This window comes from Coloeus monedula (genome assembly GCF_965178545.1).
Source record: "Coloeus monedula genome assembly, chromosome: Z".
Classification (NCBI taxonomy): Eukaryota; Metazoa; Chordata; class Aves; order Passeriformes; family Corvidae; genus Coloeus; species Coloeus monedula.
In genome coordinates this window covers 6158302-6281749 of record NC_138822.1, presented here as the reverse complement: position 1 = coordinate 6281749, position 123448 = coordinate 6158302, and the positions used below count along the sequence as shown (strand labels likewise).

At 42.7% G+C, this 123448-nt stretch overlaps 3 protein-coding genes across 3 annotated transcripts in view; 1 reads left to right on the top strand and 2 right to left on the bottom strand.

The window, feature by feature from the left end:
- Nucleotides 1–4268: 4268 nt before the first annotated feature.
- Nucleotides 4269–60030, top strand: MARCHF3 (membrane associated ring-CH-type finger 3; the record flags this gene model as incomplete). The annotated part of the gene is made up of 6 exons (XM_082302267.1): nt 4269–4392; nt 5618–5765; nt 41764–41977; nt 43013–43220; nt 56066–56275; nt 59872–60030. The coding sequence occupies exons 3-6, from the start codon at nt 41787–41789 to the stop codon at nt 60028–60030; spliced, it is 768 nt and encodes a 255-aa protein (XP_082158393.1). The 5' UTR covers nt 4269–4392; nt 5618–5765; nt 41764–41786.
- Nucleotides 60031–67088: 7058 nt separating this feature from the next.
- LMNB1 (lamin B1) lies at nt 67089–88455 on the bottom strand. The gene is made up of 11 exons (XM_082301556.1): nt 88079–88455; nt 79251–79407; nt 78304–78429; nt 77136–77306; nt 75666–75791; nt 72955–73175; nt 71501–71726; nt 69498–69602; nt 68985–69104; nt 68154–68267; nt 67089–67313 (listed from the first exon to the last, which is right to left on the bottom strand). The coding sequence occupies exons 1-11, from the start codon at nt 88426–88428 to the stop codon at nt 67272–67274; spliced, it is 1758 nt and encodes a 585-aa protein (XP_082157682.1). The 5' UTR covers nt 88429–88455; the 3' UTR covers nt 67089–67271.
- Nucleotides 88456–119985: 31530 nt separating this feature from the next.
- PHAX (phosphorylated adaptor for RNA export) overlaps nt 119986–123448 on the bottom strand; it is a 9783-nt gene continuing 6320 nt past the window's right edge. Inside the window, exons 4-5 of the mRNA XM_082301487.1 lie at nt 122992–123075; nt 119986–121944 (exon numbers count right to left, since the gene is read on the bottom strand). Coding sequence (XP_082157613.1) covers nt 121675–121944; nt 122992–123075 — 354 coding nt within the window. The 3' untranslated portion in view covers nt 119986–121674. The remainder of the gene's footprint in view (nt 121945–122991; nt 123076–123448) is intronic.

The window sequence follows — 123448 nt, the reverse complement described above, 5'->3', positions numbered from 1 at the left end:
GTGTTTAAAAGATGATTAGCACGTGTAGACTGTAGGTTAGAAGGAGACTTCCTTGAAGAAGTCTAGGAGTCTATCCTAAATGATAATTTGTAATGGAAAATTGGGCATTTACTTTAAGGGCACTTGATTAAAGACCACACATTCTCACTGGAGTTGTATCTATAGAATGATCATCACAGTTTGATCCAGCTATTGCTAACACCTAACAATGAAAAGTTCATTTTTCACATTTCAGTTCTGTCTGCAGCACAGCTGCAAATCCATTTGTCATGTGGCAAGAATGCCATTTTATCAAGGATTACTGCAGTTGCATTAGAGCAATGTAGGCATGTGAAGGAGACAAAATGGCCAAGTTAGACATATTTTCAGGAAGAAGAGAATGACAGATTTAGGAAAAGTCAACTATTTTAACTTAAATAATCTGTAATAGACTGGAGAAAGTTGCTGGTGTTTTTGATCTACTTAACAGATTCTTTAACAAAGAAACAAATCCCTACCTGCTGCATTTCTGTTCTTATCGTGGTGATATTCAGTCTTTTCTAATCACTAGGGCTTTAAGCAGGTTCACTTCACAGATGTGGCTCCACAGAGGGAAGAATCCAGACACAATGCCCGGCTGGAACAGCAAACTGAAATACACTAGGATTCATTACAGACTCTAAGTTTTGGAGTATAATTTTAATAAGAAGTCAGCTGATCTGCATGAAAATGGGCTGTTCCTTCATAGCCTCATCTGCACTGTCCTTAGCATTTGACAAATCATTTGCAATACAGTTTTGTTGTATTCCCCAAGATGAAAAATTTCTGGGGAGCGGGGAGTAAGAAATTAAAACTTTTTTCCAGCTTGGTAGCTTAAATCAACTTGGCTTGGGGTCTGAAACTATCCAAGATTTCCCAGGAGGGAAACCTGTGCCATTTTTATTGCAGAGAACTTGAGGCAAGTTCAGCCAGATCATCGATCCACAGTGTTTTTCATCACCATTAGCAGAAGAACAGGGCTCTAGAGACAAAAACTTCTGTACTTTCTGTAGTTCATGCTGCTACAGCCAAACTTCTAACTGTGCCACAGGTTACTGTTAAATAAAAGGTCTCAATTACCTCTGTATCAGCAAGTGCCACTTGCTTTTCTTCTGTGATTTGAGATGGTTTCAGAGGGCCCAGGTTTTTCCCTCACTGAGGTTTTGCAATAAGAGAGCTGCATAGTGCACTTGTCAACCATAGCTCAAGTGCTCTTCTAAAATGTAACAGCATTATCTCAAAGATAGGGAGAGCAGAGGTCATGTGGACTCACCCCATTTCCCAAAATACAGAACTGACAGAGACTGGCAGAGCTGTCAGAGAGCATTTTGCCTTTGCTTTATTTTAGTAAGGCCTGTTTTGGGAAGAAAAAAAAAAAAAAAGGAAGCTAAAACCAAACTTCTTAATCATTTTAGAGCTGATGAATCCCTTGTTCCTTTTTCTGTCAGACCGTGGAGGTTTTCTTCTGTAACCAGTGCCAGATAAGTTTTTTCCCCATTTATTTTGTAAAGTGAATGATAACACGATTTCCATAATAGCTTTTGTCTATTGCATAGCTTTTGTGATTGAGATGGAGCTTTGCCATCAGGGCTGTGCTGCCAAAACCTTCCAGTGGCTTTGCTGTTTTATGCTTTCAAGGGAGTGGAAGCTCTCTCTACATCAGCTTGGACACAGGGATAGGAGGTGGGAATGTGTCAATATGGAGTGTTGGTGGCACAGGCTCTCCATCTTCCAAAAGCAAGAAAGGATGCATCATATATAAATTAGAGGAGGGTTTTTCTTCTTTTTGAATATAAGAAATGCAGCAGTCTCCCAGCACATGCATCTCTCTAATCAAATGTGCTAAAGTACAGCACAGATATTAAAATGAGAAGGCATATGTCCCTGCTGAATATATATTTATGGAGCAATATGCAACTTCGTGAAAACTGGCAGTTTACTCTTTTGACAGTGGATATTGGCAGGAGTGCAAAACCTCATAATGCACTATCCCCGTCATGTAAAAAAAGCTTGAATACAAGATGGGTTTATTTCCTATTTCTGGCCAATTAAAAAGCACATACACAACATCCCACCTTCTTCCAGTAACTATAAAAAACAAGTACCAGCCAGGCTTACTTGCTTATATGTTCTGCTTCTCTGACTCTTTCTTTGTGTTGTCAAACTACACAAGACACACAAGAAAATGTCTCATTTCTTTAAGAACAGCACTCCAGGCACAGCAGTGTCTTCCTGTCCAAACTGGCCTGCAATACACAATCTCAGATTCAGCTGTAATCACATGGCCATCTGGATTAACCAGACATGGAAGTAAACAAAGCCCCATGTGCAAGTGTTTACAAGATCATATTTGGTTTGGTTTTGTTTTTTTGTTTTTTTTTTTTTTGTTTTTTTTTTTTTTTAATTTCAGTGGCAGTGTCACTTTCTAGGCAGTTTTGCTTTATACTCTACCAATATCTCTTATATCTACCAATACCAATCTCTCTTCCATCATGCCCTGCTGGCAAGAAGGCTCCATCCCATTCTTGTGAAGCTGCTTTGCCTTGTATATCCAAACCTGAGTTTTTGAAAGTCAGGGCTGGAGCTGTGAGAACAGAACAGCTTCCAGGTAGGGAACCTCACCTGAATGATGATTTGAGCTGCTTTGGCAAAAATTAAAAAAATCACAGTAAGGACAACAAAACTATTCTCTGCCCTCTATCCTCAACTCTTGTAGCATTTCAGATCAAGTCAGAGCTTGGTTTGGATCTTCCAGAGATAAACTCCACATGATCAGGCTATCCAAAGGCTAAAATAAGTTCCTACAGGGACAAATACCCTCAGCTGTCTGTCTTGTCCATGGAATGAACTGCAGGGACTGAGGGCATTCCAGACCTTCCTCATTTTCCCTCAGTGCTGCCTTCTGGGACACATATGGTTGATTACAACAACAAAAACTAAATCCCTCCCAGTCATACACAAACCTCACTGAAATCAGACACAACTGCACACACTCACTTCCTTTCTCCCATTCCTGAGTCCTTCCCAGGGATATTTAACCCAGGGACCAGTTCAACAGGTGATCCGGCTGTGTTTTTTTCTTGTTGGTTTTGCTTTTGGTGTTTTTTTTTTTTGTTTGTTTGTTTGTTTTGGGGTTTTTTTTGTTGTTGTTGTTTTGTTTTGATTTGGGTTTTTTCCTTAGCTATGACATTCCCTGAATGTTCCCTGAAGATCTGCTCCCAGAAAGGTGGCACCTATCTCTCCATCCAGTGGAGAAAAGCATGGTGAATCAAACCACATTGATACACATAGGTTTGATTTATACACTAGGCAGTGGTTTAAGCTTCTTCTCCAGGAGGTGAGACACCTATTGCAACAAGATCTCCAAGGTGCCAGGAGCTGTGGCTGCAGATCTGTTTGCAAGGCTGGGACCCAAGTGACTTCACTGATGTTCCCACTGCAGTGGACACTCCATTTCTGCTTAATTTACCTCACCTGCCTCCTGCTAAGGTGTGCTGGGTGACTTGGACAACCCGTGCCGGGCTGTTCCTTTTAATTTTAATTGCAGGTAGCTCCTGTGTGCTGTTTCCATTTCCACCTGGAAATGCAGCTGTGTCACCAGGGGTGAACCTCCAGGTGCACATACAGGTGAGCTTTTTTTGCTTCACTGGCAGGAAAGCAAACCAAGGACAACCCCTCCCTGTTCCTGTGGGCTGCAAGTAAAATTTTAGTACATCCCAGTGATTTAAATGCAGTTGTATTCAGGGAACGCAGCAATTCCACGAAATTCCATCCCAGCCCTGCAACATTCCTTTATTTCCAAACAAAGCAAGCACGACAGAGGCAGTGAAACGGAGAACTGTGGTTAGGCAAGGAAAAATACTAGCCTTCAGGTTTATCCATCGCTATCTTTGGAACTCGGAGCTGTCATTTTCGATGCAGCTCCAGCTGAGTCTCAGCAACTCGGACGTTTTCATTGACATCAGCACGGGAGCTGCGGAGGTGCAGCTTTTCCCCCCCGTCTCGGACTATGGAGAAAGGGCTGCTTAGAGGTTTTTAACTCCCGTGTGACAAGAAAATGATTAATTCCTTGGTTTCTCGCAGTGCTCCGGCCGCCGCCGGGGCTCGCAGGGAGCTGTCGCTACCCGGCCGCTCCTTTGTGTCGCTGCTGCTCCGCGGGTACCGCCAGGGGAGGAGGAGGAGGAGGAGGAGGAGGAGGAGGAGGTGGAGAAGAAGGAGGGGTTGATGGCAGCGAGGTCCTGTGGCGACAGCCGAACCGAAGGCACGGTTCCTGTGTCGCTCGGGGTCTGGCGGCTGCTGCTCGTGGGCTCTTGCCTGTTTGAGGCTGCTTCGTCCGCGTTTTTGGAAGGACAGCTGAGGGTCCAGGTGGAGGAAGTAAGTGTAACTGGACACATGCAAATGAAAATGCGTGACTGTGTGGGGGGGAGGGGGCTTGCGTTTTCTGTACGGGAATAAATTCCCGCTTCTTTCTTCTTGTTATTCTTCTTCTTCTTGGTATTGTTGTCATCGTCGTTTTCCAGTAGCGCAACTGAGGATTGGATTTAACTCTTTCCTTAGAGAAAATGACGTGAAACCATTTAAAGAGTAATAATGTCCAGCGAGAAGCGATCTAGCTGAAGGCTCTTTCAGGCAGAATTACCTTCGGGACTTTGGAATCGGGGAGGAAAGAAATACAGCCTCTTTCTGTTCCAGAGGCTGTGACAAACTAGCCATTTCTGGGATTCAGCCTAGGAGTTCTGTATCCTTTAGCCTTTTCTTAAAAAAAATCTTTTTCCTTTTATGGGTCATATGGCTCTTTGCAGATATAAAGGTTTATGAAACTTGCAGTAATGTACTTGCACATGTCAGAGGAGTTTAACTTTCAATGCAAAGCAATTGTTTAAACTTAAATTTAACCCTGTGTTGCACCCTCTTCGGCTGCTGATGGTGCATGCAGGATGTTTAGCAAGTAGTGTCTCAACCCTAGACCGTACAGGGCAATCCAGCCACTCCCAAGTCATCAAACCAGTGAAAGCAGGGTATATTCATCCATTAGAGATGACTTGTTTTGGCAAGGATGCTTACAGCCCATCCAAGGTCCGTTGAAGTAAACAGGAAAACTCTCACTCACGATGACTCATGTCCGTGGGCTTTGGACCAGTGCACGGTGTTGGAAACGTGCTTTGCCAAGTGGGACTCTGTAGGTAGCCCTCCTGCTGCCCCCTCGGCTTGTAAAGGGAGTGGGATGAGGTGGAGAGTGGTGTCAGACAACAACTTGTGGGTCTGTGGTTTGCTTTACCTAAATACATTTGCTAATTGTGCATGTGTTCCTTAGGGTTTTACATGTCATTGATCTTTAATTAATTGCTAATAGCTTAGTCTGCTGCTGTTTACGAGGCTGATGAGGCAAATTGCAGCCTGTCTCTCTGCAATAATTATTATTGTGATGGCATCTCGGGGTGTGCAGTGTCTGCTCTGAAACTTCCAGGGGGTAGGGTGCTTGTGTGTGAGGGTTACAGGCATCAGACTCACCTGGGAACACACAGATCAGCTGGCTGCCGGGTCTCCCGGTCAGAAGGGACCTTGTCTAATACTTGTTCTGATCTCTTGCTCATCACAGGCCACAGGATTTCACAAATAAATTCTGCATCAAGCCCACGACTTCTGTGAGGTCTCCACTTGCCCTTATGGACAGGCTCCATCCATGGCAGGGGTTCAAGCATATTTGAGCCACTGCCTAGTGGCTCACAGGCCTGAGCTCTAAGAGGGTGAGTAATATCTTCCATTTAAAATGCCTGTAATTAGGCTGAGAGCTGTTTGGATCTATCAAAATATGGTTTTGCAAATAATGCCTATTAAAACAAATCAAGATAATTGTAGCTGTTGTGGCATTTGTGTTAGCAGAGCCACTTTCTCTTTGCATGAATTAGTAGAGACTCTTCTCTGCAGTAGATACAAAGTCTTTCAGGGATGTCTGATGTCTGTAGTAGCAGAAACTTAACCTACATTTGCAAACACATCTGCCTAGTGTGTTCTTTGCAATTCTCCAGGGTCTCTTGATGCAAATTTTAGGGGGGCTGTTTCTGAAAGTTGTTCTGAGTGGATTCATCCTCAGATCACCATTGATCAAATATTACCCTAAAGATGACTCTAGCTAGCTGGAGCAGGCCCAGAAGAGCCATTGTGGGCCTCCTTCCCTTAAAATAAACCAGGTTATAGACCAAGGAAAAGTACCTGAGAGCATCACAAAAGTGGGCACAGCAGATTTCTGCTGCCAGGAGGGTGTCCTGCTTTCCACATGGAAGCTGGCAGGAAGAAATGCTGCTGCTGCTTAGACCCTCAGTCTGAAAGGGAGGGAAATTATTTGTGACACAGTGCAGGAGGGCTTGTCACACAATCAAAGTGCTGAAAATCACCAAAGTGATAATAAGAATGCTTATCAAGGAGTTCTTGCTTTGCTCCCATGTCATCCTTGCTGTGTCAGTCCCCTTGGCACTGTGCTGTAGATATTTTTTGGTATCCTTACTATGATAGATCCCTCCACACAGCACAGAATCTCGTATCTTTCTTTCTTGTGATTGCTGAGCCTATTTGCACAGCAATACAAAGCAACAGGAAGGGGAAAAGAGTGTCTGGTATCTCTCTCACTCTGCTCTCAGTTAAGCTTTGTGCAAGGCAATGTAGACCAGAATTAATTACTAAATCTAATTATACTTTGTGTCTTGGAGATATTGATGATATTTTCAATTTCAAATTTATGCATCTGCAGCTTCTTTTTTTTTCTTTTCCTTCACTGCAGCAACAAAGCCAGCAAAGCTCTTAAACACGTGCCTATTTTAAGCCTGCCAGCAGTCCCTTTGACTTAATTCAGCTGAGTGGCCCAGGGCAATTGTTTAATATAAAATTCTCTCTGTCCTGATGGCAAAGTCATTGTGATTTTGTCAGGGTTTTGAGGGAAGAGGAGGGAGGGAAAAGAGAAGAAGTTGTTTATTTGTGAAGCCTGGCATGACTTGGCCAAGCTCTTCTAGGTAAACTCTCAAAATGGGGATTCTTGTATGTTAAAAGTACTGGTGTCTCGGTACTTGCTTTCACCCTGAAAAAACTCCCTTTTTTACGTGATACTCATTCATTCCAAATAGTGTTAGAAGGTCTTGTTCATTCCCACAACACTTAATTACAATGAAACCACCATTAGATCTGCCTCAGACATGCCTGTTTCTAATCTGGAGTACGTCCACACCCTGGCACTTTAGCATCCTTCCAGACTTCTTTATCTTAACCTTTTTTCCTTCCTTAAGCTCTTGCACTTTGCTGGTTTTTTACCCATTTTGCCAGTATTTACCTCACAATTTTTCCTTCCTTGATAGCCTTCCCCTGCTAAAATATAGCTGGCAGAACCAATATATTTGCCAACTTCATCACTCTGCTTTTGTGTTTTCCTCTTCTCTGTTCAGTGTCAGCCTGAACACTCTGAGCAGCTTGGGACAAGGATTTCGGCCACCCTTCTTTGTTTGTCCCCATGCTTGGACATCAGCATGCACTGCTGCAGTGATCACAGTGATACTTCTTTGATTGTGTCTCAAAGAGGTGTGCCAGTGGAAAACTCCTTGTTTGGCCTCCACTAGGACTAATTTGGGGGATAATTCAGCACCCAAAGCTGGACCACTGTGAGTGACCAGTGGAAAGGAGGGAACAAGGATCAGCACCACGGTTAAAGGGAATGTAGCCCTGACACTGATGAAATTTGACTAATATGGGGCAACCATGGCCCATTTGGCTTGCTGAATATCACCTCATAAATTCCTGATCCTGGGACCCTCCTTGGCTCTTGAACTGAAATCTGCACCTTCCCATCCTTATTTTTTTTAATATATGGATGTTGTAATGAATTCCCATCTAGCAACAGTGCATTTGTTATGCTCTGTTCTGAAAAATGATGATTACTAGCATGCTTCTTTCCTAACAACCAGCTTCCTCTTGTAGCTGTCACTCAGTTTGATTTGCTTATACCACAGATTAGCAATGTCAGACTTATTCCTGCTGGTGAAACCCAGTGCTTGACATCCTGGTATCTCAAAATACACAGAAAGGATGAGGGGGCTATTTATAAAACAGATTGTAGCCAAAAAAGCTCGTACCCAGTGTGAACTGACAAAGAAAACAAGGCATACTTGAAAGAAGTGATGGCAAAAGAGTCCACCTGTCTTTAAATTCAGTATTAAATTGAAATTATGAACGAATCTGTCCCTGATATGACCATGTGGTAATATGCATGAATATCTGTTAGTCCTTTGTCTCATTTGAAATGCTCTTCTGGTTTTTCATAAATTAATATTTGGTCCCCAGCACTGAAGCTGCTGGCATAAGGAATCTGCATTAAATTTTAAGATTACCTCCATCAATTTTAGCAATCTCCGCTTATTGAATGTATTATGTAAACAGTTTTAAAATGCCATTGCCTAAGAATTTCTGAAATACCTTTGAGCAGGTGCATTGCAAGCTGATTTCACCTCATTTCGGAGGTTTGGGAGAGTGGGATTTTGGGCAGTGGGGCAGGGGAGGTGCAGAGTTGTTACTCATTTTCAGAGAAATAGTCCTTTCTCAGCTCACTCACAGGTCAAAGCTTGCAAAAAACACCAGAGAATTTCAGTGGGCTTTGCCAGATAAATTATCAGTATAACTCCAGCCAGTCTTCAGAAAGCAGATTTTCATTCAACCAGGTATTTAAAAGAAGGAGAGAGAGATTTCTAAATTTGAATACCTGTGATTTAAAAGTATTCACATTTAACACAGTATTTTAGTCCTAGTGATTATTCAAAATGAAGTTTTATATTTTCCTTTTGCTTTCCAGAGTTGTGAGTTTTCCTTGTATTTCTGCCCCTTTTTGGATTGAATTCTGCTGTCTGCACCTCAGTGACTGTGTAAGGAAATTTTCTCTCATGCAGACACGACCAATGTAAACTCTAAGAGCAATTTCTAGACAGTTTTGAACATTATGCCCATAATACTTTTTATCAGAAACACATAAGAATTGCAATTCTGCTATCTCTGTGAGGATAATATTAGCAGAGTTCTCATCATCTTTGCACTGTCCTTACTGGAGCTTTAGCTTTGTGTTAAGAGCTCTTCTGGAGGCATTCCATAAAATTAAATGGAGATTAAAACTAATTGGTTTCTATGTAAGCCTCTGTAAAAAACTTGAATAATAAGTTGAGGAAATTGTCTTTTTGAAAGGATTTTTTTTTCTCCCATTGAAACATTTTATCACAAAGGAGTTATTTTCCTCTCCCACCCTATATAACTTTTACTAGTGGCAAAGAATCTTTCACTGTAAGTTTCAAAAGAAAACTGTAAACAACGGAAATAAGAATCAAAGTAGTTATTGAGCATCATTTATATCCCCAAAGTTTCAGTGATGCGAAAGCCAATTACAGGAGCACTTCCAGTATCTCATTTATTATATTTTGGTGGTATTAGTCATGGTGAGTTTCTGGCTAGAAGGATGAAAAATGCGGTTTTCATATTTAATATCTGATATTTAAGCTTTGAAAATCCCACAAAAAAAATTGAGTGAGGAGGTGATTCAGTGGTGTAACATGGGACAGGAAATCTCACAGCTTTTAGAAGCCAAATCAGTGCATTTTGTGACCTTGGCTATTGTCTATTGGTGCTTATCTCAAAGCCTGTATGGGCTGGATTCCTCTGCTTAGGAACAACTTTAGGAAGAACTTTTTCTTTAGTCATTCCCCTTTGTCTGCAGAGAGATTATTTCCATAGTGAGGAAAATTAGGAGTGCTGTAGGTTTTTCTGCTGCTGACCAAGTCTTTGCAGCAAGGTCTTCACTGGGCCTTCACTGGTTTTCGAGTCTTCTCATCTCTGCCTCTGTTTCCTTGTGGAGTATCTGAGTCTTAGTATTCTTATCTGAAAATGCATTTAAAAGGGATTAGCTGAGGCGTGGGAGTCAAGACACTTTTGAAATGCATAGCATTATAATCTGAAATAATTCAGTGCCCCTGTTAGGAATAGTTTTTAATTTAATCTACTCATAATGAAAAGTGAGAAATATGATGCCAACGGGAAAAATACTTACATGTCATCAGGTAAAACTTAGGTAGCTACTTAAATTCCTAGGCTTCCTGGCATTCTATTTTACTTAGTTGATCTTAGCTGTTAGGTTTACCCAGTTTGCCCTGTTGCCCAGTCCAAATATTTGTCTCGTGTTTAAATTGAACCTGATTACTTTTAAGTAATTTGCCAGTGCTTTGTTTCCTCACTGTTTAATCAGTGAATCTGATGACTATTCAGATTTTTTTTCTCTAAGATATATGAATATTTTAAATGGAAATCCTTGCTGGAAGGTATTTATATATTTAATATCAATAAAGGATTACAAACTGCCCTGTGAGCCAGAAGGGGAGAGGCAGAGATGCTTTCTCAGGTCCGTGAGATCCTCAACATTCTGTAGGAGAACCTTCAACTTTTTTTAGGAAGAGGAAAAAGAAACAGACTCAATTCATCTTTGAAAATTGCAGTTATTAAAGAAGAAAAAAGAGGAAAAAATAAACCCGGTATTAATTAAAGCAGAACTTGGGAGGAAAACAGTAATTTTTTCTGCATCCCAGCTGCTTACAGGAGTACATTTGCTAGTGCCAGACTGGTTACAGATAGGAACCATCCTCTCATGCTAATTTAGGTGGTTGAATAGCTGCCCAAAAGCCTGGGGTTATTTAGGTAAAAGTAGGTAGAGTTATGCAGCGATGACTGAATTTGAATCTGTTGTGAGACTCATCCTTCACTCACTGAATGTCCTGAGCAGAAATAACCCAAGCTTGCAAATACAGGGTACACCATGCAGGTGACTGCTGCAGCAACCTGTAGGAACTACTGGGCTCATGTTTTCGCATAGAATTCTCTGGATTAAACACTGTTAACTTCGGGCAATACACTTTAAACCAGTCTCTCATGCCTTTTGGAAAAGAGCATTCAGGGGGGCATTTTTCTTCTCAGAGATCTTCCAGTGCCATGCAGGGTTTTAGTAAAGTTTCAGATCCATAATCTTCACTGTGTTATAGATCTGATAATGAGGTCTGTAGGCATGACCTGGAATCCCCTCCCTTTCCAAGCTACAATTTGTGTTCTGACTGTTGGAGGGAGTTTGAGGTCTGACTCTCCAGTGTTCAAAGTCATCCTGACAGAGGCTGCTGTAAACACATCTGTGGCTGGCCAGCCAGCCTTCCCTGTTTGCACTGGGTCTGGCTGGGGTGGAGGTAATTTCCTTTAGTGTAGAAGCCCATGAGTTGCTGAGGTTTTGTTTTGTGGCTGGACCAGTGTTGTTGAGGTTTTTGCTCTCTGTGCCTCCCCTGCCTCCTGCCCCCACAGAGAGTAGGTTGTAGGTTTTTGGGGGATGACCTGTGCTGGCCAAAGGGTTTTCCACAGCACATGGTGTCATGCCCAGCAATAAAACCTTGGGTAGGGGAAGGGGGAGAGTGGGTGTTGTCCTACAACTGGCATGAAGCTTTCATTGACTGTGATATTTATAAGGAACGGTAAACACAAATAAATATATTCTGTTGTGAAGCCGTTACAGCCCAGGCAGTCTGAAGCTTTTTAGAATTGGTAATTTATAAAAAGCTAGTACAGGAAAAGAGGTGTATCATATTTCACTCCTGCACTGGGATTTTATCCTGCATTTTAACTTTTACCCAGTGGTCAGGTTATGGCACCATGTGGTGGCTGCCAGTCTCCACTGGGACCATCTCCATCACTCCTTTTACTTCTCTCTGAAGCTCCTGTTCCAGATTAGCTTCACATTTCACCTGTTAAACTGGTGAGTCCTGTCCACACGGCTGAGGATCACCCTGGAACATGGGGGCAAAACAAATCCTTGTTTTTCTTTGCTGTGACTGCCACCACTAAACACAAACTGAAACCTGTATTTGTTCTCTTAAGCAAGGTAATGGATAGTAAGCAGTGAATTTGAATGCTGCCCTACAGGCAATTAACTGTAGAGTGCTCTAACCTTGTTTTTCCCACTGGCCACTGCAGTCCTTGACACTGATTTTCCACCTTCTCTTTGGATGCTTCCGTGGAACCGAATTTAAATCCTCTTCAAAGTCCCACATAACTTTGCCTGCTTGATGCCTCTCTTCTGCAGTGTGTTGTATCCACTTGTATCATCTCTCTGACCATTCAGGCCTGTCTCATTCCATCCTTTGACTGAGTTTCTCATAATCATCTCTGTTTTCATTTGTGTTGCCAAATGTGGGAAGCTGTTCATGACGTTGTCCTCAGAAAGTTCTTGCTGGTGTAGTGGAGAGGGACAGGATGACCTTTGGAGGTCCCTTCCAACCTCAGCCTTTCTGTGATTCCACTTGGAAGAGTTATCCTCGACCCCTTGTTCAGTAGTTTTCAGCATTAGCTGTGCATAATTAGAGCTGACTGTCCATTTTAGTTAAGCACCAGTCCCACCTCATCAATAATTACTCTAGCACTATAGAAGGGGAATTATCTCGTTGTGAGCACCATTTGCCTAAATGAGTTGTCATATTTCCCTCTAATTTACACCCTGTTGCTTTATTGTATTGGATCATAAATGCCCCTAGGCTGAGGAGTTAACTTATTATTCCTATTTGGAAAATATTTCATATATTAGCACAACCATTAAGAAACAAGCAGCAGATCATCTCTGGCTGTCTTGCCACTATCACCACATAGCTGTGGCCTTCCAGAGGAGTATTGCTGCAAGTTTGCAGGTGGTGTCCATGTGTTCACGTGCTGACAGATTCTGGAAAGCCAAAATGAAAGCTCAGCCCTAATCGAGGCTGAAGGGCTGCACCTGCACTGTCCCCCACCCTGTTGTCACCCAACAAGCTGCCTCAGACCACGGGGGCATTTTGAGACTCTGACTTCATGTGTTGCCAAGAGGATTTCCAGAGCTATCAAAGGCTGATATGCTCTTTTGCAGGTGGTGGTTCCCTCTTGCTCTCTGGATATTGGAAAAATTTTTGAGGTAACAGAGGACGTGGTTTGGGAAGTGTGACTTCATATGAATGTGTGTGTCCTACTTTAAAGTTTTGGATAGTAAAAATGGCGGGGTCTCATTTAACCTGAAAAGAAAGAGGAATTATTTATTTATCTCTGAACTGCTGATTAGTCCTTGTAATACTCAAGATGTTTAAGCAGCAACACAGAAAAATAGAAGCATAACAGTGCTTAGAAATACAGAATTCAAAGCTGTGCTCTTGACTCCCCAGAGCCTGTGTTCAATAACTGTACTTCAGAAGGATGAGGATACTTTAAGTTTGTTCACTGAGGGGTTTTATAGACTTGTGGTGTCTACAGGTGATCAGTTGTAATGTGAATATTCTCTATTCTGTGTGTATTCTGTAGAATATATATAGTAACCTGTAAATGTGAACACAGCTTTTCTTTTAAAATCTATTTTCCTTCCTTTCCTTGAATGTAACAAGTAATATTAAAACCAATTCTGCCCTGGTGCTGCTTGTGACTAAGTTATTTTTTTAAGGGAATCCTTATGAATAAAATCTTAGTACTGGTGTTAGGATTGAACACATTTCTTAGTCGCAGGCATAATGCTAAAGAAAACTTGAATTATCCTTGGCTCCACTTTGAGCAATGAATCCCAGACAACTTCTAGAGCTTCATCTTTACCAGAGTGCAATCAGTGTTGCCAAGGAGAGTTCAAGGGTTCTCTGGGCATTTGTAAATAGGACAGAGGAGAGAACTCTTTCATCTTACCTGGGCAGTTTGCAGTGGAGACATATGTGAGAAATCTGTAAGAATTCCAGCAAAAAAACCCCTTCCAGCAGCATCCTTGCATCTGTGTAAGGAACAGTTTAAGCCCAGAGTTAACAAATACATTGGATTTACAGACACAGCAGCCACAAGCTGCAATGCAAACAGACCTGTGTGTCCTACCTCATTAGAAAAAAGCAGTTTTGTGTGTTGTGTGAGCCAGCTGGTCTATTAAGCAAAAGCTGGAACCCCTCCCTTTTCACATCTTTTAGTTTCTCTGCTTCATGCTGGAGCAGCCAGCAGAGAGTCTACCACCAGAGAAAACGTGGGGGTTCAAAGCAGGAGACAAAAATCTTGAACAGAAATAGTCTTCCAGAAAATGGTAAATTAGTGCAGAAAGAGATCCTGTGAACAAACTGCCCTCTTCTTTAAGGAAAAGTTAAATTCTGCCTCACTCTGATCTTCCCCACGATGTGTTGTGGCTGTATAAATATTTCGTGGGAATCAACAGAAGGTTGGTGTTTCTCCTCTGGATCGTGTTAAATATTTACATTCTCAGCCTCTCTCCTTTCCTTGCTCAGCAAGGACAAGCAAATTTAGCAGGACTGAATGTAAGTCTTTGCAAATCGCTTTCTAGTACACAGAGGTATTTTTCCTTTTCTATCCTCTCTCAGTTCTGAAACTGCAGCTTCCTTGTAGAAAAGAGCTTTGGGTAGTTTCTGATGTCTTCTGGTGTTTTTAATGTCTGAATGAATCTGGGTGTCCATGGGGTCACATCGCCCTTCTCAGAATGAAAATCTGTCAATTTTCAGGTAAAACCAATAGTTTCATCCCAAAAGGAATTTTAGGGAGCATGGATGGACAGACTGGGATGGGAAGTGTAGTTTAAGCTTAGCAGCAGTGAACATGAACTGTGCTCAGTGCAAGCTCAGCTTGAAAACAAGGCTCTGTCCAGAGATGCTTTGGGTTGTGAGACATTTGTTTCACAGCTGACCTTAATGTGCTCACTTTTGGTTAAGCTGCTCAGGGCACAGCTCAGGGTGTGTGATGCTCTGAAAAAGTGACGAAAAATTGTCCTACAGAGCCCTGCTATTCCATAAACTAACTAACTTTTACACTTAATTTGTACTGAATATTGCTGCTGTGGCAGTGTGGCCTCTGGAGAGAGCAAATTCAGCCTAGCAGTTAAAAAGGGAAATTTGCCAGCCTATTCCAGCCACTGAAAGCGGGAGAAAGCCAGGCAGTACTTCCTTCCACCTCTGTTTTATTGTCTGTAGAATGAATATGACTACCTGAAAGTGATAGTTTGATATTTTAATACTGGTACACCTTGCTAGAAAGGTGTAGAAAGCTTTGCATGCTGCCCATAACTTCAGTAAACTGACAGAAGCAGAATTGTTTATCTGTGATGGTCAAAGGACCAGATTCCTTCAGGGTATCTTCTAAAGCAGTACCAGGTATGCTGTTTTACTTCAGGTAGCCTGCCTGACATCTGTTTGTAGATTATTACCCCTTTCAGCAGTGGTCATCAATCACTGGGTTTTCCTTAATGGTAGGGAATGAATGATAGCCAGAGGCAACAGTGATTTGTCTTTCCTTTGCTTTGCATTTCACTTCCCTGTGCTGAAGAAGTTGCACAGCTCATTCTGCTTCAAGGTTGGCTCAGTCTTCTAGACAAAATGATCGTGATCAAAGCTTCACTTCAGAAAGGAGTTTGAAGAGGTCATTAAAAAGGACAGAATACCATTCCTTGATTTTTAAACTTTGCCAGTCCTCAGTTAATTTTTGTGGTTTTACAAATGTATTCCCCCTTCCAGAAAAAGCTTTGAATTTTGTTTTTTGGTTGGGGTTTCTTTTTGCCTGAATTTTGTTTCGTATTTTGCAATTGATGAGTTACTGCTGGTTGATTACAATTTCCCTCTGCCTTGATTTGTTACCTTTCTCTATTTCATCCCCTTTCGTCCTCCTTCTGTCTTATCCTTGGGGGTCTCTCCACCAGCACTTCTCAGGGCTTTTTGGCAATAGCAGCTACCAGCAGCTCTCAGTTCTAACTCCCGTAATTTATGTTGGTTACCCAAGTTCTAGGATAGAACTTCATTGCACTTTTCATGCTGACAGTGACGTTTTTCAGGTGACCATGGCACTCACCCATAAAGTCAACAGAAAGTATGGAAAGTAACAGGAGCAGAAGCTGTGTAGCAGCACACAAGGGCTGTTAAATGATACAAGGAAGAGAAAATACATCTTGGAAGATCTTACCATTTATCTCAGTGGATTAGCTGAAGTGAGACGAGGTCTTGAAGGCTGAGGGAATTCTGGCAGTGAATCAGCACCTGGGGGTGGCTGAGGCTGAAGGTCTGTCCCTTTAGGAAGTCAAGGTGCCCACGAAAGGTGTTGATGTGTCTTGTGGGTTTGACATGTACTCTCTGTGAAGACAGACTGGCAAGATGGAAACCTCATCTGGGACACTCCAAGGCTTTTCTGACCAAACATTTTTTGCAGTATGTGCTAGTGCCTCATCCTATCAGAAACAGTGCTGTAAACAGAATCTATTTCATTACCCACTGGGGAAAATAATTGCCTTCTATAGCTGTCTGCTTCTGATAAAATCCAGTTATTGGACCTGTGAACCTTTCCAGATGGAGCAGTAGGAAGATGAAACACAACATCTGATGTGGTCCTGGAACTGGGCTACCAGTCCACTGAGAGTTCATCATTCCATGTGTAAAACTCCAGCCACCTGCAGCAGGTCTGTTCTGTTAAATCCACTACCCCACAGCACAGAGCAAATGGTTTATTATTTAGAATGTTTTCAAGGGCAGTATTTTCTCACTGTCTTTTGGACACAGATCAGTAAAAAGATGACTTTTTAGCAGTGAACCAAATCCTGGATTTCAGGCTTTATGTGCCCCTTTTTTCGTGTCACTGTCGTGATGCAAACTCCAGTACAGAGGGTACGAGGGCAGAGTCCTCTGCTCTCACAGTCTCCTGCCCAAGCAGGTGTGACCAGAAGAATTTTGGCTCCTGCTTTCCTCTGATGCAGCTTGGCTTATGATCACTCAGCACAAATTGTTGGAGTATTTTTCTGGCTCCCCAAAGGGAGCTAAGAATACTCTTGTAAGGTGTCTCAAATTGCTGAAAGTTGTTCGCAGGAACAAGACTAATATCCACAAATCCTATGCTTTAGGATAACCAGGAGCATGTATGGGGTGGTGGTTGCTTACACCTGATTGTGGACCTCTGCCTGGAAGTTTAATCCTGTTACTTTTGAATGACATTTTTATACCACATTAAAGATTCTCGGAGTGCTGTGAAACAATATAGGGGTGTTTAAAAGTGTGCACGAGGACGTTGTGCTGTTGCCAACAGCATTTCCCAGGCAAGAATAATTTTTTTCTTCCCCAGTGTGTTATGCTTTGTAGCTTGGTTCACTTTATAAGGGCTCCTGGCAGGTCTTTAAACTCTGGGATCCATCCAGAAGAAGCAGCCAAAGTAAAGCTGTGCCAAACCACAGCTACTGTGCTGTTGATTTGTTAATTTTTATTACAGGCACAAATTACAGTATTTAGCAAGCAGTCATTCCCTGACATTTGAAGCAGTGGCTGAGTTTCTCAATGTCTATTATTAAATAAAAATAATAATTGTAATAAATAGTCATAAAAAGTCATGAAAAGCATAAAGCAAGTCTTGGAACTTTGTACAACAAATAACTTAGATGTGATCTGAACCAGAATCTACTCTGAATTTGGGTTTTTTTCTGCTTTTGTAGCGAAAGAGAGAATTTAAATTTTTTTTTTTTTTTTCATGGTCTCCTTTTAAAACCTCATATGTCTTGTGTTTGGGAAGAATCAGTAGCCCAGTTTCCTCCCAGTATTCTAGGACCACACCAGAAACTGTGTATGTACACATATATATACACACACAAATATTTATATTTAAGCCAGACATTAAAATACTTTAAGCTGATTTACAGGATGTCTCCAGAGTATTGAAAAAGCATGGGAATATTCATGATTTCCCATGATGACATGATTCTTATTCAGCTTTCTCTGAGGATAGTAGGGAGGGGGTGGGGGAGACAGCTGGATGGGAGACAGCAGCAGCTTTTTAGTACATGCTACCGAAAAAAAATGTAGGATTCTCTTTGCATGGAGACACAATGTTTAAAGGAGAAAAAGAAATGCATTTTGTGTCTCCTCAGGTTCTCTGATTGTAAATATTTTGACTAAACCTTTGGGGTGTGGATGTGGTACTTCTTTTCAATCTCCTCTTGTGTTTTTTCTTCTCACTTGAGGGTTCATTGAAATATACAAAAATTGGAGTAAGAGATTGGTCATGCTCTGCTTGCAAGAACAGGGAAGAGTCTTTCCTAGAGCTCTCTGCGCCCTTTATTTCTTATTAGAAGCTAGTCAGATTTAACAAACCCACACCCAGTGTTTTAAATCTTTCATCTCTTACTTGTTTCATCTCTTACTTTCAAATCTTCCAGTCAAAATAGAGGGGGTTTTTAGTGTGATGAGATTTCCTGCTTCAGAATCAGAGAAGTCAAACCTCTTACATTTCTAAAAGCAGAGAGAAATCCTTTCAGGGTGATAAAGCTGGGTCATTATGTGAAAAGGGAGACTGAGTGCACCAACACATTTTCCTGTCATTTGTGCGTCTTTTTAATGGGCAAAAATCCGTATTGGCAGCCTTGTGCGTCAGCCCTAAGCCTGTGTAATTTCAATCTTGCCTAAACTCTGTTTTCCTTGGAAGAATTACCATTTGTCATCACTCTGAAAAGGGACAGAATCTTCCAGTCTTGTTAAAGCTCGTTTGACTTTCCCAGGTAGTTTTTGCAACAGGAAAGCAGAGGCTGTGTGTGTGTGTCTGTGCGGGGGTGTAACTCAACTTTCTGACCCACAAATATTTGTCAGAATGCTCTCTGTGTTTGCAGAGGCTGCTCTTCTTGTGTGTGAAGGTCAGGCAGCCTCTGAGCCCAGCTCGTCCCTCCCCAACACCTCTGTAAGACATTAACTCAGCAAGAATGAATGAAGAACTAATTCAGGAGAATAAATGACGATTTAGAGGAGCTGCAGGTTGGCTGGGAACACCAAATGGCACCATCAGCCTGACAAGAGGCCAGTCCTTCTCCTGCCTGTCTCTCCAGCTAATTGTGCCCTCCCAGGACAAGGGCAGTGTGGAGCTACCACCAAGATGAAACAAGATCAGCAGAAGATGCAGAAACTGCAAGTTTCTGGCTGGTTTTTAATCTTTCACATGGAAAATTGTTAAAAGCAGCCTGGAAAAGGGCAGCGTGGTGGGGACCTGTCCTCCCCTTTCTGCGGTAACCAGAGGGTTGAAATGATCTCTTTTGCAATTGTCACAACATCAGAGGTTTAGTTTTTCCTAGGGAGTGTTTCTTCCTAGCTGGAGGCTTATGTGAAAGAGATTTCTACAGAATAAAGCATGGATACAGTGAAAATCCAATGTCTTGCTCTTTTCCCAGAGGGTGGGAAAGAGACTTAGCTTTACAAACATTTGCAAATCTCTGTTTTCTCATTAGTTGAGTCAATTGAGCCACTGATTTCAGGCCTTCTGTGTATGTCTTGTACGGGAGGAGAGAGGAGCTGGCTGAAGAGGGGAAGAGAAGTTTCCCATAAAAAGAGAATTATAGCACAGGGAAACAAAGCTTGAGCCTGAGATGCAGGAGTTGAAGGGAAAAGAGAGTACAAAAGCTGTATATATCTGAAAGGAAAAGATTAAACACACTGAATTCCACCAAGGAAAAGGCACTGAAAACTCAAACAAAATTTGAAGGAAAAAAAAAAAAAAGCCAGAAGAAGGAGTAAGAAATTCTAAGGTCACAGTATAAATTGCTTATCTCTTTCTGATTTCAAGCAATAAGTGATTTGATCCACATGCTTCCAAAGAAGCCTCTAAACCTGAAATTCTTTCATAGATTTTTGCCTGTTAAATGAAGAGCAGGGAAGATGCTGACAGGAATGGCAGCAGGGAGTATTCCAGCTGCCTCTGAGCTAATTTTACAGGCACACTGGAACAGGAGTCATGGGTCCACAAGTCACTCATTAGCCCCAGTGCCTGCTAGTCCTGAGTATTTTATTGTTGACAACACTTGTGGTTAGTTTTAAGTCCTTTCCCCTTACCAGTTGCTGGTCTGTAAAAATCAGGGAAGAAAAAGCTGTGCCTGCTTGGCACACCTAAAAATAAAACCACAAATCTTTTTTTAACTTTACAGCTAGGACTTTTCTCTCCTTTTTAGAGAAGGGGAAAGAAAAGAGTGACACAGATGAGGATTATAGCTTGTATTATGGAGCAATTTTCTCATAAGCATGTATAACATCCAGTTCACTTGTCATCTGAGCTTTTTTTTTGATTAAATACCCATCTCAGAGAAAGTCATTGCTACTTGCTGATGAGTAGCTTTTGCAATGCTTGGCATCGGGTAGGAAATTGCTAAGTGTGCTGTACCTGCTATAGTCCTCAAGGCAGGCTATGGCAAGTAAAAATTTCTGTCTAAATTACAAATTAAAAATAATATGGAAATTAAAAACCTACTCCTAGGAAAAAGTTCTTGTCCAACAGCAGTAACCACTCACTGTTTTGTGGGGTTTGTTTGGCTTTGTTTCGTTAAGTGACCTGGCAAAGCATGTTTTTCTGGTTAAATTCCTTCACCATTCACCACATCCTGTGTGTTTAAAAACATGATTCTCTGCTGTTGGGTGATATGCTGAGATGCAACTACAGGAGAGCTCCATGCACCAGAAAGTCTCTCTGTGTGCTGGAATGCATCTTATGTGCCCTCAGTTAAAATAATAATAATAATAATAATAATAATAATAATAATAATAATAACTAAATAACTTTAAATGTCTTTTAGTTTTGTAGCTTGGAGCTGACATGCAGCCCATTGTGTGACATGCACAGTTCTTGGCATGAGAGATCCCTTGCTTGTAACAGGCTGTGGGGCTTTGGGGGTGAATTATGGACAAGGAACAAACAGAAAGCAGAGAGGACCAGCTATAATTTGCTCTTGGACTGTCTAGCATGGCTTGTTCTGTTGGGATGGTGTGACATGAGCAGCTCGGGTGTCATCATTTGGGTATGGTGTGACTGTCCAAAATACCCAGTGGTAGAAGGGCTTTTTTTTTTTCCCCTTCATTATTCTCTTTCTTATTAGGAAGGAAAATAACCCAGCTCTGCAGGCAGTGCTGTCAAAGATGCACTTATTCTCCAGGACAGAGAACGCTGCATTTGTCTTTGGCCTTTTTATAGCACTCTTTCTGGCCGTGCAGTTTTCTTAATGGAGTCGTGTGTCTGATCCTTTTAGCTGAGAGAAACATTTCAGCATTAGTGACTAAGGAGGAGATGGGGCTCTGTGTGTGCCAGTGAAGACCTTAGGAATGCTGTGGGAGGCAGCTGTAAATTCTCAGGTGGTTGTGGCTCTGCTGAAAGGATGAGAAGTCTGTAAGGATGGAAAAGGAAAACAAAATTTTAAAGCGTTTAATGAAATAGAACAAGATTGCAGCCAACCTGTGCTCCTTCTGCCGTATATGTGGGTTCTTATTTGAATTATTTATTTTTAAGTGCAAACACAAAATAAGCATCAAAAAAAGAGAATAGAAGAACTCAGTTCCATCAGTTCTGTCCTTCTGTGGTCACCTTTTAACCATTTTAGCTGTTAGCAAATTTGTGAGCTAGAAGTGGTAGAAAAAGATTATATAGCAGTCAGGTCTTTCAAAACCCTGAGTTATTTAGAAGAGTGATGCATTTCACAATGAGTTAGTTTCTCTCCAGTTGAATACCCAGGTGGGAATAAGTTTGGATGCTGCACAGTTTGTGTGTAAAATTAGGCATTCATTGCAGAGGTTTCATGGGTACATTTCCCTAAGTTTTTAAAGTGTTTGTTACACAAACAGCATGGAGAAATTAAAAATATTTTTTAAAAAAAGTTAACAGGGAAACATATTTGCTTTGGAACTGCTATCCAAAGGTGCAGAGGGAGCTAGGAGCACAGGAATTGTCTTTCTAGGTTTGCAGGAGAGGAAGGAAAATATATCCAGGGTGAGGCCTACTTCTTCATTTTGTACACAGGATTTGTATTTTTGCTCTTTTAAATCTTCCCTATACGAAAGAAAATTACTTTCACACAGTCTACCAAGATATGTGGGAGAGAACAGGAATATGTTTCTGGGAGTGGAAAATGCTCCTTTTTTTGGGCAAGCTAAGCTTTGAAATCTCCTTGTGAAGTTTTCATGCTAGATGTGACAAAATAATGTGAAAGTAAACATAGTAGCTTGAAAAGGCAGAAATCACAGTTACTGATAACTGCAACATTTGAAATGTGGTTTTGAAACTGAAAGTTGAAGACCAGAGACACAAATAATAGTGATGGATAAGATGAAGTGCATTTGGCTACATATATATAATCTAATTTTTGTGTTTTAAAGGTTCCTGAAGCTTCTATCCCAGAAGAAAATGGTTCCTCTAGTAGGAGAATCTGGGTTTGAATTTTGTACAGTGAACAGTTATATATGTGTTCATGACATAAGTAGAACTCTTTATTTGGCCCTATAATCTCAAGAAAACAGGACTGGGGGCATGTGGGGTGTCTTCAGAACAACAGAAAACTAAATGAAGGAGGGTTTTGTGCAGCGTGACTGTGAATGAATGGTTAAAGATACAAACTCAGTGCTTCTGAATATGTTTGGGATGGTCAGAAAAGTCTCCCAAATGCATTGTACTCGGTTTTGTTAAATAATTAAACACACGTTGTGGGACTGAACCACTAAAAGCTCTCAGTGAGTGCCTGGAATTCAGTAAGTGGGAGAAGAACCCCCTGGAAGGCAGCCCTGGTCCACAGAGATTTCTCAAGCAGCTTGACTGTGTTTAGCCAACAGGATCTCCCTCCTGTTTTGTTAGGAGGGTTGAACAAATGATCTAAACTCTGCCATGAGTTTAGAGAATCTGCTTGTCAGGAGTAGGAATCATCAAAAGGGTCGTGAGTACTTCGTGTTTTCTTTTTCGTCACACCACTGAATGCCCTTCTGCTTCTCAGAACTGATGTCTGGTAAAGCAAAGAATTCATAGAGAGAGGCACTGAAAAGTTTAAGCCATCTCTGCCTTTTACCTAAGCTGTGGTTCAAAAAAGCATGCTGCCCATAAATTCCATAAGTTCTGGAACTGCATTATAATTCCCAACAAAAAACCAGATATAATCAAACTGCATGCCAGCTTTTCTTGCATTAAAGCTTTACTAGAAAAAGGGCGGCCAGCTGAGCCAAAGATCTGCCCCCATGGCTTTGTGGGTAAGTCTTGAGCTTGCCAGGGTAATGCATCTCGTGGAAGCCTGTTTTCCATCTCCTGGTCTAATGACACATTAAAGCTATAACAAAAAGTTAATTCCCAGAACCTTGAAATCTTGTCCCTTGTGTCTGTTGGCATCGTGATTGACTGGATGAATTTTGGAGCAGTGAGCAGTTACATTTGTGGATGGTTTGTATCACTGAATGATGGCTAAATATTCTCTGCATCAAGTCTCTGTCCTGCTGTAGTTCTGTGGCAACAAATCTGCGATGCACGTACAGCATAACTTTAATTTTCACATCCTGTGGCCTCACCTGAACTATTAGAAACTGAACTATAGTCGGCCTCAGGACTGGTATGAGGCATTTCTGGCTGATTTGGGTTTTGTAATGTTCGAGATGCTGAAAGCAAAATTAGCCACTGAGTAGCTGAACATCAAGTGAAGAATCAGAGAGAAATAACTTAATAACAGTCAGCTGGCAACAAAGGAACTGAGCTTAACTGCTGAATATTCTGTTTCTTAGAATGATGAACATTTCTAATAGGCAGTTTTGTGAACTGGGTTTCCAAGCCTGTTCTGTAAACATGCAGAATAATTGATCTTGCCAAGAGCCTGCTGAGATGGACCTTTTTTAAAGCAGTAAGGTGATGATGGCCAACGCAACAGCAAGGAAATCTTGACCCCACTGAATTCAGTGGCAAACTTCTCCTAAAAGTCAATTAATTCAGAAGTCATCTTAGGTGCTGGATCAGAGCTCCTGAAAGTTGCTGGAAGTAGATGGAAGGCTCCTGGTGGAATCTATGCTGAGAAAGGCACCAGGACAGGATGGGTTTCTTTGCTTCTTTGCTCTGCTTATGCTGCATTATTGGATTTGCATCTGTCTAAATTCCCTCAGGCTGAGCTTGCCTCACTGTCTGCTGCTGTGCTTTGTTCCTGTCACAAACTTTACAAAAATCTGGTGTTTTTTTCACAGTCTGGAGCTTTAAAAAACATCTGTCTTTGTTTTTCAAAACAATGGGTCTGATGCTGCTCCTGGGTCAGTCCAAGAGAACGTGACAGGACCAAGCTGCTGGGTCCCATTAGGGGCCAAATAAATTTTGGAAGAAAGCAACTCTCTTGTTCTGTATCCCATTTTATTCTATGGTGCCTGGGGATGCAATTACTTAAAAATTTAAAGCCTAAAATTAAAAACAGCATTCTTTTTGTTAACTTCAGCCCTTGTGGAAAATTAGTAAATACTTACATATGCAATCGGGTCAAACAAGCTGTTCCTGAGCTTGCATAGATTTTTCATTGAAGAGAATAAAATACATTATAAATTTGTGCTTGGCAGAAGGACGGAGGCGTTGGATTACACCAGACACAGGTTTAAGAATAAAATACTGGTAGGTACTGCAAAAATATTGAATTTAGTATTACAGTATTAATATTAATACTTCGTGTACAGCACCCAGACTTTGCCCACAGGCAATTTACATTTTACTCTCAACACACCCTAAAAACACTAAACTTCTTGTACACATTGAAAACCTCCCAAAATAGGAGGAAGTAAACTCCCTGAAAATATATAATTCTTCTTAATAAGGTGAGCACTAAGTTGCAATTCTTACCACTGGTGGAATAAGGCCTATTGCTCCTCATCAGATATACAAGGAAAATATGTGATCAGTCGTAGCCCAAGTTAACTGCTTTGTCTGCTTTTTAAGCATGCAGACAGGCATGCAAACCCACAATTCTTTATGGTTTCATAAAACTTAGCATGAAGTGATTCCAGGAAAGTCTTCTAAAATGGAAATTAATTAGAAACTTGGTGCAACAGACACATCTCCAGCTCTCTGTATTATTCCAGATTTTCCAGAAAAGCCTGTCTTCTAAAAAAAATTTGCATTAATATAGGCATCACTTTAAAGTAACCAAAAGTCATCGTTTTTCATCATATTTTTCCTCACAAATTAACTGTGCTTTTAAATAAGTACTGAAAGAGAAGCATGAAACTCAATTTGGCTTGAGAAAACTGCCTTTCTGGCTCTGCTACTCCTTTAGTTGAAACACAACGTTAATTTCCACCAAGTGAGATGTAAGGCAGTGAAGGTGACTGTGTTGTAAGGAGAGGTTCAGGGGGTCAGTGAGAAAATGTCCATGGCTGTGGTGAAGTCCTACCTGCAGGTCACTGCACACAGCAGCCCTAAACAGTGGGATAATCAGCACAGACAGCTTGGACAATGCATGCTGATCCCCAGACTCACACGTGAAATGAGTAAAAGATTGTGTCAGTGGATGAGCAAATGTTAAATGTTGTGGGAGGCACCCAGCCTTTTTCCCCTGTAAATGTTTCTCTGTGGTTACATGGCCAGGGAGCTCCATGGTGAGTGGTTGAGATGCCCTCTCAGTCTTGCTCAGGACAGAGTTCTCTTCACAGCACTGTTATTTAAAAAAAGCCCCACAATATAGAGAATAAGTTTCATGGATCTGGGATTTGTCCTTTGGAGTAATTAACAGCTCACTGAACTGAGGATTCTATCGTCCATTCTTTGTGGAAAAATAATAAAATTTGTAACAGTTGCCATTCATTTTTATTTAATGGAGGGGTGAGGCTTTTGTTAGCAGAATCAGGGAATTAACAATCTTGTTAATGTGTTCTGCTCTAAGCTGTTGGTTGTCATTGCAATGCTGCTCTGCCAAGGACAAAGGAATAGAAAATAACTTCGGATAATGTAGTCTATAAATTACTTTCACCTGAAGAGTTAGTGTATTCCTGTGCTGAGCAGATCCTGGAAAAATGAATGTTAATTAACTGACTGGTAGACATTTGTTTCAAAGAAAAAAAATTAGGAGTAAAAAAAATGTTATTAAGAGAGAACAGAGATATCATCTACTTTTAATTATTCAACAGTATTTTGTAGGGATGAATCATTGCTGGCACTGCTAAAGCAGAGACAAAATATTTAGTCTAACACTTTGTTAAAAAAAAGCATTAAATGCTCAAGACAGATCTTGGATCCATTTTCTTTGATTCATGCAGATCTTTACTGAGTTTTATTTTGTGGAATCACACAGAACCACAGAATCAATTAGGCTGGAAAAGAGCTCTGAGTCCAACCTCTCACCCAGACCAGAGCACTTGGTGCCGTGTCCAGTTGCTCCTTGGACACCTCCAGGGATGGGGATTCCACCACCTCCCTGGGCACCTCCTTCCAGTGACCAATCACCCTTTCTGTGAAGAAATTCCCCCTCACATCCCACCTAAACCTCCCCTGGTGCAGTTTGGACTAAGCTGTGGAAGTGGATTGAGCAGGTTTTTTTTAAACTTGTTTTAATTTTTTTGTTTTGTTTTGATTTTGTTTTTTGTTTGTTTGTTTGTTTTTTTAATATTGAATGAGTCTGGTCCTACTTGTAACACAAACCTGCTGGGTTTTGAGGACCAAATTTCCTATTTTGCCTATCACACCTATGTGTGGAGAAGCACACTGGCTTGGATAGAGCGCTCTGACAGGCTCTTTTACTTCCATTCAGTTTTACTGATTTTTTAATGTTGGCTGCTCTGTGGGAGATGTGGAGACATATCATGCCCTGGGGACAATCTCTGCAAGACTGAGGATTGCTAGAACATGGGGAAATAGTCAAAGCCATGAAATAAATCTGTGGTTCCTGAAGCTTGCCAGAGGACCTTGATAAACTGCTTCTCAAATGTTGGGTGTCTTTTCAGAAGGAATAATTTTAAAAGGTAGAAGCCATGCTTTTTTTCCTGGTGTAAGGCAGCAGTAGAGATGGCCACTGGAATTGTAGAGCAGAACTCTGCTAGATAGAGCTGACCAAAGTTTTTTTTTTTATTATTGTTCTGTCACATTTATGTTAGGTTGTCTAAACTTTACAGCAAGTGTTGCAAGAGTGCTAAGCAAGTATTAAAAAATTAACACATAAAATATGCAAATGTGTCTCTGAAGAAAAAACAACCTAGCAAAAGAAATCTCTTTTTCTTTCTGGCTTGATGACAACAGTTGTGATGGAAAGGCAAATTTTGCAGAAGGTTAACCAAAGGATACAGGCAACTGGCATGAAGCTTTCATTGACTGTGATATTTATTAGGATGTGGCAGTAAACACAAACGAATAAATACTGTAGTGAAGCCGTTACAGCCCAGGCAGTCTGAAGCTTTTTAGAATTGTTATTTTATAAAAAGCTAGTGTAGAAAGATATTGACCATATTTCACTCCTGCACTGGGATTTTATCCTGCATTTTAACTTTTACCCAGTGGTCAGGTTATGGCACCATGTGGTGGCTGCCAGTCTCCACTGGGACCATCTCCATCACTCCTTTTACTTCTCTCTGAAGCTCCTGTTCCAGATTAGCTTCACATTTCACCTGTTAAACTGGTGAGTCCTGTCCACATGGCTGAGGATCTTACTGGTCACTTCTGGGGAGGTAGAACCTGGAGATAAGCTCAGGAGGTTGATGCTGCTGCAGAGCTGCAGTTGGTCAGCTCTTTCAGCATTTCATCATTTTAGTAGACCTGGGATTCCCACAGGCTGATGTGCAACGCAGAGAGGTGGGACCTAACACGAGTTTAAAGCTGCACCCTCAGGATGGTGACTGCTGCTTTGGGGTGCTCAGTGTGAGGTGCTGACCCATAGCATGGTGCTCCTTTACTGCTGCTTAACCCTTCCATTAAGCCACCATCAGTGACACGAAGGAAGAGGAAATAGTCCAAGATGTTTAGATTGCAGGTGAAGTGCAAGAGATCTTTTTTTTTTTTTTTTTGGTTGTTATTGTTGTTGCTGTTGTTGTTGTTGTCATCAAGTCTGGGCTCTGCTGTCCCAGTTCTGAATGTAGCTGATCCCTGCTTTACCTCAAGGAGCCTGAAATCAAGAGAGCATGAGAAGCATGAGGCAGGGTCAGAGCTACAATAGTCTGCAATCCTTTCTTATCCATGTGGTTCTTCCTACCTCTGTGTGAGCTGGGTGATTTACAAGCCTCACTGGGCTGAGTGCTGGGGAGATTAGTTTTCTCCAAACTAGCTTATGGTTTAGGTAATTGGTTTTCCAAGGGCTTAAAAAATAAAAATTGTAAATCTGACGTGAGGTCAGTGTTGGTTCTTTGCTTATCTGCTCTAGGCTGTTTATGAGAAGCATCAAATGCATTTATCTCTAAAATGCTTGGAAATAAAACCGTGTAGCATTTCACAGCTGTAGCTGGAATTACTAAATATAAAGGCCTTGTTTAAGCCCTCAGTTTCTTCACATGAGGACAGGTTTACACCCTCATCTTTCGGGCTGTTTGAACCCCCAATTTAGTCTTTAAAGTCTCCATGAAACAGAATGAAATACCTTCTGTGAATGCCACTGGAGACCTTGTGAACTTTATGTTACAGAGATCCTCAGGCTGCTCCTTCCTAAGGTGAACTGTGCCAAGCCGTGTCTGAGCGGACTGGTGCAGAGGGAGGAGTTATTATTTCAGTGTCAATGGGAGTATTAATAACACACAGAATAAGCTTTGTTTTCTAGGAGCAGCCCCCGAAGATGATTCGATCTCCAGAAGCTGGAAGTTGAATCCCACCTCTGTCTTTGCTCCTCCCAGCAAACTGCAGATCCACTTTTCCACAGCTGCTGAAGTTGTAGTTTCTCTGACTCACTGCATGCATCTGTGACAAGACAGGCAGGAAGATGACTGTGGTAGCAAGTCTCCCCATTCCTGCCCTCCTTCTACTGGTGCCTGTAACCTTCCAATCCACGCAGCTCAATTGCAGCAAGACAGGGCCGTTCCCCTTGCAGCAGCTTATTTTAAGTTTAGACATGTTCTGAAACCCAGGAGATCAAAGTGTTTTCAACAGCACAAGAGGAACTCATCCATAATAGAGCCTGTAAAGCCAGCTTCTTGCCTGTAAGCTGATTTCATTGTGCAGCAATGGTTGGCCGCTCACTCACTCTGACTATGGGGTTCTGTGACAGCCCTGCTTTTAGGGACACATATTGGGCTGGAAGTAACTGGAATCTGGTGTGGGCTTTCAGCTGTGACACTAAACAGAGAGTTACTTTCTAGCTGCTTTTTGAGTGCCTGCTATTCAATAGGGTGCTGCTTGGCTGCCAATATGAACAGCCAGGGGTTTATACAGACTTAAAAATAAACAATGGAGAAGAACAACTGGAAGTAGTTCACTGGGCATTACTGTTGTAATCAGCCTCTGCTGATACCACTAAGGTTTAGAAATTAGAGACAACTCTCTCAGTTCCTGGAAACGCTTTATACTTTGCAATTTTTTCTATGTGTACACATTGCTCATGTTTGCTGGCTCTCAACCCATTTGTTAATTTTCTTTCTCCTTTTAACAGATTCCAGATAAAGTTTTATTTAAAAGCTTCTATTAACTAAATCAAATTAAACAATGAAATATCAAATTGAATAATGGAAAATGAGAGTGACTAAGGCTCAATTTTCCCCACGTTTTGTATAAATCTGTGTTAAAGCCAGGGGACACAAGGGCACCTCCATCCCAGCTCACTTGGGTTGTGGCTGCCAGACCTTCACAGTGTGTGTGTTCACACTTTGTTAGGAGTACAACCTGTTCAGGAGCATGTGCAAGTCTGTCTTATTTTTTTCTTCTTCCTGAAGACTCAAATGGCAATGAGTCAGTTGCCACCTCCCATTTGCACACATAAAAATACACCCTCAAAATCTGGGTGAAATTTTTTACCACTTGGACTCCAGTGCTGACCTGTTGCAATTAATTGCCTTTGTTGATCATTAGGCTTCTGTTGTTTTGCTCCTGACAAAAGACAAGTGTGCTCTGGCCTGGGCCGAGGTTGTTCAGTATTTTGGGGCTGAGACAGTGAATTTCCTGTCTCTGTTTTGCTTATTTCAGAACTGCTTGGCAGTCAAGAGCCGATGGCTGTATGCAATGAGACAGATAGTCTGAGTTTCCGGGAACGCTTGGTCACAAATTCCTATCCCTAATTAATTCATCCTCTGTCTGTATCAGCAGCCAGGAATGTAATGTCCTTGAAGCAGGTGCTGACTGTCAGAAACAACAGATCTCACAAATATTGGAAGCAAATATGTGGTTTAATTATTGCAGTTATCATATGGGACTGTTCAGCTTTGGAGATAAGCTGCACTGGGGAGGGGTTTGAACAAGGCTTTGCCTTGCTTTAAACTAATTTTTGTCAGTCTTTTAACTCCCTATTCTTCATTAGGGCTACAAATACATTGTGTGCTTGGAGGAGGTTACATAGACAAGGATGCCAAGAGCATTAAGATATATTTTATAGAATGATGGGATATCAGGGATTCATCCTCCTTCCACAGTTGTGGTAAGAGATAAACCAGGAGCTAGAAAGGAAGGAGAGCTGCTGGAGGATGTCAGCTTCCTTAGGAAAATGGGATTCATTTAATGGAAAAATTGAACCAGTTTAAGGACAAGTGTGACAAGCTGAGAACAATGCCCAGGTGGTGTGGGAAATGTAATTAACCTTTGGCAATGCAACAGTGTCAAAGTGATGATACAAAAATTCACTAAATTCACTAGTTTATTAGGGTGTTTGTACATTAACTGATCAGTTTTTCAACTTTGGTATCAAAGTTATTATAAAATATTTATGGAAGTATTTTAATACTTTTTAATTGAAGACCCAGAAACACCCACTTAAAATCACACTAGTCTACGGCAAGGAAGGCAAAAGTGGTGGAGATGGCCTAACACAAAACAAAAAATGATTGAATTTTACTTATCCAATTTATGGGGTGAAAAATGATGTTTCCAGCAACAGGCAAAAGCTAGGAGAATTGGTACTTAATGAGGAAATTTGTTTCAGTGCTTTTCTCTAACAAGGTGTAATTTCTTTCTGACCTGACAGGCTGCTAAACCTTGGGATGCCATTAAACTGGTAATGAAGTGCCATGCTAAAAATAGCCTTTCTGCTTTCTTTCTGGTTGCCAGAACCAGCAGAATCATCTGTATACTCAATTTACCACTGAGTTTGAGGCATCTCTGCGTGGAAGCCTCTGGGGAGGAGAAGTGTCGTCTTTTCTCTGTCACGCAGAGCAGAGTTCCGTGCTCATCATGTGCTAAACAGGCAGATAGAATTGGGAGCTAGGCATTTGATCCTGAGTGTTTGCTCACCAGGTTTGGATCACCATGAAGTGTCCTTTGAAAGCTCAGTCCTGAGCATTAACTGAACCAAGGAGAGTGATCTTTGTGGAAAGTGTGGTGTGCTGGTTTATTCTATTAAATGGCGGAGGGCCTTTGAAGCCAGGATCCTCAAATTTTACATTTCTTGGGCTGCGTAAATATAAATTGCTCTTGATTAACTGATGGAGCTGGAGTACATTGCTAGGGCTGTTTTTCAGGACTGTAAAGATTTCCATTTTTTGGTTTCATTGGTAATTGTTCCTAACTAAACTCTCCTCAACTGCAGTTGCAGCCACTGCACCCTAAGTGTCAAAACAGAAGGTAAGTGAATAGATTTCAGAAATTTCCACAGTCCTACAGCGAGGTAAGGCTAGCTGACCCTTAACTCTGGTGTTTAGAGTAGCGGAGGGGACAGAGACCCACAAAAACCTGCGTTGTGGAAGATAGAAATCAATCAAGAGTTTGTGGAAAACTTACATCCTAAACTTCCATTGGGGTGCTCCTTTTTACCTACCTCAGCAGCACGCAATGGCAGGAGGACATGTCTTGGAGGAGAATCCTTTAATTGCTTGTTTACCAAGAAAGAATAATTTATTGGAGGATGAAGCAGGCTGGTAAAACACATTGCTGAAAGCAAATATGTATTTTATCTTACTTTTTACTTCCAGCTGTTCACAGCATCTCCAGAGACCCCAGAATTTTGCAGCCCCCGAGGCAGAACTTGGAGCTCTTTAGTTATTTTGCCCTTTGGCAACAGCTAACTTCACACAAATTCTTCTGCAACAGAGCCAACGTGCTCAGCCAAGTTTTAGCATTTCCATGCTTCTGGATGATTTTTGTGCCATCAGTGATGTGTTACGATGTGCAAAGTGGTACAAATATGTGCAAACGTTTTGATGAGACATAAGTGAATCTTTAATAAGATTCTGCTTTGAAATTGCAATTGGAGGAATATCACAATCATCATATTCTCAGACCTAGTGGGACTTGGCCCTGGTGTTTGGGGCAACCCCAGGCATCAGTCTGGAGAAGGGAAGGTTTCAGGGTGACCTAATTGTGACCTTTTGATGCAGAAGGGAGGCTACAGGAAAGATGGAGAGAGATTATTTACAAGGGCTGGAGGGACAGCACGAGGGGGAATGGCTTCACACTGACAGACAGTAGGTTTAGGTCAGATATTGGGAAAAAATTCTTCCCTGAGAGGATGGTGAGGACCTGGCACAGGGTGTCCAGGGAAGCTGTGGATGCCCTTGGATCCCTGGCAGTGTCCAAGGCCAGGTTGGATGGGGCTTGGAGCAGCCTGGGATAGTGGAAGGTGTCCCTGCCCATGGCAGGGGGTGGCACTGGATGAGATTTAAGGTCCTTTCCAGCCCAAACCATCCTCTGATTCTGATAAACAAAGCTCCACCAAGCAGCAATCATATTGTGGCCCATGCATGTGGTGTCCAGTTTCTGGATTACACACACTCAGCCTCTAAAACAGGATTAGCAATTCTCTGGTAGTGAAAGCAAATAGCAGAGCTTGCTCAGTGGCACTCTAAAAATCTATGAAATCTCTTGCCAGTCCAATTACATAATGCTATAATTTTTTACCATTAGTCTGGCTCACTGCTGTTCTGCAAAGCTCTAATAATCCTGGACCAAGATTGTCTTGGGTATGCAAGGAAATCTGCATGTCAGGGTTGATTTCAGTGCAGAAGTCACAATAACACACAGAGACAAATCCCAGCTGAGATCAGCAGCCACTCTAGATTTCTACCACCTTTATTTCTTATAGAACTAAGGCTAATACCTAGTTCACTTCTAACTCTTGCTACTTTTCTTGTTGGCGTTTCTCTTGGATTTGGATAAGGAGAATAATGTTATCCAGTCAAATTTTGCCTCTGCTATTTTGATTTAGTTCTGTCTTGTAGTTTTGATTTGCTACTGCAGCATTTCAGTAATTTGCTTGAACATTACTGAAAAGAAATTGAATTTTATAGGCTTTATTTTGCAGCAATAATTTTTCACTTCCAGGTCTGCATGTCAGATCTGATTTGTTTGATCAATGCCAACTTCATGTGGCAATGACTAAAAGCATTCTTGGTGTGCTTGTTACTGGAAAAGAAATGGGACTGTTCAGTCCCCACAGCATATAGTTTTACATAACACATCACATACCCATGTAAAACTAGTTAGTGTAGGGGATTATCAGTGATTTTAATTAACTCACAATATTCCCCGTGTATTTGTCTCATTCTGGACTAGAGTGAGAGTCTTGGAGTTTGATGAAAGACTCTTCCCCCCCCCCCAAAAAAAAAAAAAAAAAATTCAAGTTCAGAGGGAAGTCTTTATGTAAATATTATAGAAACCCATGGAGTCCACACTTTGATCCTGATGAGAGAAATAGACTGATATGGGAACAGGAAGGTTTTATCTTCCCATGTGAAGAAAAATGCAGCAAGAATATTTTTAGCTGCTTTTGGCTGAAGGGTAAAAAGAGGGAGAGGAATAGACCTGCATTTGGGGGCATTTTGCTTTTTAAAGTGCTTTCCTCTTTTTCAAACAAGATATTTGGAAGACTAATTCCCATATCATTAAACATCAAAACCTCAGCTGCTGCCAACTGAAACACAACAAGATAAAATAATGCAACGTAAATTCTCTTCAGGGAAGGAAAGTGGCTTGTTAGATGGCACCTTCAGAATGACCTGGGGTGATCCCAGAGTCTTAGAACAAGCGAAAGCACATATTCCACCTGTGAATATATTAGTTTGGGACATGCTTTGCAAAGCGTCACACACAAGCCAAGTTTTGTATAGTTGCAAACAATCATCAGCTGATTCATTGCTGAATAAAACATGAGAATTGAATCTGCCCCATGGGGTTTTCAGTCTTGTTGTAGAACTGACAAGCACCATACCCAGGGAAGAAGAGGTCTTCTGATTGTACTTGGTGCACGTAGGCTTCAACGCAGAGCACCAGACAACAATTTTAGTAATGCAGGTACCTTGCAGACAGCAAGACGTCTGGGGTGCACCATGTGGAAAGGAGAGAAGTCCTCTGTGCAGGAACTAAATGTTAATATTAAATTTTTATGCAGACGAAGATTAAGGAAGAAAAAAAGTTAATATGAAGATACCTGACTGATTTCAGGTTGAATTACAATGCATCAAAACAGAGGTAGGCAGGGTATGATAATAATCTTTGTTTCAAAACTGGAGTCCTAAAGAGAAGCTATGCTCATTGAGCTTCTAATGAAGCTTTTATCAAATGCAAGACTGATGTAGCCAATATTGCCAAACTCTAGAATTAAAACATAAATGTATTAAAAAGAGAAATGTTTTCAATTTTCTTCTTGCTTTAATTTGAAAGTGGGTTTAGTATGTTCTCTAAGTTTCATGCATTGAGCTGTTTTCCCATCAATAGTGAGAAGCAAAATGCAATAATTGTAATAGGATCATATTTGTGTGCAGTATCGACTGCAGGAGCTGGAAGAATCAAATGTACTAAAAGCGGGCAAATAATTGACTTAGCAATGATGAACAGAAGAATTAGCATTTTCGTTAGGCTGTCTGCAGAAAAGCCATGACCACATTGTACCAAGTAGCCCCTATTAGTAATTGGAAACATTTTGCTTTGTGCTGGCTCTTTTTTTGCCCTGCAGTTTTCAGGCTCTTTCTTCCATCACCTGCCAGCACTCCCTGTGTTCTCTGTTGCTCAAACTCTTGTGCAGACACATTGCTTGGTCACAGCCTCAGAAATCTGTGTGGATTTGGCCACCGTGAGCCAGGTAGAACCACAGGTTAAAAACTGGTCCTGTTTTCGAGGAATTAATTCACACAAGATTTACATGAACAAGAGTTCATTACTAAACCCCAGGCATGAAGTTAAGCCTCGGGTATTAAGTATTTACACCATTTGCAGTATAAGTAAGTAGTTTTCAGCTTGGCCTTACCTAGCCAGGAGGAATCAGTTGGATTCAGCTGATGTTTGTCTGTGTGAGTACAAAAAGAAGCCAAATTAGGGATTTATTGCATGAGGCAGGGCGGTGATTTGTGTGGTGTTGGCAGCCCTCCTTTCAGCCTTGTAGTGGAAATGAGGAGAGCTATTTTTGAATGTGAAAATGTGGCCTTGGGAGTACATAAATATTTAACTTTGAGCATTTTCCCCTGAGATCCATCTTACAACTGTGGCACAGTAACTTTGAGCCCAGCCTAAATGTGAGGGAGGTCAATAGTAACAGTTCCATCAAATGCAGCACTTTTGGATCAGATCTGACTGAACTCGTCCTCCTAAGACCTTGTATTTAAGAAAGGCTTCAGGAATTTGTGTTTGACTGAAACATTGGTCCTCATGCTGTCTCAATTCTCCCCATCTGCTGAAAAAATAGTTGAAAGCATCAAGGTGTAGTAGGTGTAACTCCTGTTCCATTTCTTTGGTGCACTTTGCTACGTGTGGGTGTGGTGTGAGTCTCACAGGGTGGAATGAGCATCCTGCACTCCCAGATTTTGCTTCTTCTGACAAAACAAGCACCAGGAATGAAGCACATAAATTGAGCAGAGGTCAGAGTCCAGTGGCACAGACTGATGTGGTTAAAGCTGCTGCTGCTGAAAATAGCAAAAGGCAGGTTTTCTGATGAAATCCGAGGTGCTTGCAGAGAATGGGACTGCTGAAAGTTTTACAGTTCCTGTGCTGAAGGAAGTGCCTAGTCAGTAAAACATATTGTGCAAAAAAATACTGTTGCTCTCCAGAACAGAGTGCTTGGTGATTTTTAGAGATGACTCCTGGCTTTAAGGACTGACATGGATTTCTTTGTCCTAGACTCTCACTGAGAGCAAATTAAATTCTCATCTTACAGGTTTTAAGCCAAAAAATGATTGTCTCATCTGTATAAAGTGACTTAATTTAGAAGATGAAAGAGAATCTAGAACTTTCTAGAGAAAAAAACCCAAACTTGTGAGCCTCTTAATTTGCAAGCTTTGAGTATATTAGCAGATACTAATTCTTTCACTGCGTTTTGATGTCCAAGTGTGAAAACAATTGTGGTTTAAGCCATGCCCTGGAGCCAGAATAAGCAGGAAATTTGTGGACAGGAGCAGGGAAATAAGGGAGTGGGGGTCTGAAGAGGACGTGGCAATGAAAAAAAGAAATTTAGGAACATGTTAGGGTAGGTGCCTTCCTAACCTGTGAGGAAAGTCATATCTGCTAGAAATAATACAACACAATACAAGAAAATATATATATTTCCTTATACTTTGAAAAAAGCCCAAACCCATTTCTGTTTCCAGATCAGTTGTAAACAGTATTTGTATCTTCTTGGGTTTTTTTCTTATTAATGCAAGGCTAAAATGCGACCTCCACCACAAGTGCTTATGGTATTTATTATCATGTGGAAACTTTCATTTCAACAGCCAACAAAAGGATACAAATCTAAGCAAATGACCCAAGTTAGTGGCTGTGCAGGCGTATAAAGCAATTTAGTAGAGTTACAGTGCCAAAAAGGGAGTCTATTGCTCTCATGGAAAATGGTTCAAGGTTCAGTACACAACAAAATAACAATGATTTATGGGTGGGCAGCGAAGTTTTAAATGCATGGCCAGACTCCTAAGGACTATTTATGCTGGACTGCTTTGTGCTGCTGCCTCAGACTAGCAGTCAGTTTTTTGATGTGCTTGTTTATAAAATTGCACTTTGCAAGCAGCCTCTTGCGTGGCAGTTTTTAAAAGCCCCTGGAGCTCTCTGCAGTCAGACCAGATGAATGGAAAATGCTGTTCACAGCATGAAAAATTAGTAATGTGTGGGCTGAAACCGAGTAGAATTGCCTAATGTCATCCGGGTTTGATATTGTGCTACTTTCTGTGTGTCGAAATGCTTTAATGTGAAGTCTGTCCTCCTCAGCTGGTGAACAGTTACCACATCTTCCTCTTGCACTTTCCAGTGGTCTCTCACAGCTCCTTGGGTGGTGGTTGTAGTGGTATATTGCAAACTGGATGCTGTTGACCAAAAAAAATTTTCTCCGGCCTTCTTCTCCTGTCATCGTGTCCCAGAACTGCTGTGTCCTCATGCTGCCTCTCTAACTGATGGCCATAATGAACAGGTCAGGCAGCATCTTTTATCTCTCCTTGTGCTGAGGCACGTGTCATTATCAAATATAGGAATTAGTCTTCTCAATTTAGAGAAACTGATTTTTTACTCTGGAGGACTTGAGGGTCTTGTGGTGCTGCAGCATCCAGGGCTTCCGCTGGAGCTGCCAATTACTCCACGAGTTTCTTTACTCAGTGTTTGTGTGTTTGAGACCAGGAGGGCATCCATGAAGCTCTTTGAGGTGGATCGTGGAGGGAAGAGTCAAGAAACATTTCAAACAATTCCAGATGTGAGTGTCTGAGAAAGGATGTGCATAAAACTCCACTAAAATAGGATTTTCAGGTGCCCCAGAGGTTCTTACTTTTTTTAAAGTGTTCTGTCCATTCCACCATCACAGTACCCAGCATGATTTCGTAATAGGTAAAAAGCTAAGAGGTTTCACAGTGCTTTAGAGCTGAGAATTTTAGTTCTTCTGCACTTTTTTGGTGGAAAGGGGAAACAAGGATCACACAGCAACTGTGTGATCCGGTGACTGCAGTGGCTGCTTTGGTCTCTGGAGCATCTTAAAGGGTGGCACAAAATTGTTGTCTAAACCTCAGAGATGGAAGGATGAGTTCCTGTTCTCCATTTCTAGAAACAAAGGTAATCTTGTAACACTTGAGCCAGTGGAGAGCACATTTTTCACACAGCCTCTGATGACTGCACTGTTGGCAGCTTTTGAAAACAATAATTTATTACTTAGAATGCAACAATTTGCATTCTGAGTAACCAGCCAGGGTTGGTAGTAGAAAAGAAGATGGGCGATGCTTCTCCATGATTTGCACCATACTTCCAGCTTGCACTAAGACAGAGAATTCTATCTGTGCTCCAAATCTGCTGACCTGTCTGAAGTGAAAGCTGCCGACAGGTCCCTGGGGTCCAAAATTCTGGAGTAAACTCATCAAAAATATGTCAAAATATAAAAATAGGAAATAAAAGTACATTTCTGAAACTTCTGAAAACTGGAGGGTGTTTGTCTTGGTGTTGGTTTGGATTTTTTTCTTTTTTTTTTTTGTGTGTGTATGTATTTGCAATTTTTTGTGGGTGTGGGGGCTTTTTTGTTTTTGGTTTGGTCTGTTATTGTCATTATTATTTGTAGAAGTAGTATTGGTATTATTATTTCGGCTGTCTTTTTAAAAAATAATGCAGTATTTCTTGGGAAAATGTCTCCTTGTGGGATGCTGGTGGTTTTTCATGCATATTTTTAAATCTCGAACCTGATTGATGCAAGCTCGCATTGCGTTTCTTGAAAGTAATTGGGTCACTAGTGGGAACGTGGAATAAGAAAGGTGAATGGGTTTCCAAGTTTGAAACCATGACTGAGAGGTTAAATAAGTGCTTTTCTTAGCAGAGATGCTGAAAGAGAAGGAAAAGGGAGCAACTCCACGAGTATCTGTTCAAGATTTGCAACCCACTGCTTGAAGTGTAAAGATCATTTTGTCTTGTGCAAATCTCAGCCACCCACAGCTTCAGCAGGAAAACACTGCTGCTCTAAACAAACTCTGCTGTGATAATTTAACTCATCACCCTGATGATGCTTTGTGGGTCTGAGAATTGGGGTGAATTCATGCACAGTCAGAAAGAGCGTGACAAGGATTCCAGTAGTATTCCAGTTCTGCAGATGGCTTTGTCTATAATTTTAATTTTAGGGCAGTAATGCTGGGTTTTAACATCTTATTTGAGTGCAATTTGATGGGAGTGGCAGTGTCTTGCTCACTGGCATTTGTTGAGCTTTGTGGGGTTTTCCTGACACAGAAGTCATAAATCTATTAAATTGGAATAAAGGAATGTAGGAGTATAGGAATATAGCATCCTATGAATTATTATGGAGCAAAGGATGTGTTTTGCACTTGAATCTTCTGCCTAGCTTCAACATGGCCTCAGATAATTTGCTTGAGTTTATTGGTTGGTTTGTCATTGTTCTTACATTTATTGCATGAAGAAAATACCTGGAATACCTTTACTTTTGTTCTGTTACCCATAAACCCATACATATATATATATGTAAATGAAAAATTAAGACTACTGAAAACACAGAAAAGAAAGAGAGAGGAGCTAAATACTAAGATACATTCATCATGCCAAATTCAGCCACTTTTCTCAGAATTTTCTGACGTCTGGAAAAAATATTGATATTTTGTCTTCCCCAAATTAATACTGCTAGATTTCATAAATACTATCTAAACACATCTTCCTGTTCTTGTTCTTCATTTTCTCTTTTATTGAGGCATTTTTAACAGACTTCCACCTGTTTCAGGTGAAAAGCTTTTTGACATAATACATACATATAGGTAAATACTGACTTTGGAGGTTTGTGGCTGGTAAGATTTACAATTCCTTAATGTCAGCTTTGACTTCAGGTTTGTTAAGGATCTCTGTGCTTCTCAGGACAACTAATCTTCGTTATTTACCATGGAGTTCATTATTAAAGCACATATAATTTAATTCTGTAATTGCATTACTTTTCAGGCACACGCACTGATCTTGCGTGAAAGTGGTTCTTCTGAATTCGGAAAAATGTGTTGTAACTTTCAACTTCCTTTTACAAAATGAATGAGGTAGAAAGGGATTACGTTTATCTGCTCTGCCAAAGTGGGATATCAATGCAGTGCTGTAGACAGAAATTTGAATTAATGTTGCTGAGATATAGCCAGATTATTTCCCGCGTGCTTTGAAGCTTTGCATTTAGTTGCATCTTCTGATGCTCCAGCAAGTGCTCCAAACTCATCAAGTTACTGATGGATGTGTTTGTAAAGGCCTGGATGGTCACTTTATATGAAATTATAAACCCACTGTTGTACTTAATGAGGTCAGTGAAGCAATCAGGAAAGAAATATATAATTCTGCTGCGTGGGTCTGTAAGCATGATACATCTTAGGCTTTTTAAGTTTAATGAAGCAGCTACTCAGCAGCTGAACATTCTTGTTAAAGAGTCTCAGCATGGATTTTAAAGCTAAAATGTTGCTGAACACCGTGGTCTCCTTGGAGAGTCTGTGGCTCTTATTCTCTTAAAATGTCTGCATCTTTTATATGTTAATGGTTTTGACAAGAGCCATTTGCTTCATTTTCATTGTAAATTAAGCCCAGAGTCCATTCTCCATTCTCTGAACACTCTAATCCCTGTAAGCTGTCTCATCAGTCTCCAGCTCGCTCCCTGGGGTATGTGTGGTCTGAGAATAGCTGAAGTAATCCTGCAAAACAAACGCTTTGCCAAAGCATTTTCCTATTTTAGAAGCCTTTCTAAGAATACAAGTCCCTGTGTGAAAACTTGCATGGTGCAAGTGGTCCAGCATCCTCCTTAGTCCTCACGTGCAGCAAAATCCTACTGCCAAATACATCCCTTCAGGGGGCTTCCCAAGGTTAATGCTGCTATTACTCAAATCCAACAGAGGCAAATCACAAGGTTTCTTCTAAACCCTTGGAGAAACACCCCTGTTTAAAGGGTTTTATTAACGTTTAGTATTTAAAGATTCTTCTCAGCTGCAGTGCTGACACCACACAGCCATGGCATGCAACACAGAACACTTTTTTTGAGGGTGAAACTCCTGATTTTAACATGGGAATATCATCATTGCAACCTGCAAGGTTTACATGTGACTGCAGCCAAGCGTCCCAAGGCATGCTAGGGAATCTTTCCCCCTTTTGCAGAGGGATTAATCCACCCTGCATGTGTGTTTTTGGTGCCTGACCTGAAGGGGAAGAGAGCAGGGACACATCCAGGTGGAGCCACGCAGCCTCCCCTCCACGACAAACCCACCCAGCCAGGAGCATCCCACCAAAATATCAGGAATTTACATGCCCAGGCTCCTTGTTCCCAGCATAACCCTTCCTTCCCGATTACTATTGAAAGCACCATGCAAAACACACTACCAGGGATGCAAGAAGGAGCAAAATAGAGAAGAGAGATGCGGGCAGGCTGTGATTTCTGCCTCACCTTGTAGCATAAATTACTGCTGTGCACAGGCTGCTATTAAGCAGGTTTGTGTGAATAAAGTCCTGTACAGGATTAATTGCCAGGTTTGTTCTCTGCTGCAGGCTGGTGATAGGAGAGACACCGAGCAGCAGTGAAGTGTTTTCAAAGGGGATTTGAAGCTGATCAGCCATTTTCTCCTCCAGTACATAACTTTCCCCACTGGTGGACAGTGGCAGAACCTTTAAATTTAAAAGTGCAAAGGGTGAAGATTGAATATTCCTCTGATATATTTGGAGGGGGAGCAGCAAAAGGTTCAGCCTCTCTGTTTATCACTTGTGACTTCAGGAGTCTGCAGAGAGGAAAAAGCAGGGTTGTTGGCTTGCTGCTTGTGGGATGCACCGACTGTTTTCCTGTGACACCTAATGTTGCGAACTCGCTCTCCCTGCCGAGTGGGCTTCGGAAATCCGGGGTGGGGAGTGAGGGATGCTCCTTCTCACGCCTGGTGTTGGTCAGACAGGGACAGATGTGTCCCACACCACCTCCTTGTCCTTCCTCCTGCCTAGATGGGGACCCGCGGCCCAGCGCCATGAGGACGAGCCGCTGCAGCCACCTGCCGGGAGTCCCTCCGGAGTGCCCGCGCCCACCAGCCCCTGATGGCAAGAGCCTGGCCAGCAGCAGCGGGGGCCTGGCCAGCAGCTGTCCCCAGTATGTCATGCAGGTGTCCTCCAAGGACGGGCAGCTGCTCTCGTCCGTCGTGCGGACCCTCGCCGTGCAGAGGTAGGTGGGGGACAGCGCGAGGGACAGGCCCCTTCCCGCCTGGTTGGACCCCCATCCCAGCTTCGTCATGGCCATGCTACAGAATGCACCACATTTCCTAAATGCTTCCCCAGCCAGCGTGCTGAGCAGCCAGACAAGCTGTTTCTAGCATCAGTCCTGCAGCTTCAGTTGTTGTCCAACTGAATGGCCAGCTCTTTCTGCTGCTGGTTTAGAGAAGCAGATTAGTGGTGAAATATGTTTAATTTATGCCTATGAAGCCTGCTTCAGACTGGCTTTGTTCTCATTAGAAGAAAGAAAGAGCATTCTGAAGGCTTTGGCCTTATCTAGACTTGATGCTTGGGTCAAAATTAAATTTGTCTTCGCTGGTGGAGTGCTGGAAAAACTTCATGGATCTTAAAGCAGTGCAGAAGAAATACCCACAGGCAGCCACACAGCAGGGATGTGTTTGGTACAGTCCTTTTCAGGTCTGTTTGTATGACTCCTTGACCTCCCTGTATGATGTCCCAAGGAGAGGGAAACTCTTTCCAGGGACAAGAGCTTTCTGCTTGCATGTGGTTTCCTGAAGTTGTGGCCCTGCCTTCACTGTACTCCAGGGCACGGTGCTGCTCTTTCAGGAGCTCTTTGCTGTTGGCCAGTGAAAACAATGTTTAGGTCAGAGGATCACCACTACAACAAGAAGTGTCCAGCTGAGGCAGATTGAAAACCTCCCTGATGCACTTTGGGATTTCTTGAGGTGGCTACACCACGGGTCTGTGAGGAGCTGGGGAATAAAAAAGTACAGAAGCACTTGCTCTTCTGCCTCTCATCTGCCACTCCAATGTCTTTCACTCTGCACTTTTCCCCCCTAACAGAAGAGATATTTTAAACAAGAAGGCCAAAATGCCTTAAACCATTAGCCCAGCAGCTTGGATTACTAATTACAGAGCAAAGTACTCTTAAACTCAAATATTTCGCACACCGTTAGTTCGTGACACAGAAAAAGGCTATGCCACAGCCTTGTGCAGTGACCAGCAGTTTTCTCTCCCTCTCCTGCAGCAGCCCCTTCAATGACCGTCCCATCTGTAGGATCTGCCACGAGGGCAGCAGCCACGAGGAGCTGCTGTCCCCCTGCGAGTGTACGGGGACCCTGGGGACCATTCACCGCAGCTGCCTGGAGCACTGGCTTTCATCCTCCAACACCAGCTACTGTGAGCTCTGCCACTTCAGGTTTGCAGTGGAGCGCAAGCCCAGGCCTCTGGTGGAGGTCAGTACGTGGGGCACAGCCCCAAAGTCTTAGTTTTACTGACAAAACCTCGTCTGCTTTTACACAGGCATCACAAAGCCTCTGCGGATCCACGGGAGCCAAAGTGAATTTTGGTGTTTGGAAACATGAGGACAGGGGCTCAGGGAAAGAGCAGGGAATAACAAAACTCCTCGTTTTGGGCCAAATCAAAACAAGTGATTAAGAATGGGATCAATGGATTTGCTTCACTCTGAACCTGAGTGAAGATTTAGGAAGCAGTGTGCAGGGTATTCCTAGAATGCCAGCCGGCCTGGTTGAGGGTGGAAGAGAGGTAAGGAGCAGTTTCTGTGGAATGTGAGACAACTGTCTGGACTCAGAATATTAAATATAGGTAAGGAATTTTATTTTCTCCTTGCTTTTGAGAGAGAGGTGACAAACTTAAGAGCTTTAGAAACCCAGTTTCCATGTCAAAGTCATCAAGAAGGAATTTATCTTGTTCAGTATCTGGCATGTTTAGACATTTGTGAGTGACCTTTTGGCCTCTTCTTGCCTATGTGCCAGACTCAACATTGGATTGGAAAATTGTTCTTCCCTTATCAATGAAAATTCAGTTTTTGCCAACTATAGATAGCAGCTTCATTAAGTTTTCTGAGTTTTAGGGTATGTTTGGCCCTCAGGAAAAGAAAAGAAACCGAAGCAAGTTCAGTCTCTTGACACTGTTAATGACCTTTTTTCTCCCTCATTATATTTTGGAAAAAGATGAAGCAAAGTTACAGTTTCTTTTGGAATTAAAAGTGAAATACAAATAACATTTGACAACATGAAGGAGAAGCATCATTTTGTACCAGCTGGTGACAGAGGCACCTACATGCAGAGCTTGGGTTCAGGACAAAATGTCTTTCCTGTGCATCTTAGTTGTTCCTGTAAACTGTGTCAAAACTGGTGGAAGGAGTTACAGTAGTAAAAATTATGATGGAAGGAGCTGAAAGCAAAGCTGACCCTACACAGGTTGGGGCACTGTGGTTGTTTGATTGTTCCCTGATGAAGTGAGGCTTCTTTTTTGGCAAAAGCAGTAATAAATAGTAGAAACAACAACAATGATATTTAGAGTAATAATGGTAAACCTGTCATTTATTTCTCAGTTGAGGACAAATGAAAACCATGAACAAGAACATTTCTGAAACATAGTAAAATGTTTTTTATCTTTACTGCTCAATATTTTCTGCCTTCTCAGCTACTTACACCCACAGTATTTTAGTGCAGAAATCAACAGCTTGATGCAGTTGCAGGAAAGATCATAAAACCCCCCAATCCTTTTAAAAAGGATATGTTTACTGTTTAGAAGGGAACTGAAGACATACTTCTAAAGTTGAGAGCAGCAGAGACAAAGAGTAGCTAAAGTGAGCTGTATGCCAGGGGGAAAATTAAGCAGGAAGATAATCAAACTTCTTGATTTCTGTCAGTGTAATTCAAGTTTGTCCTGGAAGTTTCTACTTATTTAATACACAGTGCTTTGAAATGCAAAGACCTCCCCACACAAATAATTGCAGCAAATCTGAGAGTTCCCAAAGCAGGACTAAAGCAGGTGCCAAGTTGCCAGATTCCCTCATCCTCTGTGTCCTAAAAGCACTTTCATGCCTGTCTCTCTGTGTTACCTTGAGTGTGAGGACAGGCAAGGAGGTTTATCAGGTGCAGTGTTTTTTTTGCATTTCTCACAAAAACTTTGCTGTAATGTTTGGGCAAGTGACAAGCCAAAGTGGCCATCTGCTTTTGATACCACAGTGTGTGTACGTTTGGAGTGGGGTGTCTAAGTTCTCTTCATTTAATGAGATAATTATTTCTCTAAAGTTTCCCCTGACCTAGACAATGGAAAGAGTAAATGGTCCTCCTTTCACTGGAGGTGAATGGTGAGTCTTACCACTGCATTTACTAGGTCAAGAGGGACTATTGTACTCATAAAGTGATTTATAGAGCACGGATTCTACAAAGCTATCCCGTAACTCCTCAACAGGCCCTATCTCACAGAGAGAATACATCCCATTCAGGGGTCAGTGACAGGTAGTGAAGAAATGCTCAAAGCAATCAGTCATCATATTGATCTTTTCTCTGAGATCTTCCACCAGGAAAGAAAAAAAAAAGGTGTTTTTGACTATTGCAAGACATATTATACTCTTTCTTAAAGGCCCGCCCCCCCAAAACAAAGAAAAGAAAACAGCATGCTATTATGTGTTCTCTTCATCCCTTCACTGGATTGATCACTGCTTCCTGGTGACTTAGACATGGGCCTGGAATAAATCTGTTTCAGTGGAAACAAATTGAGATACTTTACTTGTATTATCTATAAATGTCATATGTGAATTTATTCCTGCTGTTAGCAGGAGAGGCTGCAGCAACAGTGAGCTTGAAATGGAATCAGTGACATGGCTGATGGTTCAGCCATATTCCCTCCTCCCTGTCTCCATCATTATGGAAGCAGCAGAGGAGTTTCTGTGCTTCTCCTTTGTCTCTGCCACAGGTTGTATATTTTTGTCTAAAGGAGAATCTTCTCCCCAGAAATGTGCAATGTGCTGGCTGTTTGATGCCCAAAACCCAACCAGAGCATCAGGCAATGGTAGTGCAGTCTATCAGGCAGATCCATCCTCTCAACAATAAATGTGTGAAGCTTCTTGGTTTCTTTTTTTAAAATCGTATTGTTCTCCCCAGAAGAACTGTGTTTCCACACTGGGAACGTGAATCAGGCACTATGGTGGTGATTAAACCCCTCCTTCAGCATTCACAGTACTGCAAAATTCAGTTCAAGGAGCCAGGGTCTGAACCCACCCCTTCCACTCTGTGCCAAAGGAAAGAGAAACCTATAATATGGTGGTTGATATGCATGGATTTGATACTCCTTGTGACAAGCCAGCCAAGGACCTCAAAACCAGCTCAGTGAAATCTCAAACTGAAGTAAGTCCATTACTGACTTTTATGGACCTTCCAGTTTTATACAAGCTGCCTTTTTAATGCAGCCAATCCACAGGAAGAAATCTGCACCAGGAATGTGTGGTATTATCCACATAGCTCCTTTTCCTATGTTTCAGCATAAAGATTAGTCAACCTTTATGAAAGTGTTATATATCATCTCCATTTCAATATCCATATTGTGCCTGTGTTGCTTCCACTTGGCTCAGTACAGAAGCAGGCACAAAACATGGCAGTACAAATATATTTATTTGCAATAAAATGTTAGGGAACAACCAGCTAAGGCATAAAAATGGTATAAGAGTATTATGTGACCATGTAAGTCAGGCTTGTATTGCTTGTAAGTTACTTACCTGTCTTGAAACAACCAGGATTTGGTACCTGTTGGTTTTTTGTTTTTCTGGTTTTTTGGTTTGGTTTTTTTTGCAAACAAATAGAATTTTATTTTTTAATACTTAATTAACAATACAAAGCCCATAAGCAAAACAGCATGACTAGGAGAAAAAATAAAGTCAGGATAATCACAGCAATATTGCGCTGAAATTAACTTCAGTTTTTCCCACTGTGTTGCTGTCTATAAAGCTTCTATCAGTAAGGTAAAATAAATTTAAAACCCCTCTAAAATGTACACCTATGCATGAAGTAGTTAAGATGAGCTTACATTATAAATTAAAACTTCCCCAAGCCTTACATTGAAATATGAATTTATTCCCTTTGCAAGACTTCGAGTCACAGTGTTTTTATCTGCTGGGATTATTTTTATTTATTTTTCCTCTCCACTGTTCAGTGAAGCAAGTCATTAGCATTAAATTACTGTAATGAAGAGACACCAGATTTGCTGCAGGTAGCTTATAAAAGGATGATGCCTCAAGCCAGAAGGAAAATAAATGGTTCCTCAGCATAGTAACCAACCAGGAAAACTTTCATAAATCAAAGATTGGAGGAAATGCAGCTGTCCGTACAGCATATTAGGGCTGGGAGCAGATAATTAAGGTGTGTCCATCCTCCTTCCTTTCTTGTCCCTAAAAGGGCAAGGTGATGGAGACACATTTTGTACCTAGTTGTCTTCAGCTGTGAAAATAATCCTCCTGAGACCAAGACACAGGGAGAATTTGAAGTAGCCATGTATATTTTCAGCAGAAGTATGTCTGAGTTTAAAAAAGTACTAAAATAAAAAGTAATAAACTCCCCAGCACAGTTTTAAAACCATAAACTCTCCAAGATGCATTTTTTTTGATCTATTTATTCCTAATGGAGTGAAAACCAGAGACCAAACCAGAATCTTCTTTCTCCTTTAAAGAGAAATTAAGTAGTTGTTTTATGTTCCTTGCAACAAGGATTTGCTACAGTGCACAAATCTTTCTTCTAGTACTGACAGCAGGAGTGCAAACAAGAGCAAACCACTCCCCATTAAAAAAAAAAAAAAAAAAATTATTTATCAGAGAACAGACTAATTCAAACCATCACATCTGTAACTGCTCATTCCTAAATTTATAACAATCAAGGGCAAAAATACTCGAGGAAATTTTCCAGGACAAATAAATGAACAATCAGAGATACTTCAAGAATGAGCAAGATGGGGGAAGGTGATTGCAGTTTTCAAAGATAAAAAAATAGAAGTGCTACGATTTATTGCACTTGTCTTTTTGTAGACCTATCAAGCATTTATTATCTATCATGTCCTTCATTCCCATATATTTGAGCTTATAGATCAGGACATTTACAGTGTGTGGAAGTATGTGTTGCCAACAGTGAATCTCTGCTTTGCTTTTGTTTTAAAATGCAAAATGTGATTTTTGTTGATTTTCTTGAACGCATATATTTGTCTGCATAACTGGGAAGACAGTCACCCAAAACAGAATGAGAGCATTGGAAAAATGCACAGATAGAAAGAAACAGAGCTTTTCCCACAGTTCCACAAAATCTTTATTTCTTGACACATCCTGAAATTTTCTAACTGACACAAGCATCTCCAAAAATATAAAGTAAAAGTGGCTAGTAGGAAAACAGAACAGCAGTGAGCCAGACTAATGGTAAAAAATTATAGCATTATGTAATTGGACCGGCAAGAACTTTCATAGATTTTTAGAGTGCCACCGAGCAAGCTCTGCTATTTGCTTTCACTACCAGAGAATTGCTAATCCTGTTTTAGAGGCTGAGTGTGTGTAATCCAGAAACTGGACACCGCATCCATGGACCACTATATTATTGCTGCTTGGTGGAGCTTTGTGTATCATAAAATCAGAGGATGGTTTGGGCTGGAAGGGACCTTAAATCTCATCCAGTGCCACCCCTGTCATGGGCAGGGACACCTTCCCCTATCCCTGGTTACTCCAAGCCCCATCCGGCCTGGCCTGGAACACTTCCAACAGTCCATCCCTCAAATCCATCTCTCCCCAGTTCAGACAGAAGGTTGTTCTGTCAAAGGCTTTGCAGAAGCCCAGGTAAGTGATGCCCATAGTCCTTCCCTTGTCCACTGGTGTGCTCACCCCATCAGAGAAGGCCACTGGGTTGGTCAGGCAGGACTTGTCCCTGGTGAGGCTGTGCTGGCCGTCCCCAGCCACGTCCCTGTGCCCTGTGAGCCTCAGCAGAGCTTCCAGAGGGTCTGTCCCACGAGCTCCCCAGGCACAGAGGGGAGGCTGACAGGTGGGTGTTCCCAGGGTCTTCCTTTCCATGTGGTTTGAAGGTAGGGGCAATATTTCCCTTTTTTCACTCACCTGGGATCTCACTGACTGCCAGCACTTTTCCAGTGTCACAGAGAGTGGCTCGGCAGCTCCACCAGCCAATTCCCTCAGGACTCTGGGGTGCATCCCTGCGGGTCCCCCAGACCTGTGCCCGTCCAGGTTCCTCAGCTGGCCCTGAACAGGATCTTTCCTTTCCCCCAGTGCCCACCCTGCTCTCCATCCCCTCGGGAGGGTGGGAGGAGAGGCTGCCATTGGAGACTGAGGCAAAAAAGCTGTTGGATGCCTCAGCCTTCTCCCCATCCCCTCTCACCAGTTTGCCAGTGTTATTTGTCATGGGGCAAAACACCAGCTGTCTGTGCTGTGGTTTATCCTTTCTAGAAAACAAAACAGAGCAAAACTTCAAAGTTTTATCATGCACCATCCTTACAATGGAAAACGTAATTCTTCCCCTTTCAGAAACATGCAAACGTAGCAAAATTCCTTTGCTATTTCAAAAAGAAGCCCTGGTTCGTAGAGACATCCACAATTAAAATATTCCCTGGAATTTGAGTTAAAATAGGGGTTAAACTTAAGAAAGAGCAGAATAATTTACAAAGAGGCCACAATATTGGCACAATAACATTATAGAGATGAAATAATTTTGATTCCAACTCTCAAATACACAGGCCTCTGTCTTTGAGAGCAAAGAAACATCTCTGTGAGCTGTCAACATGGCCTTTCTAAAATCATCTACTAAAGACAATATCACTGTGCCAGCAACTGAATGTTTGATATAAGGAGGAAACCCAAGAACTGAAGCATAAATATTTTTTTCAGCCAAAAGGTAACTGTCAAATGTTTGTTTGCCTTGGCAAAACATTAATCCAGGAAAGTTTCAAGGCACCCAAAATGTTTCATGGCACTGAAAACAAGCATATATTCCATTCTAGTCTGGGAGATTTTGTTTTTGAGTTACACATCATTAAGCCAAGTTTCAAAACATTTCACTGAAAAACATTAAAATGGACATTCCGAGTAAAAATAGGGTCAGGAAAAAAATTGGTTCAGATGCAATTTTTTGGGGAGGGGCAATAAACGCTGCTCCTGGTCCTTAAAAATGTTCTTCATTCCAGAGAAACATTCTAAAAAACCCAGGCAATATCAGGCTTTCTGTGCTTAAAGCCCAAGGCAAAATGCTCCCACTGGTCGCTGCTGGCATGAAACCAGAAACCACAGTAATTTCCAGCACTTCAGCTTGTGTACAGCCTGCTTCCACCAGGACTCCCTGCTGAGCCATCAGCGTGAAAACGACAAAATGAACTGATAAGTTTTGATGTGCAGTGAGCTATTTTTAGCTCAAAGGAAAATGCATTTAGGGGAGATAATTCCTTCCTGTCCTCTCCCCCCCCTGCTTCGTGGTGTAACTCCAGCAACGTTTAAAATAATTTCTCCAAGAAAAATGTACAGAACTAGAGGGTGCTCTCCAGCAGAAACAGATTGTAGCCTTGGGATCTGGTCAGGAAAACCACTGTGCACACACTTTACTTTTACATTTGTTAGTCATCTAATTGAAGTTAGACCTGTGGAGATGAGCCCTTCCAGGATTTGGCCTTTGGCAGTGGTGAGACAGCTCAGAATCGTGGAGGTGTTTTACAGCAGTGTTCTGCTGGCAGCTCATTTAGGTTAGGACAGATAAATTCAGAGTCTGAGCCTCTCCAGGGTGTTCTGGTCCTTGGCTGCTGCTTGTTCCAATGATTTCCTTCTCCAATTTCAGCTCTGCCTTGTGAAGTGACTGCAGCAAATCTTTCTCTGTGTGTTACGTGTGTGGGGTGAAGGAGCCCCAGGTGTGTTCACAGTGTTTTGTCAAGTCGAATGTGGTACATCAAAAAATCTCTCTCAGAATGTAAGCAAGGTCCTTCTCAAAACTGTGTCAGCTTTTAGGGTTTTGGCCTAACCTGCCCTTCTTGGGAGGCTGTTCCAGAGCTGGATCCTCTGAAGGATGGGGACTTTTTTCCTGATTCTCATCCTAAATTTATTTGTGGACAATTATTATCCATTTTTTCTTAAGGCAGCCTTGTCCCTCAGCTTAAGTAGCACTTTTAATTCACTGATGTCCCCCTTCAGTTCTCCCATCTGGCTTTCCCCAAGATGAATTTAGGGAATGACTTTGCTGAGATAAATGTGGACCCCCATCCCTCTGAGGTGCTGTATTCTCAAATGGAGAATAAGTAAGTAAGACTGGGTTTTGCATCAGGTGCTGCGCTTAAAGTTCTTGAATTCATTTTTTCTGCCATTGCTGAGCTCGTTTCATGTCTTGTTACTCCAGCTCTCTACCTGTGGATCAGGAACAGGGAATGCTGATCCCTTTAAGATTGTACTTCACAAAATGCCAGGCAGGCCAGCATTTTACTTTAAACACGACCCTTTTTATAACCTCTTTTTTTTCTTTCTCCCTCCCCCAAATGGAAATTATCACTCTGAGAGTCTCCATTTATTGCAGAAATAATTGGGCACATTGACACATTTTAATGGGTCAGATTTCAAGAGTTTCACAGTGCAGATCTGACAGCTTCATCTGGCCTTACATCTAGTTCTTGGCCAGCAGGGTAGTCCATACCTTACTGCCACAGTAATTAATTAGCTCAGGGCTTTGTTAGGATCCCTGTGTGGCTATGAGTTGTACAAAAGGATTAGTTGACTTGGCTTTTTAGCTATAAAGTTAACTTGACAGTGCCCATTCCATTCCCAAAACAAATGACTGAAACCTAGAAACAGATGCAGATTTAGGCAGGTGTGCACTACTTCAGGAGAAAAATAAGTGCTGTGACTGAAACCTGTACAACCACTGAAATTGCTTAATCTTTGCTTTTGACTTATACTTCAGAGCTTGCTGATTAAATCCTTCTGGCTTTTTGAGGTTAGGCTGTAGATTGGTGATGGCTTTATTTATTATTTAATACTACTCTTACCTGTCACAGCCTCATCTAATATTTGAATTGCTAGGATTTGACTCTTTGTTCATGTGCCACAAGGCATAAGGAGCAGGGAGCCATCAGCCTGTGAAGCATTTTCACACCATTTTAATCTGCTCAAACTTTCAATCAAGTTTGATGGCACAGAGAAAAATGCTGTGTTAATTCAGGTGCACTGCGCTGTGTCCAGTGCCAATTGTAATGTGGGGATAATAACACATGCCTTGACAGGTATGCTGCCTCCCCTGCACTCCTGGTCTTCTTCCTCCTTGCTCAGAACTAGGAACCATTTCTTGCACTCCCTGAGCTGCATGGGTGCCAAAATTTTGAAGTCTGTCCTGGGAAAGTGCTGAACACCTGCAATTCCTGTTGGGGTCAAGGAGAAGCATACAAGTGCTCGGCATTTCTATTCCAGGTCACCTTCCAAACAAGTGCTTTCCACAAAACCTTTTTGCAAAGTCTTTAAAACCCTTAAAAGCACAATCTCTACTCTCAGATGCTTTCAGTTCCTCTCGTTTTCTTGGTGGTTTCACATTGCAGGGACTCGTGGAAATGGAACAAGGGGAAGGTTGTAATCAGACCTGTTCAGAAGCAAACAGATATAACCCAGAATGGCTCTGCATAAACCCTTGGGGGTGTTTTTAAGTAAATGGATTGAAAGCTCCAAGGAAAGTAGTGTGAGACTTTCACTCACTTTTCAGCACTCTCTTTAAAGCTACAGTAAAATAAAGAGATGCTCAAATGTAATTGTATGTCTCCTCATTTTGCACAAGTTCTGCTGAGGAAAACAGCTTGCAGCCCCTTGCTGTTCTCCCCCTCATACTGATGGGGTGGAGGGGTGAGGAAATGGCTGTGTGGGGGCTTAGCTGCTTGTTGGAGTGAACTCTCCACAGCTGGTTATTATCTTTCCTGGTTAAGGAAAGGAAAAAGTCAGTATTGAACCCCCCTCTTTAACTGGCACCTTCCCTTACAACTTCTTACTTACAGTAATACATAGCTAGTTTAAAGCACTTTGCACTTCCTTAGCATTTCAGAAGTATTCAAGCAAGTTAAAAGCCTACATCCTTCAAAAAAACATTTATGAACATATTTTTCGTGTTCTAAATTCCTGAGTTGTACATGAGGATGGATCTTTGGCTCCTGAGTCATTCTGTTGCAGTTAAGCCTCATGGAAAAAAGAAAGTAGATTATTTATTATTTCCACCTGAGAGATGGTGAGGCTGAAGCAAACTTGTCTACTGATTTGTGTCTTTTCTACTAGTGCCAGAGTAGTTCCTGGCTGCACTCAATTTCTTGACTGTTTTTCACAAACATGGAGAGATAAGTGCAGCATTTGTTTTCATGGTGTGGGTAAATTGGGAAAAGATGAAGCAGAGGTTGAAAATAATAGAGGAGTGGGATACCTAGATGAGAAATATTCCTTACCTGGCACACTGTCCTCGACAAAACTCCTGAGTCCTGCTGCTTTTCCAAGTCAGTGCTGCAGCACTGTAACAGGGAGGAACAGAAAAACCCAAACCAAACCCAAAAAACAACCAGCCAACCGAAAAAAACAACAACCCAAAACCAAACAAAACCCAAGAAGGTGGCTGGAAATTAGGGCACTAAGCCATGAAGAGATGAAATTGCCTCCTCAGCCTCAGTTTCTGGAGCTAAAGGGACAGGACTTCTACTGCCACATTTAACATGCTTGGAGAAACAAGACAACCAAAGAGTTTAAGGATGCATGAGCCTCATCTGGTTCTGCTGGCCCCAAAAACCCATAAGAGGATGCTGCAGAGCAGGTTTGACCAAACCCTACTGCTCATGTTGGCAAAAATTACAGGGCTGAGTAGTTTTCCTGTTCAAATATTGACTTGTGTGACGAGGTTTTGGTTTTATTTTAATTAAAAGGCCTCAATGTACTGTTGTAGGAACTTCTTTCACCTCTGCTCTCTCAAATCCTGTTTATAGAAATGTGGGCGTGTGGGCTTGATAGCTGTTCAATCCTAACCTTTGCTTCAGCACTGACTTTCAGGCACTCTGTTTCGCAGGATTAATATCCTCTTAATAAAAATAACCTTGTGTGCCTCGAACTCTGCTTAAATGTGGGTATCTGCAAACAAGTTGAAAATGGCTTTGCGAATATTACGAGCTGAATGTAAAACAAAAATCCTAAAATAGCATGCAAAATGTTAAAACATTTTATGGATGCTGAACATTAAGGAGGGAGTTTTTCAAAGAAGCCAGCGGGCAAATGCCAGGAGTTGCACTACACTAAACACATCCCACTCTCAAGGCAGCCCTTACCACAGCTGAACAAATGATGTGGTGGGTACAGAGAGAGGTGGACACCAGCAGGAAGCAAGGGGGAGAAAGTCAGGTCTCCAGTTGTATTGGGTTGACCCTGAGTTGATGGACAGTCTTTAAGACCAATTACGCTTCTCACAATTTACATATTTAAACCGCACAGAAAGGCGGGACTTTCCCTTTTGGTCGGAGCTCGCTTGCTGGGAGGTGGGGGCAGCTCGGGGCCTCCCGGCCCCGCCGGGCCGGGCTGGGGCCACTGCCCCTTTCCCCCTTTCCCAACACCGCAGCACGGACCCTGGGTGGCTGGGGGGGACTGCCTCAGAGCCACAGGCAGCTAAACCCAGCCATGGACTGCTCACAGCTAAACCCATCCAGCGCAGCTTCTGGGGACCGGCGGGTCCCTCTCCTCTCCATGCGGAGCCGGCGGAGTCAACGGGAGCCGGCAGAGCCTCCTGTCTGCAGCCAGCACACTTCGTGCTGAACTGAAGAAGACACCACACAGCCAGCAGCACAAAGGGAGCGAGGCTTTCCCCACTGTAAAGGCCGAACAAGAACACCCTTCAGCATGGCGGCGTCAGAGTCAGAGAGAAAGAGAAGTGAGTCCCGTGGGACGGAGCTGGAAATGGCGACGGGAGAAAAGAGGGCGGTGCCGCAATTCTGGCGGGCAGCTTAAAAGAAACCTTCTTGCATGCCGTGGTAAGAAACTGTAATACCACAAACTGTTTGTCTCTTTAATCCATTTGAAGTACATGGGGGGATGGAGTATCTTCGTGTGCCTGTGAAGATTGTGAAGAATGCCGATGCCAGGCTTTATAGTAGTAAGAGGCTGTTAGAGACTTGTGGCGAAGAAGAGCCTTTGTGTGCAGGCCAAAAGAACTTATCCTTAAAAAGATGAATAACCCCATGTGATGGCCCATGTTTTGCAGTGTGAAGGAACTGTGAGATTTTTCATGGGAGAGATGTTCTACACACAGCAGATTGTTTGTTTCCGGGCGGATCTGCTGTTGGTGGCAGTTTGGGAACCACGTGCAACTGAAGGAAAAACCCTTTTTTCCCTTAAGCATAAGAGAGAGACTTTTCAAGAACTGGAACACTGACTAACATCCCATGTTCTGTTATCCCTTGTGTGAGCTAGGTAAAAGGAGAGAAGTGCTGGCTGGAGGGGGGGGGATTTGCTTTAATTTTGTTTTGTTATTGTCTCTTTACTTTTAATTCTATTAGTAATAAAACTCTTTCATTGTACTGCAACTGTTTAAGGTTTGTGCCTGCTTTGCTTTTCTCCTAATTCTTATCTCACAGAAGGAAAATAAGTAAGTAATGAATATTTTGAACCAAAACCACTACATTTAATTGGTGTTTCTGCCCGGTTTCGAACTCAACCCGCTACACCAGTGTTGCCTAAAAACAAAGGAAAATCCCTGCAAACAGTGTTAAGAGTGATAAAGTAAAAAGCAGCTCTTTAATGGACGCTTTCAGGTGCACAAAGTGTAGGTATGCACATGCCTGATACAGGATGTCTACAATTTTTATAAGGTAAATTAATGAGTATATCTAGCAGGTACATCCAGTTAGAGACCAGTTGCCCCAGGGTCTGTCCCTTGGAGCTGGTCCAGGGGGTTGCTTGCCCTATACCTTTTTACATCTCTCAGATTCTGGTGAAAAACAAGGTATCCTTGTAAGAAGCTGTCTCTTTGAGGGTACAACTAAACAGAATATAAAGAACCTGTTACAAAGGGTTAGCTTATTATTCTGAAATGTGAGAGAGTCCAGGCAAAGTACTAGCAACCATACAGCTATATATTAAAAATCTACAATTTAGCATGAAAAAGCTAAAAACCTTTAGTCATCACCAGGGACATCCACAGCCACATCCTGCGTGTGGTCCATGTTCAATCCTCAAAGGGGTGGGTCTGTGCTTTGCAAACGACAAAAGAACATCCTCCCTGTGCTGACACTTGCTTTGTCTGTGTTCTGCCTGCAGTGGCTGAGGAATCCGGGCCCCCAGCACGAGAAGAGGACTCTCTTTGGGGACATGGTGTGCTTTTTGTTCATCACCCCGCTGGCGACCGTCTCCGGCTGGCTGTGCCTGCGAGGAGCTGTGGACCACCTGCACTTTAGTAGTAGGCTTGAAGCTGTCGGCCTCATTGCACTCACTGTGGCACTCTTCACTATTTACCTCTTTTGGACCCTAGTAAGTATTGGGGATTTTATTTAACTCACAGGAATAAGGGAAAGAGCAAACGGGAAAATTAAACGCACAGAGTGCTCTAGACCATTGCAGGGAGCGTTGCTTGTCTTTGCCTCCTGTGCTGGTAAGTGTGAACTGCATCTGCAAAAGACTTCTTGCTTCCACACCATTCCAGTTCCCTGGAACACCAGAAAGTTTGCTTCAGGGTAAGGATTCTCAAATCCCAAATACCAGTGGGGACAGCAAGAGGGAGACAGGGAAGTAGCATGGAGGAGTTCAAGGCAGATGCTACAGGAGGGAGTTTCATCAAATATGATGTGCAAAGGGTGAAGGCACAGCATACAAGAAAAAAAGATTTAGGTGAACAACTTGGCTGCCACAGAGGATTCAGATTTTATTCTAATGCAACATCTTGCCAATTTTACAATTCAAAAGTACAGGATGTGGGTGCTTCCTGTGCTTTTCCTCTAGTTCGTGGTGCTGAGGGAGGTTTGCAGCAGAACACGCATGTGCCCAGCTCTGTAAAAACAGAGCTGCTTTTGCAATGCAGGTTAAATTGCATCCTGCATCCCAGCACGAGCCACCTGCATGCCATTCCATCCTTGTTCTGTGTCAAGTTGTTAAACTGAGATGATTTTCTGGCCCTAGCGCCCTGACAGGATGTTGGCCCAGCAGAAACGAGGGGAAAATAGGGGACAGCTGCCAGAATGGGTGTTTATCAAGCCATGGCCTAGCAGTTCACTGAAAACCCCAAGTTCCTGCTTTGTTTGACATTTCACAGCTCTGTGCGTGGTGTGGGAAAGGGAAGAAGAGCAGGGTGGGTGCAGAGGGGGTGCACTCGCAGCAGTGCTCCTGTGGTGGTGCCAGGCTGTGTTACTGGGGCAGGAAAAGCCCATCCTGCCCATGGTGCTGGCATGGCCACATCCCACAGGGCCAGCACACAGCTCTGGCCCTCACTGGCTGTGGCAATGCCGTAACACAGACCCCTTCCAGCAGATTTGGATCTGTGTAAGCTACTGAGGAGCTGGCACCTTTAAAAATATGCATTAGTAGATCTAGCCCACAGCAAGAAACCCCCTGCACTGAGAGATGAGGAAAAGGGGGTGTGGGGGGAACACAAAAATGCCACACTTCCTCACAAGTATCTCCAAGAAAGCTACGAAAGGGAACGTCTCATTCACACATTTGTGACAGTGAAACCCTGTCTACCCACGGAAGACTTCACCATCACCAAAATTGTTGGAAGTTGTAAAAGGCTTTTTTTTTTGTTGGATTTAATTAGCTATGACAAATGGACTCATCCAACCTTGCTTATTAAAACTACTGCAACATCTCAGCTTTGGCCCCTATCCCTGGGTATTGCATTGCAGAGTAAGAGGCAAAAATGCCTTCTATTCACTTTATAAATTTTACCCCTTCAAAAGCACACAGAGAAATGTGCTACTGGCTCTTGGAGAACATGACAGTGACAGTGAGCCTGATCTAAATGCACACCTTGCTTGTTTTAATCAAAATTCAGGATCTTTGATGCCCATTCAGTTGTGGACAGCTGTGATTCCACTCTAACTTATTATTCGGGGCAGTAGGAGATGGATGGGCCAAGGAAGGCCTTTAGGGGACTGAATCACAAAACTATTGAAGCTGGGAGGCAAAATAACCCTCCCTTCAGTGATGTAGGAAAGCCCCAGACTGGCTTTGCCTTGGGGAGGGCTCCAGGCTCCCCTTGTCATGCAGGAAGGAATGGTCCCACACACAGACGAGTTAATTCCATCAAATTCTTCAGCGGCACATTCCTTGTCTCTTTTGGAAGTGGTAGAATCCTGTTACGTGGCTGCGGCTGTGCAGGGAATAGGTTGAGTGCTGCAGGGTAAATTACATACACAGTGATACAATATTCCTTTAGGTCCTGTGAAAATTAAGGGAACTAAAAACTTCATTTTACTTCCAATAAATCAGCTTCCCTTCTCTGGGGGCAGAAGCTGGCATACAGATTATTTACACACCACAGTTATCCCAGTGAGCAGTGAACAGGAGGGATGTTATTTTTAGCATCCCAGAAGCTGTTTTTTCCCTCCCTCTAAAACAGAGAAGTGATCCATAAAACACTGTTGGTTTTTACTCTATATTTTTTACACACACCAAAAGAGGTGCATGGTCCTCCCAAGAAGAAAGCTCCAGACACAAAAAAGGGGATTGGCATTTCAACAAAGAATTCAGGGCCACACCTGCTTTCTCTTGTGTTGTGTACATGCCTGATTTAACAAAGCAGCTGTTACTCAAAGAACTTCATGTTCTGCTGTTTGAAAACTCAACCTGAACTCCAGCTCGCTCTCCTGAAGCTGTCATTGCATTCCACAGGGCACCCACCCTTGCAGATGTTGGGGTGTTTTTTTAACCTCCTCACTACACCAAGTGATTCTGCTGCTCCTCCAGTGTCTTTTGAGAAGAGATTTCTCATATTCCTTCAGACACAATGCTCCACAGAAACAGAAGATGCAGGATGCTTTAGGAATAGAGGTTGAAAGTTGAGGGAATCAGTCTGAAGATCTGTCTTTGCAAAACTGCTTAGGAAACCAAAGCTTTATAGGTTTCCCTCAGACAGCTGTAAAAAGATCTAAAAAAAAAAAAAAAAAAAAAAAAAAAAAGAGTTTTTTTAGCCCTTGTAGGGCATCATTGAAAGATAAATTTAATCCATTAAAAGCAGCCCTTTTGCAATAAGGAAAGGACACAGTGCGTGGGTCAACTCCTGCCCATAGTTCAAGAACACAATAATCATGTGGCACATTTCTCTCAAAACTCACAGTTTGTTGTTGATTTTTGTTGGGTTTTTGTTTGGGTTTTTTTTGGAACTGCACATATACACCCTCTTACACAGCTACAACTCCCACAACACTTGGTTGCCACTAAAACAAGTAGCAAACTACTTTTTGAAAACATGGGGCAGAGCTATCTTGCATCTCCACAGCAGTCACACATTTCTCTTCCACAATAAGGTTGAAATTACCTGATAAAAAGAACAAAACAAACAAACAAAAAAGCCCCCAAAAACCAACCAAAAAACCAAACACCCCCCCCAGACCCCCCCAAAAAACCCAAAAAACCTAAAATACAAAACAAAATAAATTCAAAAAAAATTCAGAGACAATCTAAATTGAGACACACACACTGTCAGCTCATTACCTCCGTGCAATCCCAACTTTGATGCATTCAACAGTAAAGTTTTACAAGGTAGAACACACAGCCCTGTCTTCAGCTGCCTGCAAGCCTCCACCATCCAAACAAATACACTGTTTGTCAACCTAGCAACCTGAAGCAAGAGAGGATATCCCAAATTCTCATTCCATGTGTGCCAACAGCTCTTGGGAGGGCAGAGGCAGGAGGTCTGATTTTTCAGGTTGTGAAAAAGGGGAATGAGAGGTAAATTAGGTACAGGCTGCTTTTCTCCTCTGCTGTGGCACCTCGGGGCACGAGCCATCCACACGGCAGGTCTCTCTTTTCACCACTTTTTGCCCGTTTTGTCCCACTGGAAGGCATTTTGAGCCCCAGCTGACTCCTTGCAGGATCACAGTGACTGAAGGCAGTGTACCTTCTGTCCCCAGGTGTCGTTCAGGTACCACTGTCGGCTGTACAACGAGTGGCGTCGGAACAATCAGCGGGTGATGCTCCTCATCCCAAAGTCTGCCAACGTCCCCTCCACCCAGCAGTCCCTGCTGGGCCTGCAGCCCCTCAAAAGGAGCTCAAAGGAGACAGTTGTTTGATTTGGGGCAGATCTGAGCAGGAGCCGTGCACTAAAGATGTTTTTTCTCAGACTTGCTGGGGTCAGGCAGCATCCAGCGCCCAGGAACACGCTATTTGAATTTACAGACTGACTGCAGAGGGATAAATCACTGCTCGAGTTCAAGTCATGGGTGCTGCAGTCATTTGTGACATTTGCTAAGCTGCCAAATGTGTTTAGTTAGCAGGGACCCTATGGATTCTGCAAATATGTTAATTGTTGCATCATCAGGCGATGCAAACTTTTTTTATTGTTTAAAGTATTAAACTATGGTAATTAACAATGCAAAACAGGTTTAAAAAGTGCTTTGTTTTTATGATTTCTTGTTCCTACAGTACTAGTTCTTTAGGCAGCTGGACAGCAACCAGTACTTCTTTCTGCTTCCTAAGGCACAGCAATGGCATTTCCTCATTTGATTTTATCTGCAGGTCCATTATACCAATGTTTTCATTATTAAAATATGTGCGCAATGAGTTCTACAAATTGGCACATTATTTAAATGCTACAAAGCGATTAGGAAATTATCTTACCCATTTCCTATTTGGCAGGGAAGGTCTGAGAGGAAGATTCTTCAGTTATGAATCGAGCATGCGCAAGAGAAAAATTAGACAAATTGCAATAATCTTCCTATCAAAAGTATTACAGTACATAGCACTCAGGAAAAAAAAAAAAAAGTACTTTTCCATGCAGAAGCAACAAATTAGGCACCACATTCTCCACTGAAGTGCACATTCTGCTGGTGTGAATTCAAACTTAGCCAATTTACCCTGCACTTACACCAAGCTGAATTTAACTCCACAGCTTACTTTTGTATAGGGAAAGCTCTGCATACATAATGAATGAGATCATCAGATAGGTTTTAGGAAGCAGGGACTCATCTTGCATGAAGAACAGCATTATCTTAGAGCAGCAGAAACTCCAGCTTGACAGGTAGGATTTGGCAGAGCTTGTGCAAACCCTGACCTCTCATGGTTGCACTGAAGCACCTTTTAAAATATTTGACACACAGCCCTCTATGGTGACCAAATTGAATTTGGAGTGTAGAAACCAGACCTTATTCCTGGGTGACTTTATCTACTTCCCCTTGGTTTTATGCCCAAATCATTCAGCAATTCTTCACTCCCAGAAGAGATGCACTTACGTAGACAGACTTACTTAAAATAACTACACAAAATCTCATTACTAAATGCTGCCAGAATGAGAAATTGATACAAAGCCCCTCTGAACAGATGAATTTCTTAGAAATGTGCTTGGACGGCAATACCACCAGGTGCTTTGTTCTCCAAACCCTGCAGGAACTGAAAATCAAAAGGAAGACATAGCAGGAAGGCTAATAATTTGTTACTCATAAAGTTGAAGGTATTATGGGTATTTACCATCAGACAAGAAGTTATTTGATGTTTTGTGTGTGCTCTGTGCGGGGGAAAAAAGCTTAGTACACAAAGCCAAATCTGTTAAGTTTCTTTATTCTGTCTGTGGACCAGTCTAGCTGTGAGCATGTTATTTAACAATGTTCTTTGTAACTGCCAGTCATGGGGATAGGAGAATCATGGGGATATAAAGCAATAACAGCCTCATTCCAACAGAAAGCTACTTACACAACAAGCCAAGGTGTGTAAGAAAATCATGAACCTGCAGATCTGCACTCATCAGTCTGACAACAAGGCTGGGGTTTGTCATGTGTGGCTGTGAATAACTGCTTCTCTTCCAGGGAAAACTATACGAGGCTCCAAAGGGATGGATATCACAAAATCTGTGATAGCCTAAAACCTGTAGTGCTTATTTACTTATTTTTTTTATACCTCTTCCCAAAGGTAAATAACTATTTAGATGGAAGACTGAACACGCACTTAAGCAGAGTTTCCAGGTAGGAAAAAATCTGCTGTCCAGGGGCCCAGAAGTAAAGCAAATCTGGGTGGGTCAGGATGCTGTCAGACAGTGTTTTAATGCCTACACACATACTTTAGGTAATCTTTCTTCCAACCTCTGTTACTGCTTCTCCTTCTTTGGAAGATACTCCAGAAAGAGTTGTTATTCTTAGTACTGCTGTTGGGTTTGTTTCATAAAACCAAAAATTAGGGTGATAAGGAATTAAATAAAGGGCACAACATTCAGGGAAACATTTATTCAAGCGAAGATGCAAGGTCTATGCACAGAGATCAGCACAGTGAATTGGCCCAGCTCACCTGTGTTATTTTAAAATTTTTTTTTTTTTTTTTGGTGCAAAGGCAGCTTCATTCATCTGAAGAAGGCATATTGAAGCAGACAGAGGGAACAAGTATGGTCCAGTTTAGCACATGCACGACTCATCCTGTTTCTGTGCTTGATGCAGCAGCACAGCAGAACTGTCTGGTGAAGTCAGCAGCAGTAGTGTCCCATGGATTTTCTTGAGGAAAAAAAAGTGGCAGGAAAGATCCAGTTGGACATCATTGCATTAAAAACATGGAAAAAAAGCATACTTACATTTTTCCTCGTTTTTCCTAAAACACAAGATCTGGGAGGTGAGAGACATTACTCCTTAATCCCACTTCTGTTCTAAAGCTTTACAGACAGAAGAATCTGCCAGATGGGAGTTGATTTTTTCCTTCCACATGTTGATGCTGTTGCTGCCACACCAAGCCCAAACTTCCATAAAAACTGGATCATTACAGCAAATATTCCACAACAGCAGCAATACCCATTTCTGTCTGAATAGAAGTGAAAGACAAAACTAACCACAGTAGAAGCCATGGCGAGCAGAGCTCCTGAGAGTACAATGACACCTTTGTTATGCTCTCCTTACAAAACAAAATTAATTAAAGGACATAATTAATGAAAGGATGATTGACCACTTTTTTATTTTTTTTAAATGTCACTCAACTTCCCTCTTAGCAACTTTATGCTTTCTTCTCATGCAGCTGACCTTGTCATTTACATTCCTTTTCCAGATAAGAAGTTATACAGAAGGAACAGTACTCAACACTATTTGAGTCATTATTTTAAGTTGCAAGTGATGAAAGCAGCCCATTCAGATTCAGTGTGATGAGTGCAATGCAAAAAAAAGTGAGGAAGTTTTACTTTTTTTTACATAGCCTTTCCCCTGCAGGACTTGCCCATCACATTACATGAAGATTTAGAAATACCACAGCTTTCTGTTCAGCAGGAAGGAAGTCACAGCAGAAGCAGTTATTAAAAATACTTCAGTTTTTGGTATTGTTTGGGGTTTTTTTTTCATTAATCAGCTGTACAGTTCTGCCAGACTGAGACCTCACAATGTCATTTGCATTTCATTTATTAAACCCAGCTTTGCACCAATACAAAGTCACACAGGGCAAAAGTGAGAACTCTGCATAAAGGGACCCGGAGCCAATATATGCAACTGGCCTTTGATGCAATGGGCACCATCAGAAAGAGGTATGAGAATAGATATTGTGACAGACTCATGCACTAAGAGAGCTAAAGAAGCTCTCCCTTTGAAAAAAAAAAAAAACCTGTTAATAATTAAATGTCTTTGCTTGTTACTTTTTGTGAGCCGGCGCTTCATTTAACACAGAATTGGTTGATTAAAGAAGCATTTTCCTTGCAAGCAGAACTGAGCATTGCCTCTTTACTGCCAAATATTGGGTATTCAAAAGTATCTTTAAAAACTACAACGCAAACTCATAGAATCACAGAGTCGTTAAGGCTGGAAATGATCATCGAGTCCAACCACTGACCCAGCACCACCACTGATGTTCACCACAAACCACGCCCCCAGGTGCCACATCCACAGGTTTGCTTTTGAACATGTCCAGGGATGATGATTCCCTGGATTCCAGCTCATTCCAATGCCTGACCACCCTTTCAGTGAAGAAGGTTTTCCTAATATTCAGTTTAAAACTTGTCTGGAGCTGCAGGGGGTTGTTGTGACCCAAGGGCAGGGCCCAGCAGTTCCCCTGGTTGTACCTCACCCCACTGGCCTCATCCCATGGATGCAGCGTGTCCAGATCCCTCTGCAGAGCCCTCCTGCCCCACAGCAGATCCACACTCCCGCCCAATTTGGTGTTGTCTGCAAATTTACTGAGGGTGCCCTCAATCCCCTCGTCCAGACCAATAAAGACAATAAACACACCTTGTCCCAACACCTCACTAACCCACTGTGTTATTCCACACTTCAAATTTAATTTCATATGCATTTCTACAGGAGACAGCTTTTTCAAAAGTCAAGGGTTACATCTCTCAGTCCTTAAATAGTTTTCAGGTCTTAAATCTGTTGCTGACAGCCTCTCCACACCTGTTTATGGCAAGGCTACAAAACATTTGTCCCTCCCTTTGGTGTTGAAACATTACAGAACTGACGGGAATTTTCTTTATTCTAAGTGTACCAAATGCTTTCCCAATAAAATGTCTCAAGAGAGAATAAATGTTGATATTCCATGTACAACATACCCTCAGAAGCAACAACAAAACACACCACCCTCAAAAACAAGATGCTGCAGTAGCAGGGGAAACCAACATCACAGCTTCATGCCATGGCTTCTATTATTATGCACGAAGTAAGACTTGCTTGCCAATAATAATATTTTTTTGTTCTGAAAGTGCAGAATAGCTATGAAAACTCACATCCAAGAGTTAAAGGTAGGAAAATTCTATCACTCAATCAGTTTAAGCTGAAATGTGCCCTCCTTTATCGATTGCCCCAAATGTAACTTCTTCAGGGTTAATCACACTGTGTTTTTATCACACAGAAGTCCTGTATTTATGCAAACCCACTAAAAAGAAACCAGGAGATCAGCAAAAGACTCTGAGCAATAAATGCACACCAAGCAAAACCTGAGATAAAATAGCTAACTTCTGCCATAATCCTGTGATGGAGCTAGTTGAATATTATAAATAATTAAGTGACCCAGCATTTCCTTGATGTTAGCCATCACATACCAGGAAAGGTTAAGTAAGAATTCACATCCATCACACACAGCCTCTATTCCCTTTCTAAAAATCACCAATTATTACCAGCTGTCCTCTTTGGAACAGGGGCTGCAAGAGCTTTTATTCTCCATCAACTACTTGATGTCTTTGCCTGGAGAAAAATCCTTCATAGTTATCACATGGCCATTTCTGTAAAAGCAGCGGCGTTTTTTTACCTAGAAATACAGGTACTGCTTACAGTGCAGTATGAATATAAAAGGCACTGTTTCACAGATAAAAACCATCATTTTCAACCCAGAAACCCTCAAATTAGTGTCAAAATGACACACTGGTAAGACAGACTTCCATGGAAAAAATTAAGACCAGTGTTTGAAACAGCATAATTTATAGAAAATGAATAATTAGCATCTGTTGAACAGAATTTACATGTTAGTTTCTCTGTCCATATTTTGCTATCTGCTTGGGCAAATGTGATGTAGGTATGTGAATCAGGGACAAGGAAATCCAAAGCAAAACCCAACTTTCAGCATGAAACTTCTGTCAACACCACCATGAACTAATCTGCACCAATTTTGATTACTCTGGGGTTTTTATAATGAACAAAGAATGCAGTTCCCAGGTTTGCTGCACAGCTCAAACCACTTGTTTCCTAAATTCCTTACCCATTTTGCACAGGAATGAGTGTGTTTGAGCAGAAACATTCCTGGTAAAGTGTGTTCATCCAGCTACAAGCAATAAATTGCTAAAGAGTTTTCACCTGCAGGATTATTCAGTTTGTATCTTATGCCACTACCAATGATATTCAAGTTATGGAACTTGCAGGGCACTGCAGGAAGCGTTGGTTTGTTGCTGTACAAGTATTAAAAAAAAGACAAGCAAAACAAGACCTCCACCTTGTGGCAGGATGTTTCACAGTTGTGTTTCACAACAATCCTTCTGCTAATTTATAGGAATTCTTGTCACAGCCAAAAAAACCCCGCCAAAATTATTGTAAAATCTGTATTTCTCCCATTGTCATTGAAGAGGAGGCTCTACAAAGGGTGTAACCAAGAATTTGATAATGCAGGAAGGTTCCTACCATGACCTAAAACTGTGCATCAACCCCCACCCTTTTCTACCTCCTGCTGGCACATGTTGAAATGCCACCATGCTGGTGACCAGAAAAGAGCTTATTCAAGATGAAAGACATGTTAAAAAGTCTTAATTTTGCCATGAAAAAATAAGAAGTGCACTCAACTTTTTCTAAAAGAAAACTCCAATCAACTTCCAAAATTTTGGCCATGAATTTAAAAATACATTCAGGCTATGTCAAAGGTAACTATTTTACAGTATTTCTAAATTTCTCTTTATGTTATCATGCTTGCTTCAACTGCTCAGCCTGGTACTTCCAAGATGTGGTAAAAGCCAGTAAGAGCAGACCCATGAGCAAAGAAGAGCACAAACGCAACAGAGTGAGAATAAAGCTCTGAAGAATTAATTTTCCAAATATGAAGTAATATTACTCATTTTATAGAAGAAATCTTTGCATTTCAAATGCCACTGTTCCATTTACACAGATGTTTCTTCAGCTTCAAAGGCCATCAATTTCAAGGATTCAATGCTCATTCAACTTTCAGCTCAGTTCAAGGACGAAACAAATTCCAAAAACTTTACTCTGCAGCAGAGAGATACTTTATTAAAATGTTTTTCAGACATCAGAATAATGTGAAAAGGACAGAAAAACTTTCAACATTGGCAAAATTACAACTGTTTCCCATACAAATGTAGACTAGACCTCTAGAGACTTTGTTTTGTTACTAAAAATTGTAAACAAATAAGGCAATTCATATTAAAACAGCCTCCTAATTTGTTAAGAAAAACCACATAAGAAAATTTAAGCTGGTAACACTATCTTAACAACACGACTACAAGGTGTAACATGAATCCTCTTCCAGAGTAAGAACTCTAAACCAATCCCCAACAGCACCTAAAATACAAAGAGGTCGTAGCAACTAGTCTAGAGTGGTATAATCTAAAAAAAATCGATCCCCAAAACACACTGGAATATTCCTACTCCAGCAAGGTTTCAATGAAAAGAGACTGGCGTACAAATCTGAGAGAGACAGGAACATCAAATCTCAAACAGCTCCTTGAGGGGAGCCACCAGCTCACGTCCTGCGAGGAAGTCGAGATACTTGTCACAAACTTTCCTTTTTTTCAGTGGCAAAGGAAATTTAAGGCCATCAGACTCGCAGCTTCAAAAATTCACAGACAGGAAAATAATGTTGTGCTTCTCAGAAGGCTCTGTTCTGCAGGCAGGGATTACCACAGCTGGAGGAACCTGGAGTGTCTGCAATTTCACATGACCACACAGCCTCTGTTAGACGCCCTTTGCTCTGCCTGTTGAGAAAAGAGAGAATCATTTAAAACAAAACAAACCAAAAAATCCAGCAGCAAAATATTTTCCTACTCAAAAGAACCTACTGTGCATTTTTAATATATTAAATTATTAGCATGGCATGGTATAAACAAGAGTCAGCAAAGCTGTACAACCTGTTATACCCTGGAATTGAAAGAATGTTACATATCCTTTCCTATGAGGGGTAAAGGAGGACAAGTACCAGAAAAAACACAAATAACTGCCATATTTGAATCAGGGAGCATATACAATCACCTTGAGAAGTTTTATTTAAGAAATCTAACATCTCTGATTTCTAACACAGTCCTTTTTTTGTTTGTCTTCAGAATTTCATTTTTTCAACATGCAAGGAACATTTTCTCTCAAAGAATTTTCAAATCTCAAATTTTCTCTATCAGGAAAAATATGTAAACAGAAGTCACTAACAAAATTTTCTGTACCAGAGATATAATAGAGAGATTTGAATTCTCAAAACTTTCAGTAAACTCACCTACTTAAGCCAAACTTTACTATAAACAACTGGCATGGGGGGGAATCTTACTAGGAACGGAGTTTAAGGGAAAAAAAAAAAATCCCCAGATCTTTAAACTTTGAAAAAAGTGTACTTCTCTCCAAGGGGATATATTAGACAGTATTTTTACCCTGGTTTCAGAAAGACAGCTCCATGCTTTCACTAATTACTGATTAAAAAAAGAAAAAAATTAAAGAACATCCACACTTGGTATTTTTTATGTTTTGGGGTTTGGTTTTTTTTAAGATTTCATGACTTCTATCTCCTTTTTTGCAACGTAAACAACCTTGCTAACCCTAAAAGAAAATACCTGCTGACGGTAAAGGTCTTCCTCATCCAGAGCTTCAGCTGCCTCTTCCTCAACTTCCTCATCTTCCCCTTTACGTGCTGTTGTTTTGAACACAGTGCTTCTCTGAGCAACCTCCTGCAAGACATTTTTAAGACCTGAACTCTTCAAAAAAACCCCAAAAAACACAAACCAATCTCCTGTTGCTCACCTGCTTAAGACTTTGAGAAATGAAAGCTCCAGCTGCTGGGAAAACTACTTGTACTCATTTTGTTTGTATACTTTTCACGGATTGCTGAGCATAAACAGCTTAGTTTTAAATCTCTTAATGATTAAAAGGTGTCTTTCTAACAAAACACTCATCAGTTTCTTCCAAAATCTGCTTTTTTCATACATATTTAAACATTTTCTTTAAATTGCAGCATGTCACAGTAGCTGTCCCACCCCAAGTTTTAAATCACACCTTACACCTGAATTAACCCCTCGCTGCTTCACGTGAATTTCACTGTAACATTCCCCCCCTCCTCACAAGCACACAGGCGTAAGGAAAACTACTTCAGAAGACAAATCACTGAAGAGTTTAACAAAACTTTCTTTTCAAAGCTTGTTCTAAGGCACTGCCCAGCTCCTGGCATGAGGGAGGTGTCTGAACAAGTCATTTTTTTACTATTTAGACTTGATACAGGGAAAAAAACTGACAGGTTTCAAGTAGAGGCATTTCTGAACTGCAGCTAATTTTCCAAAAGAAGAGAACTTTACCAAACACTGCAGTGCACTCCTGTGTGAAGCCCTAACCTGCATCTTTGTAAGTGGTAACACCACAGAAAAAGCTCACACAGATCTGAGGTGCTTTACCTCTCCCTGAGAATTTTTCAGTACAACTTTCACATCTTCACCGGTGCCCCAGGAATTCTGGTTCTTCCAGATGAGGTCAGAGGGAGGGCTTGCAGTAACTCCAGCATTTGCAGCCCAGATCTGTCAACAGAAGTCACACAGGAACATTGTTTGCCAGTTCTTACACATTTCTGAATTACTGACTCATTTCATGTATTTCTGAATCTCTTCCAGTTAAGAAAACACAAGTATCTGCAAAAACGTTTTGGGCAATAAAACACAGACTTTAGAGTATGTAAGCACACCTGTACTTGGTGAAAATTACTGCGTCATACAGAAAATAAAGTTCTGATAAACACCTTTCTGTGTTAATTGCCCCAGCAACTGACACAACTAATGTCCAACACAAACACAGGTGATTATTTTCTGAACGTGTACATAGGAAGGGCAAAACTAAAAACCTGATGTCTTTTTGACCCACACAAGTTGGCCTGGAGTCCATTTCAACTGAGCAGCTGAAACTTGACAACTTACTGTAACAGTTTGGCCTGCCTTTAGTACATATCTTGAGGTATATCTGTAACTTGCAGAAGTATCTCCTATTTTTCGGATCATCTCCCAACCTCCCATAGGTTGATCCTAAGAAAAGGGAGAGGAAAAAAAATTATTCCCACCAGCGTTCATTTTCTGTTATGCTTGCAGTGAGTTTTTTATCCTTAAGGTTGTGAGACACATAAAACTTTCAGTAAAAAGGGTTCATTATCACTTAATCTTCAGCATGGAATTAGAATAATTTTAGGTAAATTTATCTTACCTCTTATTTGAAGTTAAAACTTAATACATCCTGCTTTTGAGTTTTGATGTTAACTAATGTTTATGATTTGCATCAGTTTTGTTATCACTTGGTCCAAAAAAATACACATTAGAAATATGTATTAAATATTAAAATCCCCTTACAAATATTTAATATGTTTTTTGAAGCACAGAATGGCAAGCAGGCTTCCTAGAAAACAAAATATTGCTGGTTAGTATTCTCGAAATAATTTTACATATGCACCACCTGCCACCACATACCCCCTTGTATGACTATCAACTACTTGAAAAGCATTAACAAATCATATACAAGTCATCCTTACAGAATGACTGCTTCAAAACAAGAGTAGGTGTTTTTTATATTCCCCCACCAACAGTTTCTGATCATTCAACAGCTGCCACTGGACTCCAGACAGCTAAAATTATCTAAAATAAAAAAATCTTAGGTATCTTAATGGATGCTGACATTTATTTTGTCATTGACAAAAACATATATTTAAAGAGGATTTACTATCTTTTAACCTATTTATTTATACAAACTGTCAGACACTTGCGAAGGTTCCCCAAGTACAGTTTATTACACTGCACAGCAGGGAGTTGCTCAAATCTAGACTCCCTAGAAAAGTGCTAAAAACATGAACCACCCATGGTTACTGGGAACAAAACTGATGCTTCTCCTTCCTTATGAAACAATGAATGTGTAGGCAAATTAAATAAAAGTTGGGGGGAAAATCTATGTGGTAAACAAGTATGTGTGTGGCAGGGGGGAAGCTAAAAAAAAAAACCAAAAAGGCAAAAAAAAGAGCAGGTTCTGACTCACTAGAAATAGTTTTTGACTTGGCTGAATTGAGCCATCTACACACTAAAGTGTCTAGACCAAAAGAAATGTCAAGGCTTCTTGAATTCACTAAACAAAGCCATCACTCCCCAGGTGTGGTAATTACAGTAATTACAATCCACATTATCACAGTCTGGAGGAGCCTGTCCATGTCCTCACTGATTAGAGGAGACTGGGACACTTGGAACCATCTTTGTCATCTAAATCATCACGATGAGCTGCCTTTTAGTGAAGATAAAGGAGGGAAATGTACTGTATGTAACAGCATCATTTTGAGGGCAACATAGGGAAAAGTTGTGATTATTATTTATCAAAGGGTTCTTCATTTGGGTAAATAATGTGTAAACTCCAATATAAACTCCTACCTATCCACAGAATCAAATAACCTCAGTAGTCACTGTAACAGTGACTTTGGCATGGGAACTGAGGGCTCATAAAATTGCGCGTGCAGCCAAGGGAGTAAAACTATGATTTAGAAGAGCTCTATGCAGATACAAGGGACACTGGCAACTAATTTCATTCAGACATTTATTCTGCATCTGTATGTATTTCTCTTAGGGCTTTTTAAGGCAGAGAAAGTGCTAAAAAGGCTTCTAAAGCAGCCTGGTTATCTATCTGCAAAGTTTTAGAACTCTGCTCTGCAAGGCAGAACTCTGAAGTGCAAGGTAACAATTTGGTGGGTGGGATACCTTGCAGAAAAACAGCAGCACTGAGAATGGTTGGGAGAAAGTCACCATCAATCCAGAACAGTGTGTGAAAGCTGTCTTTGAGACACACCAGCTCCATAACGCCATAAGCTCCGGGGTCAACACGAAGCCCAGGAGCTGAGAGGGCGCTGAGGACTCCCTTTGTGCCTCAGCTCGTGACACACATGGCACTTTCAAACCTGTTCAGAGGTGTTCTTCAAGCGGATGAACTTCCCATCCACATCTATCTCCTCGATAGACACATTCCCCGTGGCAGAGGCTGAGTGAGAAATGGTCACACTGCTGCTGGCTTCGGACTCCTCCACATCGATCCTCTTCCTCTTGCCGCCGGCCGTGCGGACGCTGCGGCTGGACGATGCCCGTGAGACGGTCACCCGGGAGGAGGGGCTGGGGGAGAGCTTCAGCCTGGGGTGGGGAAGGGAAGGAAAACACACACACACGTCACATCAGAGGAAAGGAGGCTCAAGGAGGCACCTTCTTTCTCTCCACAGCTCCCTGGCAGGAGGGTGAAGCAAGGTGGGGGTCGGGCTCTGCTCGCAGGGAATGCAGGACAGGGTGGAAGGAAATGGCTTGAGCTGTGCCAGGGATGGTTTACACTGGATATCAGGAGGAATTTCAGGACTGAAAAGGCAGTCAGGCTTTGCCCAGGGAAGTGTTGGAAACATATGTGGATGTGGCACTTGGGGAAACAGTTTTGTGCTGAACATGGCAGTGCTGGGTCAACAGCTGGACTCAAATCTTTTCCAACCTTAATGATTCTATGATTTGGCTTTAGTTTTTCCACCTTTTTTTAAATAAACTTTCTTCCATCTCCTCTTCTTCCCATAGACTAATACACCAATATAGTAAACAAAGCATGTTACATGAAGAAGTGAAGCCTTATGTACTTAAGAGGTGAATAAAACGTGTCAAACAGCTGATTAATGTTCCTGGAGCACAGAATACTGATGGACTACTACATTAAGAGCATAAAGGCATTTCTGTGCATTTGTTAAAGACTGCAAAGAAACAGAAACCCTAGGGAGACTTAAGCCACTGTGGGAAATTTATGCAAAAACCCAGTGGCATAAAAGCTTTGGCTGTTTCATCCCCGCAGTTGAGAGGAACCAGCTTTGAGCAGCTCAGAACACAGTGAAGAATCAAACTACTTTAAATGACAGCCGTGACAGAGGTGAAAATTCTCAGTCTTGGAAAAACTCTGATTCATTTCCAGATGTGGAAAAAAATGCAGCTGGCTGATGAGCTGGGCAATCAAAATGGTTATGACTTTATTAAAATTAGTCTATACTTAGAGAAATTTGGCTAACAATTAACTAACCCTGCAATTCATTTCGAAAAGGAATATTAACTATGGCATCAAACAGGCATACAAATGACAATTCATTACCTCTTCTGTGCTGGATTTTAACAAAAAAAAAAAAAAAGGTGTTTGCTGCCTTGAGAGCTGGTCTGATACTCAAGTGTGCTTGGTCTCATGGTGACATAGAACTGTCTCAGACAGGAGGGGGCAAAACCAGTGCCTTGCAAAGCAGTCTAGCAGCATTAAAAACTGCTTTTTACCAGAGAAAGAGGCCAGTGAAGGAAGCACAGAGATAACAGAGACACCACCACTTGTTGCTGTGTCCTTTCCTACCTTTCCTCTTCACCCTCCAGCAATTTCCGGTATGCATTGATCTCCATGTCAAGTGCCAGTTTAACATCCAGGAGCTGCTCGTAGTCAGTCAGCTGCTCCTGCATTTGATTTCTTATCTCCGCAATTTCCTTCTCTTTCTCTGCCAGCGTTTTGCGGCAGTTTTCCTGTTCCTGGGCCAGGCTGCTCTCCAGCTCCTGTGCTCTGTCCTGCCATGCTCTAGACTGGGGAAAAAAAGCATTGAAAACATCAATGACGGTGCAAAGGAAAGCCCACCCAAGCCTCCATGTGCTCTGCTGTTCAGGCAACATGGAATTCAAAACACAGGAGCTGCACGTCCTCCTCTGCTTCTGAGTTCACACTCACCCGTATTCAACTTCCTGCTCTCCACTTCACCTACTACAAAAATAAACACCTCAAATTCCAGTGAAACTCGAAACATCCTTGGGAAAACAACTACTTGCTCCATTTTTCAGAGGTCTGAAAATATTCTACTGTACTTGAATTCACTCAGGAAAGAAAAATTGAGCTTAAGAGTTTAACTGTTTAAGAAGTGCCAGACACGACATAGTCTTAACCTGCACCAGGGGAGGTTCAGGCTGGATGTAAAGCTGAATTTCTTCACAGAAAGGGTGGTTAGACATCAGAATGGGCTGCCCAGGGAGGCAGGTGGTGTAGTCACCACCCCTGGAGGTGTTCAAGTGCTCTGTGGTTTCCAAATGTCTGCTTTGTGCTTCAGCTTGCTGCTGCTAATCCTGAATTCTGGGAGGCAGTTCCTCTAAAGGAATAAGGGTTGTTGTCAGTGAAAACCTGCCTGCCTATCATCAAAGCCTCCAAGGCTTTCTCAGTGTGGTGGTAAGCACTCCTTGAAGAAACCTAATTTGTCTCCTGATTCAGAACTTCCATCAAGCCAGCAGATCTTAAAACTGCACACCCAGAATGGACTGCTTATCAAAGAAAGGCCAAATGATGGCAGCTGTAAGGCTTTGCTTTCCATAAGTATGACTTCTTCTGTTTGCCCCTTAAGATTTAATTTTTTAAGAACAGACACAGGCACCAATGGCCCACAACCACAAAGTTTGCTATGCATGCACCCAATTTAGGAAATCATCCCAGTCCAGAGACAGAGAGAAGAGAGTCTACATGTCTGACACAGGGGACCAGTGTAACTGGTTGTCAGTGTTAAGAGAGTCAGAGAAGGAATTTAATAAATGGAGTTTTGTGTCACATGGAAGATCACAGTGGAGTCTACTACAGAGCTCAGTGCTGGCAACTCAAACCAGACCAGCACCAGGGATAAGAGTGCTCTTCCAAGAAAATAAAGCTTAACTTAGTGCTAGTAAAATGGAAAACAAGTGTGCTGCCTGACTTCACTAACGCTACCAAAAAAAACCCCCAAAAACACAGCAAAATGGATCCTTTGGTGGAAAATCAGTCAAAATGACAGAAGCTGATTTTCATAGCCCTGAAGTTAGCAACAAGCACTTCTGCCACTTCAGAAGTAAGTTCTCTGAACCAAGCTGTCACTCCTGATGTAACAAAACAGAGGCAATTAACTTAAAAAATCTGTTGACCGAACCCCCAAAAGATGATGTAAATCTAAAGGCAGAAATAAGATCTAAGTGGCCAAAACTTTCCATCCAATTCCTGTGTAACCTCATGCACATTCATTACATCACCTGATATTTTCCAGAGACTAACTTGACTATATAAAAGGAAAACTAGTAAAAGACTCTTACTAGTATCTGCCAATTTATTTGGAAAATTAGGAAATAACAACCCCTGCATTAATATTTTTCACTTGAAATATACAGTACTTTCATGTCCTACTGCACTGGAGGAATACAATCAAAATGTACCACAGAAAGGATGAAACAGCACTAGTATTTTATATTCCTAAAAAAATTTAAAAGCTTTGCTGCATTTTCAAGTGAGTTACAAAAGCTTACTGCAGAACGAACTCCTAACACTTCTGATTTTCACTCTGGATTTCCCACTGCAGTGCACACAACATTACAAATAGGCCAGTACTGAACACATCACTTGTCATTTGTTATGTCATACTTCTCTGGGTGTGATTTATGCTCTCTGGGATCTAGGAATAACCAATTTCTGCTCGAGATCCTGCCCTACAGATGCTCAAGTACAGTTATTTGACGTTTTTACTCAGTCTCATAGTCCTAATCTGGGCAAGATCATGCCATTAGGTTTTTTTTTTTCAGATGTCTAGATGCAAATTGGATCTGGGATGAAAAGAGACACTGAACAGAGACTGCAAATTCCAGTTCTGGCTTTGAATGTTGCTTTGTGAAATCCTACACTAGGCTGTCTAGTCACTACTAAACTGCTCAGTGTCAAGAACTTTTAATACAGGTTTGTCTAAAGTCGCCTCATCTATCCACAAAAATTTTCACAAAAGCTGGTTAACGATACCTCGTTTCAAACACTATCTCTGTAGCAGAATACTGCACAGAACAAAAAAAATTGAAGTTTCTCAAAAGGAGACATGAAAGAATTTGAAAAAGTATAGAACAGGTAGGAGAGAAGACAAACTCAAGTCATGACGCTGAACATACTTACAAGTTAAGGGATTTAACATTGCCTTTAAACATGCCCTTTAATAGAAAAAACAACAACTGCAATGTAAAGAAAAGTCCTTCAATACAAAAACCAACAGCTGTAATTAGCAGGGCTGAGGAGGCACAGCTGGTTACCTCTTTCTGGAGGCTGGTGATGTGGGAGGACAGGCTGTCGATGCGGATGCGGCTCTCGTTCAGCTGCTCCCTGATGGTGTTGGCTGCAGAGCTGCTCATCTCCACAGACAGCCTGGCACTCTCCAGCTGCAGGACACCAAAGTTAAGACATCAGTTTCAAAGTAACTTTCACTAGAAGGAAAAAAAATGAATCACTAAAAACCCACACCCAACGCTAAGCCACCTAGTTCCTCTCTGCAGCTCCAAAGCAGTGAAACTTTTCTTTCTTTAAGGCCAAAATGTGGTGCCTCGGTTACCACGTTGGATTGCCCTGCCCGGAATTCCAGTTCTCTGGATACTTACTCTAGGATTAAAACTTTCCCGTGTAGACATTACTGAACTTGAACTAGAGAGTTCAGTTTTCATGCTCAACCGAATTTATGTAATATGCTGAAATTGAAGAAGCTAAACTGAAATTACCAATTCCCTAAAAAGAAGCAAACTTGTTTACCTTCAGGCAATATAAGCAACTTAGTATCAGCACCCTAAGTCACTACTGCTTCATTCTATCACTTCAATCTTGAATAGTTTTACTTTTACAAAGTAACTAAATCCTTCCGGCTGAACACCACCACACACACTTGGTCTGTGCCGCAGACTTAACGGAACTTCTTGTTGATTATAATGCCAAGGAGTCTAATTTTTTTAAAAAATAAGATTCAAAAAATACAGAAACAGTATACCTGGTGAGAGATCAAGAAAGCAATGAGAGGTCGCCTTTTTGGTTAGATCTTACTTTAAATAATCTTTTCCAAGCCAGACTGAAGGCCTGGAGATAAGCAGGCTGAAAAGACCAAAACCGATGCAAATAAATTCAGTCTGTATGTACTTTTCTGCTCTAACATCCCACCTTGCTTTTAAAAAATACTAACTGCAACAAGTACAGCCACAGAAACAAGGTTCAGTTGAGACATCCCGGTGTCTCCTGACATAAATGCTGAATAACAGCAGAGGAAGGAAATGATGAAGCATAACTGATTTCAGCTTTCCGTCTAGATGAGTGAAAAACAGAAGTTTACTGGGCACTGTAAAACTTCCCCATGTTTTGTACAGGGTCAGAGGACTCTATCTGCTGTCTTCTCAGCAAGCCCCATTATGAATTTTTACACAAAATATGGGATGTTTTGTTGATCATTGTTCAGTATCATACTTAACAACACACGAACTTTCCTCAAACTCACAGTAATCCCAGCACTAATCACTTTTCCCCCCAGATCACCTTCACACAGTACTTCCTTCCTTTCTGTTTTTGTACTTGATGAGGATTAAACCTGCTCCCAAAGTGAGTTGTGAAAATGCAAATTCACACTCAAACGCATGCTAATTTCAAACCGAGCTCCCTAATAAACTCCTCTGAGCTGCCAGTAATTATGGTATTAAGCAAAACAAAACCAAAGCACATCAAACAGCTGTGTGAAAACATGTCCTCACTTTGGAATGGTAAGTCTCCTCAAGCTCTTCTTTGTACAGCTTCACTTGTGCATCGTGCTGCTCTCTGATCTCATGGAGGGCTTGGGCCAGTTTGTGCTCATACTCAATCTGACGCCCAGAATCAACCTCAACTAGGCGAGTTTCATGCTTCCTTCTTGTCTCATTGATCTCCTATGAAAACCAGAAAAACGTGGTAACATTCAGTAAATGCAGGACAAAAATGTTTAGAAGACTACCCTGCTGAGTGGAGAGTAATACAGGTAGTAGCATTAGATTATTTTGACATGGAACTTTTAGTAGAAACAGTCTCCCCAGTGTTATTTTGCAAGAGCCTGTCAGTAAAATAAGAGCTAGGATACCACCAGCATTTTTTTCTGAGAGTTGTCTAAACTTCCAACAAATACAACTCAGCATCACTAGACTTTAGAAATATATCCCCCCTTTCTTGAGGCACCTTCTCTGCTTGCACAAAATCAAACTACTGGGAAATGGAAGAATCACTTCCACTAATCAGCACTTTCCCAATTTGCTCGTGTGCTTGCCTGTGCTTTCCCTGGAAAGAAAGAGATTCCAACAACATGAAACAAAGCTGAAAATACTACCAGTAAAAAAAAGTACACATGGAACAAAGACAGTACAGTCAAGTACATTTGTTACTGCCCTAAAGTTCCTCCTGGAAAGCCTCCAGGTGAAAGGGAGAATGTCAAGAAAAAGTTCTAAAAGACAACTATTCATCCACTTTTCTTTCCTTTATTCAAAACCATACTATTATAAAGGCTTGAAATCAAAAACACTGTGGGTCCACAGCACCTGTTTGAGTGTCCCTCTCCACTTTATTTCTCATAATGGGATTATGTGGGAAATTACTAACCTACTTTCTCATTACTAGGAAAAGACATGTGCACCACATACCATGATCAGAATTTAAGATGAAACAACACGATACACAAAGTTATTTTCCCACAAGAATTCAGAGTTAAAATCATTTTTCCTAGAAAAAGTAAGTAAGAAATCTTCATGCTAGAACAGAGGTAAACCCTACTACTCCGAGCAGTTCAGACAACTTGCAGAGGTACCTCCCAACCTAAATTACTTTCCTGTTCTAGAATGACCTCCCAGTTGTCTTCTTCCATTTAATAGTGTTGATTCTTGAGACAAAAGCATTTACCTCCTCATACATATTTTTACGGAATTCCAGGTCCTCAATGAGGCTCTGACAACGGTTTTCGAGGTCCACCTTCTGCAAGGTTTCATTTATAAGCTGGTCCTTGGCAGCAGCTAAAGAAGCTTCAAGCTTTAAGGAATAAAAGAATCAACACTACAGTTATACAGCAGAACGCACAAAATGACCACAGTCTCACAGAACTACAGCTAACTACATATTAAGGTTGAACTTCACAACCAAATCCCAATATTTACCCCAGTGATACTACATATCACACACACACACTTTTGCAGTTGCTTATGCAAGTGAGTTCTACATATTTCACACTGGTAACTGGCATTAAAATTGCTACTTACTGATTTTCCTTGCAAATCAATTTTTAATACATGGCAAATACCAATTTCCTGGTCTCCACAACTCGTCCTCTTGGGGTGGCGTTGCTCAAGATTACAGATCAAAAGGCTAACAAAACTAGGACAAGAGGTTTCTTTCCTTGTTGTTCCATCAGAACATGGAGAACCACAGGCAGAACCAAAAGGAGGGCAGAGAGAATCACAAACTGTTACTTGTCAGTTATTATCTGTTCTTGTGAAGTCAATCTGCCCCCCAAAACACTTCTGAAACTTGTCAAGTGTACTTTGAGTCCTGACCTGCTTTCTTCCCCATAAGTAACATCCCTTGCAATTTCAGCACCTGCAATTTTAAGAGCTCTCGCTTCGACCACTCATGTTATTAATAAAACTCATCAGTGCTGGACTCAGGAAACCTACTCAAAACAGTGCTGCTAGTGTTGAAAGTGAACCACAATTTGTTCTAGCTGTGACTAGATGACAAGTTTTCATCCTTCTTTTTGGTTACAACGTTGTATTTTATCACAACGGCCGCTCATAGTATAGAGAACCACCTCACTTGCTAACAGAACCTGATGGTTAAAGGTTTCTTCTTCTCACCTCTCTAATTTGATCTTTCAAATCTTCAATTTCTCCTTCCAGACTTTTCTTATCACCAAGGGCTGTGGCCAGTGCAGCTTCTTTAGAATTTAGGGCTGCTTCAAACTCACGAAGTTTGACTTGGGCTCCATTGAGGTCAGATTCCTTTTTTGCATAGCTGGAACAAACCAGAGAAAGTGGTCAAGAAAATCTAGAAATACCCCCAAAGTTGACTGTTGACTAATAAAGCAATCTGAATCTCAAACTTGAGAAACACCTGGAAAAACATTTTGTCTTAGCTAAATTTATTGTGCTTTGCAGCACCCTTCTGATCATATGGAATGGCAAAGTTCCACAGACCTGAGAAAACAGACCCAAATCCTGTCTATACAATACCTGCTATGATAGAAATTGCACTGGTGCAGAGGCAATTTGATTTCTTTATGAAGACAAGCACACAAGTTTTTCAAATACCTTCAAATTTAGTTTTTGTGTCTACACAAGCAGTCAGGCAGTTTCTAGGTGTTTATTTCCTAAACCAGCACATTCAAACAGGGAAATCCAACAGGAAAAAACTAAAGTAATGTCACATAAACACAAGTTTGTTATCCACAAATAATGCTATCACAGGCTACTACCAAAAATAGGAGAAAGGAAACCCATACTCGTGAATCAAAATGTTTCTTGTCCTTAGATGGCACAAACAACCATTAAGTGTGTAACAATTTCGTCCCCCTTGGAGTTAATTCTTTTTCTCCCTGGGATATCCACATTTGTCTATCAAGGGCAGTAGCATGCAGAAGTTCTAGATGGTTTTAACTGAACTATGAACTTTTTAAAGGAATAGACTGATTTAGGCTCAATAATACCACAGCTGGCACATCCTTCTTCAGTTCTCACACTTTTCTTTCCAGATGTAAAATTTAAAAAAAAAAGGAGAATTAACAACAAAATGCTGAGAAGACTTAAAACTGGATAAAGATTGATTCAGAATACATCTACTGCTCTTTTTAACCACTGCCCAGGTGGTAAGACACAACAGCAACACTTCTCGACAAAATGAGACCTAACACAAAACCAACACAATTTTAAAAGGAGAGACCCTCAGGTTTAAAAGATGCTTTTTTTCCTAAGATTACCTGCACTTAACATCATGCTCAGGAGAGGTGCGTGCCCACAGAGGGATGCAGGGATGGAATCTGTGTCTGGAGGTTTCAGCACCATAGCCACACCACATGGCAGGCTTTATGCAACAGACTTAGCGCTGGCTAATCCTGATCCCGTGGGATTAGCGCCTGCTCCCCCGTGGCACCCAAGGGGCAGGCTGGGAGCCCCTGAGACACACAAAAACACACTCTTCTGCACTCAGATGCTTCCTGCTGCTCAACACTACCCAGTCCCTTCACTGGGACTCCTCAGACCCACAGCTGGATCCACAGCTCAGACAAAAGCACAGCATTTAGGGTTTGGACACATGGGCTCCTGCTTCCAACTCTCTGCTTTATTCACTGGAGATTCTGTCCTGACCTTCCTTCTCCCACCCAGGCCTGTAGAAACTTCAGCATCCAAGGAAGGTGTGCAGCAGAAGAGGAAAAAGAAGGAAGGGAAGGTGTCTTGCTCTAGTACGTCTATAAAAAAGCCAATCTCTCCATCCCCTCTCAGGAAGTATGAGGGCCCACAGCAGACATCTGTTGTTTGATCACTGCTGGAAAAAGCTTTAATCAAAACATGAAGAAGCTGCTTCTCTCATGCTGAAACCAAGCCTACCAAGTCAGACCCGAAAATGAGAAAGCTGCAGAGCCATAGACAGTGTGCTGCTCCCCCATCTGCCCCAAATTATCCTGGACTCTGAAACAGAGAGACTCCCCAAAATACACCACCATGCAAAGTGCGTGAATATCTTAAAACTTTCCGGATTTTAATTTCTTTTAACGCAAATACCTTTTTAATGCATTTACAGACTGGAAGGCAGCTGAGAAGAGCATTCTTGCCATGCACCAGCAGAGAAAAAAGGGTATATAAAATGGACTAGCAACAACAACACGATTAAAACCCAATGTAGCACCTGTACCACAAGAAGTAAGTATTACCAGTTAGATCAGCCCTTTCTGGATTGTTTGCAACAAGACTGTCTGGGAAGCCACACTATAATTTAATGCAACAAAAGCCACAGCAGGGGGGGTGGTGGGTGGGTGGAGAATTAAAATTAATCACTATTAGTTTTTAGCGTCATGAGTTGTCTAACTATGAGACAGCTCATCTGAACACATTCTCAAGAGAGAAAACAGAAACTGGAGCTCAACACTTCAAACGCTAAGAGCCAGATGAAATCTCAGCAACTCAGCAGTGTCATCCCAGCCCTAAAGGGAATACAGGAAAGGAGGGAAAGATCAGAAAAGCCTCTGTGATTTATAAAAACAAACACTAATGTATACAACACATACTTCACCCTTACACCCACTAATTTTCACCAGGAAGAGCTTCAGCCTCTTGACAATAGCTGGCTTCTTCCTCCCCAGCAAAGCCAAAGCTACATCTGAATATAGCAAATGAAAAAACCTCAAACACCTTCCTGTTACAGTGCTCAGAAATTAGCTAGAACTGTACTCCTTTTCAAATAGTTTGACTCACGAAAGGAAAATAAAAGCAAAGAAATAATTGCCGACTTGCATCTTTTTTAAAGCAGCAGCTTGGTTTTTCTCTTTTGGCTTCAAAGTGTGTGGATCTTCTTATCCATGGAATTGTTAACAACAACCTAGAACTTCCCATAATCTCCTTAAACTTCTTGCTGAATTAATAGAAAAGCCATGCAGGGAAAAAAAAAAAAATTCTAGCAGTTTAATAGGTTGAACTGACCATCTGGAGTCAGACAAGACACACACCTAATGCAAGGCAAGCAGTCAGCAGCCAGATCTGGGGAGGTGTAACTCAAAAGCTCCTCTGAACCTGACCAAGCGCAGGATGCCGTCACCCTACAGCAGATTCTTCTCACCTCCCACACCCCACCCACTCTTTTCTGCCACTGTTTAAGAGTCTGATCACAAAGCTAAGCATTACCAACATTAATCAAACCCTCCTCGAAAAGCATTGGCTTTCAGCCAAGTCATGACATAGATATACACGTGTTTTAATTCCTGACAATGCAGCCTATATTTAGATCCATAGAAAATTACATTTACTGCACACTGGGCTGGTCTTCCACTACAGTTGTAGAGAAACATGAAAATAATAAAAAACACCCCAACTACAGTCATTAATAATTTATATTTTATTTAGCTACCAGTCAGTCTCCCACATTTTTCCCCTATGACAGACAAAACACTAAGGTTGTGTTTTGCAAGGAAGTGACTTAAAATAATGTAAGAAGGGCTTGTCTAAGACCACTCAAATTTTTGTACAGAGATCAACGTGAAAATAAGAGTAACTGGACAAGTTTGGCTTTCCTGTAAATAAATATCTGTAATGTGGTTTCACCTTGTCTCATGTCACTCATTTTATTTAATTGTAGTGCTTGAAACCAACAATAACACACCATCTCTGACTGCTCAGCTGTGACCTTTCTTGAAGTCACAAACCCAACCTGAAGTTCATGGTTACCTATGTGAATCCCATGGCTATAACCCTATTTCTAAGCAGAACCTACACACACAAAACACCTATCAAACCACTGCCCACTACCCTGTCATCATTACCTGTCCACGTATTTGAGACCAAATATTTATGTCCTGCACCGCACAGAAGACAGGCTTACTTGAGAATATAAATTCTTACATTTCAGTGGCTTAAGTTATTTTGCAACAAGTTAACCACCCCACTCCTTCCCCCTCTGGGTGCTCTATGGTACACATCAAAACAGCAAGAGATTTCAGATTAAAACTCTGAAGCTCCCCAGACTCCAATCTCTGCCTCACTTTTCAAGATCACCTACAATAATAAAAATAAGCTTCAAAATTTTTAAGTCAGCTTCCTTTCCACAGTTCCTCCTTACAGCACATATGCACCCTGGAAAACCCTGGAACAGGTGTCATATCTTTGCCTGCACCAACACACCACATGGTTCTGTGTAGTTGCTCAGGGTATCAGCTGCAGAGTGCCACACACTTGCACAGTAATTCAAGCCACAGGCTGATGGGAAGCTGTTCTTGATATTTATTTTATTGCCTAATCTCAATGCAGAAATGTAGAATGTAGATGGGAAGGAAGGACAACTGGAGATAAAAGGTAAGACAGACAGATAAATCATCTCTTTGATATTTAAAATCAAAGTTTACTGCCTCACCACAATTACATCTGCTATTAATGCTTGCACTCTACAAAACACCTGAAGATAATAAAGGAAGATTAAATCCTTTGCCAACATCTTCAATAAAACACACAATTTCCTTCGAAGTTACTTTAATCACATTGTCTCCTCTTCCAGGAGAGCAGATGTCCCTCAGCACTGGAAAACTGCCACAGTGAAACCTAGCCTGCCAAAGACAAATGTAAACAATGGGTTTCCTAAATGAACTAGTGTTAACACCAGCTTATGCTTCCTGAAGGACACAGTTTCCTCACATGACCAGTCACAACATGGAAAAGTCCAGCCAGGGATTTTTGACCTGCCATACACTTAAATTAAGTCCCCAGCACAAAAATTCTTTGAAATAAATTTTCTTATCTTGGAAACCATCTCCACCAATGGAAAACTGTGCTGAAACCTGACCCATCAGCAGAGCCACATAACACAGCAGCCAGCCTGGCTTTCTGAACAGCCCTTGTTCAACACGTCTTGGTGACACAGCTGTGCCAAACTTCACAATGTGCATCCTTGTTAAGTTAATTGCTCAAGCGACACAGGAGACTTTTTCCCTCCACCACCCTGGCTCTGCAGTTGTCCCTGGTGTGCCGCTGTGGCAAATGATGAACCTATGACACATTACCCCTCAAAAGCAGAAGCTTTATCTGGTCTGTAGGATGTGATGGAGCAATTGGGACCTGCTGCTTAAATGATGACATTATGATGTGCCCACGGATCACATTTTTCACTGCTTTGTATGCCTTGTATATTTAACCCTTTTCTCAAGAAATGTGACATTTGCAGCAATCTGAACTCTCAGCCAAGGTAAGGCTGCTCTGTTGTAGGAAGTGCACTCCATCTACAAATATCAGCAGTTATTCCTCTAAAATAATTTGTTGCTAATTGTATCATCACACATTTTGAGACTTTATGATACAGCTATCTGCAGGCAACTACCTGCTTTCACCTCCACTGTTCATGAGCAAGTCCAGCAGCTGGAAATCCATATGCACAGACATTTTTTTCTGTGGAGCTAGTGCTGGTGTCTTCCACAGCCCTTGATTGCAAAATTGTAGCAGTCACAATTAACTACACTATTTATTTAAAGGAAGGAAGTAGAAGGATATCTCTACAACATCTATCACCAACGGCAAAGCTTAGAGTGAAGTCTTGCCTCATCAACACTGAGAAAATAAACTGGAAATAGTGTGAAATCGGTACGGTCTCTCAATTCTTTCTCAAACTATGGAAGAGAGAGCTCCCTCTTCTCCACCTCCCAAGAGCTATACAAGAGTTCTACACACCTAAAATCAAATTACCTGTTTTTTTTCCCCCCTGAGTCTTCAGATACAGAGATTTATTTTCCCTTATCTCCATTCTGCCCATCAAAAGCTTCCTACTTACACAACTATGAGTATCATTTTCCCATCCCCTCCCCAAGAACAGAAATAGGGAGGCTGTTTTTTTTAATCCCACCCCCCCCCCGCCCTCCAGCTCTTTAAAGATTTGAAGTATCAAAGAAAACCTTCATATTTAGCTACAGCAGAACCCACTGCATGGCAGGCACTCTAGAAGAAGAGCATGCAACAAGTCTGCTATATATAGCAGTGTCAGCTATAGAAACAAATGCAGTTTTTCTTGAGGGATTTAAAGCACAGAGCAAGCTTTGGGTGCATCACACCACAGAGATGGCACTGAAGTCAGCAAATCCAACAAATAGGTGACTGGGTATTTAATTTTTATAAAGAAAGAATAAGAGAAGCCCTCCAGCACTTTTGGGAGTAGCTAGAAGCTTGAGTTTGATGCACTAATTCGAAGAGTGGCTGAAAGACAACTGGAATAAAATAGATCAAGCAATTAAGAAGGAAGCCATGCTAAACAGAAAAATCAGAGTTGCACAAGAGTAACACCTGCAAAAATATTCAAACAGCACAAGAAGGCCAGCTAGACCATGAATAATATTGCTCGCCTTCAGGTAACTAAGTGGCAAATCATCTTTGCTCCCCGCACAGACCCAGAACACCTTGAGAGCTATTTCTCCTCACATTTATCTCCACTGGCTCTCCAGGGAACCAAAGTCATCACTAATTTGAGTGTTATGACATGGCTACCAGAATACCTAAACCACATGAACCAAACATGCCAGGAAAGTCTTTTTTTTTTTTTTTCCCCCCCAAGTGGTGCTCTTAGATCCAAACTACCACATACTCACATTTAAACTAAAGCCAGCACAGACATCAAACTACAGTTCAGCTTTCAGAGAGGGCAAGGAAAATTCTGTTGAGAGCACACATTCTCATCTTACCTTGCAAACCTTTACAGTACTCCTATGCACACTTGTGCAAAGTGTTTTTAAGAGCAATTTTTGTCAGGTTATAATGTGACTTAACAGCTTTAAGAAGCCATGAGGGAGCACGCTCCAGTTCAAGTGAAAGAAACCTTTGCTCCTTTTTAAGACTTTGCAAATAGAATTACAGATAAGCTTAGATATCCAACACGCAAAGACAAGTAAGAAACTGCTCGCCCATTGTAAGGTCTGCCACCAAACAACACCAAAGAGCCACAAGCAAGTGGAATACAGGAGCTTCAAACAGCATTAAGTGATTGTTTTACTACACTGTCCAGGAGTTCTTGTCCAGATCTATCACCTGTATTCTCTGGGGTACAAAAATGACCAGTTTGAGATATGGACTGACTACCAGGCAGTGAGACCACTCTCCAGAAAGGTTGTGACTGCAGCGCAGGAGCAGTTAATCCCCCGCCCCCACCAAATCGTCCGGTTTTTGCCAAGTATCCCATCACAGGCAAACGCAAGACAGAATATGAAGATGTCCATGTCCACATTATTAATGCCTTGGTTCCAGTCACAAAAAGGGAATCCACTACAGACTGCATTTAGAGCCCAATCCCCCACATGCAGTCTTGTGAGAAGCCAACAGAAGAGTGTGTCTTCCTCAATAAAATCACTAAGAGATGGAAATTCCTGGCTTGACCTTGGAGTCAAGTAATGTTGATGCCTGTCTGCAGCTACACCTGGCTCTCCCTATCACTGTCAATGACCACTTTAAGACCTCCCTAAGGCACCAAGAGATAACCTCCAGAACAACCAGACTCCCTAGTTAGAAGCTCACGGTTTTAATTTTTTAAATAACAAAGAGGACAAAAGATATCAGGGCTGTCTGCAGACGCACGAAAACATCAATATGCTGGTTACATACGAAATATCTTTTTCATAATGAAATAGCAGGGCTGAGAGTGTGTTAAAGAAAACTAACAGGTTACACAGTACCAGAGGAAGATTAAGAACTCTGCAGGTTTCTTCCCCCCCCCAATATTGACACACCTTGTGATTCCAAGACTAAAGCTCGAACGCCTAGAACTGCAGCAAGTCACAGAAATCAAATTGAAGGTAAACACAACCAAGGAACCAAACAATTTAATCAAGTCGAATGTGTAAGAAGCACAATCTAGTGTCACAAAATCAGTTCGCTGCAAGAGCGGGGAACTTGGCACTGTGCCGTAAAGCCGTCAATCTGGAGGATGTGTGGACACAGATTCTGCCTACTCTACCTTAACATCCTGGAAGGTGCACAGAAGTTACAGCTCTCTTTGGTTTTAAGTATGCCCCACGTATTACCCAGTGAGCATTTTCACATTAAGAAGTCAATGTGTTTCAGAAAAGTTCCATTTCTCATTCCGAAGCAGCTCGAGCCTTAAGGAAAGTCCCTGTCTGTACAGGCAGCAGTGAATATTCATGGAATCACAGAATGTTAGGGGACTGGAATGGACTCTAAAGCCCATCTAGTCCCAAGTCTCCAGCTAGGGGCAGGGGTGCCACTCACTAGAGCAGCTTCAGAGCTCCATCAAACCTGGCCTGGAACACTTCCAGGGATGGGGCACCCACAGCATCCCTGGGCAACCTATGCCAGGGCCTCACCACCCTCACAGCCAAGAATTTCTTCCCAGTATCTCATCTAAACCTGCCCTTTTTCAGTTTAAAGCCATTACCATCTCGTCCTATCCCTCCAAGCCTTTGTCAAAAGCCTCTTTCCAGCCTCGTTTAGTTACAGGAAAGTGCTCTAAGGTCTCCCTTATTGCGGGTGGCAATCAGAGCACTTCACCTCATCTTTTAAGAGCTAACCTCCCTGTAGAACCTGTTACAGCGCCTCACCACCGGCACAGCAAGGATTTTCTGCCTACTATCTAACCCATCTAATCAAAACTTCCCTCTGTTGTCCGCACCGGTTGGAGCCATCCCGACGGGCACCCGAGCGCCGGACCGCCCGCGGATGCTGCGGGGACCGGGGCACTCGCAGCCGGCAGGGGCGGCGCTCGGGGCCGGCGCTTCCCGCCGGGGCGGAGCGGCGGCAGCGCTGCCCGTGCCTCATTCATTCCTTCATTCATTCCTTAATTCACTCCCGGCCGCGCAGCCCCCGCCGGAGCGGGCAAGGGACGGGCGGCCGGGAGCGCAGGGCTCGCACCGCGGGTGTCCCCGCCACCGCTCCGCCCGCATCCCCGTCTCCGTTCCCGCACCTCACGGGTGCTTCCCGGCCCTTTCCCCGCTGCCCACCTGCCCAGCAGCTGCTCGTGCTCGGCGCGCAGCTTGCCCAGCTCGATCTGCAGCTTGGCGCGCTCCCGCGCCGTGTCGTCCAGCGCCCGCCGCGCGTCCGCCAGCTCCGCCTCGTAGATCGCCTTGAGCCCGGTGACCTCGCGGCCCCGCACCTCCTCCCGCTGGGTCACCTGCAGCTGCAGCGCGCTGTTCTCCGTCTCCAAGCTCCGCACCTTGTCGATGTACACGGCCAGGCGGTCGTTCAGCTGCCGCAGCTCCTCCTTCTCCTGCAGGCGGGAGATGCGCGTCGGGCTCTGCGGCATCGCGGCGGCGGCGGCTGGGCCGCGGGTCCGCGGCGTGGTTTCGGCCATGGAGCACGGGCGCGGAGGACACCGGCGGGGCGGGGACCGACGGACGTGCGGGCAGACCGACGGACGGACCGACCGCCACCTCCTCCGCCGGCTCCGCACCGATCCAATATGGCCGCACGCCCGCCCCGCCGGACCGCGCTCGCGGCCCTCCCGCCCACGTGACCGCGCGCCAGCCAATGGCGAGCAGCCTTCTGCCGCGGGCTAAATTCAAAACCCGCCAACGGCCGGCGGGCGCGCCACGGAGGCCACGCCCCCAGGGCCGCGCCCACGCCCCTCATTCCCACCCCTCGCTCCCGCCCACGGCCCCGGACAAAGGGAGCGGACCCCGCTCCCCTCCCGCCGCCGCGCCCGGGCTCCCCGCACGGCCTCCCCGCACGGCCTCCCCGCACGGCCTCCCCGCACTCGTTGGGCGGTGTGGCTGTAAATTACAGAATCACGGAATAAATCGGGCTGGGGCGATCGAGCCCGACCTGTGACCGGACACCACCCTGTCAACAAGACCGTGGCTCAGAGCGCCGTGTTCAGGCTTTCCTTAGGTACCTCCTGGAACGGTAACTCCAGCACGTCCCTGGACAGCCCGTTCTAGTGCCTGGACACCCTTTCTACGGAGAAATTCCTCCTGATGTCCAACCTAACTCTCCCTCGTCTCAGCTTGGGGCCATTTCCTCCTGTCCCTGTTCCCTGGGAGCAGAGCCCAACACTTCCCCCCAGCTGCCCCCTCCTGTCAGGGAGTTGTGCAGAGCCACAAGGTCCCCCCTGAGCCTCCTCTGCTCCAGGCTGAGCCCCTTTCCCAGCTCCCTCAGCCTCTCCTGGGGCTCCAGACCCTTCCCCAGCTCTGTTGCCTTCTCTGAACACACTCAAATTTTTGTCGTGAGGGGTCCAGAAGTGGGCACAGCATACGAGGTGTGGCCTCAGCTGTGCCCAGCACAGGGACGGTCACTGCCCTGCTCCTGCTGCCACACCCTGGCTGGGACAGCCCAGGAGTCATTGGCCTTCTTGGCCACCTGGGCACCCCTGGGCTTCTGTTCATGTGCAGCTATAAGCCCCGCATAAATAAGGGATTTTGCTGTGCCAGGTGTTTCCTATCCCGAATTTACTTCTCCTTCACCCACAGGCTGCTCGCTGTGGTTTAAAAACAGTGTTGATTTCTGGTACTACCTGAGCACCCAGTCTGGGGCTGCTTTGAAGGAGTTTGATATACAGGGTGACCAGCAACAGGATGAGAGGGCAGCCTTAAGCTGCATCAGGGGAGATTCAGGTCGGGCATTAGGAGGACTTTATTCACAGAAAGGTTGATCAGACATTGGAATGGGCTGCCAAGGCAGGTGGTGGAGTCACTGTCCCTGGAGGTGTTTAAGGAAAGAGTGGAAGTGGCACTCAGTGCCACGGTCTGGGTGACGAGGTGGTGTTCGGTCATAGGCTGGACTTGATGACCTCAGAGCTCATTTTCAGCCTGATCCCATGATTCTGTGAGTTTGCTCATTTCAGTACTCAGAGTACAGTTTCTCAGGTTGAGTTAGCCGAGCTTTGGGGTGTGCATTTTCATATTCCTTGGCTGATGTCAGTCTGGTTCCTGAAAGTTTGCTGCCAGTGAGAGGCACTCACTTTCAGGTTGAATTTTGATTCTTCAGAAAAAGCAGGAATCCTTTTGCAAATTTCCACTGCTAGGTCACAGCCCCTCAAAGGGGAAAAAAAATATATTCCAATCACAGGGCTGTATTTAACTAAAGTAATTTAGTCATAGTGGGGAGCTCCTGGGTTTCCCACATGGTACCTTTGCTGACAGAAACCATTATGTCTTTCTGGTTTTCCCCTTCACTGCCAGTTATTAGAATTTGCTCCTTTTCCACTGGAAAAATAGAAAAGCCGGGTAGCAAGAGTGATGGCAGCTGGGAAAAAAATTCTACAGCACCTGCTGGAACATAAAATTGTCAGCACAGTAGGATTATAACCCAGGGTAGTTTTACACTGCAGCTGGCACTGGTGTGAAAGCATCTGTGTTCACAGGCAGTACAAGAGACAAAGTTTGGGAGGTTTTATTGTTGGACAAACTGAGCCCTCTGCAGGTGTTTAGTGCTGGCTTTGATTTTGTCTGCTTCCAGAATTTACCTTGGTGCTTGGTTTTTTAAATCATGGAGTTTTCATAGCGTTATAAAAATGCATGCTTTTATCCCTTCCCCATCCCCCGGTATTTGTCTTGCAGTTGACGTGTGCCTGAAGCAAAGCACTTTTCTTTCCCAACAGAGGTATGGGTGTGATGTGCTCCATTTCACCTCCCAAATCAAAATAATGTATTTAAAGTCGAAACTATTTGTAAGGAGGCCTTCCTTTCCTCCTCGGAAGCCTCAAGATTTAACTTTTTTGTTGTTGAAACCACTGCATTTTAGCTTCCCGGTCTACCACATGAGATTAAACTAAATGGTGCTTATTTAGCAGACAAGGTTGGCTCATACTATAAAAATTAAATGGAAATGAATATTGTAGTAGAAGCAGCTGGCCAGATCAGTCTGCTTATTGTAATTACCCAGTGAAAAAACTAAATGTTGATCTTGCCAATTCCATGCTTATTTTTTACCCGTCTGCATTTTCAAGTTGCTGCTTACACCTCATTAAAAAAAAAAAAAAAAAGTTGATGTAGCATTTCCTATACACATAAAAAATTATAATAGTTGAAGCTATTAATATTTCATTGTTAAAAAATATACGTCTGTTGGTTTCAACAGCAAGACTGGCTTCCATAAAGAAACAGGTAATCATTGCTGCTGTCAGATTTCCCTGCCATTTTCTTATGTCTGAGATTTCTTTCTGCTGCTTGTGTGATTGAATTTTTCCTGCTGGATTAGGCTGAAAAAGGAAGTGAGTAAAGGATGGGTCTTCAAACTGCGCCTGGGCTGATGTCAGGCTTATGAAACTGAATATCAACATTGTTCCTCTTTACTCAGGTCAGCTCTGGCCGGATGCAGGGCATTTCAGTAACTGAGACATTTTGAAAAAAAGCCTTCCAACTTGTACCACTTAATGGCAAAGATTTTCTCTGTACACTGATTTAAGTAAAATTCTAGAATCTGGAAAAGTCTGTGGGAAATTTGCACAGATCCTGTAATTCTTAGTAAATGAGCCATTTATTTTTGCTGTTGCCAACTTTGTATTGCTAAAATAGATTTTATGTATGCATATAATAATTTGTATTTATACTGTATTTACTTTTGAAGTGGACAGAAATCACTGTGAATAACATTCTGCATATGTATCCATACTCTGAGGGTTACCTCAGTGATTCAGATATTGTTCTCCTAAAGAAAAAATGGACAAATATTTAAATTTATGCTACCTGACACGAGTATTTATGAGAAAATACTGTCTGTTTGTTTCCACCTGGGGAATGTCTGCTGAAGAAGAGTCAAAAAGTGCTTCAGTCTGTGCTTTTAACAAACAAAATAAAACCACAACAAAATGAATAGAAATGTTTTCCTGTAACAGCCATGGCAGGAGGAGAGAGCATGGGGGTGTCTGCAGCTGTTTAGAAAGAGAGCAAAATCTGGAGAATCCTCACATGAGCACATGGTAATAGTAATACTCCTCCCTTGTTTTTGGCATCAGTGATGTGAAAATGTGAGTGCTGCATGGCCCCTGTGCTAATTCTAATTGCTGCTCTGTATAGCAATAACTCAAGTATGACTACACTGCACTTTGTAGGTTCCCTCATGCAGAACTTGAAGCCTTTCCTAAAAAAAATACTTTAAAAATACTAATTTAGCACTGTGTCTTACCAGGATTCAAACAGAGCTATCAATATTGTTTGAGATAAATGAGTATATGAAATGAAAATGAACAAATGAAATTTTTTTTAAAAACCTGCAATTTTTTTAAACTGTTTCAGGTAGAATGGAAAGTCTGTTTTCCATTTCTGCTAAATCTTTCACACCAAAAACTTTCTTAGAAAACTGTGTTTCGTGTTCTGCGGGATCTCTTTCTCCAGGAGAAGCCAAAATAGGATGAATAAACACATTTGGGACGTGGACACATACAGCATGTGCCTGTGACAGGCTGGAAGATCGAGGAGTGCAGGGGCAGGGGAAGCAGAGCAGGAAAAACAGAAGCAAAGAGAACCATCACAAGAACTGCACTGCACTGGTCTTTGTCATCTAAGTCATCATCTAAACCACCACTCTTCAGCTTGCTCTGCTTAGGCAGACCCTGAGCCACGCAAGGATATGCATTTGAAGGGATAAACACATGGGGTGGGCGTTTGGTTTTGGCTGCAAACAGCCAGGGAATTGTCTACCCGCACTGCAGAGCTACCCAGAGGGGAGAAACAGTGATATGGCTGTTAGCTGTGGTTGAAATCACTTCCCACATTGATTGCAAAACACCAAAAGAGAGAGGGAGAGGCTGTGGAAGGTAAAGGAGAAGGAGGAACTCATAATTACACAGTTCCAATGAAGGTCAGATTAGGCTCACTTTAAAACAGACTGTGCAAAACTGGAAAAGTTGCATTTCTGAAGAACAGGCTACAAACCAAACTACAAATACAGGATTTTCTGGCTAAAGGACCCAGCTGTTAGCACACATGGCTTATGCTTATACAGAAGTACTAGTTTTTGGTAAAAAAACGTTGTGCTGGGAAATTACAGAGGTATTAACCCTACCAGTACATGAGAGTACGTGCTTTGCCGTGGCTGGTCCTGTGACAGGACAACTTTGATTTACTTTGTAAGTGCGTGGTTAGAGAATACATCAATTATTGCCAACTTCTGAGACTTTAAAGGCTGATTATATGAATTTTTCAGATTAATCACAACTCAAAGTCTTAGTTAACAGGTCCTTGTCCCCTTAGAGGCAGGGGAGAAAAGCAAACCTGTTGTGTGAGTCAGTGCAAAATTAAACATCTTAAAAAAAATTAAACACTTGCCCTAAGTCTGATCTGGCATTGGACAGGTAACAGCAGGCACGGTGAGTTTCCCAGATTCTCTGAGTTAAGGTGAGGGCCTGTGTAGCTGTTGTGCTCCGTGTCTTGGGAGAAGCACAGAACTTCAGAAAACCAGATTTTTACAGCCTGCTTATCTCTCACATATGCTGCTCTCTTGCCAGTCAGCAATCCTCTCTTTTGTTTTTATAGAGATCTGGAGAGTTTGTGGCTCTGGAGGGTTTTAACTTCCAGAGCTGCTCCTCTAGAAAATAATTTCATGCTTTTTCTGGGGTGAAAGTGTCTCACTTCCACTCACCCACATCTGGAAGATTGTCATTATCAACTATTAAATAATTATTCAGCACAACTCTTTTTGTTGCATTAGTACCCCAAAAAATAGCAGTTGGGGTGGAAATCCAACCTTCTCCAGCAGGCCTTGGAGAGGGGATGGCTATGGGTTGGGCCCAGAGGATTTAGGAAACCCTAAATTTTACACACACACCTCACCCCACCCTGCTGCCTGCAAGGGGCCACTGGACATGGGGCTGCCCCTCTCCTCCCTCTGCTGCAGCGTCGCCTGCGTCACCCCCACGGAGGGACTCCCACCCACCACAATGCAAAAGGGGCACGGCTGTCCCTGGAGGGCGTGTTCCTGCTGTCCCTGAGCAAGGGACACTCTGGTGTCCCAGCACAGCTCCAGTCCTGCCCGCCAGCGAGCCCCGAGTCTCTGAAGGGCCAGCGCCCTGTGCCCATGAGCTCAGCTTGTCTCCCTCCCAAGCCCAGGTGCACCTGAAACCACCTTAAGGCAGCAGAGAGGGATGGGAAGGCAGCTGAGGACAAGGCTGCACTCCAGTGACAGCACCACCCTCACCTCTGCCCCTCCAGGTCTCATAAATTCCGAACTGCAGCCAAGAAAACTTGGAGCACACTAACACAGTGTCAGCTGTGGAAAGCCTGGTTGCCCTGCTTGTCATGCTAGCTCACAAGTACCCTGGGAAACTGGCCCACAGCATGTTGACCTTTGTGGTGAGAGGTGGCATAAGAGGTGCCCCAATAGCCCCGAGGGCTTGTTCTCTGTGGGCAGAGGGATCCTAAGACTCTCTGGCTGCCAGACCAGAGGAATGCTGCTGGACAGCCCCTTGCAGGGACACCCTCAGACTGTGGGAGCAGATGTTCTCCATGCCCCAGACTCTGGAGAAGGTTTTGAAGGAGCTGCACATCCAGCTCTGGCACAAAGAGCTCATCCACACAAAGGAGGAGGACATCTGCCTCATCATCTTGGCTGTGAGTCAGCAGGAGAAGCCCTGGTGCCCCTGCCCTCAGCTACACCTGGGGACCAGGTGCTGCACAGTGCGGGCAGCCCTGCTGGCTCTGCCGGGAGCTCACTGCTGGGTTCCTTTCAGCTGCTGGCCTCTGGCAATGTGAAAGAGGAATTCACTCAGCTGTACAAAGCCTTGAGGTTCCTGACGTATCCAAGCAGTGGTCTGCTCTCCCTGCTGCTCAGGGGCCTCACAACGCTGTCGGAAAGAGCCCAGATGGTGAGCAGTTGTCTTGGGGTGACCAAATGGGGTGACCGGTGGCCAAACCGGAAGAGCAGTACAGTGTCAGGGCACCCGTGTTGGCAGCTGGGCTCTGGGGCCATGGGGAGGGCGCTGGCTTGGCCTGAGCTGGGAGTCAGGAGGTGGGGTGACCGCTCCAAACCCCCTCCCTGCCCAGTGTCTGTCTGGGAAGCTGTGCTGGCTTGGACCTTCTCACAGAATGGGAGCTGTGTGTTTCATGCATGCAAGAAAGATGCGGGTCCTCCTGCCAGACTTGTTAGAGCTCCTGTGCCCTCACTGCACGTCTCTTGGGAAGGAGGCCCTGGTGGTGCTCCAGAACGTGCTGAAGCACCTGGAGAAGACAGAGGCCAGCACCATCGCTGTGCAGCTGGTGCAGAAGCTCTGTCCCCACTTAGACAGGGTAAGACTGATGTGGGAGCCTGAGCCCCACAGACAGGCACTAGGCAATGTCAGCTGTCCTTCAGCCCAGCCCTGTGAGCAGCACTCGGAGCAGGCCCTACTCCCCTGGGCATTTTTGGGACAGATTCCAGCAGCCTAGCACTGCTCCTTCTGCAGTCTGAACATCTCCCCTCACCACTGCCACCATCATGCCTCTCCTGAGGGAGCCACTGTTTCAGAAGCTCACCTTTTCTCCTTTCTACCTGTGTAGAATAAAACCCGTGTGTGACAGCACTGCACTCACTTTTTTGGAGGACTGCTGGGGCCCACAGTGGGCAGTGACAAGGAAGAGATGAACAAGAACACATGGAGCGCACTGGTCACGCTCCTCTTTGGCCTGAGCAGCCAGGCCCCCAGCGTGGCCAGAATATGGATTTCAAGGCTGCGCATGGACATGGGGGCATGGGGGGGAGGGTCAGGAGAGGGGACTGATGGCTCCCGGGGGTCCCCGGGTGTAAGGGCAAGGGCTGCTGGCAGTGCTCCCCCAGTCCAGCCTGTGGGGAGGGTTCCTGCAGAACCAGCATGAGCAGGGCCAGGGAAGCTGGCATGGCCATTTCCAATGCCTGCCCTGCTTGCCCCAGCAGGTCTTGGCAGCAGCTGCCAACCACAGAGGCTGAACACGGGGGTCCCCAGAGGCTTCACAGCTGTCCCCACCAGTGTCGAAGGCCACGGCTTCGAGCCTCAGTCCCTGTCCTCCACGGCTGTCCCCAAGAGATCCCCAGACACTTCGGTGGGAGCACATCCAAGCTGGGGATGCGTAAGGGCAGGATTGCCACAGGAACAAAGCCCAGAGACCTCCTTCATTGGGCCCTGTTGCCATCTCCCAGCATCTCCCATTCTGCAGGTCTCCAGGGAAGCCCTCCTTGCTGCCACAGCGCTCCTCAAGTGGAAGGAGCTCAAGCACCTGGGGCAGATGCAGCCGATGTGGAGGATCAGCAAGTGGGGGAGGGCCCAGGCTAGGCCAGGGCTGCCCCTGCACCCTCTGGCTCTGCAGCCGTGCCCCATCCGCCCTGCTGCAGCCCAGAGTCCACAGCCTGGAGCTGCACCCTCGTTCCTGTCCCCAACAACACAACCTCCAAGGGCTCTTTAGGCCCCTCTCCCCTCCCTGCACTGAGCAGGAGGGAGGCCTCTGGACAACAGGGGGAAGGGGGGAGATCTGGCAGGAGGGACTGCTCTGGCAGCTGTGGGGCTCTGTGCCCTCTGTCCAGCTGGCAAAGGATGGGAGCAGGGCTGAGCAGAGCCTCAAGTACCTGCAGGACCCTCACACCCTTGTGTGAGAGGCGGCCCTCAGGTTCATTGGTGAGACCCATTCCCCGGGGTTCCTCTTTGGGCAGCCTGGCTCCCATCCCCCTGAAGCCCAGGGGATGCCCCGGGCAGGGCCTCCCCCTTGTTCTAAACAGAAGTAGGGAATTGGCTTTTGTATGTTAATGAGTTTATTAATTGTGCATTTGTGTGTTAGTGGGCTGATGAGTCGTATTGAGAGTAATATGTTATGTGAAGTAATTAGTTTTATAAATTGACAAATGTCTTTGTGTAAATTTTGTATTTATGGTTGAAAACTGGTCATAGAAGTTTCTGGGCATGAGGCAAAGGAGGGGCGCAGGTGGTGATCACATTAACATAAGGGGAGAAGACAGAAGACTCCATTGGACAACTGTACAGCAGTGAAGAAGATCCCTAGATAAGGACCAGCCAATCTGAATACCGTATGGAGGTGGGGTCATGGGAGGAGCTATGCTTAGCTCCGGAGTATAAAAAGTATCGCCCTGGCATAAGGGGTGTGCCTCTGGCCATGTTCGATTCTTGGCTGAGTACCCAGCAGTGCTTCCTTTGTTTTGTAGCTCAGCAGTTCACTGACTATGGTCTCTTATTGTCTATAGCTTACACTTGTAAATAAAAATCCAATTAAATTTAATTGGCTAGAGAGCTATTCTTGGGGTATCGTCCGGGATAGTAGGTCTCATTCCCATGGCTCCAGAAGATTTCAGGATGGAGGCATGCCCCACCGATTTTCTTTGGTGGCCCAACTGACTTCTTTCTGTGTCATTGGGAATTGCTGGCCAAAACCCCGGAGCCATGAGGAGACCACTACAAAACAAACGAAATCAAAAGTCCAGAAAATCAAAGTAAAGGAGAAGGAGAGGTACCTGGAGGCGCCCTCCAGGTGGAGTGACCCACAATTCAGAGCACTTGACCCGCAGATGAATAGGAGACTGTAAGTAGCTTGCGGGGGGCAGTTTGGGGTGGTGACCTGAGTGTAGCGTGTGTGAGATGGGGGACTGGTGATCAGATTCCCAAAGCAAGTGCAGAGCCCTTCTAACTGTGGTTTCATCCCTCCACGAGGAGGCTGGCCAGTGAAGGGGCGAAGCGAGGGTACTGATGAGTGAAAGACCCCCCCAGGAAAATTCTCCATAGCTCCTCGGATCGAGGATTTCCTTGGGTGAAGGATGGATTGGGGAAAGTAGCAACTAAGATGTCCAGAGGGGGGCGGAGCTAGGCTCAAAGAGAAGGAAGAATATTCAAGTTTCAGTGATAATTTGTGTGAAGCCCCCAGGGAAGGGGAAAACTAAGAAGGGATCCTAGACCCGAAAACCCAGGAGGGCACCAGGGTGGTTCTGGGCTTGGGCTCACTGAGGCATCCCAGGCTCCAGAACCAACCAGCCGTTGGTTCAGGGGTTCCTGAGAAGGAACTTAAGATTTGAAGTGTCTGAGTTTAACTGGGGAAGGGAGCGGGTTTCTCTGCCACAGTCCCCCAGGGAACCATAGGCCAGGGAAAAAGGTTCCCGGATCCCTTGAGTCTTGTGGACAGGGGTGTTCAGGGAGACTTGGGAGGTCGAAAATTCAAATACGGTATTTGAAAGGGGTTCTGGGTGAAATAAAGAGTTCTTTTGTTGTGGGATTCTTTTGGTGGAGTGAATGAGAGAGAATTAATTTAAGACTGGCACATGGGTGGGATTGGATGTGTGACTATAATATGAGCGTTGTGATTTGAAAGTGAGTGGTGGCCACTGGATTGTGTGTGACGGAAGTGTGTCAGTAAAGGTATTGTGTTGTTTAAGGAGGCGTTATTTCTGGTGGGTGTGGGATTTTTGGTTTGTGTTTTGGTTAGCGGTGGTGAGGGTGGTGGCAAATTGGAGTATTGTCTGGGTTTCCTGGGGTACAGGGGGGTCCGGCTCGGTCTCTTGATCTGTGGTGACAAGAACACTACTATGTATTACTGTCTCTGTCCGGCTCTGTGGCTCACACATATGTATGCATGCACAAACGTTGGTCTCAAAGAGATGGGAAGGGCCTTTGCATAAATTCCAGCAGGACCATTTATTGCTTCTACACTGCTGAAGATTCAGGGGCAAAGACTAGAACAATGGTGAGCTCAGGGTTTTTCCCGGGGCCGGGGAAAAGGCAGGATTAGGGAACGGGACCAGTGGGGGAGCTCTGGGGGAGTGACAAGGGGTAGAGGCTGACAGCCAACCAGGGAAGCCAAACTGGGGTAGATTAACATAACAAAACAATGCATCCTGGGAGAAGCCTTTCTGGTCACCCTAACCTAAAGTGGTTCTTTTGGTACTAGTGACTTGTCTTACTGAGAATTCTCTGTCCCTTGTAACTTAGGTTCACTGGACACCACAACTTTGTTCAGTTTTTGTCAGGGGAGTTCTTTGGTGCTTATGTGATAATGAGAGCATAAGCAACACTGGTGAAAGGAGATGTTGTCCAGAGTCCAGGTTCGTCTGGGTGGACATCTAAATCCCTAGTTCGGAGCTTGCCCAGTGTTAGCCGGTCGTTTGATAATGGTTGTGGGAATAGGCGTTGCCTGTGGGTTGTGCGTCGTCCAGTCTCTTTTCTTTCTTTCTTTTCTTTTGGTGTGATCCCATAGAAGACACCATCCAGGTGAACGCCATTTTGTTTCATGAGGGTGGAACGTCTCTCTCTGTGGGATGAAGGTACTTCCTAAGAGCATAAGAGGACTAAGACACCGGCAAAGTTTAGGAAGGGATGGGATTAAGAAGAAGCAAGTTGAATCGAAGGGAAAGGAGGAATAAAAGAGACACTGTAGACATCCCTCTGGACAGTCCTTTGGGAACCATGTTAGCTAATTGGAATATGGACCCCCACACAAAGGAAAAAGACAAAACCAAGATGATTCAATATTGTATGTTGGAGTGGACTAAAAGAGAAATGAGGCATGACAGTGTATATTGGCCTAGGTATGGGTCTACTAAGAGATGGATTTGCCAGGCTTTAAAAGCCTTTGTAAACATGAAAGAACCCATAAATCTGGAGGAATGTGAGTATGCAGCCTGTTGGCTGAAGGAGACTAGAACAACAATACTAAAAATATCAGAGACAACCGGAAGGAATGTAGAAACCAAAGGAAAGAAAAGCAATGGGATCCTCTCGATGTAATACCTCCCTTATATACACCTACTCCAGGGGATATAAATGTCCCTGTGGCTCCTACACCCATGATGCCAGCCTCCTTCTGCTGCACCTATTCCTACCAGCCTCGCAGATTGTGCTCAGTGTCCTTCTCCCACTTCCTCCATCACCGAGCTGAATCCTGAGTGTAAACCCCTCGAATTGCTAAACCCTTGCCCCAATAGTGAGGGACCATACTTGAACACGTGGGGAAGAAAGGCCCTCAAACCTAGGAATGGAATGGGAGACAGGAGTAATCAGGGAGTCAGCATGTTTCCCTTACAGGAAGTTCTAATGTGGGGAGTCAACGGAGGGATAGGTTATGTGAATGCTCCTCTAAACTCCATGGAGGTGAGGGGATTCAAGAAGGAAATAAAGGGACTCTTGGAGGACCCAGTAGTGTTGGCAGAACAGTTTGATCAATTTTTAGGGCCCAACGTCTATACTTGGAAAGAGCTCAATTCCATTATGCAAATTCTGTTTTTGCCTGAAGAATGGCAAATTATAAGAGTGGCCAGGATGTGAATCTGGGAAAGGGAAAATCACCGAGGCCCTCTGGAAGAGAACAAAATGCTGATAGCCTCCCCTCAGTGGAACCCAAATGATGAAAGAGAAAGAGAAAGGGATATGAGTGACTACTGAAATTTATTTACAAAAGGAATCAAAGAAGCTGGACCCCGAGGAAGCAGTATCAAATGAATCTTTGAAGCTGGCCTTTGACACAACAAGAGAAAGATGAAACACCTACCGAATAGTTAGGACGACTCTGCTGTAACATGGTGCAATACTCCGGGATGAACCCTGATGGCTTTGCTGGACAAGCCGTATTAAAGATCCATTTTGTAACACATGCGTGACCAGACATTTGTAAAAAGCTGGAGAAGATCGAAGGCAGGCAGGAGAAAGGTTTGAACGGGTTACTGAGAGAGGCCCAAAAGATATATGTTAGGAGGGATGAGGAAAAGATGAAACCTGAAGTGAAAATAATGGTAGCCATGACTCGTGAAAATCAGTTCTCGCAGAGGCAGACTCTCAAACAAAAAAGAAAAGGAGGGGGTAAAGTCTCTAAACGGCCCAAACTAGAAAACCAGAGGAGAGGTATCTGTTTCTATTGTGGACAGGAGGGACATTTGAAGTGGGATTGTTGGCAATATGCCAAAACCATGAAAATCTATAAAGAGACTCAGTCCGAGAGTCCTGAGGATTAGGGGTGTCAGGGGCTCTACCTCATGGGAAATTGTTATCCCAGTGAGCCCTTGGTAAACTTACAACTAAGACCCCAGGAGGAAGAATTTTAGTTCTTAGTGGATATGGGGGCGGAGTGTACTTGTGTAAGCAGAACACCAAAATTAGTGGGGAAATAATAGAGGTGGTGAGAGCAAAGGGAGAGTATTTCATGGCTTTGGTCATCAAACTGGTAATGATTAAAGGAAATTCTAGAGTGGGAATAGGGGATGTTTTATTAATACCAGGGGCAGGATGTAATTTGTTGGGAAGGGACTTACAGATCCAGCTAAACATTGGAGTGATCCCAGAAGAACAGAAGATGGTGGCTCAAATGCTGCACCTGTGACAACAAGATGAACTTCAGATAAATGAAAAGGTTTGGGCTAAGCCTGGGAACCAGGGAAAAATGGACATCCCAGCTGTAAGGATCACCATCAGGGAAGAATATCCTCCAATTAGGGTGAAGCAATATCCAATTTTGGTAGAAGGGAGGAAGGGGCTACACCATATTATAGTGGAGCTTCTCAAAGACGGGATACTAGAACCTTGTAAGTCTCTTTGTAACACCCCAGTTGTATCTATTAAAAAACCTGATGGGACTTTTAGATTGGTTCAGGACCTGCAAGAGGTTAATAAACGTGCCTTAGCCCAGTACCTGGTGGTACCTAACCCATACACTCTCCTGAGCAGGATCTCCCCAAGCCATCAATGGTATAGCATTATGGATCTCAATGACGCCTTTCGGGCTTTCTCTTTAGCAAAAGAGAGTAGAGACATCTTTGCCTTTGAGTGGGAGGACATAGACTAAGGGAGAAGACAGCAACTGTGGTGGACTCGACTCCCCCAAGGGTACACTGAGTCTCCTACACTTTCCGGACAAGCTCTGGAGGAATTGTTGCAATCCTTCTCCATCTTACCCGGAATACTGATGAACACAATACGTTGATGACTTATCAGTATCAGGGGAGAAGGAAGACCATGTCCGGGAAGTTACCACTGCATTGTTGAACTTTCTTGGAGAGAATGGACTAAGGGTATCAAAGAAGAAACTTCAGTTTGTTGAGAAGGAGGTAAGATATTTAGGGCTTGTGATGGGGCAGGGAAGCCGATGGTTGAGCCCAGAGCGAGTAAAGGGTATTCTCTCTATTCCTCCCCCAAGGACCAAACGGGAAGTTAGGAAGTTGTTAGGACTGGTGAGATACTGTAGGATATGGGTGGAAAGTTACACTCATGCAGTGAAATTTTTATATGAGAAGTTAATAGAGGAAGAACCACTGATCTGGACAAAGCAGGACGCTGAAAGACTGAACGAATTAAAATCCAAATTAGCTTTGGCACCAGCCTTGAGTTTACCATCTTTGAACAAACCCTTTGACTTATATGTCAGTGTGGAAAGTGGCATTGCTCATGGTGTTCTAACTCAGGAGTGGGGAGGAGTTAGGAAGCTGGTAGCATTTCTGTTGAAGTTATTGGACCCAGCCACTAGGGGTTGGCCGACATGCATCCATGTGGTGGCAGGGACATCAGTCCTAGTAGAACAAAGTATCAAACGGACTTTTGGCAGAAGACTAAGAGTGCACACACCTCATGATGTGAAGAGTGTGTTGAGTTGAAGGGCCCCCCAATGGCTCACAGAATCCCACATGTTGAGATATGAAATGGCGCTGATGCACTCCGATCATCTCACGTTACTGACGGACAAGAGCTGTAATCCAGCTCAGTTTTTGTATGGCGAGCCACAAGAGAATTTAGTCCATGATTGTCTGGAGATTGTGAAATAGCAGACCAAGGTGAGGGAGGATTTGACAGACCAACCACTTAGGGAAGGAGAGAATATTTTTACAGATGGTTCCTCCCGGTGTGTACAGGGAAAAAGGTGTTCAGGATACGCAACTGTGGATGGGAATAGTATGGAAGTAATCGAGAAGGGCAAGCTACTGCCTAGTTGGTCTGCCCAATGCTGTGAATTGTATGCCTTGAAGAGGGGCTTAGAATACTTAGATAAGAAGAAAGGGACCATCTATACTGACTCTAGATGTGCTTATGGGGTAGTACACACATATGGGAAAAGGTGGGAGGAAAGAGGATTACTGAATTCAAAAGGAACAGGTCTGATCCAGGACGGACTCATATTAGAAGTCTTAGGGGCTTTAAAGAAACTGGAGGAGAATGCAGTAGTGCATGTGAAAGGGCACCGGCGGAGGATGACTTTCTAAATGAAAGGAAATAACTTGGCAGATAGGGAAGCTAAAGAAGCTGCAAAAAAGGGTAGTGCAAGAGCAGTGACAGTCATGCCTGAAAGGGAAGAAAGAGTGGAAATCCCGGTATTTGGGGAAGCAGAAGAAAGAGAACTGATAAGAACAGGAGGGAAGAAAGACAAGAATGGGAGATGGGAACTTCTGGATGCAGACAGTTACTGAACAAAATCTTGACTAGGAGAATATCAGAGAACATGAACGGGAAAACTCATTGGGATGCCGAAGCTTTGTGTGACCCATTTCTGAGATTTTATGGGTGTGTGGGAGTATTGGATTGGCTAAGAAAGTAACAGAGAGATGTATGATCTGTCAAAAAGCAAACAGGAAAACAATGAGGAAGACCATACCTGGGGGCTTGACTTTAGCCACCAGACCATTCCAAAGCATGCAAATAGACTTCACTGAAATGCCTTAGATTCAGAGGTGGAAGTACTTGCTAGTGATGGTGGATCATTTTACCCACTGGGTGGAGGCCATTCCAACCACTAAGGCCACAGCCAATGAGGTGGGTAAAATCCTTCTGGAATGCATTATCCCCAGATATGGAATAATTAATCAGATTGATTCAGACCGTGGAACACATTTCATTTCAAAAGTATTGCAAAATTTGATCCAAATTTTGGGAATTGAATGGAAACTACATACTTCCTGGCACCCACAAAGCTCAGGAAGGGTAGAGCGGATAAACCAAACGTTAAAGAGAACATTGACCAAATTAATGCTCAAGATGCAAATGTCCTGGATAAAGTGCCTGCCACTAGCCCTGTTGAGGGTCCGGACACAGCCTAGGACCGATCTGGGTGTATCTCCATGTGAGATGATGTTTGGGTTACCCTTCCTGGTTACCCAATATGAAGCTGCCACACATGAGGGAGGAGAGGCCAGTGCAAAAAAATATCTAAATACTATTGCAAAAAATTTAGAGAACTTGAGGTCCCAGGGTTTGTTTCCCCAAACAACTCCCTTAGATTTCAAAATTCATAATATCAACCCTGGGGATTGGGGGTTAGTTAAGAGCTGGAAGGAGAAATCTCTAACTCCACGTTGGGAAGGTCCATTTCAGGTCTTGCTGACCACAGAAGCGGCTGTTAAGACTGAGGAAAGAGGATGGACTCATGCCAGCCATGTGAAGGGACCTGTACGGCCACATGAAGACTGGGCTGTGACCTCCACACCAGGTGAGACAAAGGTGACCCTGAGGCGGAAAAGAACTGGTTGTATGGACAAATCAGACTCAGATACATAGGCTTGTAAGACCAGTTGAAGAGTAACACCTGGCTTTTGGGGATATCTGACTTTCTGCATCCTCACCTCCTGACAGTACTAAGGATATTAACCCTCCCATAAGTTAGCTGGTCCAGGTTTCGAGAGCTCAGTTTGAGACCGTGGAGGGTTGGAGAGAGTGTGATCTCAGCAGGAAGGATCAAAGACAACAGCAGTAAGAACAGAAAGAGAGCAAGACCAGATAGTGGTGCATCTGCCATGAGGAACAACCCCACTGTAAGAAGCAACCTTACAGGTATGGAGGGTGGAGGTGCACACTACACCGGACCTCTTACGTTACTCCTTTGTCTTGTGTTGGGCCTCCCATATGGAGTCGGTGCAGACTCCTGTAGTAAGCGCTATCAACTTGCCTACTTGGGAGATGTCCAGGCGGCTCTCATCTGGAGCCACATGTATCTGGACCCGGCCTCTTTTGGTTCCTCTAAGCTGAAAACTTGTGAGGATAATGGGAGAACATATTGGCTAGCTGAAAACTTGGATACGTATGAACGATCTGGAGGTGAGTGTCCAGATGGAGAAAGGTGGGTCTGTTTTGAGCGAAATCTGGGAGAGGGGATTATTGAAAATAGGATGTATCCCCCTGATATAAGAGAACAGGTTGTGATACAGGAAAAACCAACTACCAGTCCCAGACCAGTCTCAGATAATCTGATAATACCAGAGCTGGGTAAAAATTTGTTTGTGGACCTGGTAGAAAAGATCAGTGAGGAGCTTAATGTAACTAATTGTTGGGTTTGTGGGGGAACACTCATGACAAAAATGTGGCCTTGGTGAGGAAATAGTTTAGGTCCAGTCAAACTTTTGAGATGGGACAGGGACCAAGACAACCACGAGAAAAGACTCAAAACTGGAATTTGGGTATTGAGTGCACCTGTAATCGGGGAGAAGTGTCTCCAACGAGTGGGAAAAAGTTTAAAGATTAAGTTAGAAGTACTTCACATAAAAGATATTTAGTAACCAATGGGACCTGGTCAGTGCCCAGTAAACCAGAGATATATTGGGCAAAATGGTACCGCAAAGGAAAAAAATCTGTCAGAAATCCAAGGGAAAACTTGTATCAATGCTATGAACTAGAGAAAAACCCCTTCTCTGAGATCCCGGAAGTATCCAAATTCTGGAGGAAACTGAAAAGCCAGGAATCTGGATTTTGGGAAGCTCCCAAGGGATGATTCTGGATATGTCACCAGAAAGCCTATCCCACGCTGCCCCTGAGTTGGAGAGGCAGCTGTACTTTGGGAGTAATACAACCTGGACTCTTTCTGTTACCAGAATGAGAGGGGGTTAATTTAGGAATACCTCTATATGACCCCTTATGGCGAGACAAAAGAAGTACGCTGGGGAGATCTCAAAGATAGGGAAATGAGAAATGGCCTCCCGAGAGGATTATTAAGACTTATGGACCGACAACATGGGTGCAGGATGAAAGCTGGGTTTATCAGAGCCAGATCTATCTGTTAAACCATACCATTAGACTCCAAGCAGTTCTCAAAATAGTAGCTAACCAAACTGCCTCTGCCCTGGAGCTAATAACGCACCAACAGAGACAGGCCAGGGCAGCCATATATCAAAACCCGACTGCCCTCGACTATTTATTAGCCAAGGAAAGAGGAGTCTGCAGTAAATTTAATACCTTGGACTGTTGTATCCAGATCAATGATACTGGGAAGGCAGTTTTGGATATTGCACAGAACATCAGAACAATCACCCATGTTCCAGTACAGAGATGGGAGTCCACTCTTAGACCAAATTGGTGGGATAATTTGTTGGGGGCGGGTTGGTGGAAGAAATTAGGGTTTCTTTCTGATATGTTCAGTGACAAGTTTACTGTTTCTCCCCTGTCTAGTCCCATGTTTTATTAAGGTTATTGTTGGTGTAGTTCAAGGAATGCAGATGACCGTTGAGTTGGACGACTTCAAAACCTCCAAAGCCAGTAGAACAAAAAGGATGATGATACTGAAAGGAAAACAGACTACCACAGATATTTGTCAAGAGGCCAAGTTTATATATGAAAGGCATGAACTAATAAGTAAAATCAAAAATGGATACGAAAGCCAAATGGTCTAATGAAAGAAGAAAAAGAGGGTGTTATAAACAGAAGTAGAGAATTGGCTTTTGTATGTTAATGAGTTTATTAATTGTGCCTTAGTGTGTTAGTGGGTTAATGAGTCATTGTATCGAGATTAATGTGTTATGTGAAGTAATTAGTTGTATAAGTTGACAAATGTCTTTGTGTAAACTTTGTATTTATGGTTGAAAACTGGTCATAGAAGTTTCTGGGCATGAGGTGAAGGAGGGGCACGGGTGGTGACCACATTAACATAAAGGGAGAAGACAGAAGACCCCATTGGACAACTGTACACCAGTGAAGAAGATCTCTAGACGAGGACCAGCCAATCTGAATACCGTACGGAGGCGGGGTCATGTTGTTGTAAACAAGGCAGAGACTTTTTGGAAAGAAAAGTCAACTCATTTCTTTATTAACAACTGAGAGCAGGAACGCAGGATAAGCCCAGGCTCCACATGACAAGCCAGAGTCAAACAACACACAAAAAAGAACAGTGTGACCCACTGGGTACTCCCTTGGACACCAAGTTCCACAGGAGGACCCGGGATAAAGTCTCAAGACAGTTCTTACACCCTCTGTCAGTTCACAATTGGTGGGTTTTGGATCCTTCCTCTGACTGGCTCATTTCTAGGGCTTCTATTGGTCTTTATCAAGATGCATTTTTGTCCAATCATTTCCCGAGGGCATTGAATAATTGGATGATTCTTTATCCAGTAGCAGTCCAAGATGTTGACATCACCTCCATGAGGTAATCCTCTAATCTATCACATCATCACATCCTCAATTACATCCCCACTTAGTGTTCATGCTTCGATATTACACCCATACAGTTTCACAATATCCTCAACTAACACATTAATCTATTTAACTATCAACTCCCCTCTTTTTCTTCTCATTTGAACAGTAACAATCAACGCCCCGAAACAAATTCATTTACTACAATGGGAGGAACTATGCTTAGCTCCGGAGTATAAAAAGTATCTCCTTGGCATAAGGGGTGTGCCCCTGGCCATGTTTGATTCTTGGCTGAGCACCCAGCGGTGCTTTCTTTCTTTGGTAGCTCAGCAGTTCACTAACTATGGTCTCTTACTGTCTATAGCTTACACTTGTTAATAAAAATCCAATTAAATTTAATTGACTAGAGAGCTGATTACACCCTGCCCCTCCGTCCCTCACAGCTGGGCTTGGCAGCCACTGAGGGGTTTTTTTTGCTGGGAGCCAGCTGAAGGGGGTCTACCCCTCGCGTACCAACAATAAGAAGCCTGGAGGTCAAAGTTACAATCCCTCTGGAAGGTGGCACTCCCTGCCAAGACACACAAAAAGGAAGGGGTAGAACTCCTCACCCGAGGGAGCTATCTTCCTGTTGCTGGAACGAAGGCACATAGACAAAGGCAAAAAAGAAACAGAGAGGGGACTCTCTGTATGGTTTCCACATACGGCTAATCCACGAAGTAAACAGGGACGAAGAGACAAAATCTTTACAGAGTCCAGGGATTTTATCCTAGGCACGGAATAGGCGGGGAAAGGGAGCTCAGCCAATGGGACAAGGGCAAGTAGGCGGGGTTAACAGTGAGGGAACCAATACGAACAATATGTAGGCGGGTCTTAGGGAAGGAACCAATGGTGTGTCGAGTACCAAGGAACTTTCTAGAACTTTTACATAGGGAAATGAATAAACATGACCTTATACATAAAACAGGGAGGGGAAAGCATGAACCAATCTTGGGAAAACATGTAGATTACTGAAATGGGAGACTGTGGGCTCTTACCTTAACTAGGAGTGAGCTGCTTTAAACTTGGGTGCTTGTCCACCACAGCCTCGTGTCAGTGTCTTCATCCCAAACCAAAATGGTTGAAGCCACTTACATTGCCACGGGTCACCTCACCCAGTGTCATACCGGGGTTGCTGGTGGTTGCTGGGGTCCGTCTGACTGAGGGGTGAGGGCAGGGCTGGGGAACGTGATGGAGTTCTGTGCCCAGGGATGGTTATGCAGCACCTGAGGGGCCCGGGTGAGGAGAAGCTGGCTCCAGGCTTCAGCAGTAAGTGGGGAGCGAGGGCTGGGAGCAGCTGGGGGGGGTCTCTGCAGACACAAGGACTCATCTCACCTCTGTTCATCACAGCTCTTCAGCCCCTGAAGGTGGACGTTGCTCCCACCGCTTCTTGCCTGGTATCTCAGACTGCCTTGATCCTGAGCAGCCCAAGGAAGCAGCAAAACCCAGGATGCTCGCTGCAAGCGCTGTGCTGCTGCCACTGAGCCAGCGGCCTGAGGCAGGCAGGGTGGGAGCTTCAGACAAGGTTTCACAGAAACCACAGAATTCTGCATTGGAAGGGACCCAGAAGCATCGTCAGAGTCCAGCTCTTAAGTGAACGGCCATTACAGCGGTCGAAGCCACAACCTTGGTGTTACCAGCATCAGAAGACCCACCAGCAATGTCAGGAGTGGCAAAAAGGACCTCCAGGCTTTCTGAAGTCCTTCTCAGAGAGGAGAGCTAACCCCATCCCCAGGGCTGGTCAGCCGTTTATGTCTAAAGGATCACACAGGTGTTGTTGAGCCTCACAGGATTCAGGCTGGCAAACCAACTCTATTTATAGAGATAAGACAAATTATTTATTTTTGCAGCCCAAAAAGCAAAACATACATTGGGCTGATCCCCCAGAGTGGGCAGCAGGGGCATGGGGATTCTGCTCCTCTGCCCTGCTCAGCTGAGACCCCATCTGCAGAGCTGCTCTCAGCACAGGAAGGATGTGGACCTGCTGGAATGAGTTGGGGTGGGGTAGGGTGCTTTTTGAGACCTTCAGTGAAAACACTAAAATCTTAGAATGTGGACATTCTGTCTGCTCCTACAGGAGTTGCTGTGGGTGACAGTGCAACTACAATAAATATGCATCAGATTTCTGGTCCAGACATGCCTTTATATTTAGTTTTATACCAATAGCCTTTTTTATGTGGCTGCGAAGTTTGTTCTAAGGGTGTTGCAGGCATTGGAAATACCAGTTTTCATACTTTGAGGACACAGGGGCGTATAAAAGCCTTATGGTTTTGTTAAATGAGTCAGCAAAGTACTCATTACAATTTTAAAGTTTGGCATCTTGGCAGTGTTCTTTAAAAGTCACATTCATGAAGAAGGCTTGTGAAAATAGTACTGTTTCAGAGTTAGGAACTGTGATTGCCCCAACACATCAAGGGATTTCTGATACAGAGCACTGACATAAGGAAAGTCTTGTAAGCCACAAAACAATTTCAATGCAATTAAGGCGAGTCTTCCTCCTAAGCCCAGAAAAAAACTTCATTTCTTAGCTGTGTAATACTGCCTTACAGTATCTCTCCAGTGGAAATTCAGTATGTGTTTTTTATGAGTTTTCTGAAGATTCAGAATAAAGGATACTTGCTCAGCTCCTGAAGTTGATAGTTGAAAACTCTTCCATTTTAAGTCTTGTTTTTGCTATATCTGTCAAACTCCTCGATCTTGCTTGGCAGAGGAAAAAAAAATGGCAGTTTCTAAACTGTCATAGCAGTGTCTTTTCACAGCCCAGCTATCTGTGGCCCTAAGTTAAGTGGAACTATGGATCCTCAGAAAGCTATAGAAGCACTCAAGTAGCCATTTTAGAAAAAAAGGTCTTTGAGAACTTGATAAAAACTTGATAAGGAAGTTTCAATGTGTATTTAATAATAAGTTTCCAGTTCTGGGCTTTATGAATACAACATTGTAACCACAAGTATAGGGGAATTTTGGCCCTGCAACTTTAAGAGGATTTAATTTTTTAATTATTTTTTATTTTATTTATTATTACTTTTTAACTATGGCTCTATTTAATTTTGGCATGCTGCTTCTTACTTCTTGAGCGAGAAATGCACGTTACTGGCAGGTTGTTACCTTTTAAATTACCAGTAACATCATTATAAACATTTCTCAGTGCACAGGTACGTGCAGGACTAATTATTCAGAAAGAAGGATCTATACCAGGGTGCAGAGCTTTATTGTACAGACCCTGAGTACTTCAGCAAAACTGATCTCACCCTATAATTGTCATTAATAACTGCCTTTCACAGAATAAATTAGCTCATAGAATAACTTCACTTCTTGAAGTTTCCCTGCATCCTTTACAAATGGGGCAAGAGCACTCTGCAGTTAACTACAGAAAATTAAAAGTTACTTATTTTCACTTGGCTTCAGTGACTAAAGTCATGGTTTGTGTTTGCCTCTAGTGTTCAGCTGTTCTCTGAAAGTTCTGGAAAGTTCTCTGAAAAATAGCTGTGTGTCCCAGCATGAATTAAGGTGAGATAAGCCAAGGTCCAACAGTACAAAATCTGATCTTTCAGCTCAGGGATCCCAGTTCCTGTGGTGGGGATGGGAGCAGAAAACTTTACCAGTCCCCTCAGCTGCTAAGTTAACAAAGCACTGACTAAAGATAAGGTTATTTATTCTGTAACAAGAATCCTTTTGTTACTATTTATTTTATAATTTTTTTTTTTACCCGCAACTCTTTTCAGTGAGCCCTATATGTATACTCGTAGATTCATGCTCCTGTATTTTATTTCATTTTATTTTTCTATTAGATAAGGCTCCAAATCAAAGACTTTCCATGATCTGTGAGTATCTCATTGCAAATTGTGACGTTAACTGTCACCAAAGTGATACCATTTGCACTAATTTCCCCAAATTAGCTTCATTTTTTCACTGAGTACACTGAGTGCACATGTGCTTCTTGGTCACTACAGTGCTTCTTGCTTAAACTACTAGAAACTACATTTAAAATCACAGCCTTTAGAAATTTCTCTTAGGAGGATGAGGAAAGAATTAGGATTGTTAAGTCACACCTTCGTAAGTTTTAGGTCTTCTGTTAATTTTCTACCAGGCCATATTCTTTTACTTGCATCATTATAAAACTATTTTACAATAATACATAAAATTATTTTACACTGATAATTGGCTGCCTTGCACATGAAGAATTTTTGGAATCCTAAAGCTTAGTTCCTCGTGGTTTAAGAGATTTAGGTATTAATTCCAAATGGCATCTCACAAAGGGCCAAATTCCATCCAGGGATAAATGACTGCTCATCCATGCCAACTTTAATGTAATCTGCTCTGCTCAGCAGAGGACAGGATTTCACAGAAGGCTCTTATTTGATTCCGTACCCATTTGCAAAAGTGAATTCTTCATGCTTCTCTTGGGCACTATTGAAATGGCAAACAATGTTAAATGCTGCTAAGGGTGCCAAAAAGAACTTGAGCTAATATTCTTACTGATTAAAAAAACCATTTTGGAATTAGCAGACAGAAATCTTATCTCATGAATGAAAGGTGCTCTGCCTCGTAGTAGCCCATGAGTGGGAAAAACAACTTTTGATAACAAAGCTCTTTAACGGATAATACACTTCCTATATGTTCTTATAAAGAAACTAGTGTAATGCAAATAGGGTGATAGCTAAGATACAGGTGTGCTGGCTACAAAAGAAAACTCCTGTGCTTTCTAGAACTCTGACAGTCGGCTCATCATCCTCCAAACTTCTCGAAGGCTCAAACAGTACTCTGCTGGTTCCAAAAGTTTAAAGACGTCTGAATAATTATTTCAGGCCTCGTGCCAAAAGTTGCTTGAACATCTTGCAGAGATGACTTAGTTCTGAAAATATGCATGCAGATAGGCAATAATGGACCTGCAAGATATCCTCTGCAAAGTTCTGGGCTAGAGACCTGAAGCAGCAAAATGTGTTGCTCTCTTCCCCCGCCTTTCTTTTCAGGATGTAGCTAATTTTTCTTGCCTGTGATTTCCCCTAAATAGGCCCTGGCAAAATACCACTTCCTCTTGTGTGTACCAGTATGGGAGGATATTATGCTGGAGAAATATGGTGTATAGAAACAGCAAAGAAGGAATAAGGAAGTAATTTAATTTTTATTCTGCCTACATGATAAAATTCATGCTTCACTGTGAATCAACTGCCAAGCCCAAGGAGAAAAGGACTATCCTACTCACAGATACCTGAAAGATCAAATGAATAGTTACTTTTATTCATCAATTGATTTATTTACTATAAACCTTTCAACTTGCAAGTAGTGTTTGCATTTTTTAGGAAAGAAAATTCATTATTCCTTCCTCCTCCCCCGGTAATTTTTGCATAATTACCTGACTAAGCTTTAAAGGGGAAAAATTATAGCTCTACAGACAAACATCATAAAACTGCCTTCAAAGAACTGGCTTGGAGACACAAAGCAACGCTAATGTGTTATCTTTTTTATTATCATTATTCTTAAAAGTAAATACAGTGATAAGTGCATTCAAGCAGCACAAACAACCCCACAGCCAGCTCCTTTTCAGAAAAAGCTATTTTCATGCCTGTCCTGCTCTAGGAAATGCTTGGGCAGGAGCGACACTCAGAGGAAGGCAGAGATGACACACTTTGTCAGCATTTTTTTAAATTAGTTTTGGATACAAATAAATATTTATATATATATATATAAAAATAAAAATAATTTTCCTGTCCATGCTGAGGCAAAGATGTGGTGGGTACCTCTGTTTGGATTTCAGTGAGCCCCCAGCATCACTTTAGATGATGGGGCTTGCTGGGTTTGGCTCCAGGTCCTGCTGATAACACCTCCTTAACTTCTCAGACATCAGACTGCTATTTCCTCCATTTACTCTTCCTCTGGGAGAGCTTGTCCTCCCAGCACATACCAGATCCAGATTTTCTCCTGGCTGCCTCACACTCCTGATTCACAGACGTTATCCAGCACCTGCAGAGGATTTCCTTCAGGGATGCAACTGCTCAGTTTGGTCTCATTCACACATCTTCAGCTTGAAACACCAGCCACTGAACCTAACTCTTTCCTATGTATCTTTCAGTTTAACAAAAACCAGCCAATTTCTCTCAAGTCTCCTGAATGACCTCTGAAAAATTTTAAATACTCTCACCCCATAGACCTTAATGTTTTTACTTTTTTCCAGTGATTGGGAGGAAACTCCCAGGTGAGGCCAAGTTTCACCTCCTGGAAGGTCTAACTTTCTCCAAAATACTGTACAATACACAGGGTAGAAACCATTGCTCTGATAGCTTTGAAAGATTTAGGATAGCCCAGGGGTCTGCATGCTGCTGGTGAAGTCTGATCACCCTTAGAGACAACTGGGGAAAACGCCCTGCTGTGCTTGTGTGAGGCAGAGGAATTATGGACAATCACAGTGCTAAATAGCAATATTTTAGAGGGAGTTGTGGGCATGCAGAAATTGCCATGCAAGGAGTAGGGAAATTACAGGAAATATTTTCTTACATGTTTGTTTCCTTTGCCCGGATTGGTGGAAGGAGGAAGGTACTGGAAGAGAGAAGGGTTCTGAAAGTTTGCTTTAACTTCTTGGTATTCCTTTTACTTTTAATTCTGTTAGTAATAAATTTTCTTTATATTGCAGCTGTTTAAGTGTGGACCTGTTTTGGCTTGAAGTTTTTTCCGTTTTCCTCAATAAATCTTTATTTCACCTTACGAAAATGAAGTTTTAATTTCCCCTTCTCTGCTCAATTATAGCAGAGGCAAGTAAATAAATCATTTTTTCGTGGTGCTTGGCACCTAACCAGCGTCAAACCACGACAGAGGGGAGGCCCTCTGCCCCTCCCCTGAGTAGTGGTGAAATATCTCAAGGGAAATTACTCCTCCCATCAAGGATCAATGGGTTACGTTTCAATGGAAATGTTTTTCTCTGCTTTCTACCCAGTGCAAATCAAAGACTTGTAAGGAAATGAAAGGCGTAGCACAGCCTTGTTTTCTGCAGTACAACCAACTCTGGACTCCAGTCTGTAGATAATTTTTAGGCTTTTGAAAGAGGCTCCTTAAATCCTGCTGTGTGGTGTTCTCAGTTTAGAGGCTAAAAGTTTTACGTGTTGGGCTGTTAACATCTGCCTACTTGAAGTATCAAGGCACTTGTACCTACTTCCAGTCATTTTTAGGAATTTCTGAACCACTGTGAAGGTGTGCCAGTTTGAAAATTGCAAGTAATTACAGAGAAGAAAATTCTGCTTTTTCCTTATAAAAATAAAATAATCTTAATTATTTTATTACTTTATTACTCATATCAAGTCATGTCACAGAGGCGGTTTAGCAGCATTATCAGTTCGTGTTCACTGGTGGAAGGCTTATGTTCCCCTACATGAAACTGGCAGCTCTTAAAAGCTCCAGAGAGGCCAAAGGAGCATTGTGGGGTTTTCTGTGTGCAGTGCTGCACACAGTTTAAGCAGAATATTAAGGTGCTTGAATGCATCCAGAGTCTCACGTCCCATGAAGAGCATCTGAGGACTTTGGGTTTGTCCAGTTTGGAGGGATGACCTCATGGTTCTCTACAGCTTCCTGAGGATGGGATGTGGAGAGGGAGTTACTGATCTCCCTGGGATCCAGCGATAGGATGGGTGGGAATGGTTCAAAGTTGCTTCAGAAGAGGTTCAGGAACAGGGTTCCTACAGAGGTGATGGATACCCCATGCCCGATACCCTGCCTTAAAAACAATTATGTGGGCAATGAGCTTAATTAAAGGTTCTAACTTTTGGTCAGCTCTGGAATGGTCAGGCAGTTGAACTAGATGATTTTCATAGGTCCCTTCCAACAGGAACAGGAACTTCTCCTCTCCCTCCCCTCTCTCTTTCCCCACCTTTAAGAGCTCACTGGAGGCTGTTGATTACACTCTTTGTTATCTCTTGGGCAGGGACTATAGTTTCGTTGATAGCAGTAGAGTGATATATTAATTACATGAACAACCTCTTTCATGCCTGCTTTTAATCTCATCTGTTTAACTCCTCGTGTAATTGCTGAGATTAGAAGTACTTTATGGCTTGTCTCACATGCGCACACCCCTCCATTCTCTGTGGGGCTGCTGTACAGAGAAAATTGCAGCAGGTCTACACCTCCCTCCCTCTTTTCATTTGTGAAGAGAGTAAACAAGACTGCAGCAGGGAGGAAGGAAGGGAGAGAGGAAAGGAAGTGGTGTCCCGAGGGGCCAGGACCCTTGACATGGAGTTTATACCATAAATGCTTTGGGACTATCGACAGGAAACTCCTGGAGGGGGTCACTGCCAGAGCTGGCTGCTGAGCAGAGCGTTCCTGAGAGCCCAGGCAGTCAGTCAGGGCAGGCAGAACCCAGAAAAATGTATCTTCAGGTTAGGGAATCCTAAAGCCCCTTCTTTTGCTGCTTGCTTGGCAACCCTGATCTTTTCATTCCCTCATTCTTAAAACTGCAGATTATTGCACTTTACAGCTGTGGTGCTCGGGTATTCATCTGCTCTACACTCTTTTGGCTAAACTGGGGCATCCCAGCCTGCAAAAGGCTCCAGTCTGTTGAGAGGTACTGAAGATATTCCGGCACAGAAAATCACCTTGAATGCCTTTCATCTGGGTAAGGTAAGAAATTAAGCAGTTTGCAGAAAACAGCTCAGAGAAATAACATTACAAATAAACATCAAATAAAAGCAGACAGAAGGTGTTACTGTTCCCAAAGCATGGAAATAGACTCAGTATTAGCAGCAACTTCTGTAGAAAAGGTTATAGGAACTATAGATCTTTATCCACTGTGACAGAAGTTCTTCATGGAGCAGCAACAAGGTGCAAGATATATTTTATATATTTTCCTAAGTAAATAAAAATGCAATTTTTTTTTAGATTTAAGGCTACTTAGGGAAAAAGAAGAAGATTGGGCTGCTACATAAGTCCTATACATATACACAGACACTCTGATTTTCCACCAAAACCTTGAGTCCTAAATATTTTGTCACATTCTTCACCAAGGAGAGCAAGTCCACTTTAAGGCAAATTGGTGGGGTTTTAAAATTATTTTTCTTTTTAGAGAAAATAGTCCACACAACAAGTTTGGTGCAGTTTTGTATGCCATTTAAACATTACATACTATTCTGTTCCAGTTTGCTTTGTAAGAGGAAAAAGCAGCCACATGGAAAAGCAATCACAGTTACCCAGCATCTGGAAACAGGGAATGTGTGAGGGTATCAGCAACTAAAATTTCCCAGGGCTTTTTTTTTTTTTTTTTGCCTTTTATTTTTGGAGGCTTTTGTTTCAGCTCTATGGCAAGGTCTCTCCTGGTGCTCCAAGACAGAATGGTCTTCTGGGATTTATTTCACCCAGTTCTGCATGTTGAATAAAGACATTTCAGTGGCTGAAAGGGTGTCAGTACAAAGCTCATCAGTGGTAACTAAACAGCAAATGTAAAATAATTACTGTAAATAATTACAGTAATTTGCTGTATTTTTGTACAGTATAATTGATAGTACAATTATACTATCAACTGGTGAAAAAAAACCAAACAAACCCCAAACACCAATAATCACCTGATAGAACAAGTGAAAAATTGAGATGGCAACCTAAAAAAGTGCAACTTCTGCAGAAAATGAGAGCACCTTTCAAAGGGATTATGTCTTAAACAACAATGCTGATATTCTGGATCACTAGTAAGTTTGCAATTAATAAAACTACTATCTTGAAAATGTTTCCCCAGAAATTTTCTGTATGTATTTAATGATACAAAACTGTTGTTTTGCTTTTTTACTTTCTTTAAATAACTGAAAAATAAATCTCCCTGCTCAAGCAAAAAAAGAAGCAAGAACCCCAACAACCTGAAAGGTGTCTGGAATAGCTTAACTTGTGCATAGTCTCCTGTTGCAACTTCAGATACACATTCCTCATTTTTGTCAGTATTTAGGCCCAGATGTTTGTGATTCCAGAAATGCATTTGGCTGGGCAATATTAAATGTACCACAGCTGAATGTTCCTCCCACAGCTCGGAAAAAGTGGCATCTATCACTGTTGCAGATGGGCAAGACAAGAAACCTTCAAATATGTAATTTGTAAGTAAAGCTTTGTTCTCCAAGAACTTAGGTCTGGCAGGTCACTGACTAATATGGGATGCATTAGGTCCAAAATCACCAAGAGGCCACAGCTGCAGCAGCGGTGGCCACATGTTTTCCAGCTGCCTGCTGAATCCTAGAGGTGGTCCCAGGAAATGGCAGTCATTGCCCCTGCCACATTCCTGAACCCCTTAAGCAAACTATGATGCCTGTAGGAACCCAGAGTGCAGAGAATATTTCTCTGCCTGTTTTGAAGGGTTCTAACCCCCTGGACAACACTGTTTTTGACCTTTGTCCTTGGAGAAAATTGCCTACCCTCTGGGAAGAATTAGAAACCACTCTGGTGTGAACTAGGTGATAGAATACTATGTAAGATTGTCAGAGGGTGAAAAATTTAGAGGATTTGGGTTTGTTAATGTAGTAAACAGATAAAGGCAAAAAAAAAAAAAAGGAGGAGTGGTGGTGTTCTCCAAACCTTCTTCTTCTACTACTACTCCATATTCTGCAGTAGAAGTCGTTTGGGATGATTGGATAAAGAATTCCACAGTTCCTGTCTACGTGACAAGATGATTTATTATACATTGGTGGAAAAGTAAAAATAATGTACGCTTTTAGTGCCCATTGGTTAATTTACCTTTAAAAGACTGTGTAAATCTTGATAATGGGGCATTCTCCTGCATTCTCTGCTCTGTGCTATGTCTGGGTCACGTTAAGTGGCTCTATTTCTCTGGTAAGACTTTATAAACAATTATCTGAAGGCACAGAAGGCTGATAGCCCCATTTGTCTCATGAACTCCTGGCAAAGACTGTAAAATTCTCCCTCATCAGGGGAGGCATAATTATAGCACAGATACTGTCAATGCTGAAGCTCTTAGACTGGATACTCCCAGATCCACTGAAGCCCCACAGCAGTTCAGAAAAAGGCTTGGATCTCTGAGGTGCTGCTGAACAGTAAGAATTAGGAAGAGTACTGGGGCACCAAGTAAGCCTGTATTCACTGGAGCCATTAATTCTGCTCTGTACATTGATATGAACATTTTTTTTTTAAATATTGCCTCTGACAGACTCCTTTGAGTCAGAGGATGGTTTAAGTTAAGGGCATAAATAACGAGTGTTGTCATACTGAAGTTTTATGATTGCTAAAAACTCGGAATTAAAAAAAAACTTCAAGAATTGTCTTTATTACTCACTCTACACCTTCACTACTCTGAAAAAATACAAGGAATTTGTCTTCTCTGTAACAGAAAATGCCATAATTAATACAATCATCTCCTTTTCCCATCACCTTTATACCTCCAACTGCGTCATTCCATGCTTGCTTGAGAATTTTGGCAAACAGCAGTTAATGAGCCTAGAGGGCATAAGAACATCTTAATGAGATCATCTTCGTGGAAGGGGAAGGAGAATCTTTAAAGTTGCCATTGTACTTCAAATGATGCTTTCAAGATCCACAGTAAAACTGAATCGTTCATAAATAATTTTTTCTGGTGGTACCAAAAATCACTGTTTTCCAATTTGAATTTCGGATGCAAGGTAGCAAAAGGTCTTTGGTTATGAATGAGCATTGTGTTTTCAGATGAAAGAACATTTCCCTCATTTTTTCACCATCTTCTTCAGGTATGACAGAGGTGGCTCATTATGCTGCTATAGTTTATGGGACAGAGGGTGATGTTCTGTACCAGCAACAGAGATTCTTCATTTGCAGCAAAGATAATGCCTCAACCACACCTGCTCATCAGAGAAACCCAAGAGCTCAAACCCCAGCCCTTGCGCTTGCATTTTCATCTGCAGAGCACCAGCTACCAAAATCTAAACATACAGATCTGTTCCCAGAGAAAACACAGCTCACACTTGACCACAGGGGTCCTCTCCCTGTGAGGACCAGCTGGGGAGAGACCAAAGTTGATTAAGTAGGAGCTGAGAGAGAAAACCTCTCACACAAAAACTGGTGCTGCTTAATGCAACCTGTTTGATATGGAAGGAAATTGCTGGTGGAACAGGAGTGAAGACGTGGCTACTCATCATTTTGAACTGGCTCGCTTCTGAAAGAACTCCACTGAAAGCCAGGGAAAATAGAGAAAAACCACAAGGTAAGAAAAGGTCTCTTAGACATCGGGAGGAAACTGAACCATGGAATCTGCTGAGTTGGAAAGCACCATCCGGTCCAGCTCCTGGCCCTGCACAGATGCTCCAATAATCCCACCCTGTGCCTGATCAGAGCAGTGTCCAAACACTCCCTGAACTCTGTCAGGTTTGGTGTTGTTGCCACTGCCCTGGGGAGCCCATTCCAGTGCCCAACCATGCTCTGGGAGAAGAACCTTTTCCTATAATCCAACCTAAACCTAAAACCCCTGACCCAGCTTCAGGCTGTTCCCTGAGGTCCTGTCACTGGTCACCAGAGGGAAGAGATCAGAGCTGCCCCTCCTCTTCCCCTCCTGAGGATTCTGAAGACCCCAGTGAGTCTCCCCTCAGACTCCTCTTCTGCAGCTGAACAGAGCAAGTGCCCTCAGCCCCCAGGCTTCCCCTGCAGACCCCTCCCCATCCTCACTGCCCTCTCCAATAGCTTAATGTCTGTATCACCCTTTTGTTAAAGACAACACTTCACACACCGTTTCAGTACCCTTTGCCCGGGAAATCAACCTTAGAAATATTAACATTAAAAAAATACACAGTGCAAATTACATAACAATAAAAAAACTGCTTAAACCAATGTTACAATTTGCTGATTCTATCCAGAAAACAGTTAAGACATATCCCCAAGCAGTTCCCAAAACCAGGATCAAACGGTACAGTGCCAAAGCAATTGAACAGCACAAAATTCTGTTTCCCTTACAGAAGTCACCGGTTCACTCTGACCATCACTGGTTAGGAAAATTAATGAAAAAACAAGAAATTTTGTTATTTCAGCAAGAGCAAATACTACCAGCAAAGGCATGCTGCGCAGCTGATGAGTAACTTTTTAACAGTCAGAAGCTCTGACACATGAACAGAAAGAAAGCAGAGAAGTCAAAACTCAGATTTAGTAAGGCAGGTAATGGAATGTGCTGTTATGTGTCAGAAGTGTTTCTTCAAATGTTGCAATCCTTTAAATGCCAGCTCTTGACAGTCCTGAATTGTTCAATCTAATAAACTGATTATGTGTTTTAGTGACATACTTTCCTCCTAAAACTCAAGGACTCAAAGGTGAACAAAATTTATGTGCAAAAGTTGGGTTGAATAGTGTCTAGTCACAAAAAAAACAACTAATTAGTGACAAAGTACTTGAGACATCATACATACCAGTGTTGCACAAGTTCTTCAGCTATATTAAAAAGAACGTTCAACATAAAAATTGTTTTCAGCTGAACTAACCAAGTACACAATAGTTTTCTGCATCAAATAAAAAAAAACCAAAAAATATCCCCTGCAAGAGGCAGCACAGAAAATCTTCTGCAAGCTACACATTACCTCACCACACACAGGAGGAGGACAGAAACAAGAACTGCAGGGTAAAGGGTTTGTATCTGCATGTACAGACTACAGACCCTTGAAGGGAACACAGCTCAGTAAAATCTCACTACTCTGAAAGCTTTCAGTTGTATGTGTCTTCAAACAAAAAGATCTGTGGAACTTAGGTGTGTGTCTAATCATGGGAAATGTTTAGACAGAACAGGTAGGAAGCTCAAGTCACCACTGGAATAGAAAGGATAAAACTGCTGCAGAAATCTGAAACATACATCGCTCAATACTGCTTATTTACAAGGTTGTTATTCAAAGGTCACTGACCGCTAAAGTTTATTTCATGAACCAATCTGTTCTTACAGGTCTTAATCCTATTAATACTGCTGTTTTTGTCAATACACTGCCACAGTAAGACTATATGATCTTTTATATCAAGACTAAATTTATAGTAAATTTAAATTCATCTGCAGTAAAGAGCATTGCTCACTTGATGACTTTGTGTGCTTCAGCAAATTAAATGAGAGGTACTTGGTTAAAACATAGCTTTAACTCCTAAACCTAATATGTGACTAAAAACACTTCCTAAGGAACATGGTAACGCAGGGCTGTTATCTAGAAAAATCTTAAAAGTTTCTGAGGACTCAGCAAACAAGTAACAGGACAATTAAAAGTCTTTCACGCTGTTAAATTTAGCTAAGAGTTACATCCTGTTCTTCAGCATCAAGTATTCCCCACGCTTCGAAAACAAGAAGCCATGGGATTACAAGAAAGGCTCATTTAACACATTTCATAGAGACTCTGTTATCAAGAATATTAGTGACTAAAATATCTCCAAATCATGGGCATTATCAATTTCAATGGTATCTTCATGTTCCATCTTTGCCTCGTGGTGCCCCTCCTGCAGGTCATCCAGGGAAGCCAGAGCCTCATTTGTGTCACTGGCAAAAGTCTCACGGGAGGCATCGTCATATTCTTGCAGGTTAAGCCCCTTGATGGCCTTCTTCATCTTCTTCCCCAAAACTTGTATCCTCCTCTTCTTGGCAGCTTTTTTGTTTTCATACTCCTTTTGGTTTTCCAGATAGAATATTTCCTTGAAAGAAAAAAAGTAAACAGCAACAAAAAAAATTTTCGCATATTCATTTTACTGGTATTTCCTAAAGAAAATGTGAAGTGATAAAAAAAAATTACAAATACTGGTCAATATTTAACTAAAGTACTTGTTATTGAGAGCAGAAGAAGGAGAAAAGACTGCACTTAAGGAAGAGGGTGGAACAGAAAATTTCTTTTGTAATAGTGTAATGTGATCAATCTTGCAACTCGTTAAATTTTTTGTGACCACTGTAAGCTATGAAAAGATGTTGGTCTTTTTTTTCCTGTTTCATTTTTCTCCAAACATAAAACAAGAAATCACAATGTATGTTGATTTGGTTCTCAATTCCCAGTACCAGACCCCAGAAGGGTTTACAGAGTGACCTGTAGCCACCTACCAGCAAAATAAAATACTTTTTTTTTTAACAAAAGCTCTACTAAGTAGCATATACCACAAAAAAGAAAAAAAAGTTGGTATTTTCTTCACTCAGTTAAAACATCTCAGAGAAATAATGTTTACAAGCTTACAAAACTGATTTAGAGAGCACCACACATGAGCCCAGTGAGCAATTCAGATTAGGTTTAGACCATCAACTGATTTAATGAGAAATTCTGCCTGGTGCCACAGTTGGAGCTATACAGGACAGAAATATTCCATTAAGAGACCTGCATTCAATCCATGCACAATGACACAGAACTCCACAGGAAGAAACACAACATGGATAGCTTTGCTGTAAGGAACACAAATATACAAATTAAAGAAAATCTAAAGTTTACCCATTCAAAATCTACAATCTCATCTTCATCAACAGGTTTTTTTGACTGGCAACATGCAAAAGTGAATTCTCTCTGCTTAGAGTTAATGGCAATTCAACAGTTTTTGAGTAGGTCTTTTATTTTTTGCCTGTATTTTGAATGTGAAAGCCTGGTCTCAAAGGAATACATAGTTAAATTTGCTAGAAGTTAGAGAGTTTCAACAGTGACATTTCTAACAGGAAAAAAAACCCCACAAAACCAGAATGTACACTTGCACTCCTGACATTTTTACCTTGATTTGTTCTTCTTTGATGCTTGGTGTGTTCTTCAGCAGGTTTAAATAAACGCCCCCAGGTGTTCTTCTCCTGGTGCCATTCTTAATAGGGAGAGAGGAAATTAGGAATAGCAAGCTTAATGATAAGTGTTGACAAAAAATAGCTTCTAAGGCAACACTCAGTGTTGAGACAAAATAAAACCAATTCAAGTTGTGTGTGTGTCAAGTATCACATGAAAAAAGCCCTGGCTATGTCTCATTTGTGAGTGAATTAGTCATACAAAGGTCAACAACCAGCCTGCTAAATCTGGACAGGAAAATTATGAAGTTACAAAAAAAATTTTTATCACTTCACATTTTCTTTCCAGAACATAATGCTAAATAAAACCACACACTAAACCTGATTTTGGTACAAAGAAACAAAATATGAATAATATTCTAACTACTCTCACAGCTATCTGCAACAAGTTTAAAT

Coding starts and splice junctions, on each gene's coding strand:
- LMNB1 (XM_082301556.1), bottom strand. CDS start 88,428: ATGGCCGAAACCACGCCGCGGACCCGCGGCCCAGCCGCCGCCGCCGCG. Junction 69,105..69,497: donor AGGCAGGCCAAACTGTTACA/GTAAGTTGTCAA, acceptor TTCTGTTGACAG/ATCTGGGCTGCAAATGCTGG. Junction 67,314..68,153: donor AAGACCTTTACCGTCAGCAG/GTATTTTCTTTT, acceptor TTTTCTCAACAG/GCAGAGCAAAGGGCGTCTAA.